We start from the raw sequence: 142566 nt of genomic DNA on the forward strand, positions 1-142566 counted from the left end.
GGACAGGGATAACCACTCTCCAAGTACCAAAGGTTAGCACGGAAAGGAAAGCCAGGCCTTGCGTGGGCTTGGCATGTCTTCAAGGCGCGGTCCTGGGGATGAATTGGACGCCGCGGGTTAGTGGGCCAGGTCACACGCACACCAAGCACAACATGCGCGCTCCAGTTCCGAACGGCAGCGCGGGCGACAACACCGCTGCCCCGTGCCAAGGCCGGCCCGGCGGGTGACCGCCCACGCGGGGAGCCGGGCCCAGGCCACACACAGAGTGCATGCTTGGGACCCTCCCACACATAACCCGGAGACGGGACGTCCCCGAGGCTGCTGCCTTCTCTAAAGTCGTCCTCGCGCCCGTGAAGCCATCTCCAAGGAGCGGCAACCCCGAGCCGTCTGCCACACACAGAGCAAACGCACGCGCCATGCACACACATACCGCATCCCTCGCTGAGTGTGGGCTGGGTCCAAGGCAAGGTTTGATACTCACAGAGAGCTTGCCCTTGTATACTGCACGTCAAGAAGCCGAATATACAAAGGGCAACCTCGCTTTAAGTACCAAACAACAGCACTGGCAGGTTCATCGCTACCAAGCGCGGGGCTGGCCTGGTCTCCCGGGACACGTCCTAGGGAGGGATGGGAGATGCAGACTCAGCAGACCGGGCGGCAAACACCACCCGCCAGGCGTGTGCCCGCTGGTCTGCTCTCCATCCGAGGGGCCGGGAGGGGCAGGCGCCAGCACCCCTGCGCAGACCCGGCCTCGTTTCCAGGCACGGCTCCGGGCGGGAACTGCTCCTGGAAAGGAGGCCGGCCCGCGGGCCTCGCAGCGTGCGCCCAGAACCCAGCTCTCACTTCCGAGGGGACGCGCTGGAGGGGGAGCCACCGCCGTCTCTGCCGCGGGCGGGCACCCCTCCAGGGAGTTCTCCTCACGATGCACTGGGGGCCGGGGGACCGGGCGAATCGACAGCACAGGTGAAGCAAAGGCCCTGTGGTCGCCGTGCCAGCGTATGGACATCCAAGTCGCTTCCCCGCCCCCCGCCCCCCCGGAGGCCGCGCCAGGGAGGAGCACACGGTCCTCACACACCACACGCCCTGAGGGATGCAGAGAGCAGACCCGGGGCCAGGCCCCCACGGCGACCTCCCTCGCAGAAGGCACGTAAGAAAGGCGCGGGGACTGGCGGGGACACAGGTGTGTCACCCGGGCGAGGGGCCCACCTCTCTTCAACGGGACACTCGCTGTCCGCGAGAGGGGCTGCCGCGAACGCCCCCTCAACGGCGCTGGCTCAGGCCCGGACGACCCGATGGCAGTCAGAGTGTGGCACGGCCCACGGAACGTCCCCCACGGACCCACCCCCAGGCAGGGCACGGGTCTCGAACGACAGATAGAAATAGCTCTACAGACTCATCTCAGGGACTGAGCTGAATAACGTCCGCCCAAGCACCACAGAGGAGCCTTGAGGAGCAACCCTCGGCCTCTTCCCAAAGATCGATGCCGCCTCCAGGAAGCCCTCCTGCGGCTCGGTTGATCAGGCTTGAAACCATCACACATAAAGCCAGTGCTGTGCGGTGAATGACTCACGTGTTACCCTTGAAATGGCCCAGCGCCAAGGTCTCCTCTCTAAGGGGGGCGCTGTGAGCGGGAAGCCGCCGGGGTGTGGCTCAGCCCCGAGAAAGGGCAGGTCCATGTGAGACCCCTGAAAGACAAACCATCAATAAACACTGGAGCCTGTACAAAAGGCACCGCCTCTGCCCCCACCGGAGTGGCACAGCCCCAGGGAGGAGGGGGGGCCCAGGGCGGCATCACCACCGAGGCTCACGCCGTGGGACCAGGGAGCCAGGCCGTACCCGAGAGGGACACCGCAGCTTTGTCCTGAGGAGGAGTGGGGTCCAGGCGCCTCCCAGACAGAGTTTGACATGCAAATAGAGTCTCCCCTGTGTATTCGCCATTAATAGAGAGAGCATACAAAGGGTGTCCTCTCTTCCAGCACCAAAGAGTGACTCCGGGGTCAGGTGGGGACCACGCCAGGTCTTCGCCGGAGCAGACGTCTCCTCCTGTGGGGTTGAGGGGCAGGTGACAAGCCTCATCTGGTTGTCCCTAGAGCTGGGCCCTGCCCCCACAGGCTGTGTCCTGGCCCCGATAGGTGTCATGTCCAGGACTCGCTGCAGGGGGGACTAGCTTCTAAGCAAGGGAACAAGGATGTCTTTGGGTAAAAGCTCTCAGCTTACGCTGGTTACCTGTTGCAAATGCCACCAAGCTGCAGAGAAAGCAGGCACCACCTTTCCCCCGAAGGGGCACGGGGCCGCGGGCTTAGCAGACCAGAGACGTGGACTCGTTAGGGGAGCAGGTGTCACAGATGTGCTCAGCCCTGGAGGAGTGCTGAGACCACGTTCCTCCTCCGGGTCTGGATGGGAAGGTCCTGGAAGTGACCGGATCCAAGGACACGTCACCTGTACCTGCCTCGAAACAAACAAAAAGAGATCCCACCGTCAGCCTCTGGGGACACGAGCCACGATGAGCAAACACACCTGCCCAAGGCATGCTCAGGGGAGTCTCCCCGAGACAACGTCCCCAAGGGACTGGCCGGCATGGTTGGCTGGCAGTCCCAGTGAGCAGGGCAGGCTCTGGGACCCCCCTCCAGTCACTTGCCTTAGAACAGTGCTGACATCAACGTCCTCCACTCAAGGGTGACTCCCTCGCCGGGACACAGCCCCGGGGTGAGTGGCTCAGGTGACCAGCCTCATCCGCCAGCTCTGGCTCCGTGGCCACCCATCCACGCATGTGTCCGGACCGGTGCCAGACTGGCGCCGTGAGCCCGAAGCCTCCTGGGGACGGCTCGGTACCAAGGAAGGGCAGGTCCACCCGCAGTTCATCCTTTAAAGACAAACCACCGATAAACACCACGGCGCGCACAGGGAGGTCCCGCCTCTGCCCCCACCGGAGTGGCCCAGCCCCAGGGAGCTCTCCGGAGGGAGAACCTGGCCCCGAGAGGGGACGGGGAGCCCAGGGCCGGCATGGCGGCTGAGGCTCACGCCGTGAGACCAGGGAGCCAGGCCGTACCTGGGAGGGATGTCGGCAGCTTTGTCCTGAAGAAGGAGCGGAGTCCGAGCGCCTCCCAGACAGTTTGGTACGCAAATAAGAGTCTCCCCCTGTATATTCGCCATTAATAAAGAGAACATACAAAGGGTATCCTCTCTTCAAGCACCAAAGAGTGACTCCGGGGTCAGGAGGGGACCGCGCCAGGTCTTCGCCAGAGCAGGCGTTTCCTTCTGCAGGGCTGAAACCAAGGGCGAGGGGCGGGTGACAAGGCTCATCTGGTTGACCCTAGAGCTGGGCCTTGGCCCCCGCAACCCCGCGCCCTGAAGTTGGCTTTACTCCCCGGCATCTCTCCGAGACAGGACTGGTTACCAAAGACAGTGCAATCCTGTGCAACTCGAAGTGACTGCAAAGTGGCTGAAATCCCTTAAGGGCCTGCAAAAACACCCTGGGAAAAGAACCCCTGCCTCTGCCTAAAGCCACTGCCTCCAGGAAGACCTCCTGGTGGACACTGGCTAACAGGGATTAGAAGACACAATAACATGCATCATTAAAGAACAAAGAAAAACAGAAGACCAACACAGTCCATGATCAACCACCCAAATCACATAGCAGTGCTAAGACAAGTGTCCCTTCTCCTTAATTTGGCCACCCAAAAAAGCCACCAAAGCAGCTAGTGTTTACTCAAAAGCATTCATCTAGTGCAAGATTCACCAGAGGAAAATGCAATCCCCATGGGCCAGCTCTCTCTAAACAGACAGGGATGACAGTGATCCAGGGGGTCTTCCCATCACCGTGGGCAACCATGCCAGGGGGACACCTGTGGACAAAGAGAGCACCGAGGCTTGACAGTCCCAGTGGTGAGTCCTGCAAACACAAAGGGTGCTCTGGGCCATCCTTGCCCTGCCCTGGCACCAACACCCTCCCCCTTCCCTTAAGTGGACAGTAAGGGCCAAAGGTCACTCCCAGGATGGGCTGAGGAAGGAGGGGTAGACCAGATGAACCACATTTAAATCAGGCATCGGCTTCGCCGCTGAGCATTCTTTCCCGCGTCGGGGGGATGAACTGCCCAGGAGGTCTCCTCCCAGACGCTGGCGCCATGTCTGGGCAGACCTGCCAGGGTGGCAGCCCCGTGAATGCCTGCCGTCACACAGAGCAGGCCCCCACTGAGGAAAACGGTTTTCTAAACAGAACAGCAGCTCTGAAAAGAAAACCATGCCCACAGTCAGCATCTCTTCCAGAAAGTTCTCAAAAGGACGCATGGGACCTGGAGGGCCGGAGCGCCAGGTCACAAACAGTGCTGAGGTCAGCCGTGCCTTTGCACACCCCCCGGGGCAGTCCTGGCCCTCTCACGGGTCCCTGAAGTCGCCTTGTTTCCAAGAAGACTTCCCAGGGAGGACTGCTCCTCGAAGAGCGTTTACCCTTGTGTATTTGTTGCCAATAAAGCAAACAAACAAAAGAGAGGCTCTCTCCCAGTGGCGAAGGGCAGCACTGGCAGGAAGGCCATTTTCGCGTGGCAAAGGTGGCCTCCGCTGCAGGAGCGAGCTTAGGATACCCAGGCTGGACGTGCAAGGCTGACGCGCAGGCCGCACGCCCCGTGCTGGACCCCACGCCCACCCGTCCCTGTCCCCCGACGGCGCCCCCACCAGCAGCCCCTTCCTAAATTGACAGCCCGCCCGAGGATTCTCCAAGGAAGACTAGGTTACAGAAAAAGAAGTTGGTTCCAGATAAGGCATCACAAACATGGCACACAGAGAGAGAACAAACGCCGCCCGGTGTCAGGGAAGCGACGCCGGGAACACAGCCCTGTAAGAGCACATCCCGCGCGGAGGGCAAGCGAGCGAGCGCGAGTCACACGCCACGCACAGCACAGCTCTGTGCCTGTCCGGTCTCCGGTCCGTGCCAGAGTGTCTTTTCTTCCATGGCGACTTCACACCCTCGGAGGTTCTCACAGCAGCATTTGATACTGAAAACGTGGATTTTCCTCTATGATTAATCGTAAATAATGTACTCATAGAAGGAGAATCTACCTTTTAAATACCAAAGAAGCATTCCGTCCGGGAAAGTGCAGCGAGCCCGCGCTCGAGGCGTCAAAGACAAATGTCCTGTTCGAGGAAGAAGCGGGCGGCAGACCCGCGGGGCGATCTTGGCGGCGTCGGTGGGGGGGGGCGTCTCGCGTGGGCGCTCGGGCTCGCCCGCCAGCAGGACGCGCCGGGCGGCCCACCAGCCTTCCACCGCCCCGGCCCCGTAGCCTCTTCCAGAAACGCTTCCAAAGCAGCATTTGATACTGAAAACATGGATTTTCCTCTATGATTAACCAGGAATCACGTAAACATAGAAGGAATATCCACCTTTTAAATACCAAAGAAGGGCTGAATTCTGGAAAGGACACATCTCAGCAGGGTTCGCGGAGGCTGCAGCAGACAGCAAAGCAACCTGTGGTCCTTCCCGGGGCGTGGCTGCGCCCACGCCCCGCCGTCCGTCTGCCGGGCTGGCTCCTCAGCTAGGGGGGCTCCTGAAGGTGGTGGTCAGCAGACACGTGGCACGAATGGAACACATGTTCCGCGGCCCACCACCTTCCCACTGACCCCGCGTCTCTGACGGCGGTCCAGCCGTGTCCTCTGAGCAGCATTTGATACTGAAAACGTGGATTTTCCTCTATGATTAACCACGAAACACGTAATCATACGAGGAAAATCTACCTTTTAAATACCAAAGAAAATTTAATCCTGGAAAGCGCGAACCTTGGTACAATCCATCAAAAGCAAAGGTCACATCGCACGCAAAAGACGGTCCCGCCGTCTTGGACAAAACGGGACAGCAGGCCCCGGCCTCCGCGCAGAGCTGGCGGCTCAAGACAGGGGTCCCCTCGAGACGGGCGGGTGGTCCGCAGACATATGGCACGAATTAGGCACATGCTCTGGGGTCCACCAACTTTCCACTTACCCTGGAGGGGGGTAACTTTACTGTCTCTTCCCTGATGGTGGTTTCAGTCCAGGAATGTTTCCAAGCAGCATTTGATACTGAAAATGTGGAATTTCCTCTATGTTTAACCATAAATAACATAAACATAGAAGGAATATCCACTTTTTAAATACCAAAGAAGGATTTAGTCCTGGGAAGCATGAACCTAAGCGCAATCCATCAAAAGGAAAGGTAACACAGGACAGGCACACGCAGGACGGGCCTGGGGTGGGGGGCTCGGGAACAGCGAGCCCCCCGCAGACACAGAGCCGGCGGCGAGCCACCTTCCGGCCGCGCCCCTGGCGGCAGCACACGCTTGGCCCTCCCCTCTCTGCCCTGAGCGGGCATTGTGTGCTCAGAAATGCCTCAGAAAGCAACTTGAGATGCTGAAAATGTGGATTTTCCTCTATGATTAACCACAAATCCCGTAAACATAGAAGGAACATCCACCTTTTGAATTCCAAAAATGGAACAACCCTGGAAAACACAAACCTAAACACAATCCATCACAAATGAAATAAAGGCAGTCAAGTGTGTTCCAAGTCCCACGTAGGAACTGTGAGGCCGACCCGGCCTCTCCGTGTCCAGATGGCACGCCAAGTGCGTGGGTACATAGTGTGGGGTCTGCCCTGCTGTCACTTGCCCTGGTGGAGGGAACCCGAACTTCTCTCCCCTAATGGGGGTGTTGTGGCACAGGGTGTCTCCAAAGCAGCATTTGTTCTGAAAAAAGGGGATGTACATAAAAACTTCGCCATAAATAAAGCAAGCCGAGTAGGGATTCTATCCCTTATTTATTTGTTTATTGAGACAGAGTCTCACTCTGTTGCCCGGGCTAGAGTGACATGGCATCAGCCTTGCGCACAGCAACCTCAAACTCCTGGGCTCAAGTGAGCCTCCTGCCTCAGCCTCCCGAGTAGCTGGGACTACAGGCACGTGCCACCATGCCCAGTTAATTTTTGTCTATATATTTTTAGTTGTCCAGCCAATTTCTTTCTATATGTTTTTTTTTTTTGGTAGAGACGGGGTCTCGCTCTTGCTCAGGCTGGTCTTGAACTCCTGAGGTCAAACGATCCTCCCGCCTCGGCCTCCCAGAGTGCTAGGATTACAGGCGTGAGCCACCACGCCCAGCCGGATTCTATCCTTTAAGTTCCAAAAAATATCAACAAACCAGAAGAGGAAAAATCTGCAAGACTCCTAAAATCAGCATCGGCTGTGTAAAGCCCTCCTAAGGCACCCAGTGACAAAGGTCACATAAACGCATGTGTTAGAGCATCCCTCCACATACCTTAGAGTGACGAGGACATCGCATGATGTTCCAGAAGGTGAGGCTGGGGCCCAGAGGTCCCAACAGGCAGGATTTGATGGGTCGCTGTGATAGGCTGATAGGAATAGGCAAATAGCTCACAGCCCGTATCTCTGCAAATGCAACCGAGTGACAGCAACGCACGACATTCACCAGCTGCTGCTACCACCACCCCTCCGAAAATCAGCACAGCTTCCAGAAAAATCATTTCTTAGATGGACTGCATGCTGAGGTTTACCAGAATAGGTGCTGTGAATCCTTGATAAAGCACACACCTCCCAACTAAGCGCCAATCCCAGATTCAGTCCCTATTCTGCACCGCTGCCCAGGAAGTCCTCCTAACCACAAGTTAAATACTAAGGACCACTAGGCAAGGGTCTCATTCTCCACAAACAAAGCACACGGTCTGTGGCCAACCTTCCACTCACGTTCCGCAAGGGGGCCCTCCACCATTCTCACGTTTCTGAAGTTGGAACTGGGTTCGAAAAAGTCTCGCACTTGAAAACCTGCCTCTCCCACAGGTGGAGAGGGGCGGCCCTGGGGACAGACAGACGCCGTAGGTGAGTGGACCAGACAACACCCGGTGTCTACTAAGAGCCCAAGTCCCTCCCCTGCAGTTGCAGCTTGTCGGGGAAGCAAGTCTGATTCCCCTACAGGCCCCCAAGCGCACCTTGTTCTCAATAAAGCAAATAGAAACTGAACGCGTGTTCTTCACCTACCTGAGGGAGCAAAGCCACCTCCGCTGGGCTGGGGCTACCTCCACGAGGCCCTGCAAAGAGAAAATGAGACACGGCTGGTTAGGGGGGATCGGACTGTCTTAGGAGATCACACCCCTTTCCCCCACCTGTTTCCTCCTGGAAGAGCCTTCTCTGGTGGCACTTCCCAAATAAACCACTTCCCGGCCCACAAATCCTGCCTGCATGAATAACAAGGGCATGGCCTCCACGGGGACCACAGAAGCTGAGCGAGACCACGTCCCGAGGGGCTGGCAAGCTCCTGACCAGCCAGGGGAGGGAGCCTCTAGCGCTCTGGAAACTGCCCGGAGCCCGTAGAGCCTCCCTTTCTATTACGCATCTGGAAATTCCGACTTTCCCAAGGAAACAGACATTTTGCCTCCTAGGAGAAAAATAAAGTCATTAAAATGAAGTTATATTAAGTTCTGTAATGAGGCATTGGTATGCCTGCCATGGATTTGTAAGTAATTCCTATCATCGTCTCCTGTCATTTTTATATTTTTAGCATTCCCTACCTATATCTTATCTATAGTGATTAGGAGTTCAAGCTTTGAAAACCAAGAGACTAGACAGTGTATGTTTTGGGATTCCTCTAAAAATCCAAAAACTGTGTTAAACATGTTTTTGTTCACATTTCCTCGTCAATTCCTGAAAAAGAAATCCGTGTTGTAGGACCTAAATTTCCACATAGAGCTTTACCTTAAGAACACAGGATTATATGGTGATTCATTCAATAAATTCTCAATTCTCAAGACAAAAAATAAATAAAGCACCTGCCATCTGGTCGACCGTCTGCTCGCACGCCCTCAGCAAGGGGCCGACACCCACACCCGTCCCCGAACTCGACACTACATACGGCAAGTCCTTCAAGGAGTCACTGGATGCTAAAAAGAGATCAACTGTGTCATCTCTGCCACCAACAAAGTGAACGTGTCACCAACAGTCTCCGTTCCAGCATCCCGGAGGCCTCTGCAGTCCTGCCACTCCGGAGCCAGCGACCCCTGCAAAGGACACAGGTGCGAGGGTCAATGCACAGGGCGTGTTCACCACCAGAAACACCGCACTCCCTCGAGCATCTTCCGCTTACCTGGGGTGGTGCAGGTAACGGGCCCCTCCCTGACACACGCAGCAGGGGTCCGGAGCGCTTCTCCAGGAGAGAACTGTACCTGTCACGTTTCCTCAGGTTCGAAACAAAGTCATCGCTGGACGACTGCGCCTCACATTCCACAGGTGGCTCAGAACCGGAGTCCCCTCCTGGAGGGCCTCAGGCTGCGGGGCCAGGGGCCAGGTAGCGTGTATGCCAGCCCTCTCCCTGCAGTGGGCCCCGATGACCCGGCAGGGTGGCAGGTGGTCCTCGAATGAGTGCCTGAGGTCAGCTCTGCAGGCCACATCGACGACAGCTGTTCTTGGTGGATTTCCCTGACACGAAGACTGCTGCTCCTTCTCCAAAGGTGTTTTCGCCCCCAGGAAGATCTCTGGAGGGAAGGTAGACCCAGGGGATGGCTGGTGCGGCAGCCAATCGTCATGAAGGGCACCTGCTGAGGACAGCACGGTCCAGCTGCCGTTAGCAACTCTTCCAAAAGTTGGCACGGGGCTTCGGTGATAGGATACTCAAATAGAAGTGCATCCTTAGTTTTTGTCATAAATAAGGCAAAGAAACATGATAAAATCTCCTTTAGTGCCAAACTGTAGCCCTGAGAGCGACTCCACGGCTGTAGTTCCAGCTGGCAGGGCTCCCAGGAAGTCCTCCTAGGGGAGATGGGTGCAGACGTCAGTGGCCCAGGCAGCTGAGGGTACACACCTACATGCTCTCTGGGTGACAACCCCATCACTCACCCCTGAGAGCTGCTGACACCACCAGAGGTCCCAGCTCCATCAGCCTTTCCTTCAAGTCGGACTTGACACTGAAAAGAGGTTGGCCAAGAATGATCCGTCATAAACAATGAATTCGCCGGGGAAAACCTCTCTTTTGAGTACCAGAGAGCCCCAGGGTCCCTCGTCTGGGATGGCGGGCTCCGGAGGCACAGAACGCACAGGTCAGAGCAGCCTGGACGCTGGACAGCGGCGCCTTCCACGGGGTGCGAGTTCCACAGCCAGCCGGACCACTGGGCCTGGTCCGCGGTGGACACCAAGGCCCTTCTGCCATTGGTGGCATTAAGGAGCATGTCTCTTGGAGCAGGACTACAACCTGGAAAAGTCGGGCTGGGAGGATTAGTCCCCCATGAAATGGCCACTCCAGGAAAATCTCCTTCCCAAAACCACAAGGACCACTGCCTTCAACCACAACTGGCGTCCCCAGTCAATTCTTCTATAGATATGTGGGTGACAGTCCACCAGGTGACATGTCCTGGTAAAAGTACATGCACCTGACAACCATCTACTTCCCTCTCTGGAGAGAGCTGGCAGGTGGTTTTCAGTGGTTATTTGTTTTTGGTGCTGTGGCTGTTGCTGTTTAGTTTCATTACTTTTTCATCTTCTGTCCTGTGAACTCTGTTCCAATATCTGGGGCATTCTTCACAGTGGAGCCAGGAGCATGTTCCCCAGCCTCCCCAGCAGTGGGGAGATAGCATTTGACCAAGGCCTTGCCAATGGTGCCTGTTCCCAGAGGTGGGCATGGCCTGAGCTTGGACTGAGGATGGGCAGACACTAAGTGTCCCTGGACCCACCAACACACAGAGTCAGTTCGGGGGCTGCCCTGGGGCAAATCCTCCCTCCATGTACATACCAAAGGAGGTAGTAACACCAAAGTCCCTTCCCCAAAGTTCCATCGGGGCCAGGGAGCTCTTCAAGGTGAGATTTGATACCGAAAAAGAAGTGCACCATGTTTGTTTCGTCACATATAAAGCGAAAATAACATGGGCAACTTCTTTTCAGGTACCAGAGATGAGCACTTCCTCCCCTCCAGCTGTGCACCTGGGTGGGAAGGGATACTGAGGGTTATGGCATGGTGGCGGGGCTGGGGTAGACACCACCAGTGGAACTTGTGCTCAATTACAGGCGAAGGCAACAGGCATCTGCTCACTCTGGAGGAGACGGGCGGCATGCTAGGAAGCCATGGCAAGCTGATGCTGAGCAGGGGTTGTCTGTGCAGCAGTCTCCACAGAGAAAGCAATCCCACCCAGACTCACTCTGTTCCAGGGTCTCAGGAAGTCTTCATGGGCAGAATTCAGTAATTAGGGAAGACGGGTTCCAGAATGTGTACTATCAATCCTGCAAATGTTCATAGACAGCATCACTTCAGAGAAAACAGGATGGTCCTGCGCCCTCAAATAGAAATGAGTCAGTGGTTCCAGGAAGTCCTCTTCTGGAGAGATGAGAAGATGAGGATATTGAATTAGGTGAACCCTCCTGTCCGTGTGCCTTGCGTGGTCCTGAATGCCACGTCTGCTCCCTAAGGTGTTCCCAGTTCCTTGGAGTCATGGTTTGGTTCTAAAACACTGACAGGCCAGAGTGACTTGTGACAAATACAGCAATCCCACTGCGGATAGCCAAAAAATGGCAGGGACAAGGAAATGACAACAGTGTCCCAAAGTCAGAACCATGTACAGGAAGTCCTCCCAGGGAGGGGTGGATTCTGAGGGAGAGTGGGTCAGGAGAGATGCTCTGGGGTCCACCATCCTGCAGGTCTTCTGTACAGGGCCCACTGACCTTTCCCTAGACAAAAAAAAAAAAAAAAAACATTAATTGTGCATTCATAAATTAATGTTGCCGTTCATAAATTAAACAACTAGTTTTAGCTTAATTGACTAAAATTAAACAATTAAACACTTTTAAAGTATAAACACAGTTAAGTCCACAAGAAAAAGTCATCTTTCACCAAGATCCCGCTGTAGAAAGAACACCAAGGAAAGTCAAATAGAGACAAACAAGTCACTGAAAGAATGCAGGTATCTCTAGTCTTCCAGTCACACTGACAGCAGTGTGGCATCACCTGTTTATATTACAAGAAGATAAAGTCCAACTCAAACTTGCTTAAACAGTAAACAGGTGTATAAACTTATGTAACTGAAAAGTACAGATGCAGGCAAGCTTCAGGCAGGGTTTGATCTAGGGCCTCAGACAATATCACCTGGTTCCCCTCTAGCTTTCCATTTCATGGTCCAAGTCTCCCTTTCCATGTCTGAACAGCCCCATGCACTCTCCTTTTGGTCTTTAAATGGCAGTGTGGCCTTAAAAGCTCACCTTATCACACTACAGGGCATAAGGCAACAGGGAGGGTCTGGTCTGGCAGCTCTCACAGGAAAGGAAGCGATAGTTCCTTTCCCAGAAGCCTCAGCAAACCTCTCCTTGCATCCCATTGGCCCAGTGTGGCCAATCTTTGAACCCATCCCAGGGGCAAAGGGGAGGGATGTAGAGGGGGACACAACAGGAAATGGGGAGCTTCATAAGGAAAGTTGACAGAACTGGGGAAGGGACAAAAGGCACAGGGTGGCACGATCTTGACTGACATCCACTATAGGGCCAACACCCCCCTCCTGAAGTTGGCAATGGAACCAAGACGTCTTCAAGGCAGAATAGGATACTGAAAAAGAAGTGCACCGCGAATGTTTCGTCACAAATACAGCGAAAAAGACGCGGGCAACTTCTCATTAAGTACCGCATGTCAGCGCTGTGGCAGTCACTCCTCCGCAGTTGGCATCACGTCCGACTCCCTGAGAGCAAGTGGGTCCTGTTGCCGCACCAGGCCACATGACAAGGCAAGCCCTGTTCACAATCCCATCATGCACTTCAGAACCCTCCCACAGGAGCACCCCATGCATGTGGCACTGGGCCCAGGAGGTCCGGGGGGCAGAATGTGTATAATTCATAGGTTTCTTTTTGTTGTCAAGTCTCCTTAAGTACCACAGATTGACAATGACACAGAAACACCAATTTTGCTTCCCAGAAGTCCAATTTTACTTCCCAGAAGTACATGGGAGGGACGAGGAGAGTCGTAATAATTCCCCAGCTGTGTGGTCGATCACCCACACCCACCCCCTGCTGCCCTTAGAGGGGCAAACAGCAATACGCCTTCTCTGATGGAGCCCTGGGCCAAGGAAGTCTTCCTAAAACAGGCACCAGAAGGGATGTTTTAATATTTCTCAAAAACAGAAAGTGCCTCCTGGACAACACTGGTGAGATGAGATGGAATCACCACGGGCCCTGACACAGCGTCCCCCCTGGTTGACCAGCCTTAGCATGAGACGTGCTCCCATGGCAGACAGGAAATGGAGGTACATTAGTTACGAATGAATAATGAATAACACCCATGTTCTAGGTTGGCCCCTGTGGACACTTGACTTGGCTCCAAATCCTCACCCATCCCTGCATCCACTCACCATCGTGACCTCCTCATGGAGGGGACCTTCCCTCCCCTTCTCTTTGGGTTTAGCCGTGTGACTAGCTCTGGTCAATGACACATGGGCAGAAATGCACCAGTTCCCAGCCTTAGCCTTAAGAGGCTGTGTGTTTCCACTTACTTTCTTGTGCCTCTGCCATGGCTGTGAGAACAGCATGCCAGCCAGCCCGAGGGGAGGGTGACGGAAGAGGAGTCCCACCGTCACCACCCCCACCAGGGTGGGCTTCTCCCAGAAGTTCTCCTTAAGTGTGGAAGAGATACTTAGGGTTAGTAGGCCAGGAGACAAACATCCTGAACAGAATGTGTGCTCTCAGACAAAACGTCCACTTCCGCACCTGTCCGCTGATGACTCTGATGTCCCTCCCCTGAAGTGGCGTCACATCAGGATGCATCTTAGGCAGGGACTGATGCTTGGACACATCTGGCTTGTCTGGGTCTTCATTGACTCAAGCAAAGCTGTGCAACAGACACAGGGATGAGCAACAAGAAAGCCTCCTTCCCCCAAGCAGTGAGCGTGGACTCGCCATCTTCAGGGACCACACTGCAAGCTCCTCAGTTTTCACCATCACTCACCAGGAGTGGGGCCAATACCAGTGGTCCTTCCTGGAATCTGGCTTCACATCCAAGAATCCTCCAGGGTGGACTTCACTACTGAAAAGAGAGGGCCACGCAACATGCATCGCATGCATGGTGAGCTCATCAGACAGCCCTTTCCCAGTGCCACCGAGGACAGTCCACATGACAACCACAGGCGCTCCTGACACCAGCACCATCTCACACACACGTCACCCCCCTATCCTCCCAAGGGCAGACTCCCCCCATCCCCATGACATACACGTGCTGCATTCCACATGTGCTGTGGGGCGGCCACCCCTGCTGGGGCACCGATGGCAAGGCCTCCTCCCAACACTGACTGTGGTCGGGCCAGCAGCCCTCCCAGGCAGGATCTGACACTGAAAGGGATTATTCGCTGGAAATTGTTTATACTTCTTTTTAAAAGGTGGGGGGAGCCCCCCAAAAAACACCCCCTCTTTTAGCCTGCAGATTCACCCAGTGGCCCCACAGTCTCCCCCGTCTTCTCCAGAGTTGTCAAGTGCACCAAGCTGTCATCCCACAGATGGACGGGGTGCTGGTGGATAGTCAAACGGGTGACCTACAGCATAAATGAAGTGCACGTCACCGGTCTACCATCCCCTCAGCTACCCTGGTGAGCAGCTGGCACTACTGTCACTTCAATGACGTTGCTGGTGTGTCCAGAAAGCCATCCAAGCAGGACCTCACCCTGAAGAGCCCCCGCCCACCACGCGTCATCCACGAGACAAAAGCCACACGAGCAGTCCCCCTCCACCACAGAAGCACAGGCCCGTCTCCAAACGTGGCTTCCCTTCCGAGGAGCCCTCCACAGTCGGGCTGGGTCCTGAGGGCCACGCCGCCATGACACGTGTCACATGGTCGGTTTCCTTGAGCCTACTCAGAGTGGAGCTGGCAATGTCCCTTCCCTGAAGGCTGCATCAGGAACAGGAAGTGCCTCCAGGGCGGGATTTGATACTAAAAAAGAGGTTTCCCGTGTATGTTTCATCATAAATAAAGAGAAGACAACACGGACAACCTCTCCTTCAAGTATCGAAGATTAGCACTGATCAAAAAACAAACAAAAAACAAAAACAAAACAGCCGAGTCTTCGCCGATGTTGATGTCACTGCAACGGGTAGACCAGATGTCACATGTCTTATCTAAGAGGAGAGTCTGGCTCAAGGGTCCCAGGGTGGTTCCCAGAGGTGAGCCACAAACCCTTTAAGACCTGATACGGAAAAGAGGTCGCCTGTAAAGTACTTTCCACCAACACAGAGAAACGCTTTGTGTACAACCTTTCTGCAGGTCTTGGTGCCTTCCGGGTGGTGGAACCGGGGTCTCCTTCTGGAAGTCCCTCAGGCCTCAGGCAGTACCCCTGGGAATACTGGTTTGCAACCTGAAGTCAGTGCCCCAGGAGAGTTCTTGAATAAATCTCCGATTCTGTGGTCAAGAGGCAGGCAGCGTGGTCTGCGGTCAGCCGACACCCAAGCCCCAGTGGGGCCAAGGGTCCACGCAGTCTTCCAGGTGAGTGGCGACTCTAAAAACAGATATAGGGCATCTCGTAAGGTGTAAGCAAGGCGAGTGCCCATCACAGCCTCCTGTAGGCTGGTGGGCAGGCCGGGAGCAGGGCTGGCCCTCGCCATGCAGCTCAAACCGCACCTGCGCCTTCCACCTCACTCGTAGAATTAAGGAATCAAACAAGTTTCATCTCCTGAAATGAGCTCACCAAATGTTTGTGGCAATTCTGGGGTGGCTTTCTGTTTGCTATAAAATCCCTTTGACCCTAATTTTTTTTCCCTTATAGGGGGAATATCTATCGTTCTATTTTTCATTTCAGCAGAGAGTTAGACCAGCCCTGGCGGACTGGAGAGAAAAGAGTCAGGAATCAGGAGTCAGAAAATGCCAAAGGCAACAGCACACTCACTGTTGTCACACTTCTTCCACTTTCTTCCATCTTCCCTCTTTTAGGCTCTTTATAGGTGGAAGCAGTGGTGCGTGGGCATCAGCTAACATGAAAGGTTGGCTGTGCCAGTCACTGCTGCTCCCACACCTGTTCTGGCCCTAATCAAAGTCAACTTGAAGTGGAAAGACCTGGTCCTTCTCCAAACTCGATGCCCTCCACCCTCCTAAGCCCTTGTCTTTAGAGCTGGCTGGGAACCACTCCTTCCCTAGAGGTTGGCATCACTTCCGCGAAGTCCTCCTGAAAAGGACTGAGCACCAAGCAGGACTGCCAGACAGGACAGGCAGAGGAAGGGAAGCACACACCTCGCCCCCTCACCCTGGATGGGGCTGGCAACTTCTGTCCTCAATGTCAGCATCACCTCCTAAGGGTGGATTGGATACAGTGGTCAGAGGACCAGGGGTGGCCCTGGTGACACACACACCCTGTGGTCAGCCATCCACTCCCTTCTCCTGGATCAGGGCTCACGGCAAAGCCCCTGCCCTCATGTTGGCATAATATCAAATGCCAACTTGATATCCTAGTATCAAATTTTGAATACCAAATTTAAAATAAATCTACTCCAGAATTCTTGTTAGAAATAAACATGTCCCATGCCAGGCCAATTCCAGGGACACCCAAGGTCTCTCTTTGATCTCAGAATCAGCTTATCTTCCATAAGGTGTCATCATGTCCAGAACACGCTTCCAGAATAAACGGGAGGCTGAGGGGCAATGGGCTAGGACACATGCATGGTCCACCAGCCACGCTGCCTATTACACAGGCATCCACCCCCTGTGGGTTGGGCTGACTCCAAGCCAATCACCAAAGGTAGCAAAGACCAGACATACCTGCAAGGCAGGGCTGGATACCGCACTCACCTGGCATGGGTGGTTCATCTGGAGCAAGATGAATGCATAGGGAACCTGGCATAGGAAGGTGGGTAGGTAGGTAGGTAGGTAACCAAGCCATAGGCAACCTACCTGCACGGTCCAGGGCGTGGAGCTGTCACAGTGATGCTGTCCTCCCCAGGGTGGCACCGCATTGAGAAGTCCTCCTGAGAATGGATCAGATACTAAGGGTTAGTGGAGTGGAAGTCCAAAGTCAGAAACGCGGGACATGCTTTGTGGTCAAGGATTTAGTCGCGTCCATTTACTTGTGCCCACACGGCCCTCCCCTGAAGCTGAGGTCTGGACCAAGAGGCCTCCAAGGTGGGATTTGATACTGGAAAAGAGGTTAACCAGGTGTGTTTCATCCTCATCAAAGAAACAGAAACCCAGAAAACCTCTCTTCAGGTACCACCGAGCAACACGGGCAAGCACACCACCGATCCGTCCCCAGACTTCACGTCCAGTCCCGGAAGTCCTGCAAACATGGATTGGACACTGAGGGTTAGCAGCACAGATGACATCGGTCAGACTTAACAAGGCACAGGCTTTGCAGTCAACCACAGACTCCTGTCCCCTGGGCGGGAGCTGGCAGTATCGCCCTCCCCTGAAGCCGAGGTCGGGACCAGGAGGCCTCCAAGGTGGGATTTGATACTGGAACAGAGGTTAACCAGGTGTGTTTCATCCTCATCAAAGAAACAGAAACCCAGAAAACCTCTCTTCAGGTACCACCGAGCAACACGGGCAAGCACACCACCGATCCGTCCCCAGACTTCACGTCCAGTCCCGGAAGTCCTGCCAAACACGGAGTTGCACACTGAGCGTTAGTCAATCTGCCGGGGTAAGCCGTTAGTGGAAGGCGTGCTTTCGCCCACCATCCATCCAAGTACCCCGGTGGGGCAGACCCCGCGGCACGTTCTCGAATTGGCACCGTGGCCCGAAGGTGGCGCTACTATAAGAGGCTGGTCACAGCTGTCACATTACGGCTAACCTCTGGGGCAATCTCAGTGACCGGAGACAGCACAGATGACCCGCGCCAGGGCTGACTGAGCCCGAGGCCCTCCTAAGGGCTCAGGGACGCTAAGGTCGGTGGGCCAGGCGACCTGTGTTGTAAATAAAGCGCACACACTCTGGTCCGCTGACCACTCGAGGACTTCAGGATGGTGTGGACAGCACGCCCCCGCCCCCGAGCTCGGATGGCCCCCTCCACATCTAGGAAGCCCTCCAAGGAAAGCGACAGAACTGACAAGTCCAGCCGGCCATGCTGGCACGTGAGTAGCGAACGCCTCGCAGATGCTGTCTCTTCGGAGTCTGGCAGAGTGCAGCCGGCCCCGGTTTACCGGGCTCTTTCCCCAGTGGTGGGCACCTCTTCCAGGAAGTTCTCAAGAGGGTATTAGATACTGAGGGTTAGTGGACCAGGTCACAAACGGCTCAAATAAAGCGTGTGCTCTCTGGTCAACCATCTCATGTATCCAGATATGTGCTGACGCCACGCTCCTCGTCCGCCAGTGGCCCTTGCCCTCGAAGCCGCCAAGCCAGAGCAGTTTGCTGAGAAGAAGGCCGCCACGCACGAGTTAGTGTCACGCGCAAGACAGACACACGGCAGCCCCCGCTGGGCTGCGCCGAGCGCACGCCCGGCATGCGCACCCACAGTCGATGTTAGCTCCGGGAAAGCTTGCAAGGCGGGATTAGATACCGCAGAGAGGTCGACCGTGTAATGTGCGCCATAAATAAAGCGAACGCGCCACGGACCACCTCTCTCCAAGTACCAAGCAGCAGAGGCGCTGGCCCCAGGACGCTGGCTCCTCCTCCCAGCGGCTATCACCTCCTGGAAGTCTTCCAAGGCGAGATGTGATATTGAGAAGAAGTAGACCATGTGTCCTACGTCACAAATAAAGCGTACACACCATGGTCAACCGCATCTTCAAATACCATGAAGTGGTGTTGACCCCTGCCTTTCTGCCCTTAATTCGCTATCACCTCCAGAAAGCTCTCACGATGTGCACCATGAACCATAAGCAACCCATGCACATGGCAGTAACCACAAACCCATGTCCGGTGCCACTACACCTGCAGCGTACCCCGTGAGGCAGGGACAGGGTGCTGAGGGCTGGTTGGGGGACCAAGTGGCCAGCGTCATGAACAAGCACATGGTCTGTAGACAAGCCCCTGGTGATCTGTGCCGGACGGTGCCCACAGGCCTTGCTCTCACGTTGGCCTGGCCTCCAGGAAGCCGCCTGAGGCTGACCGAGGCTGAGAGTTAGTAGACCGTGCTGCGTACGCCATAAACAACACGTACGCTTCACAGTCTACCATCTCCCCACATGCTGTGAAACGCTGCTGGAGCCAGACCACCGCGTCTCCCACGACGTCGGCTTTGCCTCTCGGAGGCCTCTGTGGCTGAATCAGACATTGAGAAGATGTGGACCGTGCTACGAACGACACAGAGACAGGGAACGTTCTATGGTCAACCACCTTTTCAGGTACACTGGAAAGGACAAGTGTCAAAAGTGGCGTCTGCCCCCTCTCCCCAGCACGGCCCCCGGGAAGCCCTCCGAGGCTGGGCGCGGTCCTGAGAGGAGGCCACGCTGCAGCGTCTGGTTCAGACGCAGCGGACGTGGCACGCGGGAACCCCTGGGGGACGCGGGGTGGAGATGACGCCGGAACCAGTGCTATGCCTGACACTCACGCTGTCTACAGGAAGCCCCCACGGTGCATTTGCTGTTACACAAAGGTGACCAAGTGACATGCGTTGTAAGTAGAACATATGAAGCATGGTCAACTTCCACTAAGTGCCCTGAGGCAGTACTGGTGCCAGCACTGGTGCCTCATCTCCCGGGGTCGACGTGACCTCCCTGGAGACCTCCAAGGTGGATCTGATACTGAAAAGCAGCAGACCATGCCATGTGTGTCGTTAAGAAAACACACGCAGCGTGGCTGAGCCCTTCTCAGGTACCGTGGGGTGGGTCATGACCCCAGAGCCAGGGCTCTGTCTCTGAGGCCAGCGGCGTCTTCAGCAAGTCCTCCGAGGCTGGCCCGGGGACAGGGGAGAAGTGGGCCATGGAAGGTGCTTAATCTGAGAACATACGTGGCGGGGCCAATCAGATCTTCGTGGAGGGTCAGTGCTGAGCCCACACTGGGGCATCGCCCCCCAGGATGGCTGGACTTGACATGGAAAAAAGACAGACCGTACACGCATCGTCAGTGACAAAGCGAGTCAGCGTGTCCTCAAGTACGCGAGCGGCGCCGTGCCCTGCGCCCGCACCTGCCCTCCATGGCCCACCGTCCCGCAGCAGCATCTGAGGGGGCTCTGGGGACGGCGAGAGGCAGACCGTGCAACGTCCCTCCTTGGCGGGCACTGGTGGCACCAGCCACGGTTTCTTCCGGTGCCGCGGGGGTCTGCGCCCGGGCTGGATGCAGGGCCCCTCCCCGGAGGCCGCGCTGCGCTGAGGAGAAGACCGTTTCGCAAGCATGGACAGAGAACGCACGCATCTAAGAGTCCACGCTCCGCCCAGCCCCGCGGCGGGCAGGGTGCCGGGACCAGCGTCTCTCCAACTCCGGGCTCTCCAGGACGGTTTGGACGGCTGGGCTGGATACCAAGAAGCGGTTTACCGTCCCACATACATATAGAAAATGTATGTGGGACGGTAAACCATTTCTTCAAGTACCGCACGATGGCAGTGGTGGCCAGACGGCGGCTCACGTCCACGGCGCCGCCCGCGGGCGCCTCGCCGGGCTGGCTTGGGTGCGGAGCAGAAGCAGGTCGCGGTGTCTGCCAAGCAAGAGCGGCGTGGCCAAGCATGTCATCGGGTGCCGTGGGACAGCACTGATTCCGGAAAGGGTCAAGGTCTCCTCCCCAGAGATGGCAAGATTCCCGAGGTAGAACTTGATACAGGAAGAGGGAGGCTACGCCACGTCGCACCATGCAGAAAGAAACATGCCCTATAGAGAACCGTCTCTTGAGTGTCGTGGAGGAGCCTCGATGGTCGGTCCCATGGTGCCTCCCCGGAGACCGCGTCGATTCCAGGAGCCTCGGGGATGGATTTGATACTGAGGGTTAGTGGACCGTGTTACATACGTCACAGATAAAGCGTACGCTATACGGTCTACTATCTCTCCAAGTACCACACAGAGACGCCGAGGACAGAGGCGAGGACAGTCGGGAAAGCTCTCCGGGCGTTCGGCTGGGTGGAATGAGAGCGCAAGTCGAGCACAGCACATGCATCATGCGACAAGCACACACAGGCTAGGAGCCTCCTCTTCACGTGAGGTCAGGGGTCTACGCCGATGCTGGAACCAGTGGCTCATCCCCAAAACTGGCAACTCCTCCAGGAAGCCCTCCAAGGCTGCAAAGTGCCATTGGGCAGAAGTGGACGATGACACAGATCTCATCATTCCGTAAATACCGAATAAGTGCCTACTGTAAACCAGGCACTGCTGGGGTAGGTGGGCACCGTGGGAGGAAGGGCATGGCCTGCAGCTCTCAGAACTGTGGGGGGAAGTGAGGCACAAAATCACAGGCACAAAGTGGCCTGTGTGCACTCAAAAGGAGTATCCGCCTAGTGAGACTGACCAGGCCAAGCGAACAGCACCAGGGCACGCGAGGCCCAGGTCCTATCTCTTTGTGGGCCCTAGGCTTAGGCGTAAAGATATGAAGCCACAAGGCAAGGCCAATGGCCATATCTGCCTCACGGTCAGGGGCATTTCCAGGAGGTCCTTTCGGGCTGGACTGGACTCTGAGAGGTGACCACCATGCCATCTTTGCAAACAAAAGCAGGTGTTGCTTTGGTCGGCCCCCTCCCCTAAGGCCAGGGCCACGATCTCACCCCGAACTCGACACTGCCTCCAGACACCCCCGAGACTGGCGCTGATGCGGGCGGAGAGGCGGGCATCAGTATCAACACGGGAAACTTCAGTACTAAGGAGCGCCTCTCCCATGCCCCACAGCAGCACGGAGGCTGGACAGGTCCCCCTGAAGGGCTCCATGGAGCCCCCCCAAAGCTGGCTGGGGTGCGGGGAGGTGGCGGACCACATCACACACATCTCTCCTCGTCCACACGCCACACGGCAAACCATCTCTTCAAGGACCGCGGCTGAGGCTGGAACCCGTGTCTTTGCCCCTAAGCTGCATCCCTTCCAGAAAACTCCCCAGGGGGTGCATTTAATGCCCAGAAGACAGAGGCCTCGGTGCACGAGTCAGACATCAGCCACAGGCAACCGGGATTGCCAGGGAGCAGTGCTGAAGCTAAACCCAGTGTTCTCTTCCCTGAAGTTGGCAACACCTCCAGGAAGCCCTCCGAGGATGGATTGGATACTGAGAGTTAGTGGACCATGTTACATAGGTCAAAAGTCATAACGCCTACGTTCCATAGTCTACCATCTCTTCAGGAACCATGGAATGGTGCTGACCCCAGAACCAGGGCCTTGTCCCTGACGTTGGTGTCACTTCCACAAAGCTTTCTGAGGCCTGACTTGACACTAGGGAGCAGGCGCGTGGTGAACATAACCCCGCCCCACTCGCATTCGGGGCGTGGTGCTGACGGGGAAGGGGCGCCTCCCCACCCCCGCCCCCCGAGAAGCAGCATCTGCCCTCGCCCGGAAGGCCACGGCAACCCGGAAAGCTCGAGACCAGGCAACCACGCACTGCTGGCCGTGCCTTGTCCCCTACGTGGCCGACTACCTCTCAGTCAACGTGAAGGGCAGCGGTCGGCTCTGCCCGGCAGGCCAGGACACTCTAAGGGCAGAGCTCGCCACGTGAAAGGGGGTCCCTTGGCCTCTAGGTAGCGGCCTACCCAAGCTCACCCAGGCGAGACGGTCCTCGCCACGCACCACGCCTCCCCTGCAGACTCGAACCGCAGGGCTGAGCGGGCAGGGTCCTGCGGCTCCCTTCTGGCACCTCCTCCTCCTGGAGGTCTCCCTTGGGCGTCCCCACCCCTCAGAGCCCAAGTGTCACAATACCACCCCTTTGGCGTGAATGGACTCCAGGCCCTGAGGTTGGCTAGTGTCCAAGGAAGGACAGGGCAAGGGCGTGGCTGTCCTCCAGAGTCCTGAAGCCCAGTGTAGAATGGGCCAGCCCTGCTTGAAATCCAGTTGTTGAAATCCTGCTTCCTTAGAATGGCATCCAAGGCTTCGGCTCTCACCCCCACCCCTCCCTGCCCCCTGCGTGCAGACCACCCAGGCTGACAGGCTGCCCCGCAGCCCAGCGTCCACTCGCCTCTGCTCGCGCTGCCCCCAGGGCTCTCCCAGGCCCCAGCACCGCCTCGGCCAGGCCCCTGACCACTGCCCAGCCGCATTGCCTGTGCGGCCAGCCAGGGAAACAGGCTCATGTTTATCAGACATCTACAAGGTGCTGGAACAAGAGCAGGAAATGAGATACAATTTTTGCCTTCCTGCGGCTTCTGGCTTAGCAAGGGAAACCCACATTAAAATAATTACTGCAGAGAATTGGTTTCGGAATTAAAGGAGGCCAGAGTGCTGTGAAGGAGAAAAGGGCATTCGACCAGAGGCTCTTGCCAAGCAGAGGGAAACGCACAGAGGCTTAGAGTAGACGATGAAGATGAGGACTAAGCACGAGGAGAGGGGACAAACAAGAGTGGACTGTGCGGGTGACAGCAGAGGACCCGATGGAGCCCAGGTGGGGTGGACCACGGGTCCGTGTGACCTGAGCCTGGGGAGCCCAGAAACGAGCCAGAAAGAGCTGGGCGGGGGTCAGATCTTTCAGCGCCTTACAGCGAAGGTAAAAGAAGTCGGACTTCATCCTCGGGCCAAGGGGGAGCCGTTGTTAGCTGGAAAATGACGCAGCGAGCTTCACCTTTCTCTAAGATCTCGGTTGCAGATGTGAAAAGGAAATACCGTAGCCGGGAGCGAGAGTGGGTGCGGGGAGAGAGCACGGGGGCCCACAATGAGAGAATGGCACCGTGCGCCAGGCGGGAGTCGGGGAGGTGGGCAAGTGGACACGTTTGGGAAAATTCAGGAAGAAGAGCACAAGAGACTCGGCCGCACCTGGCGGTTCCTGTGCAGCTGGCAGGACAGAGCCAAGCTCAGGGACGGTCACTGGGGAAGGAGAAGCCCTGGGGAGGCTCGTGGAGGGCCAGGCAAGTTCACTTCTTGATGGCTGTTTCATTCTCTGCATGGGAGAGGAGATCGCTTGGGTCTCCCCGTGGGAGCAGAGCCCCTGGGCGGAAGGGGCTGCGGGCCTCAGCGCTGCGACCCCACGCCGGGCACAGGACACACAGGCCACAGAGCGGTGGGCAAGGAAGCACAGACGATGTCAAATGGCAGAAACAGACCCAAAAGCATCCTCGTGTTGCTGGATAAGGTGACATGGGCCCCCACTAGCCTCTTGGATATCTAGAGAGACGAGTCCCCCTTCCCACCCAGCCTCCAAAACACCCAGCTTGGGCCTCGACAGCTCCTTCTGACTCCACATGGCTGGTGGCTGGTGGCCCTTCTCACGCACCCAGGCCCCAGGCACTGCTCCACCCCCACTTCCATCCAGCACTGAGGCTCCCATTCACCCAGGCACCCCTCCCCATCGAGAACCCACCCCTCCACGAACTCATGCACTTCCCGTCCTCTCATGGACCCACCCAGGGGTTCTCTCAGACGCTCAGCCACCGGCCCACTTTCTAGCATTAGCCCCGTGCAGAAGCTGAGCTGGGCTCAGTGTTCCTGCCTTCCAGGGGCTCACAGTCTAGACGACAGGCAGTCACTCAACTCAGCTCACTCACGGACCAGTGATCACAGAAGCACATGGAACAGTAGGATTTGAGGTCTACAGGGTCTACAGTCGAGAAACAGGAGGGGTGCCAGCGACCGCAGTGGGGCCCAGACCACAGAAGGCAGGGAGAGGCCGTTTGCGCCCCCAAAACACATGGCATAGGGCTGCGGGGAGGTTGGCAGAGGAGGAGGTGATAAAACCCACTGACACCTTGGCATTCCAGAGCAGGAGGAGAGGGAGGAAGTGGATAAATACTAAACTGAGTTATCTCACACAGGGCAAAGTCAGAGAGCATCCTTTCATTTGTTACCATAGAGAAATAAGAGATGTAATGTGGTTTCTAAAAAAATGAAATGTAAGCACCAACACACACAGAAGCTGGTTGTGCACTTTCTCAATCACCAGAGAAAATTAAAATGAAAAATGTGGCAGGAAAGAAAGAATGAAAAAATAAAATAAAATAAGCATTCCTTACAAGGTTTTTTAAAAGCCCAAACATGACAATCAAGGAAAAAAAATGTAAATGGGTTATATGCCTTTAAAAAAAAGAGTGGGGGAGGATTCTCAATTTGGATCCAAAGCCTCCAATTCAAACTGTATTGTTGTCTATTGGAGACACACTTTAAATAAATTAACTCAGAAAATTTCAAAGCCAAGGGATGGCACAGATAAACAGGAAGGCCTCAATTTCCATGCATTTGACTTCCAGGCAGCCCACACAATCATGCATTAACATCTCAAAGCCACAGAATCTATACAGCAGCTGACTGCCATCCAGCACTCCCTATCAATGGCACCCTCAGTTTTGCATATATAGCAATTGGTTCCATTTCCTTTTGCAATTATTTCAATATTTCACTGCAGAGGCTTTGAAATGGCCCTCTTGGGGGGCTGTGGGGGTCCCACACGGCACTGCAAGGGGGGTGCCCGGCACCGACAGCGTGGGGTCACTGCCTGGCTCCAATCAAGGCAGCTCTAATTTGATGTATTTTACTTATTGGAATTCTGAGTAATATTTGGTCTGAGTAAAGCATTTGGCTGCATTTGGAAAACAGTATTTAATTACATTTTGCTCTTATTGTTTTATAAATAAGTGGAAAATGGAAAAGTAAAGTTGCTGATACCTGTGGTAAGAGCACAGATCTCATATATACTTAAGAAATTAAAGCAAACGTGGAAATCATTAGGCAGACCCCACATGGCCAATCTTTAGCATCAACAATTGAATTTAAGGCAGTCAACTGTGTTTGAAAAGAACAAAACTAAAGAACATCCATGGAATGTTAGAAATTGCCTGGAAAGGTGCAGAATATTGAGCTCTAGAGGAGCAGGATTCTTTGGAACATGCAAGTCCCTGGTTCAACTTTCAAACAACACTTTGCCTTCATTACAGGCTTCCGGAAACAATTACATGAGAAAATAAGGTTACCTAATTTAGCAACACAAATAAAAAGAAAACAGATGTGTGTCCATAATTTTAAGTCATTAGGTCAAATAAAACCATCTCTCAGAGATGGAAGGTACAATCCACAACAAAGATACAGAATTCACAAACATTTTCATTAGAAATAAAATAGCACCCCAAAATGAAGAAAAAAATAGAAACACAATTTCTAAAAGCCCTGTCAGTCCTACATCAAAGAGGCAAAAGGTAAATGATAAACATACGTCAAATCTAGCGGCAACAACATACTTAACAGAGAAAATGAGAAATAAGGAAAAGACGCTCACTCACTTCATCAATGCTAGGTTACTCTGTCCAAAAAGCTCTAGCCAATGTAACACAACAAATAAAAACCAGATAAATGTTATAAACTATTAAATTGAGATTAAAACTATGGTTACTTATAGGTTACATAATTCTTTACTAAGAAAATTCAAAAGAATCAACTGAAAAGCTAATAAAACTAAATGTCATTACATCAAAATCTGTATCCTATAAACAAGTAGGACATTTTACTTTTAAAGGCCCACAAAACATTTACAAAATTGATTATATTATGCACAAAAATGACATCAATAAATTCCTCAAAGTAGAATTTATATGTCCACATTCTCTAGCCACAATAAAATCTAACCGCAATTCAATTAAAAATATAAACAACACACAACTTCTAAAAATCAGTTCTACTTTTGCACATTTAACTCAGATAACCATTTCTTTTAAGAACATAAAGAAATAAAAACCATAGAAACAAATATTTTAAAATATTGAAAAGACTACATATTATTAAAACATATGAAATGCAGTCAAAATTGCAACCAGAGGCAAATTCATATAAGGAAATGTTTTCATTAAAGAAGAATAACAACATGGGATATATGGACAGATAGAAAAAATAAACTTAAGGAAAGCAGAGAAAGGAATCAATAAAGGCAGATATTATTTAATTTGGACACACACAGAAGACCAGTTGAATTAACAAATTATTCCAAGAACTTATTCTTTGAAACCTCTACTATAGATTCTCCTCTAGTTCATCTAATAAAAAAGAGATAAAGTATGCATACACAAAATTAAGAATGACAAAGGTGATATAATCACAGAAATAGAAATTTTTTAAATCTCAGAAAAATAGATTATTTTCTAGGGTAAATTATAGCCTAAAATTGTTGAGAAGTAACCATGTGCCAGAGACCATGCAAGGTACTTTATCTCTTAACTCTCACTTGGGGCCCTTTTAGCCTCTCATTTTAACCATTTCACAAATGAGGAAACTAAGAATTAGGGAGGTGACAGAGCAAGAACTTGAACCCAATTTGTCTGATTTCAATGCATGCACATTCAAACACTGAGCCATATTAGAAAAAGAAGCAAAAACTTTAAAGATGTAGAAAACCTAAAGATATCAATAAATACAGAAGAAATAGGAAATGTCAAAGATTTATCCCAGAACAGTTACATAGGTGAGTTCTTTTAAGCTTTCATGGACTAAATCATTCAAATAATGTATACATGGTACAGAACATAGAAAAATATGAATGCTCCCTAATTCATTTTACAAAGCCAACATAATTTTGACACCAAAATCCAACAACAAACATATTTGAAAAATCCCAAGTGAAATAGTAGTGAAGCAATGTTGTAGTATATTAAAAGAACAGTACACCACAATCAAGTAAAATTTGATCCAAAATGTTTCAAAGTTATGAAACATTGTATCATAAGGTCAACAAAGGAAAACATGCATATCTCTATAGATGTCAAAATAGCATTTCATAAAATTCTAACTCCATTCCTGATCTTAAAGTCATATATGACCTAGAAATAAATACTTCATTAGCATTACACAAAATCTAGACTGAAAATAATGACTTGTAACCATACTTGACAATGAACTAGAAACAAGACTAGAATTCTATTATCAATAATGTAATGTTTTAGAATATCTAGCCAATGTTATAAAACAAGAAGGAGAAATAGACAAGATAAAATGGCAAAGAGACAAAATTTGCATTATATAGATATGAATGACTCTATACCTAGTAATTCCAAAATACTCAACTAAAAGTACGGAGAACAAATTAAGAGAATTCAGTGAGACAGACAATAACAATAAATGCACAGATACTTTCCTACATACCAATAATAACCAGTTAGAAAGTATAAAGAAAATGGATCAAATTCACAATAGAAGCAATACTTAATTCCTTGAAATAAACATAATGACAAATTATAAATTTGTCAAATTTGACAAATCATGAATACATACATACATAAAACTGCAAAACATCATACAAAACCGAAGTATCAACAAATATCAATTCTCTTTAAATTAACTTACAATTTTATAAAATTCCACAGAAAATCTTTAAAGAATATTTTTAACTTTGTAATATCACTGAAATTCATCTGAAAGAATATACAAATGAGACTAGCCAAGAAAATCTTGAGAAATAAGAATGAAGGAAGACTATTGCTACTGAATAATAGCACATTATAACAATCCAATATATTAAAACAAAGCAATTCTGATATAAAAATGACAAACCAATGGAATAGAAAACCATATCAAGGAACAACACTATAAAAGCATCCAGCATATTGTAAATGTAGAAATGGGACAATAGTTATTCCTCACAGTAATTAAATTTGTGGATTAAAGATTGAAATATAAAAGATAAAATCATGAAAGTTACTAGAAAAAAATAAAAATTCAAATTAGCTTGCTTTGGGAAAGGCCTTCCTAAGCAAAAAGAAAAATGCAAATGAAGAAACTGTTAGGAAAAATTAGTGATAGATTTTTAGAACATAACAATTTTAAAAATAAAAAATAAAAAGCACATGAACAAAATGGAATGTCAAATGAGAGCATGTGATTGAAAAAGTAACTATTCTTGTTAAAAGTGTCTTACAAAATAAAATAAACATACTAGAAGAAAAATGGATAAATGACTTGCAGTTCAATGTGGTAAATTGAATGCTGACACCTGCCTGCCTGCCTTGAAACTGTGCTAGGTAAGAGTGAAGAGATTTTCATTTTGAGCATAAGCACACTCGGGAACAACAATGAGGGAAGAACAGTGGTAACTGATTCAGACCAGGGAAAACTAAATCCTAAACTGGCAGTGAGAGAAACCAACATAAAGCCCAGTGTATTCGGTGGAACCCACATAAGTGTCAAGAATTGACAATACCAGAATGGCAGGAAAAACTAGACTGAAAAAATAAGATGAGTCAGGTGAAAGTCTGTTTAAGACAAAAGTAGATCCCACATTCCTCAACCACTGTGCAGAGCCCTTCCCAACCTAAGAAAAGACTGAAAAATGTATTACTTGAAGAAGGCAAAACAGAGTAATCTGGAGCAGAGACTGCAGGTGGCACCCTGGGAGGTTTGTGGAGGAATATTGGGGTTCTCAATATCCAGCTAGAACTAAATGAGTCAGGTGAAAGTATATTTAAGACAAAAGTAGATCCCACATTCCTCAACCACTCTGCAGAGCCCTTCCCAACCCTGAGAAAACACTGAAAAATATATTACGTGAAGAAGGCAAAACAGAGGTATCTGGAGCAGAGACCACAGGTGGCACTCTGGAAATTTGTGGAGGAACACTGGGGTTCTCAATATCCAGCCAGACCTAAATAAGATGAGTCGGCTGAAAATCTGTTTAAGACAAAAGTAGATCCCACATTCTTCAACCACTCTGCAGAGCACTTCCCATCCCTAAGAAAAGACTGAAAACATATTACTTGAAGAAGGCAAAACAGAGGTATCTTGAGCAGAAACCACAGGTGGCACTCTGGGAAGCTTGTAGAGAAATATTGGGGTTCTCAATATCCAGCTAGACCTAAATAAGATTAGTCAGCTGAAAGTCTGTTTAAGACAAAAGTAGGTCCCACATTCCTCAACCACTCTGCAGAGCCCTTCCCAACCCTGAGAAAAGACTCAAAATGTATTACTTGAAGAAAGCAAGAGTCTAAAGCAAAAAGAGGAAGAAGGAAGACTTTTCTAAGCTGATATTGAGAATCCCAATATTCCTCCACAAACTTCCTGGAGCACCAGAAGCCAGAAAAATACTTTCTAGGATGGAAACTGAAGAACCTTCTTTGCAGCATCAGAACATTCCAATAGAAAAGAACTAAAAATGCTAAAACCTTGGGTTCTCCAATAGAAAAACCAACTAGAATTTTGCTAGAATAAAGCCTACAGTTTCACAAGGCAAACCATATACTGAGAGCTTTCAAACAGCTCATTAATGTGATTGTGTGTGTGTGCTAAATATCCATATCTATATCTACCTGTATCACCAGAATTGAGGAAAGTATCTAACATATAGGTTAGAGACACACATACTTGGAAGGAGAAAAGAGAAGAAAAGCTTGGAGGCTCTGTACGGAGAAGATTTTTTTCTAAACAAAAAAACATCATTAATATTATCAAAGATATCAAAGAACAATCATATTCAGGAAGCAAAATGTTAAATGTTACAGAATAATACTTAGAGAATAACAAAAATTTAAAAATTAGAGATATGAAAGCATAAATGAAAATACTCAAAAGATAAAGGCAGGAAAATCTCTTAGAAAGAGATTGAAAATCAGAGTGAAAACAGGAAGATTAGAGACCTAGCCAAGAAGGTCCAAAATCTGAATAGAAGTGCTATGAATAAGAAACAGATGTGAGAAAATTTTCCAAGCAATTGTTCAAGAAAAAATTCCAGAACTGATGGAAAAGAGTTTTTCAGATCCAAAGGACCTAGAAAAATGGATGAAGGTAGATCTATATCAAGATAAAAATTCATGAAATTTTAAAACACTGGAAGACACTAGGACTTTTGGAGTCAGAGGAGCCCTGGAGTTTGTTACCCTGTCATTCACTAGCTGTGTGACCTTGGACAAGTTACTTAATCATTTACAGGCTCTCTCAAAAATGAAAATATTATTGCTTTTGCTAAAATTAAAATCAACAAATAATAAAATAGAAAGATATAAATAAACTACTGAAAGACAATGAGAAAATCCTGTAAGTTCCAGAAAGGAAGAAAAAAATGATCATATACAGGGGATGAGAAATCACAAAGCCTTAAGACTTTTCACCAATAGCATCAAAACAGAAGAAAATAATTCATGCTTTCAAAATCTAAGCCAAAAAACAAATAATAATAATAATAATAATCTAACTTAGATTCTATACCCAGCCAAACTATCAATGTCAATGTAGACTGGACATTTTCCTTTTTAGATATAAAAACTCTCCAAATATTTATCTCCCATGAATGCTATACTTTATCCTGAAACTGCTAGAGGATACACTCTAGCAAAACAGAGGAGCCAACCAAAAAGGACAATAACACGGAAACTACAAAATCAGGGATCCAACCAAGGAGAGAAGATCAAAGGAATCCCCAGAGAACAAGGGGGAGATCCTAAGATGGTGGCAAGAAGCCTAAAGATCAACTAACCCATTGCCAAAGAAGCAAGAAGGCTCTAGAAAGCGATTTCTTCAAAAGGGATAAAACACACTTTAAAAATATTTTTTTTTTTTTTTTTGAGACAGAGTCTCGCTTTGTTGCCCAGGCTAGAGTGAGTGCCGTGGCGTCAGCCTAGCTCACAGCAACCTCAAACTCCTGGGCTCAAGGGATCCTCCTGCCTCAGCCTCCCAAGTAGCTGGGACTACAGGCATGTGCCACCATGCCCGGCTAATTTTTTCTATATATATTAGTTGGCCAATTAATTTCTTTCTATTTATAGTAGAGACGGGGTCTCGCTCTTGCTCAGGCTGGTTTCGAACTCCTGACCTCGAGCAATCCGCCCGCCTCAGCCTCCCAGAGAGCTAGGATTACAGGCGAGAGCCACCGCGCCCGGCTTAAAAATATTTTTAAAATAATGTATTTAAAAAAACTATTGAGAGACTTGGGACAAAGCAGCTGGGTTCATTTAAAAACAACAACAACAAATCAAAGAGAAAGCAAATAAAAACAAACAAAAAGATAATTATTAACTCCAGAGGAAAAAAAAAATTAAGTTGTAAAAAAGAGGCAAATAACCAGAATGCTACATTGTTTGGCTTTCAAGAGTGTTTACACTCCTGTAAAAAGGTGGACTTTCAATATCAATCAAACCCAAGCCACGAAGTAAATATACTGAGAGATTGGTGCACAGGAAGATGGGGGTTGGGGGACTGAAGCCAAGAGCACGTGTGAAAGAGTTAAATCTTCATCTTCCATGGCTGACAAGTCAAGATAATGCCTAAGCTTCAGAGAAAGAAAGAAAAGAAAAAGAAGGCGGGGGGAGGGGGGGGAGGATGTTATTTAGAAAGGTGGAGGTAAATGCCAAGAGAACAGCTGAAGGAGTTTAAAGCTGTTGTTTCCAGTGAGCGGAAGATATCAGGGTGGAGCTGGAAGCGCTGGAGAGAGCTGAGGCCTCTACAACCACCTACCTAACTGCTAAAATGTTGTGCAGGCATGACTTTGACAAAAACTAAAACTAAATGAAAAATGAAAAGGACCTGAACTGGCAATTCAGATACAGTGACCAAAAAAAGCCAACGGGGAGGATGTCCTTTATCACACAAAATGACAAAACTGCAAATGAAAAGAATGAAATGCCGCATTTTTGACAACTTAGCAGAGGTTAAAAACCTTGATAATTCCCAGAGAAACAGGCACTTCTCAAGCTAATTCTGAGGATGTGAGTACGAAGTTAAAGGAGAGGTCAATTTACCCATGAAACGCTCACACCTTTTGACACAACCATTCCACTTTCAGAATGAACTGCAGGAAACAAATCAAAGACATATGTGAAGATGGAAAAACACAGACGCTCACCCGACACACACAATCCAACTTTTAAATTATCTAAATATACAATAAAAGCAAACCAATTAAATTAATTATAATAGAGTCATTTGTTAGAAGCCTCTGTAACCATTAAAAAGCACAGGAAATTAATTAATGGCATGGGAAAATGTTCAGGATATATAATTAGTTGAAGAAATAGGATGACAATGATGAACCTAATTAAACACACACCCACCCCCCCCACACACACACACACGCACAGTTTATGGAAAAAAACAAAAGACCAGAGGCTGGCCACCAAAGTGCTGGCAATGGTCATCTTTGAGTGGTGGACCTGGTGAGATTTTTATTCTTATATTAATATTTGTTCTTTTCAATATTTTATAAGCCTTTACAATAAACATGTGTTCCGATTCTAATGAGAAAAAATATTATTTTTAAAAATTATTATGTGCAATAAATTATAGTTATTAGCTTAGGTTCTTTTATGGAAAAAAATTACACGGCTCCTGCGTATTGCATTCTCCACTATGGTAATGAGTTAGCAGAATGCAATTATCTGCATAATTTTTAAAAGAGACTTCAGGCAAGGCTGTGAAGGTCACCCTGAGCGCCGTCTCAAGCTGCCAAAAAGGACTCTGGCATTTGGTCGGCTGCAAATCCAACACGGCTGCCCACCACTTGGGTGGGACCAAAGATGGAGACTTCTCTTCTCTGGCCAGCCTGCCCTCTGCTCAGAGAAGCCGCCGTCAGAAATGACCAGCCTCTGCTCGCCAAGGCCCCAGGATGGAAGTGCACGCACCCTGGCCCCGCTCTGAGGCCACCCCACGCGCTCAAGCCCTGCCGAAAGCCCACCGTTAGCTGCCTGTTGCCATCCAGTCACCCAGAGCGAGTCTGGCGCTTGGTCGCAGGTACACAAGCACTTTACAGTATATATAACCAGGAAAAGCAGAGCTCACCCGGCAAAGCGGATGCAGCGCCCACCACAGCTGTCCTCTGGCAAGGCTGGTGCTCGAGCGGCCACACCTCCACGGGCTCCGCGCAGAAGCAGCACCTGAGTCGAGAGGCACGAGTCACAAAACAAACCCAACCTGTCCACGCACACGTCCGGCCAGCAGAGTGAGGGGGGCTTGGAAACGCTCACTGAGAGGGCGCTTTGGGAGCGGCAGACGCGAGCAGAGACGGCTCCTGCCCCGGGACCCTCGAAGTCAGTGTGAAATGGACAGCCCCGGACCTGGGCGTCCAGAGAGAGGGTGCAGGGGGCGCTTGAGCGGGTCTGGGGTGGGGCCTGGGCTGTCAGGGAGATCTCCAGAGACAGAGACAGCTGGCGGGAGGTGTGAACTGAGGGATTATAAGAGACTGGGTGAGAGCGGGGCCCCTGGGGAGCCGCGGGAGGTTCGGAGACTAGGAGAGCAGGCAGAGGGGTCCAGTCGGGCCAGAGACAGAGGACGGGCCCGGCAGGGGCAGCTGGAAGGAAGAGAAGGGGAGGGATGGAGAGATGTTCCCGCCGCAGCACTGATGGGACGTGGAGACCGACCGCTCACGGAGGGCGGGGGAGAGGAAGGTGACCTCGGGGTCAGCACTATCGGCCATTTGTCGAGGCTTACCAATAGCTTGACTGCTCTAAATCTCAGTGCATGGATCTCCTCTGCCAGACCTGCACCCCCCCTGCGTTCCTCTATCTCAACAAACTCAGATGCCCTTTAGAATTGGGTTGCTCAGTCTTTCTTCTGAGACACCGTCAATATTGGCCCCTGAATGCTCTTTCATTGTGTCATCTGCATTTAACTTTCTAAGGACCAATGCCCCATGTATAAGCCCACCCTCCAGTCTGGAGCTGGAGCCCCGACTGCAACTCACACTCACCCGGGTCTCCTCCCCATGCGGGCCAGCGCTGCACAGGGCCGGGGGCAGGCGCCTCCCGCGGGCTCTCACATCTGCGGCCCGAGGCCCAGAGGCCATGCCCCGTCCGGGATGCGGCACTGGGCGTCCGAGTAGTCACCGCCTCGCTGGCATCGGCGTCGTGCCGGCCGCGCCACTCTCAGCCCCGGCGCTGCGCTCAGCCGGGCTCCCCTCGCTGAGAGAGAAATGGGCTGGTGTTAACGGCAGATCCACACCCCGTCGGGGCTCTCCCTGTGCCCAGGACGCCGAGACTGGGGGAAGGGGACACCCGAGGGAGGCTCTGGAGTCGGGGCCAAGCCAGGCAGCCACGTGGCCCCTGCACCCACAGGGGGGTGAGAGAGGCTCCGCTGGGCTGGGACGGGGAGCATCTCCAAGCTATGCATTCGGGAACACGCTGCAGAGGCGTCCCCCCTCAGCTGAACGAACAGCGGGGCCAAGACTGCGGGCTCTCGGTGGGCGGGTGTTAAATATTTATTTGGGGCTGTGGCCTGCGCGAAGTGGAGGGGCTGTTGGTGGGGAAGAGACGGCGCAAGGCAGGACATGAAGGCGGGCGCTGCGGCATTGCAGGGAGGCGCCAGGGAACCTCTCGGCAGAGCCGGCCAAGCGGCCCTCTGAGAAGTCTGAACTCTGGCCCGGGCTCCCCGGAGAACCCCACGGGAGGGTCTGTCAGTAAATGAAGCCAGGACCCCGGCGGCAGTGCCTGGGGCGGCAGGGTGAGGGGACAGCTAAGGAGAGAGAGGCGCAGTGGGGGCACATGTGCCCAGGTGGCCTTTGTCCCCGCTGGCTAGCAGGGGGCTGGCCCGGGTCACTGCTGCTGCCGCTACCAGGGACGTCTGCCAGGGAGGGGGTCTGGGCCGAGGGAGCAGGGCTGTCTTGTGTCGTGTCGTGTTGAGAAAACACACACTGATGGGAGAAGCCTCTGATCCGAGGGAAAAGAAAATATCACCAGCTGGCCCCCAAATTACAAGTGAGGACCAAGGGCCTGGAAGGACGGCGTGGGGTGAGGCAGGGTCAGGGGTCAGGGGAGAGACAGCTCTTCTCTCTCCGGTGGACAAAGTGATGAAGGGGAGGGATGCGTGTCATCGTCCCTGCGCCCTCTGTACATGTGGGGAAACTGAGGCTGGACTGAGCTGGGCAGTCAAGGCTCCAGTAAAGGTTCAGAAGGAGGAATCGCCTCCCTTTATGAAGGTCCCCGAAGGACACTGAGGTCCCCTTTGGGCCCCGGGGCAGGTGGAGGGAGCATGTGGGGGCAGGGAGGCCAGGGTGGCTGACTCCGACACAGGCGAGGATGTACGAGGGACCAGGGATGGGAGACACCAACGCGTGCTCAGGCCACGAGCACACTCCACGGCGTGGGAGCCACACGCAAGGGCCCTGGGCTCAGGATTAGCACCTGGCCCGCACCACCCATGCAGACTTTTACAGTGCAAACAAGCAAAATGTACTTCCCTTTTACAGAGGAGGGGCACGAAACGCAGAGGGTTGTCCTGGTGACTTCTCCAAGGGCAAAGACGGGCATCTTTCCTGGAAAAGAAAAGAAAAAAGAAGTCAGGAGAGACCAAGAGACAACGGATCTTCCTGTCCCGTCCACTCACGAAGGACGCAGGGACAGGCAGACGGCCGGCACAAGGGCACCGACACGGAACTTGTCTCGAGGGCTGTCCAAGCCTTTGTTTCCCAGCCCCCAGCCAGCCCCATCTGTGATCTTCCGTCACTGCCCTGTGTGGCGAGTGCCCACCAAGGAGCCAGGATAGCTGCAAAGGCCCCTGGACACGGGGGAAGAGCTGCCTGGGCCCAGACTGCAGCCCTGGAAGGAACCGGGGCATACCGGGGCCCTCTCCGGGCCTCGGTTTCCTTCTCTGCACAATGAGGAACTGACGTCACCCATCTAGGGACATTGCCAGGATGAAATGGAACGCTTAGCTCAGCCTGGTGCACAAGAGGCACGACAGAACTGTACTTTCCTCCAACCCAGCGGCTGGCCATCCGCCTGCAGCGCCCAGCGTCCCGGTGGGAACGGTGAGACCCCGGCACCCCTTCCTCCTGGCCCGGGCCAGGGCTCTAGTCCCACCTGGGGCACGCACACTTGTCCCATCGACTTCAGGACCAGTTAGAACTCCCTTCTGGCCGAGGGGGGGTTGGAGGCTTCGGCCAAAAGCCTGAAAGAAGAGCTAACGGGGGTGACCGAGCTCGCTCAAGTTTCATCAGAAAAGCAAAACCAAACCGCGGAATTCTGTCTTGCAAACTATCCGCCCATGCAGTGACTGCGGAAGGTTTGTTTTCAATCTTCCCAGCCCTTCTTGGAGAGGAGGCCCCGGCGGCCCGCACCAGCCAGACTCGGCTCTGGCGGGGGGCCACGGGGTTTCAAATTTTGAAAGGGGCCTTTTGCAAAATGTTCAGTTTTCAAACCCTCGTCCGATTGCCCACATCCTGTCCAAACTTCCTGGGGGAGTGAGATTTATTTAAGAAAGAAATAAAATCCCCACATCCCCGCCCTTGAGTGAAAACATGCCCCATCCCAGGCAATTTCAAGGATTAAGGCTACACATCTCCTAATGAGTCGCAGGCGGAAGGCAACGTGGGGTGGCGGGAGGAGGAGATCAGGCCTCAGCAATGAGGAGGGGCTGTTCCTCCGCACCGGGGACCCCCATTCTCTGCCAGGGAAGCACTTAGCCCCAGCACGGCCTTATAATCGTTCCTTTGTGTGGTTACTCTCTCCTTCACCCACAGCATTCTCCCTGGCCAGCATCCCTCTGCACCAGGCCCTGGACTAGACAGTGAGATCTGAGGACCCCAAGACTGAGCACCCCTGGCCAGGGAGCTTAAGGTCTAGCTGGGGAGGCAGACACCCCAACAGATCATGATCAAGCAGCAGGAGACACTTCTGAGCCAAAGTCAAGGTCATGGCCATGCAACAGTTCCAAGTGTGGGACAAGCAAGCCCAGCTCAAAGGAGGAGTCCGCAGGGAGCAGGGCTGCAGCAGGAGCCCACACAGAGGCGTGGAGACACCCACGCACGAAGGCTCGCAGAGGGTCTGCGGCGGCTCACGAGGCCAGGGAGTTTGGGGTGGGAGGTGTGGCTGGAAGCCAAGCCACGAAGAGCTTGGACTTCATCCCGGGGACGAGGGGAGCCATGAGCAGCTCCGAGGAGCAGGGGACCCTGGGGCATGCACTCCAGAAGGGCCACGCTGGCCGTAGCAAGGAGAAGCCTGGAGGCTGGGTCAGAGAGACCAGGATGAGGGCCGAGCCCGGGCGGGCGTGGCGGTGGCGGAGGTGAGCAAAGGGGACCCGTGGGCTCAAGGGAGACGCTAAAGGGGTGGGCTGGGGGCTTTGGCGGGGGCTGTACAGCAAAGGCAGAATATGTGTGTCATGAGTATTTCCTTAAAATCCAACCCCCACTCAAGACTTGGAGCTCTACCGGGCAGAGTAGTACCTGTCTGATTTCTGGCTATTTATACCGGGGGGTCTGGCACATAGCAAGGGCCCAGTAGTTTTTCAGTGAATTTAAGAGCGAACAGATTGTTAACTCACCTAACATTTTCCGATGCCTGGGCCTTCTGGTAGGCTGTAGGGGAGAGAAAGAAGACCCAGTCCTCAAGAGCTCATAGCTCTCTGGGAGAAGTTGGCAGCTGATAACTGACAATGTGATATGGGAGCTGTCGTGAGTGTGGAAGAGAAATAAACAAAGGGCAGATGTGGGAAGGGAGGGAGAGGGCAAGGGGCTGTGACAATGTGAACGGGCTGACATTTGTGTAAGGCCCCGCACAAGGCTGTGTAAGGATCAGATAACCAAAATTGATTCTTAGCTGTTGTTATGGCTCCTTTGCCCAAGGGAAGAGTGGGAACCTTGCTCCTGACTCCTCTACCTGCACACACCTGCCCATCGTGCTGGCCTTGCGGCCCGGCCGCAGCATGTACAGGTCCCACCTGCCACCCGCATGGTCCGAGCACCTCTCCCGAGAGGCTGGTGCTCCCCAGATGGGGAATGGCCAGCCAAGGAGAGTCAAAATTAGAGTCCTAGATGCCCAAAATTAAGAAAGGGGACTCTACCTGACTTGGTCCGAAGTAGGAAAGCCAATCGTTTGAGCCCAAATCAAATCCTCAAGAGGGAGAAGGCCTCGTTCCACGCCAGTCGCACAAGCGCCAACCACCAAGGCCAAGGAAGCAGCGAGACCGGGAGTGAGAGTCGGAGTCCGGGCCAGGAGCCGGGAAGACAAGAGAGGAAGAGGCGTGGTCAGTGTCAGGCACGGAGTAGGTGTCCAATGCGTATTTGCTGGCGGGAGGGAGGGAGGGAGTGGCAAATAGATGAACGGGGAGTCTCGGGCAGGTGCCCCGCATAGAGCGAAGGTGTTTTCAACTCACTTTTCTTGTTGTCCATCCCCTGGTAGAAGGGCACGTCATGCCATCTTGAAGATGCATGGCACGGTCTGGACCGGCCCGTCCCATCTATACTGGCATGCTTCCCAGAAATCAGCTAAACTCTCCAGTCGTCTGGAAGAAGAGAATTCGAGTATCACATCCATTTGAGAGCTTTTAAGTCAATCCAGCTGAAATCATCAAATACAGCTACTCAGGGTGGGGATGGGGGTAATTGACAAGTAACACTTGTGACGCATCTATTTCCTCCCGGGTACCTTACTGTGAACACCTGTGACCTGTATTAGGTCACTTCGGGGCCTTATAATAAGCTCTTGTTAAACAACACAACCACCCCGTCAGGTGGGCATCACTGTCCTCATCTCGCCGATGCGGCTGGAGGTCAAGAGGTGCTTCACATCTAACCCTAAGTCCCGCAGCTACCGCGAGAAGGAATTTGGTTTGCTTGGGAAGGCAGGGAGCGGGCCCACTCGCTGGGGGCACAAAAACAAGACTGAGTTATTTTCAATCTCCCGTCTTGGCAGAGACAAGGGCAGCTTTCGGGAAGGCCCAGGGCTTCCATTCCACCGTGCCAAGCCAACATTGCCCAAGATGGGCCACCGTCCAGGCAGGCAGGACTGCCAGTGTTCTGACTCACCGTCTGGCACGGGACGCAGGAAGCTGGGCTCGAGGGAGAACCTGGACTTGCACAGGAGGATGCCACGGACCTCGTGACACACAGCGCAGTTCCCCAAAGAACACCTCCCAGGCCACTCTGAGACAGGCCACCCTGGTTCCACAAAAGCACATGTATTTTTAGTTATTCGTTCATTCATTCAGCTGTATTTCACTGGGTGCTTACTAGGCTGAGGGCAGGGCAGGCGCTAGGGACACACAGAAGAATCTGACCCAGTTCCTGACCCTCAAGGCACAACATTTTAGTGATGACACGTAACAAATGCCCATGGGGAAGGATGGGTGCTCCAGCTGAGATATTTATACCGCGGGGTGAGGCCAGGGCACAGCTAGTCTCTTGGGAGCAGTCAGGAGAAGCGTCCAGGGAGGTCATTCGCCCAATGCCTCATGCATGAACCCGCTGACTCGTTTACGAATTTATTGACTCATTCACTTATTCAATCCTTCATTCACAGAGCAGTGAGTTTACTCCTTGATTACACAGTCATTCATTGAACTCATTTCCTGATCCATTCTTTTTATCATTAGCTATAATATATTCATGCATCCATTTGCCTAGTCACTCAATAAATTATTGTTTCATTCATCAACCTATTTATTTACTATTATTCAACTTTTTCCTCTTTTCATTGACTTTTTCATTTATTCATTCACTCATTCTTTGACGTGTTAATTCATTCCTTTGGTTACTCATTGACTCATTCCCTTCACTCGTTGATTGATTCATACGTTGACTCACTGATTCATCTATTTCCTCATCCCTAATTAACTTCCCTTTATCCATTAATTATTAAAGGGATTCAGGAATTTGCTGACTCATTGGTTCACTTATTCTTTACGCACTCATATTTCATTTTTCACTCACTGAACTATTAGTCATCCATTCGCTCACTTAGTCTTTCGTCACTCACGCATCCACTTTTTTTTTTTTTTTTTGACACAGAATCTCACTCTTTGGTCGCCAGTAGAGTACAGTGGCGTCATGATAGCTCACTGCAACCTCAGACTCCTGGGCTCCAATGGTCCTCCTGCCTCAGCCTCCCGAGTAGCTGGGACCACAGGTACACACCACCACAGCTGGCTAATTTTTTCTACTTTTAGTAGAGACGGGGGTCTCACTCTTGCTCAAGATGGTCTCGAACTCCTGACCTCAAGCAATCCTCCCACCTTGGCCCCCCAGAGTTCCAGGATTACAGGCGTGACATTTCACTGATGCACAGACCCATCTGCTCACTACACCACCGTGCACTTAATCGCCAACCATTGGCTTAGTCACTCTTCACCTCACTGTTGACCCATTCCCTCCCTTCTGTCCCCCCTTCACATTCTCATCACTTCATTTATTCATTCCCTTATTTACTCAAAGACTCATTAATTCACTAATGCGCTGCCTCACTCATTCATTCTTTTACTCATCATTTATCCCCCTACTCACTCAACAAACGTTCATGACTAACACCCGTGCTCCCCGTGCCAGGCACCAGGCAGGGCAGTGAGCAAGAGCAGCCCCTGCCTTCGGGGAGCCTGCAGCTTAGTGGCTCTGGCACTGGCTCAGGAGGCACCTCTTCCACTAAGCACCTGAAACTTAAGGCCGAGCTGAGCACACCCCCAGCTGTGCATCTGGAAAGCCCATCTACCTACCCCGTTATGTTGAATTGTCACATTCACAAGTGGGTCTCCAGCTAGTCCCACAGAGCTCCCTGACAACTGGGACTAGACTGGATTCAAATATAAACACCATGCCCAATGCAGGGCCCAGCGAGGATGAAGGGCGATACCTGATCAGCTTAAGTTAATACCTCACTATTGATTATTTTAGCACTCTTTAGATAGCAAGTGCCAGAAAATAAAACATACAAGGTACAGGGGCCTCCTGCCACCACCTCCAAATAAATTAATTCACTGGAATTTATGACTAAGATAGCAAAAAATTCCAGGTAAGCAGCAATCAAAAATGTCCAAACTAGTTCAGTAGTACGTGCAGAATAATATACTATTATAAGAAAGATATAAAACATTATGGTCTTATTTCATAGATGTCAGGGGGCTGAACTGTAATAATTATAATCCTTGTTTCAGAGCACATCTTAATCAGTGATCCATGATTTTCCTAATTCTATTTTACTGTTTCATAGATGGATTTAGCAAATAATAATAATGACAATGATAATTATAATCAATTCTATGAACCCTCAAAAATATACGAACAAAAACACTGAATATTTTAACATCTGTCTCTGACCTCATTATACACAGAGGAGGCGGACTAATCTTTTCAAATAAATGGATTTCAGAGGAGCAAACTAGGTTTATTATAATTCTTGCTTCATGAAATTTTATCATTTGAATATTCTTGGGCATTTTAATTTTCTTTACACATGGATTTTTTCTTGTTTATTAATTTAGACAATTACTCATTTTCAAAAATGAAGTCAATGACGATGAATCTAATGCCAAACAAGGAGGGAAAAATCAACTGTCAGTGAAATCCTCCTATGGGCTATCTAAATGGAGGGGCAAAATAGCTGACCCAAATCATAAACAAATCCTGGATCTATAACATCATCTCAAGATTGCTCATGAGTGGCCATTGTAATTTTACTGGCATGTTTACTTTTTACTTGTTTAGCTATTTATTACTTTCTATATAATAATAATAAAATAAAACCCAAGAGAACTAAAACCAACCCAAGAACAAGATCTTTGATTAATACTAGAATCTGCCTGCTACTCCTTAATCTAAGAGGTAGCAATCTAAACTTCTTTTTTGTTTATTATTACTTCATCTTATGGGGGTACAAAGATTGTTAGGGTTACATAGCTTGCCCCTGCCCCCTCCTCCCCCACCCCTCTACGCCAGAGCTTCTAAACTACTCAAGTGCCCGTCAATTCATGAGTGGATAACTAAATTGTGGTATATGCTCACAATGGAATATTACTCAATCCTAAGAAACGACAGTGAGCTAAACTTCTTTTTTAATGGATCTCAGTTTTGCAAAATGAATTAAACATTACACTTGTTAAAACACATTCTTAGCACTGGTCCAGGCATGGACTTTGATTTTATGATTGCATGCTGTCATTTATTTAGAATAATAAATGATCATCATCTGAAACAAAAGCTCAAATCAAGAATAAAAACACAATCTATTGCTTACCCTGATCTAGATTCTCCTTAGCCACATGGGTGACAGTTAAGAAGATCCTTGTGCCTAAAGAACGATTAAAACAGCCAAGGTACATCCATTCTGTGGGAGTACAAAGCAGACATAAAAAAGAATAAAATAACTTCATCATTGGTTCCTATTTTGTGCCCATTCATTTAATTTACCACTTATTTAATTTTAAGCTCTAGAACGAGATTCTAGAACTTTCTTGAAATGATTTCCACAAAAGTTATATACTCACTCTTTTCTGTGCAATGAACCTCAGTTTCCACATGTGATCATAATTTTTATTCAGATGCATTCCATTCACATCATAGGCTCATGCACAGTTCTTTTGCATTTAATGCAAAAAATTTTAGATATCACAATGAACAATACATAACCCACTATCCTATTCAACAACTAGAATACTGACTTCCTAAATGAGTAAGAGCTAGAACTTTCTCAAGAGAGGAATGTTTAAATTATCAATGTGCCAAACATACTATGGGGTATTAAACTTTTGAAAATTAATATAGAAGCTAAGTTTTTTTTTTCTTGTACTTCATCTCTACTAAATTGGACTAATTGTGGCTCATAACCCATTCTCATTATCATAGGCCTGTTCATGGCCTTTCAAAATTTAATTATCTTCAGTGACACAGTGGAAACAGTGAACTAACAACCCAAACCAAGAACTTCATCACTTACACTGCATGCCATTCTCCTTACTCAGAGGGACAGGTAGAGATTTCATGACTGGAGAATAATTTAGTTAGCGGGAGTCCATCTACCCTGTGCAATGTGAAAAGGATGTTAACAAATGAAAAGACTTAGGTTTAGGTTTTAATTTAGTGAACATGAGGCAACCAACACAGAAATTAATCACAAATAATGATTTATGCCACATTCGTATCTCTGGCTCATGAATGGATCTCCAATTTATTTATTAATGTCTTCAGTTATCCATTTTAATATATTCAGAATGCCTTTAGAGGAACCACCCAACACTCAGACCTAGGAGACTCACAGACATCTCACCGCATGCCCCTTACCCATAGAGCTAGGAACACAGAACTCCTTTTGAAAAAGACTTTCTGTTGTGCTAATTTGAATTCATCATGATTCATCATGCAATCTGATCATCGGTCCTTACATGGTCCTCGCTGATTATATTCCGTCCTTTTTAATCATACCCTGACTACGCTAAGGAGACCACCCCAACAATGACAAAAACTTGGATCATTACTCACACCAAACCACAAAGGTGTTCATCATTACAGAATAATTATCAGCTTGAGTGTGTCCATTCTATGGAGCTGAAAGAAGACAGGGAGAGAGGAAGGAAAAATGAATATGGCTTTACATCTTTAAAAAATGGCACATAAAATATGCAAGAGTATTACTTGCAAAAGAGGGGAGGAATATGCAAAATTCTCTCCATTAATTCATGTTTTCCCCTTGATTTACTTAGCTATTTATAATTAGGTATTGATTGGCTCATGAGATTATTTACTTCTGTTTCTCTTCATAAACAAATTTGACGTCACCATTGTCCCAGAGCAAAATCAGTGAATATTATTATTCTTTGTCTATGTGACCTTTACTGAAAAAGGAAGCATCCCTGATTTATTTATTTATTAATGAGCCTCAGTGTTTGGGGATAATATTAAAAATAATGTAATTCCAAAGTTGTACTAATTGGACTTATCCTAATCCTCAGTGTGTAGCATATTCTCATCATTTTTGTCTTACAGAATAACACAATCTCAGGAACTGGCTAAATCATCACCATTATTTCAAGACATGCTCATTACAGGCTGATGTTTTGTCTCTTTCAGCCGATTACTATTAATGTATTCATTTACTTACTGTGAAGATAAAATCAGTATCTTTGCACACACCCAAGACTATGACACGGATAACAGTAACACAGTAACACGTATGCAGCTGCTCGTTACCAAAGTGATAACGGACGATGTAACTTAGTAATGGAATTTAGAGAGCACAATAGCTTATTATAGAAGAAATTTTTATCACTGTCCCTCTTTAATTTAAATAGTGCTTAGACTTTCATTTAATTATATAAACGACTTTCCTATTTAGTAATAAAACAAAAAACCAGTAACCAAAGATAACTCAGAACATAAACACTGACAATCCATACATCTGTCTACATGTTCCTCATTCTGAGAGATTAAAAAAAAAAAAAGAAAAACATGATTCCCAACCCCTCAGAAATAAATTAGTACTAGGACTTATTTCATTACTATGTCACAGCTGGTCCGGGCATGGCCATATTTTTATTCACTTACTACTACTGCTTGAGCTCTTCATGCATTAATTCACTTATAATGACATAATCGTTATCCATGAACCACAAAAGCACAAGAATAGGATAATTAACTATCTTAAACTACTGCTGATAGGATCATTTCCAACGGAGCAACAGACTAATTTCTTTTATATTGCACCTTCCACTTTCTGATACATATTATTCATAATCCTTGACCCACACCAGCCACCATCACTGGACCGCAATCACGCACACCCTTGTCTTCATTTATATGAATACTTTGTCAATTCATTTATTCATTAATTCACTACTCATAATAAATATACATGAATCAGGAAAAAAAAAAAACAGAACAAGAGCTATGACGTCCCTATTTTCTATCCGTACATCATTTCCCACAGAAACTACATCTGTTTCTTGAACTGACCTCATTGTTTCAAACATGGATCACTCAATATAATGCGTTATATCAATCCCATGGTCAACATGGGACCATGGTTAGCCTTCTTTAATTATACTTCCTACTTCTTAATAATACATTGACTACTCTTAAATGGCCCAAACCCAGACAAGAGCTTTGACTATTACTCACGTTTGTGCACGTGCTCAGGAGACAACCTAGAGCTAGTGGCCGAGGCAGAATGCCTCAATCAGCGCTGGAAGCCCGGGGCCTGCGGGAGTACAAGGAAGAGCAGAAAATAAAATGTGATGCTTTCTAACCATTAGTCTTTGCATTCTGTCCTTCATCTACTCAGTCATTTGGTATTCATTAACTTATGGTAGCACTTGCCTATTTTTTTCTTAATAAAACAAATATTGAACTTACAATTTGACCCAGAGCAATAACACTGATTATTAGTTGTCGATGGCTATGTGACTCTTAGCCAGAATTAAAACCATTGGCCCACTTATTATAGATTCCAAATTATATTAAAAGCATTTCTTTCCTTGCCACATATGTTAGCAATCAGAACATGCCTCACTCTCTTCTTCTTTAATCATTTAAATATTTGTTTATTGATACTTCCATTGATTCATTTATATTAATAGTAACCATAGTCCATGAACCATAAAATTAGAAGCACACAATCTTTGATACCACTAACATCTACCTATAGGAATTTCCTATATAAAGGTGATCCTATAGAATAGATAACATTTCTATCATATGGGACCTCAGAGTTCCAGACACTCAGTAGTCATCATCGTCCGTTACTCATGAGCCATCAGCTGTCACTGTTGGCTCAGACTTAGCCCTCATCTTCTTATTTTGTATCTATACGTTTTTACTGATTAACCGATCAGTTCACTAATAATAATAAAATAATTACCTAAGAGTCACAAAAACTTAAGAGTAAGCTCTATTGTTTGCCTATATAATTATTAGCTTGAAGAGCTCGAACATCTGTCTGTATAATTATTACAGCAATATATCTCTTTCATTAATTAACCTTAATGTTGTATATATGTACTAATCAATATAGTGCTTTGTATTAATCCCATTTTTACAGCTGGGCCACAGTATACTTTCAATGATTATATGTAATACTTCTTAATAATATCATGAATAGCTCTGAAAAGAAAACAGTGGAACCAAGAAAACAACTTTGACCATTACTCGCGTTGGTCTCCACAGACCATATACCATGCCGGTGAAGCCACAGATCTTCTAACCATCCAGAGAAGGCAAAATCGGATGGAAAGTGTTCATCCTAAGGAGTACAGAGCACAGGAGAGGGTGAAAAAGACAGGAGACACTGTCTGCATTGGCCTTTGCATTCTGTCTTCCATTTAGTCAGTGATATAGGTAATCTGGGATAACATTTATTTTATTTTCTCTTTCATAAAAAAACAGTATCAGTCATGCCTCTGACACAAATGAATTGTGTCATTGATTACTATGTATCACCATCTATCTCATCCTTATCCAAAGAAGTAACAACCTTAGACCACTTATTCCCTCCTTGTGTCATTGTTTTCAACATATACCACAGGTTTTCTTGCCTCACAAAATATTTTTTTTTTCAGGTAATGACTTTATTTTTTCAGTTAACATAACCAGCCCACGGCACAGCATACTAAATCACAAAGTACAAATCCAAGGAAGGTAATACCTTTACCAAGTCACAAAAATTTGGCAAATCAATACAGTACTCTTTAATACAATAAAATTTTATTTTTGTTGCAGTCATATATTACTTTAGAGGTAATTTGCACTCCAAAAATATTTAAGTACAAAACCAAAACACTGGTTTTTAAAGGTGGTTTATAGCAGAGCAAGTTATACAAATTAATATCTTTTAAAAGTATATAATTTCTCCTTTTAAAGTGAGTTCTCTCATGCAAGCTGTTGAAGTTACAGCAGCAGGGCAATCTCTGCTTTGTTTTGGGGTTGGTCCAAAGCCAGGTAGAGTTCCAATGCATGAAAAGCTTTAAAATTCTACCTAAGGAGAGTCAATGTCAATGCCAATTTCCAAGTACTTTTAAGAAAACTTAAATTTTTATATAAATACTGGAAACCTTAAAATTAGCCATTTCAAACAACACTAATTTCAGATGATCCCTTTATTTAGAAGCCCTGTATCTCTGTTTTGATCAAGTCACATAGCCTAAATCAGCTTATTAAAAAAAATTCTACCTAAAATATAGTTGTATTTTTTAAATAACAAATAAATATTGCCAGCTTAGAGAGACCTGGGGCACCCAATGTTATCTACCAACTGGTATTATCATTTTTCTACAAATGCCGCTGCTGCCATTGGAGTCCTTACGCTTCCTCTTGCTGAAGCCATCAGTTCTTCAATCTCGGCATTTAATTTATGTATTACCCATTCCATTGCTTCTCGGCCTTTATTAGCATTTTAAGATATGGTACTTGCCATCAGTCCTTCAAGGTAACTGCTAAGGCTGACTCCTTTCACAGTGATTATGGCTTCTTGAGTCAAAATAGTTTTTTCTGGGTCCTGGGGATGTGGTTTATATATAAGTCTTTCATCTACTGAAACCATATTTGTAAATGAAATATTAGTATATTTAAGTTCCATTGTTTTCTCTACAGGATCAACTACAGAATGTTCTTGCACATATGTTTTGGTTCTTGCTGCACCAATAAGAGACTTCACAATGGAAGGCAGTCCCCACTCTGTGCTCAGAAGTCTATGGCTGTGCAACTTTCCGGAGGGATCTATATGTCTGTCCAACACATCAACTCCCACCACACTCGGGTTCATAGGGTTTGGGTATTTCTGCATTGCAGCTGTGGTAACAGTTTCCCATGGGTGGTCAAAGACATGCTCCGAAGTCCAGATCTTCATGGTGCAGGCGGCCCACGCGGTGCCTGGGGGGCGCTAAGGGACAATGAGGCAAAGAGGCTACACCTGACCCCGCCCCACACCCAGCACCCCAGCACCCCGGCCGCAAAATATTTTTTAAAGTATACACATAAATAATGTTGGATATGTTCTTCATCTATGCGTCCATCACTTACAACACCTTATATTCATTCCATATTTATCCCTGGGCGACACATGGACGGATTTGATTATATTTCATATTTTTTGATGGTGCAATGAAAACCTATAAACAGACCACCCAAGACGGGACAAGAACTTTGACTGTTACTCACAGGGGGTCTCCAGGCTCCTAACACAGGGACGCAACTTCACTCAGGAAACTCCTTCACTCAGCCTTTGGGTTTCCATTCTGAAGGGTACAGAGCAGAACAGATGACAACAAAAATGAGACCGTTGCACGTTGATCCTCGCTTTTCAGTTCTCTTTTAGTTATTCACTTATACATTCATTAATCTGGAGTCCATTTCTTTCATTTTCTATTAAGAAAATGAACAAGTTTGAACTTGCCACTGACCCAGAACTTAAACATGGCCTACAATTCATAATGTCTTTATCACCATTAGTCAAAGAGGTAACAGGTATGCCAGATTTCTCTTTGGACTTTACCAATTTCAATATATATTAATAGTATTGGTAGGTCTTGTCTAACAACTTATTTTTATAATTGGACAATAATAAAGTATGAACATTTTACTCTTCATTGATCTACTGATATCTATTTCTATATCTATTCATTCTCTTATTGATCCAATTATAAATATAAAATGGAAATGCATGAACGCGAAGACCAAAAATACTTCATTCTATATTCCTGACATATAGGATCATTCAAAGCAGAAGGAATGGACCAGTTACCTTCTGTGATGGACCTCAGAGTACAGACGTAGTCATCGTATTCAACTCATACGCCACCAGTAGTCATCATCAGCCCAGGACTGGCCCTCTTTTTCTCCATCTCTACTTTGTCCGATCAATTCATTAATTCACTAACAATAATTTTCAACACTAGGATTCACAAAACTCCAAAAAGAGACTCGACATTCCTAATCTCTGTCTAGAATCACTCTCACATTGATATACGTTTCATTAATTATCCTCAGTTTTTCACCGATGCGTTATCAACATAACACTTCACATCAGTGCCGTATTTATCGCTGGATAAACTTCACCGTCTTTGACTATATTACACACTTATTTACAGCACATGGGCAGTTATGAAAACCACACAAAGAAAAACAAGACATGTGACTATTACTCACACTGGTCTGCAAGCTCTGTCCTAAGCGTGGTGCAAACGGCGCACATGACCATGCGGGATCCTCAGAGCAGAACACGTCATCCGTTCTGAGGCTCGTAATTCAGAGATAACAAGAGAGAGACAATCTGACGATGGACCCTTGCCTTTCACCCACCATTAGTCACGTAAACTGTCATTATTTGGAGTCTACATATTCCATTTTCTCTTAAAAAAAACATGAAGAATTTTGAACTCGCAACTGGTCATGAATTTTAACATTATCTAGAATTATACTGTCTATGTCATCATTAGCCAAAGAGGTGACAGGCAGGTACCATTTATGTCTCTTTGGACTTCATTGTTTTCACTAATAGTGCTTCTTGCCTCAGCACATATTTTTATAATTGGGCAATGATTAACATCATTCATCTTTTATTTATTTATACATTTGGTTAGTGGTTCTGACGCTGACCAATTATAAAAATAGAATAAAAATATATAAACACAAAGACCAAACACTAACCCATTCTATATTCCTGACACCTTTCTAAAGGATTATATCAAACACAGAAAATGGCTTGATTTCTTTTGTGATGGACCTCAGATTTCCATATGTGTATTCATCGTATAAGACTCATACACCACCAGCTGTCATCATCGATCCAGGACTGATCTTTTTGTCCTACACACTTCCATCTTGTCTATTGACTGATTCACTAATTCACTCTTAATAATTTTAAGTCACTATGATTCAAGAAACACCAAGGACAGCCTTGATAGTCCTAATCTGTATATGGAACCATTTCAATATTGATATAGCTCTTTAATTAAATATCCTCATGTTGTTACCTAAGCATTATCAATATAGTGTTTCATATTATACTTTTTTTTTTTGAGACAGAGTCTCGCTTTGTTGTCCAGGCTAGAGTGAGTGCCGTGGCGTCAGCCTAGCTCACAGCAACCTCAAACTCCTGGGCTCGAGCGATCCTTCTGCCTCAGCCTCCCGAGTAGCTGGGACTACAGGCATGTGCCACCATGCCCGGCTAGTTTTTTTTTATATATATATCAGTTGGCCAATTACTTTCTTTCTATTTATAGTAGAGACGGGGTCTCACTCTTGCTCAGGCTGGTTTTGAACTCCTGACCTTGAGCAATCCGCCCGCCTCGGCCTCCCAGAGAGCTAGGATTACAGGCGTGAGCCACCGCGCCCGGCCCATATTATACTTTTGATGACACCACTGAGTCCTCTTAAACAAAGCACCTGAACTGAGTCAAGAATGCTGTCTATTACTCACATTAGTCCGTACGCACCTGACCGGGATCCCAACGTGGATGGGGACCGTGGAGGAATCCTTAAACCAGCACCACTCGTCCATGCTGAGGAGTACAGAGCAGAGAAGACGACAACAAAATGAGACAATCTCACTAATGATCCTTGCTTTTCACTTTCATTTAATGAACGATTTAGGCAATCATCATTTGAAATTGCCACTGACCCAGAACTTAAACCTTGTCTATGACTTATACTGTCCATACTATCATTAGCCAAAGAGATCACAGGCATCTACCATTTAATTCTCTTTGGACTTCACTATTTCAATACCTATTCATAGTGTTTCTTGCCTCACCATGTGTTTTTATAATTGGACAATGCTTAATTTTATTCATCTTTATTAATTCATATATTTGTTTACAGATTCTCATTGATCCAATTATAAAATAAAATAAAAATGCATAAAACACAAAGACCAGAGACAAATTCATTCTATATTCCTGAAATCTCCCTATAGGATCATTTAAAACAGAGGGAACTGGTGTTTGTGATCGACCTCAGATTACAGACGTAGTCATCGTACGACTCATACGCCACCAGTAGTCATCATCGGTCCAGAATTTGCCCTATTTTTCTCCATGCATTTTACTTGTCTATTAATTAAACTCATTAATTCCTAATAACTGTTAAAAACCTTTGGTTTTCAAAAACCCAAGAAGAGCCTTGATATTCCTAATTTCTACAGAGAACCATCCTAACCTTGGTGTATCTGTTTCATTAATTGTTCAAAGCTCATCATATGCATTATCAATATAATACTTCAAATCACTCTTAGAGCTATGACTAGGATACATTTGGCTCTCTTTGATTACATTATTCACCCTTTTTATAACACACTGAATCCTCTTAAACAAGCCACCCAAACCACGACAAGAATGCTGACGATCACTCACTTTGGTCTGCACGCGCCTTCCAGAACATGGGTCAAATCAGAGCTCGTGACCCCGGAGGGATCTTGAGATCGTCACAAATACATCCATCCTGACAAGTACAGAGCACAGAAGATAACAAAATTGAGATCGTCTCCTTACTCATCCTTTCTTTTCACCTATCATCAGTTAGATACTCAGGTAATCATTGAAGGAAGTATATTTATTTCATTTTTATCTGTAAGAAAACGAACAATTTTGAACTTTCCACTGAACCAGAATATGAACATTGCTGATAATCTCCATACCATCTGTTCACTATTAGCCAAAAAAAGGTTACGTATGTATGATTTCTTCTTGGCTTTCACCCAATTTAAATACGTAGTAATAGTACTTCTTGCCTTACCACATATCAATAGTTTTATAATTTTGCACAGTGCTTAATTTTATTCTTTATGTATGCATCTATTTTATGGATTTTCTAATTGATCAACTTATTAAATGAAATAAATATACGTAAACAAAAAAAACCAAAAACAAATGTATTCTATATTCTTATAGAATACAGAGGATTATTCAAAATAGAGGGAACCGATTTTCACCAAGGACTTCAGAGTTCCAGACCCGTTGTCATCGTGTACAACTCATACTCCGCCAGTAGTCATCATCAGTCCAGATCGACCCTCTATTTCTCTACCGTTTCTACACTGTCTGTAAATTATTTCATTAATTCAGCAATAATAATTTTAAACTGCTACATTTCACAAAGCTCGAGAACAGACTTGACATTTCTACTCTGCATGATCATTCTAACATTAACGTATCTGTTTCAGTAGCTGTTCTCGGATTTTCATGTGTGCATTACACCAACAAATACTTCATCTCACTGCCATAAGTATCACCGGGATACAGTTGGCTTTATCTTTGAATATATTACACACTTCTCGATAATACATTGAGTCCTCTTAAAGAAAGCACCTGAGCCAAGTCAAGAACGTTAACTATCAACTCACAGTGATCTGCATGCTCCTTCCTAAGCATGGTCCAAACAGGGCATGGCACAGGTCTTCCACTCTGAGGAGTATAGAGCAGAGAAGATGATAAGATTGAGACACTCCCAGTATTGATCCTGGATTTTCGCCTGTCATTAGCTAGCCATTTATGCAATCATTATTGGGGGCACACTTAATTCATTTTCTCTAAAGAAAATGAAAAATTTTGAGTTCGCCACTGCCCCAGAAACTGAACATTGTCTGTACTTTACACTGTCTATACCATCGTTAGCCAAAGAAGTCACAGGCATGAAACATTCGCTCCCCTGTGGACTTCACTGCTTAAAAATATATTAAGAATGTTTCTTCTGTCATCACATAGTTTTATAATTGGACAGTGTTTACCACTATTCATTTTTTATTTATTTATATATTTGCTTATTACTTCTCACATTGACCGATTATAAAAATGGAATAGAAATATGTAAATATGGATGCCAAAAATAAATACACTCTGTATTCCTGACATCTGTCTGTAGAATACTCTCAAATGTGTGGATGGGCCAGATTTCCTCCCTGACGGACCTCAGAGTTCCAGAGATGTACTCATCGTCCATGACTCATATGCCACCAGTGGTTGTCATCATTCGGTCCAGAACTGGCCCTCCTTCCTTGGAGTTCTTTTCTACCTCGTCTGTTGATTTATTCATTAATGCAGTAATTAATAATTTTAAGTCCTACTGCTCATTAAACTGCAAGGACAGCCTTAATATCCTTAATTTGTATACAGAATCATTCTGATATTGATATGTTTATTTCATTTATTATCCTCAGTTTTGCAGGTATGCATTTTCAATATAATACTCCACACATCACTCCCATATTTATTATTCGGATACAGTCGGCCATCTTTGATTGTAAGATGGCCGACTGTATCCGAATACAGTCTGATTCTGTATGTCTGATTCTCATAAGACATCGAATCGTCTTAAACAAACCACCCACACCCAGATAAGGACTTTGACTATTGCTCACAGCTGTCTGCAGGCTCCTTCCTCAGCACAGAGCACGTGGTCGTGGGGAATCCTCACTGCAGCACGGGTCATCCCCTTTGAGGAGTATAGAGCGGAGAAGATGATAAAGTTGACACACTCCCAGTACTGATCCCGGCTTTTGACCTGTCATTCGCTAGTCATTTACACAATCATTATTGGGAGCACAGATTTTGAGCTCGCCACTGCCCCAGAAACTGAACACTGTCTATACTTTACACCGTCTATACCATCGTTAGCCAAAGAAGTCACAGGCATGAAACATTCGCTCCCCTGTGGACTTCACTGCTTAAAAATATATTAAGAATGCTGCTTCTGTCATTACATATTTTTATAATTGGACAGTGTTTACTGCTATCCATTTTTATTTATTTATATATTTGCTTATTACTTCTCACATTGACCGATTATAAAAATGGAATAGAAATATGTAAATATGGATGCCAAAAATAAATACACTCTGTATTCCTGACATCTGTCTGTAGAATACTCTCAAATGTGTGGATGGGCCAGATTTCCTCCCTGACGGACCTCAGAGTTCCACAGACGTACTCATCGTCCATGACTCATATGCCACCAGTGGTTGTCATCATTCGGCCCAGAACTGGCCCTCCTTCCTTGGAGTTCTTTTCTACCTCGTCTGTTGATTAATTCATTAATGCAGTAATTAATAATTTTAAGTCCTACTGCTCATAAAATTGCAAGGACAGCCTTAATATCCTTAATTTATATACAGAATCATTCTGATATTGATATGTTTATTTCATTTATTATCCTCAGTTTTGCAGGTATGCATTTCCGATATAATACTCCACACATCACTCCCACATTTATTATTCGGATACAGTCGGCCGTCCTTGATTGTAATATACACCTTCTCATAAGACATCGAATCGTCTTAAACAAACCACCCACACCCAGATAAGGGCTTTGACTATTGCTCACAGCCATCTGCAGGCTCCTTCCTCAGCAAGGTGCAAACACAGCACATGACCTTTGATGAATCCTCCAATCCGCAAAGGATGAGCGCTCTAAGGAATGTAAAGCGGAGAAGACGATAACAAGAGTGAGATGCTATCCCTAACTACTCTCCAGCTATCATTAGTCAGTTATTTAGGCAATCATTATTTGAAGTATATTTCATTCATTTTCTCTAAAGAAATGAATAATTTCAAACTTGCTATTGGCCCAGAAATTCAACATCGTCTATACTTTGTAGCGCCTACAACATCATTAGCCACAGAAATCACAGGCGCCTACCATGCATCTCTCTGTGGACTTCCTTGTTTCAATGCATATTAAGACTGTTTCGTACCTCACTACACATTTTTATACTTGGACAATGCTCAAACTTTTCCAGCTTCATTTATTTATGTATGTTTATCCACTCACACACATTGGCCAATTATAAAAATAGGATAAAAATACACAAACACAAAGGTCAAAAAATACATTCGATATTTCCGAAATCTGTCTCTAGAATCATCTAGAATAGATGCACTGGGCCAGACTACTCCTGTGACGGACCTCAGAGTACAGACGTATTCATCGAACAAAACTCATACGCCACCAGTAGTCATCATCGATCCGGGATGGGTCCTCCTATTTTCCATTCAATGCTACCTCGTCTACTGATTAATTTATTAATTTACTACTAATAACTTTAAATTCTGTGATTTACAAAATCCTATAAAGAGACTTAATATTCTTAATCTCTAAACAAAATCATTTTAACATATATATATGTTTCATTAATTATCCTTAGCTTTTCATATATGCATTATTAATACGATACTTCACACTATTGTTATTGAGATAGGATCCAGTAGGCCATCTTGACCTTGTATAAGACATTGAATCCTCTCAAACAAAACACCCAAAGCAAGATAAGGACTTTGACAATTACTCACATAGGTCTACATGCTCCTTCCTAAGCTGCACCGCACATGATGATGCAGAAATCCTTAAATCAGCACAAATATGTCCATTCTGGGGAGTATAGAGCAGAGAAGATGATAACAAAATTGAGACATTCCTGTTACTGATCCTTTCTTTTCACCTTGCCACACCCAGAACTTGGACATTGTCTATAAGATATAATGTCTTTACCATCATTGGGCAAATAGATGACAAATATGTACCATTTATTTCTCTTTGGACTTGACTGCTTTTAATATATATTAATAGTATATCCTGCCTTACCATGTATTTTTATAATTGGACAATACTTCAACCATTTTATCTTCATTTATTTACATATTTGTTTACAGATTCTCATATTGATCCAATTATAAAAATAGAATGAAAATAATATGTATACAGAAAGAAAAAAAAAAACAAACACATTCTGTGCTTCTGAAATCTTCCTATAACATCATTTGAAACAAGGAGACTAGGCCAGATTTCTTCTGTTGGCCTCAGATTACAGACGTAGTCATCGTATTCGACTCATACGCCACCAGTAGTCATCATCGGCCTGGGAGTCACCCTATTCTCTCCGTGTCTATTAAATAATTTATGAGTTCACCAATAATAACTCTAAAACCTTTGATTCATAAAAACTCAAGAATGGCACTGATATTCCTAATCTGCATAAAGAATTGCTCTAATATTGTTGTATCTCTTTCATTAGTTATCCTCGGGTTTTACATATTATCGATATGTATTAATATTGATTGATAATCAATATTATCAATATAGTACTTCCTATCGCTCTGTATCTATGCCTGAGATACACCTGGCCATCTTTTATTTATATTGTATACTTTTTAAATAATACATTAAATATCTTAAACAAAACGCCCACCCCAAGAATAGAACTTGGACTATCACTCACAGTGGTCTGCACGCTCCCAACCACGGCAAAAGCCGAGCATCTGATCCTGAAGGAATCCACAAATCAGCGCAAGTCACCAGTTCTGAGGAGTACAGAGCAGAGCAGACAACGACATTGAGACATTTGCACTAACGGGCCTGGCCGTTCCCTTTCCTGCAGTCAGTCCTTTAAACAATCATTATGTGGACTGAGATTTATTTCACTTTCTTAGGATCCTGATCTTGCAAATGACTAAGAATTTGAACATGGTCCGTAATTTATACCGTCTATAATCATAAGACAAAGAGGTAATAGGTATGTAAAATACCTCTTTGGACTTCACTGTTTTTAATATATGATGATAGTACTTCTTGGCTCCCTACATATTTTTATAATTGTACAATGCTCACCCATTTTGTCTTTATTCATTTATACATCTTTATTTATATATCTTTGGATTTTTGCATTGTTCCAATTATAAAAATAGAATCAAATTGCATGAACACCAACACCAAAAACAATTTAATCCTACATCCCTGACATGGGTCTATAGGACCACTGGAAACAGAGGGAATGGACCAGTTATCTTCTGCGATGGACCTCAGCGTTCCAGAGACGTATTCACCGTATCACCCTCATACGCCACCAGTAGTCATCATCGATCCAGGACTGGTCCTTCTCTTCTCTGTTCATTTCTACGTTATCTGTTAAGTCATTAATTCACGAACGATAACTTTAAAGCCTAACATTCAAGAAACTCTAGGAAGAGCCTTGATGAACTTAATCTCTACATAGAATCATTCTAACATGGATATATATGTTTCATTAATATTCCTGTTTTTCATAAATGCATTATCGATATAATATTCATAATCACTACCGTATCTATCACTTGGATAATATTGCCTGTCTTTGACTATATACATACTTTACAATAATAGATTGAATGCTCTTAAATGGACCATCCAAACCAAGGTAAGGACTTGGACTATTACTCACATGAGTCTGCATCTGCCTGCCAACGCACGGTGCCCACGGAGCATGGGACAGGGGAGGAATCCTCGAGTCAGAACAAGTACGTCCATTCTGGGGAATATAGAGCAAAGAAAATAACAAATTTGAGATATTGTCACCATCGAGCCTTGCTTCTCACGTTTCTTCAGTCATCTAGGCGATCATTATTTAGTGTATGGTATATTTCTTTCATTGTCCTTTAAGTAAATGAACAATTGAATTTGCCACTGACCTACAACATGAGCGTCATCTATAATTACACTGTCTGTGCCATCACTGACCAAAGATGTGACAGGCGTGTTCCATTTATCTCTCTTTGGGTTTCACTATTGTCAGTACATATTAATAGTATGTCTCGCCTCATCACATTGTTTTATAATTGGACGATGCTCCACTCATTATATTTTTATTTATTTTTATATTTCTTTACTGATTCTTACATTAGTCCAATTATAAAAACAGAATGAAAATTCATGAGCACCAAGAACAAACAAGTGCATTCTATTTCCTGACGCTGGGCTACGGGATCTCAAGAACTGAGAGGGGCCAGGTTCCTTCTGTGATGGACCTCAGCGTTCCAGAGACGTATTCATCGTGTCACCCTCATACGCCACCAGTAGTCATCATCGATCCAGGACTGCCCCTCTTGTGGCTCCCTTTGCTTTTGTGCTGTTTGTGAGTGGTTCATTAATCTACCAATAGCAATTTGGAAACCTACGGTCCACAAAATCCAAAGCAGAGCCTTGATGTTCCTGATCTCTGCATCGAATCATTCTAGTGTTGATATATCTGTTTCATTAATTATCCTCAGTTTTTCGTATGTGTAATGGCTTCCTATCACTCCCATAGAGAGTGCTAGAATACCGCTGGCCATCTTTGATTGTATTATATATTTTTTATTAATATAGTGAATATTTTTAAATAATAGTCCAGACCAAGTCAAGAATTTTTAACTACTACTCACATGGGTCTCTATGCTGCTAACAAGCAGGTGCGACACAGGGCAAGTGGCCATGCAGGAATGCGTCCATCAGCGGGTGCATCCCTCCTGCAGAGAACAGAGCAGACCAGGTGAGGGGAAAACTGGAAAGCTCATCCTGTAGGGTTCTTGCTTCCTATATTGCATTTACTTAATCATTCAGGGGCTTTATAGTCTTTCATAAGGTGTATATTTTCTCTCTTAACAAAAGGGACAACCTCTAACTGGGAACCGATTCAAAACAATAAAACAAATTCTTACTGTCAGTGTCTATAGGATCCTAAGCCAGAGAGGTAACATCTTTGACTCACTGCTTTTTTTTTTAATGGACATCGGTCTTCTCTATTTGTATTAACAATATTTCTTGCCTCACTATATATGTTCACAGTTGGACAATGCTTCACCCTTTTTTTTATCTATCTACTTATATTTTTTAATGGTTTTGTCATTGATCCATTAATACTAATAAATCTATGAATCCCAAACAGGAACATGATCTCTGTGGATTCCAAACATCTGCCTGCAGGATTCTTGCGAACAGAAGGACTAGACTAATTATGATGTGCTGCTGCTCCGACCCCCACATGTATTACTCATAGCCTGTGACTCATATGCCACCAGTCGGAATCATTGTCCCTGTGTAATCACCGGCCAACTTTTCTTCATTCACTTTCACATTTGCAGAGGCTGGATCATTACTGCAGTGAAAATAATAAAGTAAACATGAGTCAGAAAAACGCAGGAATAAAATGCCTGAGTATTGCTAATATCTACCAACGCAATCATTTCCTGTGTACATTATATCTTTTTCATTAAGCATTGCCAATGCTGCACACAGTATTGATTGATCAACGTAATTATTTCACATCATCCTTATTATTGGGCCATAAATAACTATTCGGTTGATTTTTTTTTTTTTGGACTTAAATGTATTTTATTCCAATGTCAGTTTAATATGCACATAGGAAAATTAAATATAAGTAAAATTAAGCATAAACATATGCTTATTCTTCTTATATAATATAAAATCACATTTGATTAGTATTGTTTAATACTACCATGAATACCCTCAACTGAATGACTGGAACCAAGACAGGGGCATTGAGTCTACTGACACTGGGCTCTTTTTGAACAAAGCAGTAGCATAAGAAAGGTGATCATGGCAATGATGTTTAGATTAGCTCAGTGATTCTGTTTTGAAGAGTAGCAAGCAGAGATGATAAAAAGATTGAGATATTTTGTTCATTGATCTATAATTTCTGTTTTTCATTTAGGTATTTATCAATTTATGGTAATATTTATTTTCTTCTCTTAAAACAAACTTCAAACTTATCACTGGCTTGGGGCAATAAATATTACTTATTAGTAATTATTATTATTATTATTGCCTATATCACCTTTAGTGATATACTGGGTCCATTTGTTATCCACACCAAAATGTACATGAATGGTATTTTCCCTTACTATACACTGTAATAATGAACAGTGCTTCACTCTATCCATTTTGACTCAATTGTGCATCTATTTGTTTATTCTGCCATTGATACTTTTATGATAGTGTTTTTAAAATTCATGAACACAAGATTAAGAAGAAGATCCTTGCATATTCCTGATATCTGTCTACTGTATCACTTTAAACATGGCAATGGGCTAGATCCTATTTGTGTTGGGCCTCAAAGTTTCAGGCACCTAGTATTCATCATAAACAACAATCATACACAAAGACATCCTGTGGTCCCCAACCCCTGAGCTGCAGATGGGCCTGCAGACCTCTGCTTGCCTCCCCCTCCCTGCAGTCCCCCTAACCATGGAAAAATTGTCTTCCATGAGACTGGTCCCTGGTGCCAGAAAGGTGGGGGAACTTCTGAACATTGGTGGTCCAAGATTCGCCTTCTTATCTATACTTACTTATTGACTACTTCATTAATAAAAATTTATGTAATCCACAAAAAACAAGAATAAGATCTTCAATATCCTTAACATTCATCCATACTACTATTTACAAAGAGCCTAAATCCCTTTCTTTAACTGAACTCAGTGTTCCAGTTATGTATCAATCAACATAATACCTCACAGCTATCTGATATGGTTGACCTTCTTTGAATCACTCAAACCAAGACAGCTTTGTTGCTCACACTGGTCTCCATGCCCCTGACACATAGATGTGGACTCGTGATCCTAGACTAAATCAGCTGTCCATCTGAGGAGTACATGGCACAGCAAACGATGAAAAAATTGAGACATTCTCTCCACTGATCCATAGATTCCTCCATCCCTTTATACAGTCATTTGGGTTAAATTAAATTTATGGTAATATTTATTTATTTTTCTCTTAATGAATCAAATACCAAATATGCAACTCATCAAAAACTGTTTCCTATCACGTTTTATCAACTTTAGTCTAAGACAAAATACACTTGCTCCATTACTACAATGTATATCAATATCAGTTTTCCTTACTATCTATTTTCACAATGAGCATGCTTCACTGCCTTGATATTTGTTTATTATATATATTTTTTTAGTATTTATCCTACCACTTATACTTAATAATGTTATTCTTTAAGAATTCATGAACACAAAAGCCAAAAACAAGACCCTTGTATATCCCTGACATCAATTGGACAGTTGGACAGTTGAAACAGAGGAATAGACAGACTCACGCTGGTCTGCAGGCTCCCAAGACACAGGTGCGGCCGTAGAGCTAGAGACCACGGAAGAGTGCCTAAGTGAGCCAAGTGGGTCCATTCTGAGGAGTACAAAGCAGAACAGATAGTACAATAAATTGAGACATTGCTCCAATGATCCTCCCTTTTCACCTTTCATTTATTTAGCCAGTCACTTACGCAATCATTATTCAGAATATATTTGTTTCATATTCTTTTAAGAAACCAAACAACTTTGAATTTGCCATGGACATAGAATGTTATTGATTCTGTCCATAAGCATAAAAACGAAGGCAAAAAGCTAGATTTTTGCATACTTCTGACATCTGTCTATAGTATCCCTTCAAACAGAACAGGGTGGACACGATTCCTTTTGTGTTGGACCTCAGAGTTCAAGACCCACAGTGTTCATCATGTTCGACTCAAACTCCACCAGTCGTCATCATTGGTCCAGGAATGGCCCACCTGTTCTTCACTTATCTCTACACTGTTGATTAATTCAGGAATTCACTAATAATAAGTTTAAAGTGCTATGATGCACAAAACTGAAAAAGGCCTCGATATCACTCATATGTCTATAGAATCATTTTCAGATCACTATATCTCTTTTACTGAATATCCTGATTTTTCTTAAATGAAGTAATCAATAGAATACTCCATGTCGATCCCATGTTTGTCAATGGGCTGCGATTGGCCTTCTTTTATTATATTACAAAATTTTTAATACTCCAGTGAATACCCTTAAGCAAACCACTCAGGCCAAGACAAAAACACTACTCACAAGGGTCTGCAGGCTCCCAGTGCGTGAATCTACTGGAGTGAGTCCATTCTGGGGTGAAGAAAGTAGGGCTGTTGATTTAAAAAAAAAAAAAAGAGAGACCCAATGTCCACTGTTCCTTGTTTTACATCTATAATGTAGGTGCTCATTTAGGATCACGAAATCATTCATTTGGATGATACCATTTCATCATTTTCTCATTTGATTTCATGTTTTCAACACACATTAACTGTATTTCTTGCCTTGGCACATATTTCTAAATTTGGAGAAAGTTTCACCTATTTTATCTCGATTTATCTATATACTTGTCTATCAATTCTCTCATTGATCCAATTATAGTACTAGAATGAAGTGCATGAAAAGAAAGGCCAGTTTCCTTTTGCATTGGACTTCAGAGTTCCAGATTATTCATCATCCAAGATTCATACCCCAGCCGCTGTCATCATCAGTCCAGGAAAGGCCCACTTTTCTTTCATTCACTTCTGAATTATTTATCAATCAATTCAGTAATTCTGCTTTAAAAGCTCTTTGATTCACAAAAATCTCAGAGACTTGATATCACTAATATGTACCTAGAATCATTCTCACTTCAACATATCTCTTTCATTAACTATCCCTGCATTTCACATATGCATGAAACATGCACTACTTCATATTAACTCCGTGTTCGTTACTAGGCTACAGTCCGCGTAGCCTTTGGTTATTATTTCACGCTTTTTAACAATACAGAGACTACCCTTAAACGAACCACCCAAAACGAGACAAGAACGTCCTCATCACTCACACTCTTCTCTGGGCTCCTATCACAGAGGCGCGACCGACAAGCTTCTGGCCAAGGAAGAATTCCTAAATCGGTTTGCGTGGGTCCATTCTGAGAAATACAAATCAGAGGAAATGATAAAAACATTGAGACTTCCTCGAGCGAAAGAACAAAGCCAAGATCCCAGCTACAGGATCGTGTCAGAGGGGACGGACTGAGGACCTTCCACGCTGGACCTCAGAGTGCCACACGTATTCATCGTCCGTGACTCATACGCCACAAGTCGTCATCATTCGGTCCAGCCTTGGCCCTCTTACTTTACTCTCACCTACGTCTGTCTATTCATTCATTAAACCACAAAATGGTAATTTTAAAATGCTACTATTCACTAAAACTCAAGAAGAGCCTTTCTATCCTTAATCTATGTATAGAATTATTCTCACACCAATATAGCATTTTATTAATTATCCTCAGTTTTTCATATATGCATCCATTGCTGTATCATTTCCTATATCCCATCTATATCTCTGGGATACCTTTGCATTCTTTAATTATATTTCATACTTTTTAATAATACACTGAAAGATACTAACATAAAAAATAATATGGAAACCAGGAAAAGAATTTAAATCATTACTTACTTTGATCTCTGTGCTCTTAATTTACACAGATAACCACAGAGCTTGTGACCATGGAAGAATGTTTAAATCATCTTGAATGTGTCCATCCTAGGAGTACAAGGCAGAGCAGATGATAAAAAAATTAAGAGCTTATCTCCCTTGATTCTTGCTTTCTGCATTCCATTTACTCAGTCGTTTAGGTATTTGTTACTTGTTCATTATGAGTGGGTGTATACACATATTTTTTAATCATAACACAAGGAACACTTCCATCTTGAGTCTAACCTAGAATAATAAAATTAGACTCTTGCTTATATGATTCTTACCCAAGTGGTAAGATAAATTGCTCAAAGTGGTAAATAAATATGCATTTGTTTCTAAATGGCTATCAGTGTTTTCAAATTTTATTAATATTTCTTATCTCCACATAAACGTGCATAGACAATGCTCGATGCTCTTCTTTATATGTTAATTTATATTAGTTTAGTGAATCTGTCACTGAGCTATTGACAATAATAAAGCTAAATGAACTGAATCAATATGAGGGCATTGTCTTTATATATTCCTTACATTTCTCCATAGAGACAATTCCAACAAAAGGAATCAACTAATTAGATTTTGTGTTGGACCCTCAATTTCAAACACGAATTATTCATCGTACATGACTCAAACGCCACCAGTTGTCATCACTGGTCCATGACTGAGTCTCACTTTCTTCATTTGTTCCTACATTTTTATCATTTAAAGGATTATTTTATTAATATTAAATAAAAATAGATACATGGTTCAAAAAAGCCCAAGGTCCTTAAATATCTATAACAACTATCTATAGAATTATTTTTAATGTAGACTATCTTTCATTAATTGACCTCAGTGTTGCACATGATAAATTAAACAACATGATGTTTCATATCATACTTGTCAACGAGCCAAGGTTAATTTTTTATTAATTCAATATGTTTAAATTTTTTTTTTTTAGAGACGGGGTCTCACTGTGCCCAGGCTGTGCTCAGACTGGTGTCGAACCCCTAAAGCAGCAGCTATCCGCCCGCCTCGGCCTCCCAGAAAGCTAGGACGACAGGCGTGAGCCACCGCGCCCGGCCAGGTTTAAATTTTTATTTAAATTGTATGCATTTTTCATGTGCAACATGATGTCCTGAAGCATATATATATATATAGTGGAATAACTAAATCTATCTCATTAACATAGGAATTACTTCACATAGCTATTTTTATGGTAAAAACACTTAACATCCCCTTCTCAGCCTTTTTTGAGAATACAATATATTGTTGTTAAATATAGTCACCATGTTGTACAATGTATCTCTTGAACTTACTTCTATCTTCCTGAATAATTTAATACTTTTTATAATAATGCCATGAATGCCCTCAAGCAAATCACCCACGCCAAGATAAGAAGTTTGCGTAGAGTTCACCGTGGTCTTTTTCCCAACGCAGAGGCAACATAATAATCTTGACCAGAGCGGAACACTTTCAGCCAGCTGGGTGCATCCATTCTGAAGAGTAGAAAGCACAGAAGACGATAAAAACATTGAGACCTTCTTTCCATTGATCCACATTTTCTACCATTCATGAACATAGTCTTCTACCATTATTGAATGGTAATATTTATTTTTTTCTCCTAATAAACTACAAACTTATAACTGAGAGTGATTACTGACTATTACCACAGTCTGTGCCATCCTTAGTCCAAGACATAATGCATTTCATCCATATATTATTCATTCTAATTTATATTAATAACCATTTTCCTTACTATACACTTTAGTGATTAACAAGGCTTTAGCCTCTTCATATCCATTCATTTATATATTTGTTTATTCATCCTACCCTTGATTCTTCTACATAATATTTTTTTAAATTCCTAAACACAGAGATCAAGAACAAGACCCTTGTACATGCTGACATCTGTCCGTAGGATCCCTTTGCAAAGGGGCAGTGGACTAGACCCCGTTTTCGCTGGACCTCAGAGTTCCCACACAGTATTCATGGTGCATAACTCATACGCCACCAGTGGTCATCATTGGCCCAGGGTCATTTCCACTTCACACTAACACAAATTTGTCTGTTGGCTGATTCATAATAAAGAAATACACGTAAATCACAGAATACAGGAACGATCCATGAAGATCTCTAACATCGACCCCACAGATTCATTTCCACAGAGGCTAAATCTCTTCAGTATCGTCCTCAGTGGTCCACACATGGACTAAGCACTGTAGTGCTTTTATTGATCTGAGCCTCTTTGGGACCCTTTGATTATATTTAATACATTTTAGTAATTCAGCAAATACCTTTAACAAAAAGCCACTCAAACAAATACAAGAACCACCAAACTATCACTCACATGGGTCTTCGCGCTGCAACCCAGAGATGCAACGAACAGGCTGGAACCACCTCGAAGTTGTCCATTCTGCGGAGTACAGAGCAGAACAGATGATTAAAGAAACGAGACATTCCTCCACCGGTCCTCGCTTATCATCTCCCACTTAGTCACTCTTTTGGCAGTCCTTATTTGGAACGTATTTATTTCCTTTAATCTTAAAATAAACCACTTTGGACTTGCCACTGACCCAGAACAAAAACATCATCTATAATTTATACTGACTATATATCACCCTTAGCCAAAAAGAAGTCATGCACCATTTCCTTCTCCTTTGGATTTCAGTGTTTTCAATATACGTAATAGCATTTCTTGCCTTGCCACGAATTTTTATAATGGGACAATGCTTCACCCATTTTATTTTGATTTATTTATACATTTGCTTATTGGTTCTTTCATTGAGCCAGCCATAATAATGTAATAGAAATGAACGGGCAGAAAGACCACATTCCCTTTGTGATGGACCTCAGAGTTCCAGACCCGTAGTCATTGTCTCACGCTCGTAAGCCACCAGTTAGTCATCATCGATCCAGGACTGGTCCTTCTTTCCCCCATTCATTTCTGCATTGTCCGTTGATTAAATCATTAATTCACTAATAATAGTTTAGAACCCCAGGGTCCACAAAGCCCAAGAAGAGGCTTGACATTCCTAATCTGTATATAGAATCATCTCACATCAATATAGCTCCTTCATTAACTATACTGGGTTTTACACATGAATTAATCAACATAATACTTTATATAAATTTCATTTTTGTCACTGGTAACCACTGGCCTTATGTGATTATATTTCACATTTTTTAATAATATAGTGAATATCCTTAAACAAAGCACCCAAAGCATAACAAAAGTTTTGACTATCACTCACATTGATCTCCAGGTCCTCAGTACAGATGCAACCGCAGAGCTCAGAACCAATCAGCCCAGATGGGTCCATTGTGAGGAAAACAGAACAGGGCAGATAAAAAGAAAAAAGAAAAAAAAAAACCTAAGACATTCTTTCCACTTGTCCTTGCTTTTCACCTTTCATTCAGTCAGTCATTTAGGCAAACATTAATCTAAAGTAATTTTTTTTTTCCTCTTAAGAAAATGAACAAATTGAAAATTGCCACATACCCAGAACATGAACACTATCTGTAAATTATACTATCTATTTCATCCTTAGCCAAGGAGGTGACAGGTACAAATTTATTTTGAATCGGAATTCAGTGGTTTCGTAATATATTAATAATGTTTCTTGGCCCAACACTTATTTTTAATTGAATAATATTTCATTAATTTATTTACTTATTGATTCTCTCATTGATCCAATTCTAACAGAATGAAAATATATGAACACAAAGGTCAAGACAAGGGATCTTGTCTATTCCTAACCTGCGTCTAGAGGGTGCCTTAGACCAAGACATTTGTGACATATGGTCACATCGTATATGGCTCCCATGACACCAGCCCATCACTAACCCGTGTTTGGCCTCTTAATTCTCATTCATTTCTGCATTTATTTTGAATAAGCCATTAATTAATTCATAAGAATAAAATAACAGATTCACAAAAACCCACGAACACGATGCCTGACATTTCCAACATCTGTCTACAGAACCCTTTTCCACATTAGACTAAGCCTTTCTCATTAATCAATCTCCAAGTGGCACATTAACAATTAATAAGCATAATGTCCCATATCATATTTATCACTGGGCCATGGTTAGCTTCTGACTAATTTAAAATTTTTAATAATATCATGAGCACCTTAAGTTGACTACGCAAAGGAAAACAAGAATTTGGCTATTACTCACGTCGTTCCCTTTCTAAACACAACAGCAGTACGAGAAAAGTCTCCAACGTGCCAGAATGCTTACATCAGCCTGGTGCATCCATTCTAGAAGGCACAGAGCAGAGAGAGGACAAAAACATTGAGACATTCTCTCCACTGACCCGTACATTATAGGATTCATCTACATTATCACTTTGGCTTTTATTAATGTATCTAATATTCATTGTCTTCTTGATAAAATAGACTTTAATGATTGAGAGTAATAACTATTAACTATCACAGTCTATATATCATCCATTCTAATTTATATTACCATTCATCTTCCTTAATACATATTTTATTAAAAAACAATGCTTCGCCCTCTCTTATCTTTCCTCATTTATTTTTCCTGCCCTTGATTCTTTCACAAGAATAATTTTTAAATTTATGAACACACAGATCAAGAACAAGACCCTTGCATAAGCTGACATCTGCCCGTAGGATCCCTTTAAAAAGGGAGAATGGACTAGATTACTGCCTTCGCTGGACCTCAGTTCCAGACACGGTATTCATGGTGAATAACTCATACGCCACCAGTCGTCATCACAGGTCCAGGATTGGCCCTAGTTCTCTGTTGTCATCTACACACATATTGAGTGATTCTTACTAACAGTAAGATTCCTGAACACCCCTAACATCCATCTATATAATCATTTCCACAGAGGCCAAATTTCTTCCCTTAACTGAGCTAAGTGCATCATACATGCATTACTCAAAAGAATGCTTATGGATCGGATATTTAACGTTGGCAGGTATCCCTTCTTTGATTATATTTAATACTTCGCACAGTATATACCTCTTCTAAAAAAGCTCCATGTAATACAAGAACATTGACTGCTACTCACATGGCTCCTTATGCTCCTAAGACATGGATGCAACCAGGGAGCTTGTGACCACGGAAGAATGCCTGCCTCAACACGAGTGTGTCCATTCTGAGGATGACACAGCGGAAGAGAGATTTAAAAGGGTTGCAACATCATCTCCATCGGTCCTTGAATTCCCCCTCTTATTTAGTCAGTCATATATAATTAGTAACTTGGAGTAATGTTTATTTTATTTTCTCCTATGTAAACTAACATTATCGGTCTTGCTATTGACCCAGAATGTGAACACTGACATTTACCTAATACTGTCCACAGCATCCTTAGCCAAAGAGGTAGCAGTTATGTACCATTTATTTCTCTGTGGATGTAAGTTTTCAATATACAGCAATAGTATTTCTTGCCTCCCCACCTGCTTTTATAACTGGACAATGCCTCAAATGAGTCATCTTTATTTATATATTTGACTGTTGATTCTTTTATTGATCCCAATTATAAGAACAGAATGTAAGTGCATGAGAAAAGGGCTTGTTTTCTTTGTGTTGGACCTCAGAGTTCCAGAGATGTAGTTCATCATCCAAGACTCATACCCCGGCAGTTGTCATCATTGGTCCAGGAAAGGCCCACTTTCTCTTCATGCAATTTTACATTCTTTTATTAACCCACTAATCTATGACTAATACTTGTAAAAAGCCTATTTTATATTTTTTAACAATATAGTAAATACCCTTAAACAAACCACCAAAACCACACAAGAACTTCGACTATTACTCACATCGGTCTCTTTGGTAACACAGGGATAACACAAGTTATCTCGATCAAGGCAAAAATCCTTAAATCAGCCGGGTGCATCTATTCTGAGGAGCACAAAGCAGAGAGATGACAAAAACATTGAGACATCCTCTCCATCCATCCATATATTCTACCATTCATTGGCATCATCACTCTGGCCTTTATTAATTTATGGTAATTTTTTTCTTAATAAAATAGACTTCAAAGTTGCAACTGATCAAGTAATAACTAGTAACTATCCTAGTCAATGTCATCCTTAGTCCAAGACGTAATACCTTCATCTATATATTATCCATTCCAATTAATATTAACATCCATTTTCCTTAATGCATATTTTAGTATAAAATAATGCTTTACCCTATTCATCTCTATTTATTTATAAATCTGTTTATTTACCCTACCCCTGATTGCCTTACAATAATATTTTTTAAATTCATGAACACCCAGATCAAGAACAAGACCCTTGTGTATGCTGACATCTGTCCACTGGAGCCCTTCACAAAGGGGAAGTGGACTAGATAGATCCTGCCTTCCCTGGACCTCAGTTCCAGACACAGAATTCATGGTGTATCACTCATACGCCACCAGTCGTCATCATTGGCCCAGGACAGGTCTCCTTTCTCCATTACCATCTACGTTAGTTTATTGATTAACTCATTAATAAAGAAATACACATAAATCTCAAAAAAATAAGATTCTCAAGTATCCCTAACAGCCACCTATATAATCATTTCCACAAAGAAATGAAAGAAATTTCTTTCAGTAACGGAGCTCATATGGATTAATCAATCTAATGTTCCATGTCAATCTGATTTGGAACATTGGCATGTTTCCATCTTCTTTGACTATATTTAACACTTTTTTAAATACTATAACAAATAACTTTTAGAAAAATAGTCAAAACAAGAAATTGACTACTACTCACATGGCTCTTGATGTTCCTGATATATAGACGCATCCACAAAGCCTGTGGCCATGGACCAGTGCGTAAGCAATCTCGAAAGCATCCATGCTGAGGATTATAGAGCACAGCAGATCATAAAAAGATGAGATATCCATCCTTGGTCTTTGCTTATCATCTTTCCTTTAGTCAATCATTTGAGAAGTCATTGTTTGGAAGGACACTTATTTCATTTTCTTTAAGAAAATGAACAACTTGGAATTTTCCTTGACTCAGATGTTGACCATTTTCTATTAATTACACTGTCTATGTCATCCTTAGTTAAAGAAGTTACAATGGTGTAATATTTCTTTCTCTTGGAACTTCAACATTTTAAACATGTAATAATAATACATCTTATCTCACCACTTATTTTATCATTGGATAGTACTTCATTCACAATCTTCATATATATGTACATAAATTATTTCATTGATCCAATTATAACAATAGAAGGAAGTGAATGAATACAAAGGTGAAAACCCAATACATTGTATGTTCCTGGCATCTATCTATAGGATCATTTGAAACCGAGGGAATAGGCCAGATTTCTTTTGTGATGGATCTCAGAGTTCCACACCCGTAGTCATGGTATCACACTCATATGCCACAAGTAGTCATCATCGATCCAGGATTGGTCATCTTTTTCTCCATTCATTTCTACCTTGTTTATTGATCAAATCATTTATTCATTATTATTATTATTATTAATGATAATTTTACGCCTTATGAGTCATAGAACCCCAAGAATAACATTGATATTCCTAATCTGTATCTAGAATCATTCTAACATTGATATATCTGTTTTACCAATGATCTTCAGTTTATTATATATGCATTATAAATATAATACTTCATATCACTCCCATATCTATCATTGGGATAACACCCATCTTTGACTATATTTCACACTTTTTTTTTATTTTATATTTTTTTAATAAATTTTAAATTTCATAAAATTAGTTCCCGGCTAATTATTTCAATTTTTTTTTAGTAGAGACGGGGTCTCGCTCTTGCTCAGGCTGGTCTCAAACTCCTGACCTCGAACGATCCTCACGCCTCGGCCTCCCAGAGTGCTAGGATTACAGGCGTGAGCCACCGCGCCCGGCCTCACACTTTTTAAATGATAAATTACTCCTAAACAAACCAGTTGACTATTACTCACAGGGGTCTGCATCCTCCTTCTGAGGCATGGTGCAAACAGCATGTGGCCATGGAAGAGTCCTCAAATCAGAACAAGCACGTCCATTCTGAGGAGTATAGAGCAGAGAAGAGGAAAACAAAATTGAGACATTCTCATTATTGATCCTTGCTTTTCACTTATCGTTAATCATTTAGGCCATCATTCTTTGTATATATTTATTCCATTTTCTCTTTAGAAAATGAATCATTTTAAACTTGTCACTGATCCAGAAATTAAACATTATCTATAATTTAATCTGTCTAAGCCATCATTAGCCAAAGAGGTGTCAGGCTTGTGCCATTTATTTACTCTTTGGACATCACTGTTTCCAATGTACATTAATGGTATTTCTTGCCTCACCACATATTTTTATAATTGGATTCTGCTTCACCCATTATATCTTTATTTATCTTTATGTTTATTTATTGATTCTTGCATTGATCCAATTATAAAAATAGAATGAAAATATGCAACCACAAAGAAAAACAAGTACATTCTGCATTTCTGAAATCTGTCTATGACACTACTCGACAGAGAGAGGCTACCAAGGATCCTCTTCAATGGACCTCAGATTACCGACGTAGTCATCGTTTACGACTCATACGCCACCAGTAGTCATCATCGATCCAAACTTGCTATTCCCTTTCTCTATTCATTTCTACATTCTCTTTTGATTAATTCATTAATTCACTACTAAATTTTAAACCTTGTTATTCAAGAAAACCCAGGCACAGCTTTGGTATTTCTAATTCTTTATATAGAATCATCTCACATCGATGTTATCTCCCTTATTATCTTTAGTTTTTCATGTATCGGTTAATCCATAGAGTGCTTTTCACATCAATTCCTTATTTGTCACGGGGCTTCGATTCACTCTTTTCAATAGTCTCGTGAAACGCCCCAAACTAAGATGAGGACTTTGATTATGACTCACATTGGTCTCCACGCTCCCAGTGCAGAGGCGAACCACAGGGCGTGTGGCCACCGCAGACCTCGGGACAGCAGGAAGCCTCCACCTTGAGGAACACAAAGTAGGGCAGACTATAAAAGACTGATAAATTCTCTTCAGTAATCATTGCTTTTCCACTTACTAAATTGTTTAAATATTTACTAATTGATATTACTTTTCGCTTCTCCTTAAAAATAAGGACAACATGGTACTCGCCCGTGTTCCAGAACAACACTGGCTATTCTTTGTCACTGCCTAGGTGACCCTTTTCCAAAGAGGTAACATCCCTGCTCCCTTTGTTCACTTATGGATGTTAATACTTCCAAATTATAACAATAGCGTCTCTTGCTTTGTCTCATATTTTTATAATTAGACAATGCTTCCCCCTCTTCATAGTTCTTTATGCAATTGTAGAAATTTTGTCCTCAATTTTTTATAATACAATCAAAATGCATGAACCGCAAAAGTTCAAGGACATTATCTTTGTGTACACCAATCTTTCTGTAGGATTACTTCTAACAAAGACAATAGACTAGATCTCTTTCTACATAGTCCCTCAGACTTTCAGACATGTATTATTCATTGTCCATGATTTAATATGCCACCAGTCATCATCACTGGGTCAGGATTTGCATCTTTTTCTGCATTCATTTCCATGTTTATTGATTTGTTAGTTTTCCAGTTGAATAAAAATAATAAAATAAATTTACATGAGTCGCAAAAGCCATAAGACAATATGCTTAAGTATCCATAACAACTGTCTAGGGACTCATTTCCCTTAGCAACTGTATCTTTCATTAATTAATCTCGGTGTTGCACAAATTCACTAACAAACATATATTTCCTACCAGTCCCATAGTGGCCTATATAGATGATCTCGTTGATTAAATACATTTTTTAAATAATACAGTGAATATTCTTAAACAAGCCACTTACACCAAGACAAGTGCTTTTCCAATTACTCACATTGGTTTCTATGCTCATGACACACAGAGTTCATGGTCACAGTGGAATGTTTACATCAGCTAGGTGCACTCATTCTAAGGAGCATAAGCAATGCAGATAATAAAATGCAGAGGCATCCTTTCCATTAATAAATACATGCTGTTCCCATTTCATTTTCTCAGTCACTTAGATATTTATTATTGTATGGTGTAATTAATTTTTTCCCCTTAAGAAAACAACCACTTGAACTCATCACTGACTCAAAGCAAGAACCTATTACATATCACTACCTTGCCCACTTATCCTTACCCAGAAATGTAACCCCTTTGATACACATATTACTCAATAAACTCCAGTGGTTCTATATTATATTAACAACAATGCTTGCCTCACCACATATTTTCATAATTGGGTATGCTTCAACCTCTTCATCTTTATACATTAACATATTTGTTTATTCTTTCGTTTATTGACTAATAATAATAAAATCAAAATCCATGAAACACTTAAGACCGAGAACGTGATCCTTGAATATTATTGAAATATATCCGTAGGCTCATTCCCACAAATGTAAACACTTAAATCCCTATTTCTAAACAGACCTCAGTAGGTCACATATCTTTTGATCATAAAACACAATTCAGAATGCATTTCATTCACATCGCTGGCCCTTCCTTGGCCTTTTTTTTCCACGTAATTTGTATATTCTTTCTACATAAAACACAAATCCACCATCATAACTAAAACACTGACAAGCACTTAACGTCTCTTATGTGCTCCTTCTTCACAATAAAAATAGCTTATGTCTTAACCACTTACGGGATGTTTAGAGAAAACCATACAATAGAATTTTAAAAAGCTATAATGATCGGTGACATGGACTTGACATTTTTTTAATAATCATCCTAAGTAACACTGAATCTAATTAATCATAAACTGTAGTTCCTCATCATTAGTATAGACTTGTCCTCGTTTGTTTTTATTCATGTGTGTCATCATTTACCCATTTTAAATATGCACAGTGAACATGCATGAAAAACCACTTGAGGGACAAGAACAACGCCCATTTCTGTGGTTTCTAGGCACCTAAACATATAGGTACTCTAGAGCTCTTGGTCTTTTCGGAATGCTTAAATCAACTGAAGAGCAGCCATTTTGTGCAATGTAACAATGATGGTAAAAGAATGGGACATTTTCTCCATGGAACCATGCTGTTCCCTTTTCATTTACTTAAAGCTTAAATATTTATTAGTTAGTGTATTTACTACTTTCTTTTTCTTAAAATAAACAACCTGGAACTCACCACTGACACAGAGCAAGGGCATTAACGGTTACATATATCTGACAATGTCAGTGATTCTCAAAATGTTTCCCACTAAGCAGCATCAGCGTAACTTGGGAACTTATTAGGAACTGTTAGAAATTAACTGATTAGAAATTTCAGACTCTCAGACTCCACAACAACCACACTGAATCAGAAATACTGGGAGCATAGCTGCAATCTGTATTTTAACTGGCCCCCCAGGTAATTCCAATGTTCATGCCTGAGAACCACCCTAAACTAGAGAAGAATCTCCCTTGATCTACCAGTTTCTTAATGCACTGCAGTGCTTTAGAATTATATGCTCAAAAATTTCTATCTGATAGCATTTTTTCTTAATCCAGCTTTGCTTTCTTTATCTTTATTTATTTATGGGGGTAGGTATGTCTTACTGATTCTTTCATTTATTCCCTTAGAATAAAACAATAGATCTCCAAATCTACCAAAACCCCATCGTTCGATCCTTGAAAATTACTGAAACCTACAGACTTATTTAACAAATATGTCTATATTCAATACATATTTATGTTTATTGACTCACTGATAATAAGATTAATATGCATGAACAACCCACCAAAGACAAAAGACAAGTTTCTGGAATACTCCTAATATCTCTGTCAACAAGCTCATTTCCAAGAGAGGTAATAGATTCTCTTTGTAGTGAACTATAAAAATGGTGTGAAAATATAATTATACACCTTAGTTCATATTTTATTCTATTCATATCATTGGTCCATGCTTGACCTTTTTTATTTAAATTATACATTGTAGTAAAATGTAATGATGAACCAGAAGAATGTACCACTTGACCCTATGATAATGACAACCATTTACTGCATATATGTTCCTTTCTTGTGGAGTTAACAGACCAGACTATTGAACAATATAGGAAAGTTTATGTAAACTATGAGAAATGCTAAAACAAACTATTAAACAATGATAAAATGACTAAAATGGCATCAATCTTTCTCTTTTCACAGTTGTCCACAATCGTACCACATTAGATTGTCTCTAATCTGCAGTTCATAATCGATTCTCACTCTTTGTCTCCTTTGAGTTTATTTAGGTGTAAAACCGTTTATCTACCTTTTACAGTGCTGTAAACATCAACGAATAATTCACCCAACCAAAACCTAAGTCGTCCTCTCCACTTATCTTTGCTTTATTTAATTTACCCAGTCACTTAATTCTTTGTTAATTTTTCCTAACATGTTTGTTCTTAACAAAGCCAACCTCAAATTGACTGCCCAGAGCAGGAAAGCTGACTCTTACTTATCAGTGTCTCTAGGATCATTAATCAAAGAGGTAGCACCCTTGGATCCAATTATTTCTTTATGGGAATCAGTGTTCTCATTTTATGTCAATCGTTTATCTTGCCTCACCACATATATCATGGTTGAAGAATGAATATTTATTCATTTAGCCATCTTTGTATTGATTAGATTATATATTTGTTCAATACTTCTATCATGGATCAATTTATAATAATAATACAGCAACCCATGAATCCAAAATTTAAAAAAATTAGATGCTTATATATTCTTTTATTTTTTATTTTTTTTTATTTCAGGAAACTATGGGGGTACAAACATTTTTGTTACATGTTATGACCTTGTCAGGTCATGTACAAATGACCCTAGGAAATAGACCTGATTTCATTTTCTACACACCTCAGAGTTCCAGACATATAGTTTTTATTTATCATTCATGACTCACACACCTGTGATAGTAATTACTGGTCCAGGTGTAGGTGTCTTTTTCTTCATACTAATCTACATTTGTTTACTGATTCTCACTCCATCAATAATAACGAAATAATTATCTGTGAATCACAAAATCTCCAGAAAAAGAAAGATTCTTAAGTATCTCTAACATCTATCAATAGAATCATTTATGTCATTAAGTATACCTCTTTCATTAATCATCCTCATTGTTAAAAAATTGATTAATCAACATGATGTTTCATGTCAAACCTATACTTATCATTGGGCCATGATTGGCCTTCCTTGATTATATTTAGTACTTTAAAAAATACTCAGTAAATATCCAAGACAAACCACACACACACACACAAAAAGACAGGAACACTATGTATAACTCACTTTGGTCTCCATGCGCCTACACACAGGGGCACCGGCGGAGCTCGTAGACGCTTCTATGGGTTCAGGTGTGTCCACTCCGACAATTACAAAGCACAGCAGATGAAAATACATTTGAGACATTCTCTCTACTGATCCTTGTATTAATATTTTGAGATATATATTGATTTGGGGCAATATATGTTACACTTTAACTTAAGAAAAATAAATATCAAACTATCCACACTAGCCTAGAGCAAAAATATGGGCAATTATTTATATCATCTGTATAATCCTGAACTATTTGGGCTTTTTTGATATATATATGTGTATATTCTCTTGCCACTTCATTTTTTTTCTAATTTATATCTGTACATTGATTCTTTTATTATTTATCCACTTATTATGATATGATCAAAATCCATAAACAATAAAAAAAAGCCAAAACAAGATCTTTATATATTCCCCAATAATCTATAGGATCATTTCCAAAAGAGGCAATAACCTAGATTCTTTTCTTGCTGGACCTCAGAGTTCCAGACACGTGTTAATAGTATACAACTCATAGGCCACTAGCGGTCATCATAGACCCAAACCTGGCTCTCATTTTCTTCATTCATGTCTACATGGTATCATCAATTTAATATATCAGTGCACTAATAATAATAAAATAAATACCAAGAGTCACAAAAACTAGATAACAAGAGGCTTGGTATTTCCAACATCTGCCTGTAGAATAATCTCCTATAGCTACACCACTCTTCCATTAATTGACCTCAATGTCACATATATATTAATTACACTTTTATGACTAGGCCATGGCTGCTGGTCACTGATCATATTTTATGCTTTTTAAATAATACAGTAAATACTATCTAACAGAACACCCAAACTGAGACAAGAATTTTGACTGTTACTCACCTTGGTCTTCGTGCTCCTAACACAGAGTTAATCACCACTTCGTGTCCATAGAAGTCAAAGTCTCTCCATGTCCGCAGGAGAATGCTAAAATCAGCCTGGGTGTGCCCATTCTGAGGAGTACAGAGGAGAAAATAAAGAACATTGATTGAGACCTCATCTCCAAAACACAAAAGATGGTCTTTGTATGTTCCAACCATCCATGGATAGGATCGTCTGGGACAAAGACGATAACCTAGAGCCTTTTCTTCTTGGATCTCAGAGTTCCAGATACGTATTCATCATCCAGGGCTCACACGCCACCAGGCGTCATCACTGACCCACAACCGAGTGTCTTTCTCAGCACTCATGTCTACGCTTTCATTTAATAAAACATTTATTTGTGGATAATTACAAAATGAATACATAATTTACAAAACCCAAGAAAAAGATATTTGAATAGCCCTACTATAGTCTACGGAATCGTTTCCCACAGAAACTACATCTCTTTGATGAATTGCCCCTGATGTGGCACTGTCACCAGGCCACAGTTAACTTTTTATGATATTAATAATGCTGGGAATATCTTTAAACAAATGACCCAAACAAAGACAAGAAATTTCACTGTTACTCACATTGGCCTGACACAGAGGTGGCATAATCCAGATCACAGCGAGACACTGAAGCCAGCTCAGGGCATCCACTCTGAAGAGTGCAAAACAGAAAAGACGATAAAAACATTGAGACGCTCTGTCCATGGAGCCATGTTTCCCGCCACCCATTTGCATAGTCACTTAAGTATTTATTAATTTACAGACATATTTATGATTTTTTTGCTCCTAATGCAACAAATGTCAAACTTGCAACTGACACAGAGCAATAACCACCACATAACACGCTATGTGGTCTCCAGTCAGAGATGCAACTATAACCAACCCATTAATTGTCTTCCCCTGTTAATTTACACTGGCATTCTTCTTCCTACTGTACATTTTGGCCATGTACAGCACAAACAATGCTTCACCTTCTCCTTCTGTATTCCCCTTTCCACATGTTTGTTTATTCTGCCACTGCTACTTTCATAATAGTATTTTTAAAACTCATGGACACAAAGAAAAAGAACAAGGTCCTTGTACTTCCCTGACATTTGCCTGTAGGATCTTTTCAAACAGAGGGAACAGACGAGAACTCTCTTGTGTCGGACCTCAGAGTACAGACGTAGTCATCGTTTGAGACTCATACGCCACCAGTAGTCATCATCAGCCCGGGACTGGCCCTCTTTTTCTCCAGTAATTTCTACATTGTTTATCCTACAATTCGTTAATTCACTACTAATAATAAAGTAAATGTCTCTGAGTCACAAAAACTCAAGTGCAAGACGCGTAAGTATCCCTAGCATCTACCTATGTCAGAGTTTGCTGGAATGAACACACCTTCATTAATCGTCCTCACTGATACAAATGGCAATTAATCTACATATTGTTTCATGTCGAGTCCACATTTATCCTTGGCACATGACTGGCCTTCTGTGAGTACATATGGTACGTTTTAATACTATCCCGAATCTCCTAAACAAAAAAGCCAGACCAAAAAAGAATCTATTACTTACATTGGTCTACATGCATCTGCACATGGCACAAACGTGGACCAGATCACGGCCAGGTGCTGAGTCAGCTCTGCTGTGTCCATTCTGAGAAGTACAAAGCAGAGATGACAGCTGGATTGGCTCATTTTCTATTGGTGCATTCGTTCTACCTTTCTCTTACTCATTAGCTGTACATTAATTTGTGGTACTACTTAGTAATTTTCTTTTAAATGAACAAATACCACACTAGCTCTGACCCAGAATAAGAACTTTGACTATACTGTCTGTATCATCCTTAGTCAAAGAAGTAAGACACTGCAACCATTTACTTTTTGAATGTAATTCAATATTTTCAATGCATTTCAATAGTTTTTATTGTCTGGTCGCTTAGATGAAGAGTGGACATGCTTCTCACACCCCATCTTTACTCTTGTATATGTGTGCACTTGATTAATAAAAAATTCAAAAGATTCCAAGAAGATGGTCCTTTTATATTCCCAAATCTATCCATAGGATCACTTCAGAAGCACTACACTATATTCCCTTCTCTGCTGGCCCTCAGAGCTCCAGGCACATACTATTTATCACCCATGACTCCTATGCCACAAGTTGTTATTACTGTTCCAGGCTTGTGACTCTTTTACTTAATTCTCATTTACATTTGTTTATTCATTAATTCACTGATATTAATTTCATAACCCATATAAATATAATAACCAAAGAATAAGAGCATTGACTATTCTGCAGCTGCCCATTGAATCGTTTGTCAGTTTGATACATCTTTCATGAATTATCCTCAATGGATCATAAATGAGTTAATGAATGTAATGCTTCATACCAGCCTCACATTCATCACTGGCCGTAGTTGGCCTTTTGGATATTTCAGACTGTAATGATATAATGAACACCCTTAAAAAAAAAAAAACTTCTTAAATCAACAACACATGAACGTTATTACCCACTTTGGTGTCAACACTACTAACAAACGGACAACCGCAGACCTCGGGACCATGAACGCTTAAATCAGCTCAAGTGTGCCCATTCTGTGGAATATGAAGCAGAGAAGATAATTTTCTTTACAAAATTGAGACCTTCCTTCCATGGATCCTTCCTTTCTGCATTTCCTTTATTCAGTCACTTAGTTATTTACCAATTTTTTTATAATGGGGGTGCTTTGCTCTTAAAACTTGAGACGAAAATAAAATTTACTCTTCCTTGTTAGAGTCTATATAAATCTTAGTCAGAGAGGTGATACCCACGAAACATTTATTTATTAAGGGGTATCAGTATTTAAAATTTTTAGCAAGAATATTTCTTGCATCATCGCATATTCATACTTGGACAATGATTCACCCTCTTCGTGTATACCTGTTTCATAGTTCTATCAATAATCCATTAATGATAAATCTAAATCTAAATCTATGAATCTAAAGTAAGAATACAATCTTTGGGCATTTCTCATGTCTACCTATAAGATTATTTCCAACAGAAGGACTTGACTCATACGTTCCATATTGGACCTCAGAGTTTCAGACACATGTTACTTATCATCTATGACTCAAATGCCACCAGTGGTCATCATTAGTCCATGTTTGGGTCTCTTTATCTTCATTAGTTTCTATGGTCATTTGAATAACTTATTAATTCATTAATGATAATTAAATAAACATATGATTCACAAAGCCCAAGAACAAGATCCTTGAAAATCCCTAACAGTCTATGGAATAATTTTCCACACAGACTCTTTCATTAATTGACTTCAATATTGCACATTAATAATTAATCAACATAACATTTAAATTGTATTTATAATTGGGTCATAATTAGCTTTTGTTACATTTATTTTATTTATTTATTTTTTCAGAGACAGAGTCTCAGTATGTTACCTGGGGTAGAGTGCTGTGAGATCAGCCTAGCTCACAGCAACCTCAAACTCCTGGGCTCAAGTGATCCTCCCACATAGCTAGGACTACAGGTGCATGCCACCACATCCAGCTGATTTTTTCTATTTTTAGTAGAGACGGGGTCTCACTCTTGCTAAGACTGGTCTCTAACTCCTGACCTCAAATGATCCTGCTACCTCAGCCTCCCAGAATGCTAGGATTACAAGGCGGGAGCCACCACACCCAGACAATAGTTTTTAATAATACCATGAATACACTCAAACAAATAGCCCAAAGCAAAACAAGAACTCACACTGGTCTCACTCCTATGCAAAGGCAACTCAATCTTGATCATAGCAGAAGGTTTACATTGTCTGGTGCATTCATTCTGAAGAGTGCAAATCAGAGAAGATGATAAAAATATTAAGACATTCTGTCCATGGACCCATACCTTCCACCACTCATTTACATAGTCACTTAGGTATTTATTAATTTATGGTGATATTTATTAATTTTCTGCTAATGCAACAAATGTTAAATTTACAACTGACTCAGATTAGAAACTATTACTTTATCATTGTCTACATCATTTTTAGTCAACGATATAGTAATCTACTTATTATCTATGTCAACTTATATTACTATTGATTTTTCTTCCTATACATTTTAAAATTAAACAGTACTTCACCTCTCATCTTTATTCATTTATATTAATACAAATGTTTATGAACTCTGCCACTGCTACTTTAATTAAAATATTTCTTAAAATTCATGAACACAAAGACAAGAACAGGTCTTTGTACTTTCCTGAAATCTCTTTATAGGATCATTCAAGCAGAGAGGATGGACTAGATTCCTTTTGTTTCCAGCCTCAGACTTACGGACACATTAGTCATTATCCAAGAATCATACGGGGAAAGACAACGTCATCATAGGCCAAGGAAAAGCCCCCTTTCTCTGCACTCATTTCTACATTGTTTATTGATTAATTCATTAATAATATTGGTTCAGGCTTGAGACTACTTTTCTTCATTATCGTCTACATGTGATTAGTGACCAAGTTATTAATTTGCTAATACTAATAAAATAAATCTATGTGAATCAAAAACTCAAGGACAAGATCCTTAAGTATCCCTGACATCTACATATAGAATCATTTGCTGCATTGAATATAACTCTATTTCTTTAATCATCCTCATTGTTGCAAATACGGATTCATCGGCATAATGTTTCAGGTCAATTGCATATTTCTCAGTAAGCCATGGTTAACCTTTTATGAATACATCAAATACATTTTTTAAATATTACAGTGAATACCCTAAATAAACCACCCAAACCAAGACAAGAGCCTTTTTTTATTATTACTTACCATAGACTTGATGCTCCTAACATGGAGGTAACCATGGAGCTCATGAACACAGCAGAATGCTTAAACAAGTCCGTGGGTGTCCTTGGTAAGAAGTACAAAGCAGAGCAGATAGCAAGATTAAGATGTTATCAACATTGTTCTGTGCATTCAACCCTTCATTTAGTCAATCATCTAGCTATATATTAATTTAATTTGGGGTAATTCTAATTTTCCTCTTAAGAAAATGAATAATGCCAAAATTGTCACTGATCCAGAACGTGAACTTTGACTATTTATATTGTCTTTAGCATTCTTAGTCAAAGAAGTAAGATACTTGAACCATTTTTTTAAAGCAATTCAGTATTTTTAATACATTTGAACAATTTTTACTGCCTCACCACATATGTTAACAGTAGACATGTTTCACACTCCTCATCTTTACTTATGTTTACTTATATTTCTACAATGATTGATCCATTTATAATAACAGAATCCAATTTCACAGAAACAATTCAAGAAAATAATCCTTTTATGTTCCTAGAATATGTAGAAAATAAACATTTGAAACAGAAACAATGCATTACATTTTATTCATTTCAAACAGAAGCTATAGATTATATTTCATTTTACACTGGATTACATACAGACTTATAGACACAGTATTCACCACATACAATTTATATAACAATCATTTGTCTTGGCTTGCGTCTCATTTACTTTATTTTCATCTACTTTTGTTAATTGATTAATTCATAATTCTCTAGTAATAATAAAACAAATATCTAAATAGAATATCATGGGGATACAAATGTTTATGTTACATATATTGCCTCTGGCCCACTGGAGTCAGTTCTACAAGCGTGTCCATCCCAGACAGTGCACGCCGAACCCATTATGTGTGAATATGCCCATCCCTACCTCCCCCTTCCATCCTGCCCAACACCCGACGAATGTTACTTCTATATGTGCACATAAGTGTTGATCGATTAATACCAATTTGATGGTGAGTACACGTGGTGCTTGTTTTTGCATTTTTGTGGTACTTCACTGAGTAGAAGAGACTCCAGCTCCATCCAGGATAATACAAGAGGTGCTAGATCACCATTGTTTTTGTAGCTAAGTAGTACTCCGTGGTGTACATATACCACATTTTATTAATCCACTCATGTATCGATGGGCACTTGTGTTGTTTCCTCATCTTTGCAATTGTGGATTGTGCTGCTATAAAAGTTCGAGTGCAGATGTCTTTTTTATAGAATGTCTTTTTTTTTTTTCCTTTGTTCAGATGCCCAGTAATAGGATTGCTGGATCATATGATAGTTCTACTTTTAGCTCTTTGAGGTGTCTCCATATTACTTCTCATAGAGGTTGTACAAGTTGGCAGTCCCACCAGCAGTGTATGACTATTTCTACCTTTCCGCATTCACACCAATATTTATGTTCTTTGGGGACTTTTTGATAAACGCCATTGTCACTGGAAATAAGTGATATCTCACTATGGTTTTGATTTCCATTTCCCTGATGATTAGAGATGTTCAGCATTTTTTCATATGTTTGTTGGTCATTAGTCTGTCTTCTTTTGAGAAGTTTCTGTTCATGTCCTTCACCCAATTTTTAATAGGGTGGTTTGATTTTTTTTCTTGCTCATTTTCCTGAGTTCTATATAGATTCTAGTTATCAGCCCTTTATCGGGTGTTTGGCATGCAAATATTATACCTCTTTCATTAACCAATCTTATTGTTGCAAAACTCAATTGATCAACATGTTTCATGTCAACTCTATATTTATGATTGGGAAATGATTGGCCTTCTTTGAGTATATTTAATGTCTATATAATTATATTTTCAATGTCACAATGAATACATTAAACAAAGCACAAAAACCACAACAAGAACATTGACTATTATTCACATTGGTCCATGTTCTAACACACAGAGGCAATCATGAAGCATGTTATCACTGTCAAATGCTTGAACCAGCTTGGGTTACCCACTATGAGAAAAACAAAGCAGAGCAGATAATCACAAGACTGGCCTGTGCATTCCAATTTTCATTTAGCAAGCAGTTGGAAATATATTGATTTGGGTTATTTATTAACTTTTCCCTAACAAAATGAAAAATATCAAACTTGCCACTGATCTATAATAAGAACTTTGACTGTACTGTCTATATTATTCTTAGTCAAAAAGATAAGATGCTCAGGACATTCATAATTCTTACAGAACTTCAGTAGTTTCACTAAATACTAACAATTTTTATTGTCCCACCACATATATTGAGTGAACATACTTTGCTTTTTCTTATTCATGTATGTACTTTGATTCTTTCATTAATCCAATAATAATAATAGAATCAAAAGTCATGAATATAAATCAAGAAAATTATCGTTTTATATTCATAAAATCTGTCTATAGGATCACAATATACTATTTTCAATTTTTTTAATTTTTTTATTTTTAATTGGCAAGTAATTATATATTTATGAGTTACAATGTGATGTTTTGACATATGTTTATATTGTGGAATGATTAAATCAAGCTATTAAACATATATATCACATCCTTATCATTTTTTGGTGGTGAGAACATTTAAAATTCTACTCTTTCAGCAATTTTGAAATATTCAGTACATTAACTACAGTCCCCATGCAGTGCAAGAGATCTCTAAAACTTATTCCTCCTGTCTAACTGAAACTTTGTACCCTTTGAACATCTTCCCACTCCCCAGTACCCCACCTTCTGGTGACCACCATTCTACCCTCTACTTCTGTAAGTTCGCCTATTTTACGTTCTGCATATAACTGAGATCATGCAATATTTGTCTTTCTGTGTCTGGCTATAGTTCAAGGACACGCATTATTCATCATCTATGACTCACCAGTCACCCACTGTCATCGTTGGTCCAGGTTTCAAGTCTTCCTCTTCATTCTCATCTACAATTGTTAATTAATTAATTCACTAATCCACTAATATTAATTTTGTAAATTCCTACGATTCAAAAAGACCCCAAGAATAAGACCCTCGAATGCAAACATGAGTCTACAGAATTATTTTCCACATTGGTATGTCTCTTTCATAAATCATACTCAATATTTGATATGCGTTAATAGATATAATGCTCCAAACATCTATAGAAATGCCTATAGAGTCATTTGCCTCACTGAGTGGACCTCTTTCATTAATCATCCTGACTGCTGGAAAGTGATTAATCAACATGACATTTCACGTCAATTCCATATTCATTATTGGACTATGGTTGGTCTTTTTTTCTTATATTTAATAATTCTTTTAATATTACAGTGAATACCCTAAACAAACTATCAAAACTGAAATGAGAACAATGACCGTTACTCACATTGGTTTCCATGCTCGTGCACATGGAGTCAGCCATAGAGACCATGGACCGAGGCTTAAATCTGCTTGGATGTGTCCAATCTAGGAAGTAGAAAGCAGAGAAGATGTTAAGATGATTGAGATTTTGCTCTATTGATCCTTGCATCTACAATTCATTATTCAATCATTTAGGTGTATCTTATTTGGCTTAATATATAATTCACATGCTCTTAATAACAAACAACGTCAAACTTCCATTAACCCAGAACAAGAATATCGGCCTTTGTTGATATTATCTATATTATCGTCAGCAAGGAGTAACACCTTTGAACCATTTGGTTTTTTTTAACTGATTTAGTATTTTCAATATATATTATTTTCTCCTGTCTCACTCATTTCTTCTTAATTGGATGATGCTTCACCCGCTTCATCTTTACTTATTATGGTTGTACACTGACACTTTTTCCACTTTAAAATTATTTTTAATAAAAGTTGTACATTGGAGGTATACAACGTGGTGTTTTTGTTGTACATGGATTCTTTTATTGATCCCTTTCTTAGGACCAAAATCCATGGAAACAAAGACCCCCAAAAAGACCCTCATAAAATCCTTAAAAAATCTGTAAGATCATTTCCAACACTAGTCAATGAACTAGATTGAATTTTTTCTTGCTGGACCTCAGAGTTCTAACCATATGTAGTCATCGTCCTTGACTTATATATGCCGCCATCTCATCATCGATCCAGGCTTGGGCTTTGTTTTGTTTCTTATTTCATTCTCATCTACCTGTATACAGAATCATTTGCTATATCAATATATCTCTTTCAATAATCGCCCTTAAGGTTTCATATATGGATTGATCAATATGTTCCATGACAATCCATATTTATCGACGTGCCACAGTTGGCTTTCTTTGAACATATTTCAAATAAGGAGGATATGTCCACAGGGACTCACAGTGGTTTTTATGCTCCAAACATACAGCGGCAACCATCGTCTTGTGACTATGGGAGAACCCTTAAATCAGCTCCGGCATGTCCACTCTGAGGAGCACAAAACGGAGGAGTTGATTAAAAAAAAAAAAAAAAAATTAGGACCTTACCCCCATTGACTCTTGCTTTCTACATTTAATTTGTTCAGTCATTTAGGTATTTGCTAAGTTTTGTGGCATGCATATTTTCTGGACAAAACACACAACCGTGACTTGGACTGACCCAGAGTAATAAAGTTGACTATCAGCGTCTATACGATCATTAAACAAAGAGGCAACTAACACCTGGATCCACTTATTTCTCAGCGAGAATCACTGGTTTCACAGACGCACCTATACACTGCGGGAGGACTCTGCCGTGTTGCTCGCGGTTAAAAGGGCCGCCCTTAGGGGTCCGGGCGGCCCCAGTTATGCCCAAGCATATGCTCTGGCGCCACAGCCCGGCCCCTGGCGCCACGCAAGAGGTGCGGCGGGGAATCAAAGGCGGCGCGTTCACTTTACGTTCCTGGTGTTTCTTGCCTGGCCACATACACCGGTAATTAAACAACAGCTCGTCATCTATAGTATAATAAGTCATACCTACTGACCTATATATTTATTTAATGCTTCCATCTTTGACCTGTTTATAATAATACTATCAAATTTACTACAAGTCCAAAATAAAAAAAACAAGATCTTTGTATATTCCTGTTCATAGTATCTGACCACAGGGCTATTTCCAACAGAGCGAACAGACTAAACTCCTCATTACATCAGACCCCAAAGTCCCAGGCACATACTATCCATCTCCCGTGACTGCCACGCCCATGGTCATTGTATTGGTCCAGGTTTTTTATCCCACTCATCTCCACAGCTCTTTACTAATTAATTTATCAGTAAACCAATAAATCTAAAAGTAAATATCTGTGGAGCAAAAACACTTATGAACAAGTTCTCAAAACCTAGAGAACAAGATGCATAAGTATCCTTTAACATCTGTCTAGACAATCATTTAACTTACTTTTTTTTCATTAATCAATCTCAGTGTTGTGAATATATTGATTTCATCAACATCATGTTTCATGTCCACCCCATATTTATGACTGGGTCATGGATGGCTTTCTTGGATTATTTCTAGTACTTTTAAATTTTTACAGTGAATATCCTAAACAAGCCACCATAATATGACAAGAATGGTGACCATTACTCACATTGGGTCTCCCGGTCCCTACCCACAGAGGCAGCCGTGGAGAACAGGGTCACGGCCGATTGCTTCCGCCAGCTGGGCCTGTCCATTCTAAGACGTACAAAGCAGAGCAAAGGACAAAAATAAAAGTTGAAACATGATCTCCATTGATCCATGCATGTCATCATTTAGTGAGTCATTTAGGTATTTATTACTTTAGGCTAATATTTACTAATTTTTAAAGAAACCAAGAACATTGATCTTGCCACTAACACAAATCAAGAACATTGCTCTGTAAAGATACTGCTATTTCTAAATAGACTTCACTATTTTCATTATATATTAATAGTTTCTCTTATCTCACCGTATGATTCTCATGATGGATAATGCTTCACTTATTCATATTTATTTATATTTATTTATCAATTCTTTCATTGATCTATTTGTAATAATACGATCAAAATCTATGAATACAAAACCAAGGCCACAGTTCCTTTTTTAGTCCTACCATCTGTCTATAGGATCATTTCCAACAGTGGCAATGGACTACGTTTCTTATTGTGTTTGGCCTCAGACTTCCAGACACGTATTGTTCATCATCCAAGACTCATACGCCACCAATGGTCATCACAATGGGTCCAATACGCCTTTCTTACTTAAGTTCAGTGTTTTTAACATATATCAATAAATTCTATTGCTTCACAACATATTTCATGATCTGACAATGCTTCCCCTATTCATATTTATTTCTATTTTCCTTGATTCTTTTTGTTAATTTAATACATCCAATTATAGCAACAGAATCAAGACCCATGAAGACAAAGACTAAGAACATGACCCTGAGATACTCTTAACATCTGTCTGAGGATCATTTCCAAAAGAGGCAGTGGGTGAGATGTTCTTTTGTTCTGGACCTCTGAGTTTCAAACACATATTATTCATCATCCATGACTCATCAATGACAATGACCAGTTATCATTATTGATCTAGGCTTGGGCCTCAGACAATAATCGCATATTTATCATTGGGTCATGATTGGCTTTCTTTGATTCTACTAAGCACATCCAATTAATACATGGTATTCTAAAAAACAGCCTCTAAAACACATTCAAACAAAAAGAAGAGTTATAACTATTACTCACATTGGTATCGGTGTCACCAACTACAGAGGACTGCAGAGTTTCTGACCATAGAAAAATCCTTGAACCAACTCCAGTGTGCCCATTCTGAGGAATATAAAGCAGAGCCAATGATAAGATTGAACTCTTTTTCACATTGATCTTTCCATTCCCCCTTTTAGCTAGTCAGTCATTTAGGTTTTTATTGACTTCAGATAATATATATTTCATTTTTCTCATAGGAAAAGCAAAAGAGTTGGATTTTCTACTAACTCACAAGAATATTTGCTATTATTTATACCATCTATATCATCCTTAGCTAAAGGTGACATATTTGAACTATTTATTTCTTAATGGACTTAAGTTGTCAACATATATTAATGGCTTCTTTTGTCTATGTATTTTCATAATTGAATGATGCTTCCATTATTCGTATGTTTATTTATATTTATTGATTTTTCACTGATCTATTTGCAATAACAGAATCAAAATCCATTAACAGAAAAACAGAAATATGATCCTTGTATATTCCTAAATATATCTATGGGATCACTTCCAACATAGGCAGAAGACTAGATTTCTTTTACATGGAACCTCAGAGTGGCAGATATCCATGACTCATATGCCACCAGTTGTCATCATTGAGATTGAAGGTTGGCCCTCCTCTTCCCCATTAATTTCTACATTTGTTTATTGATCAACTCATCATTTCCCTACTAAGAATTAAATAACTATATGTCACAAAAACTTAGGAACAAGATATATTTTATAGCTATCTAAAAGATCATTGGCCACATTGATTATATCTCTTTCGTTAATCATTTTTAATTTTATAAATATTGATTCATCAATATGTTTCATGGCGATGCCATATTTGTCACTGGGCCATGGTTGGCCTTCTTGGATCATACTCAATGTCTTTTAACAATACAGTGAGTACCCCCCCAACCACGCCAGGAACCTTGACTATACTCACGTTGGTCTCTACGCTCCCAATACACCGTTGCGATCAAGGAGCTTGTGACCATAGAAGAATGCTTAAAGCAGTTTGGAAGCATCCATTCTCAGAGTACAAAGAAGAAAAGATCATACAAAGATTGAAGTATTCTGTCCATTCATCCTTGCATTTCTCCTTTCATTTTCTTAGTCATTAAGTATGCATTCATGTTTGTGGGGTTGTTTTTTTTTCCCTTCTTCTTCAGAAAACAACATTGAACATGGCCCTGACCGAACAAGGGCAGAGGCCACTATTTTTACTTTATATCATCCTCAGGCAAAGAAGTAACACCTTTGAGGCATTGTTTCTTAATGGACTTCAGCGTTTCTAATATGTATTAATAGCATTTTTCGTCACACCATATATTTTCATAACTGGACAATGATTTGCCCTCTTTATCTTTATATTTCTGTTTACTGAGTCATTGATCCAGTTATAAAAATAAAATGGAAGTGCATGAACGTGAAGCCCAAGAACAAAAGCCCTCGAATATCCCTAACATCTGTCCATAGGATCAGAAGGTACAGCCTAGACTATCTACTGTGCCGGACCTCAGACTTCCAGAGCTGTATTCATCGTCCCTGACTCGTACGCCGTCAGTTGTCATCACAGGCCCAAGACTGACTCTCTCTCTCTTCCTTCATCCCCACATTTATTTGTCGAAATAAGTCATCCATTGGTTAATAACCCTAATAAAACTGGGTAATAACCATAATAAAATGACTATGTATGCACAGGAAACACTTAAGAATAAATTCATTCTTAAGTGATGACTACAAAGGCAAAGAATTTTAGCTGCTACTCACATGAGTCCTTGTGCTGACACACAGCGCAGCACAGAGCTCGGGGCCACAGCCCGGCGCTGAGAGCAGACTGCGACACTCATTCTGAGGAGTGCAAAGCAGACCAGGTGAGAAAAATCGGCAACTCGTCTTCAGGAGGCCTTTAAGGACCCTTCCATTGGCACAATAATTTAGGTATTTCTATTTTTTTTTTTATTTTATAAATATTTTAATTTTTCTAATTCTATTCTTTTTTGTCTTGTTTTTAGCTGTTCAGCTGTGGTTACAAATTTAGGTATTTCTAAACCTGTGATAATATTCATATAGTTTTCCTTAATAAAATTAACAGCCTCGAACTTGAACTGACCCAGGATAATAATTTTGACTATTGCTCACATAAAGTGTCTTTAAGACTCTTAGACAAAGAGATCTATAGATTTCTTAAGACGTTAGTGTTTTCCGTTTATATTAATAGTATTTCTTGTCTAACCATACATATTCATAGTTGGACAATGCTCTACCCTCTTTTTAAGTTTTATTTCTATACTTATTGGTTCTGTCATTGATCCATATATAATAATTAAATCAAAATGCATCGGCAAAATCCTTGTCATGAGACTTAAGAATTACTTACCTCAGCCTACTCTCTCCATACCCAAATAGGCAACCACCAAAACCTTCACGTGTGGGGATGATTGAATCAGCCCTCGTACCTCCATTCTGTGAATTACAAAGCAGATGTTAGAAAGAATGAAACCACGGAGGTTTTTTTTCTTTGTATGAGGGCCAGGTGTTACTAGGTTAACTGAAATCCTCCAGGGGAAACAGAGGTTGAGCACTCATTTATGATGGGCCTCTAGCTCAAAGATAATTTTAATAGACTAATAAAGCCAATAATAAACTCCATCACCCAAGACAAGTAAAAGAACTATAGCTAACATACATATTGTCCCCATGCCCCTCCCCATGCAAGTAACAATAATTTAAGTCAACTTTTAAATGGAGTACATTTAAATAGAATTATTAATAATCTAAATGATTGTTTCATAGAACAGTCTCATCCAAGGTCTATGGTTTGCCTTGCTTATGAATGTGTAAGTATGTATACCTCTGTAGGTATGCATTTGTGTCTGCACTTCCTTGTGGATTAATTTACTCATCTACTCACATTTCTAAAGAAAATGAACAGGGTAAACAAACCAGCAACTCGGAACTAGAATATAACATACACCTGTCCACACGTACAATACTCCACATGGACAGGGCCTGGGACTTTTTCTGTACCTGGACAGTAGTTACATAGAACTGGAACCTGTGCTTCTTAATGGTCACAGTTTGGCCCTCTTCTGTTTAGTTAGTGGGCTAATCATTTATTTATTTAGTAGCTTGTTACTTTGTTTTTTTAATAAAATGAAAAACTACCAATTCACCCTATAACCAGAACAAGCATATTGACTATGACAAAATCCATCTACATGCTCCTCATCCAAAGTGTAACATGCTCCTCCTATTTTTAGTGGACCTCAGTTCTTAAGAAATATTTGAAAATAATTACTGTTTCATTATATTCTCCTCTAATAGATTCTTTGCTTCTTTCTTTTATATATTAGTGTCTTGATTCAATCATTGGTGCACTTAGGGAGGGGTGGATGTCAGGAGATTACATCATAGTTACAATGTAGGCCATTTTGGTGAAGGACACCCCAAAGCCCTGATATCACCACAACACAATCTATGCATGTAACAAAGTTATATTTGTACTCCTTAAATTTACACAAATTTTTAAAAACTTTAAACCTTCCAGTGGTACTACTACGTCTGTCTACAGGCTCATTTCCCACAAGCATAGGCCACCCCTCTTGGATATGGATGCTGCCGGTACGTATTTGGAATAATCATAACCCTTCGTTCACACCAACAAAAGCCCACCATTGGTCCCAGTTTCGTATTTGTCATCATTAATTATACATTCGCCCATGTTTCAATGATTAAATTAATAATATAATCAATACTTAAGAATCAGAAAAACCCAAAAACAAAAAACGAGACTATCCTAATACCTTTCCATAGATCATTTCTCACAGAGGAAACCAGATAGTTCCCTATAATAGATTCAGTTTTGCAGACTAGTAGATTCATAATCATCCTGGATTCATATAGATCCCATACTCCTAATTGGTTAAGGCTGGATCATTGTCCATTTATTTTGTCTGTATTTTAAAAATGTGGCAATCATCAACTGACTATGAACCCACTATTTTTACCAACACTCAAAACACTGACAATATCTTACATCCTGGAATGTGACTAAACTATGTCTTCATAAATAGAGGAAGATTTAAATCAACTGTTACTCAAATAAAATTGAATAATTAATTTCTACACTAATTAACTAACTGAATAATTAACTATAAAAGTGAATAAAATGGTCTTGCTTTTTTGTCCTTAACGGACTACAAGTATGTTGGATTAGTCCACACATACCTTTTCTTCATTTTATGTTTATATGTAGCCATTCATCCCTCAGCAGTAATAGAGTTAACTCCCACAACATAGCCCCAGACCAGACGTAACCACTTTGGCACTTACGTAGGTTTCTAGAAACATTACCCAAAAGACGACAGCCAGACGGTCCTCGCTGGAGAATGGGTGAATGAATCCCTGTGCATCCATTCTGTAGCGTACAAAACAAACACAAAAACAGGTAGATTAGACAGGAAGCCTAGATCCAAATGTTTTTCATTTAGTTCAAGTGAACAATAATTCTTCAGAAATAAATATCTGAGCTAGTCATATATTTAAAATATGGATAGTATACCTATTGATTCATTGATAAGTATTATATCCATTTATCTAAATGCTCCTTACCCAAAAGGGTCAGGTTTGATCAATTTATTTTACTAGAACTTAGTGCTTCAGAAACGTATTAGTAATGACTCTTATTGCATTCATTACATAACTCTCATATTTGGACCAAGAATAACCCATTTTGTCTTTATTTATTTATACAGTACTTTCTTTGATTTATTCATGCACTCCTTCACTGAAAATAATACAATCCATACTCAAAAGCCCAAGAACAAAATCCTGGCATAAGCTCATTTCCCATGAAGATAATGAACAGGAATCTTTTTGCAATGGACCTCAGAGTAAGGGGTTTAATCAAAATCCTTGATTCAGACACCCCAGGGTACTCATCATCGATCCAGGATAAGCAGTCTTTTTCTTCATTTATACCTTTGTTTATTGATCCATTCATTGATTTCACTAGCAGTAATAAAATCAATACTCATGAATTTTTTTAATAGCCAAGAACAACAGCCTTGAATATAACCAAAATTTGTTTACAGGCTCTTTTCTCATAGACTAGATCTTTTCCCAATGGATCAAATTTATTTCTGTAATGGCCCTCAGTGAAGCATGTATGGATCAATTAACATTCTTGCTCCTAGCCATCCCATTCCAACCGTCTTCAGCCTCTCAGCATGCTCCTCCCTCACAGAGGAGCTGTCTAGCAGGACTTTGCATGCAATTTAAATGTACTACAACTGCGATCTTCAATGTGGTCGCTCAGTACTGGAAATGTGGCTACTGTAACTAAGAATTGAATTTAAAAATTCACTTCCCTTTAATTATTTTAAATATAAATAGTCACATGTGGATAGGGGCAACCCCATTGTACAGTGCAGTGTATATTTTATTACTGAATAAATCTTAAATGTAGTGTAAAAATAAGATGAATTACCAATCAGCTATGAAAATGAATGTCTTCCATCTTATTTTTAACCATAATTATACTTAATTGGATTAGCCATAATTTTTATTTCATGACACGTTCATGTCATTGGTCTATATAAGGCTTACTTTAATTCAAAGAACACTAAAAATAATTGATCCCAGTTGACAAGATTCTTTACTGTGATTTACTCAAGTCTTTAGGTTTCTTACCCACAAAGGGACAAGCCATCATCTTCATCAGCAGAAACTGATTAAATCGGCCATGGTCTTTGGTCTGTGGAGTCAAATATCAATGTTCAAAAGAATAAACAGTACAGATGGAGACTGATTTTTAAAACATCAGTTGTGCAGTATTAAATTAATCATAAAGTTGATTCAAGTCCCATTTTGATCACCAATCCAAGAACATCACCTATTTTTATTTATTAATTTAACTATTAATTTTAAATAATACAATAGGTACTATTCGATCCATCACTCAAAACGAGAGCTATTACTACTTACACAGCTGTCTGTACCCCTACCCACACATAGACAAGAACTTAGATAATCTTTCATGTGATGGACTTAACTTATGTAGAAATGGACAAACTTAAATTCATGATTCATGGCATATTTTCACTAATGGTCTATGCTTGACCCTACTTATATATTAATTTAATCATTCATTGCTTTATTTATTCATTTGTGGAATGACCCATGGAATGTTTGATTATACATTCACATATACTAGTACACACGTGTGTGTGCACACATAAACCCATGAACAACATAGCACAGAAATGCTATTTATGTTTAAGTACCTGTATTCCCACACCCAAACTAGAAATAGAGCATCAGTGGTATAGACAATGACTAATCATCATTTTTACCTCTCACTGGGCTATGTTTTTCCCTCTTTCAAAAACTTAACTGGGATGACATATTTGATTTACATGGAACAATTCATCACTATATGGGAATTTATTAACATTAATCACTTTAAATAATACTGCTGTTTCCATATGTCCATTACATTACCCAAAGAGATTTAAAAGCTAGATTTTTTCCTTGTTTTTGATAAAACTCAGTGAATAATACTTCCCTAATAATAACTTAATTATTAATAATGAGATGAATTATGCTCATTCTTATTTCCAATTAAATAGCTATTTCATCTATTATTTATGTATGTAATTTTTTTCCTTCTCTAAAGAAAACCAATCAGTAAACAACCACATACATCAAACAATAATATTGAGCCTTACATACATCTGTCTACATGCTTCCAGAAAAGGATAGCAGCCTTTATTAATATATAGCACTGGAATTCAGTGCCATAGAAATATATAACAATCATCCACGCGTCATTACGTACTATCTTAATTGCTCCATGCCAAGCTTTCCTTATAATTACCCATTCATAGATTTCTTTATTTATTTACACGTTGATTTACTTATAAAAATTCAGTTTATACCCATAAACTATGAACACCCACGATCAAGATATCCAAATATTCTGAACTTCTGCTACAAGATCTTTTCCACAGAAGGTAAGCAGTAGGCCACTTCACATAACGGACCTCAGAGTTACAGATGGCTTTTATCAAAGTGTTTGATTTCAGACACCCTCCAATCTCATCATCGGCCCAGATACGGCATTCTTTCTCCATTCAATTACACCTTCCTGTTCCTATGAATTACAAATTCCCAAGAACAACATCCTCAATCTGACTCTACTCCGTCTCTAGGTCCCATTCCCACAAAGCTCTCAGGCTAGATCTTAACACTGCACGTGTGAAATAAAAAATAAACCTTGCTTTGTGTCACTACGATCGATAAAAATGGTCCATGACTGACCCACGTTCATTAAATTTGTCCAATTTTAAAGAGAGTCCATTGAACAACCAAAATCCACAATGGTATTTCACAACTAGAACCCAGACAGTAAACAGCCTGAATCTCCACCAACGTGGAAATGCTTAAATCACCTGTGGTTCAGAAACACTATGGAATATCAGACAGTTCTGAAAATTAATCAAATTCCTTCCATCTCCTTTAAAAATGAACCCCAGTGGTGCTGAAAGGGGTAATCCTACTCCTTGGCTACAACACATTCCCACTGCTGGCCCTTGCTTGCTGTTCTGCTATTTCACTTTTGTGTCTATGGCCTTTTGTTCCATTCTCCAATGATCGCACATGAAAAAACCATACAAACCCAGAGCAGAAACTCTTGCACTGACATTGCTCCTCACCCACCAAAGCAGCAGCCATGCTCTTCATCGCAGGGGAACAACCAAATCCCACGTGGTACGCTGCCCGCTCTGGAGGAAAAGACAGATTTCAAAAAAAATAAAAAGTGTAAATGTTTAATAGATTTTAAATAGAAGTTACTTTTGCAGTACTAGATTAACCATGAACAGTGGTTTATGCCAAATTTTCATCTTCAACCCTACAGTGCTATCCTTTTCATGTACTGATAATGAAAACCTTTGAATCTACCACCCAACATGGGAAGATTGATTATTATAATGTTATTAATATTAATTATTAATAATTATTAATTGTTATTATTGATTATTAATATCTATCTAGGTACCCCTGGCATGAAGGGCTGATAAGTTTTCCATGGGGAAAACTTTTGCACAATAGGATGAATTTAAATTCTTGTTTTATGACATAATCCGACCAATGGGCCAAACTTTAATTCATGTATTTAATGATTCATTTATTTATTCACTTATTTAATAATTCTAAGCATAGTTTAATCATCTACTCTGTTTTCAAAAGAAAATACAAAATGGTAGAGCCACCTGATACCTAAAGCTAAATTCTATATTGCCTGCAGCTGTCTACACGAGCCCTGTCTGCACTGACAGAACTTTTCATAATGGCACAACAGTCCTCTACCAGTGCTGCCCGACACGGCACCACGGGCCACAAGTGGCTTGGCACGTGGCTAGTGTGACTCAGGAACTGAATTTTTGTTTTAAATTAATTTGAATTTAAATGTTAATAGCAAAGTGTGTCTAAAGAGTGGGTCTATATGACCTTTCCATATAGAAGGAAAGAACTGGACCCTTAAAGTGGACTTCAGTGGCTAGACAGGATTAATCATGCGCCTTCATACATTACTACACTTCTCCCTGGTACATGGTTTGGCCTCGTTTAAACAATGAATTGAGATATGAAATTATTCTTTTACTCGCTTATAATAAGAGCACCATTATTCATGAACCCTCCTAAGAACACTGGATAAAAACCTTAGCAACACTCTAACATCTATCTATTCACTACCACTCCAAAAATCATCAAAAAATACATTTGCATTTTTCTTTTTAAACAAAAAGCAGTGAATACAAGAGGGTTTGTAATTATTATATTCACATTTCCAACGCTCATGTTTAGATGTTTTCCTTGTTTCGACAATCTAAACATTAGTATTTGAATCTTTATTGTTAATTATATTAAATTGTTATTTATTAAAATAATCTTTTAAAAATAATCTTATATTAATGTGTTTAGCATGATTTTTAATAAAGTTGTTATTTGATATAAATATTTATTATATTGGCTATTATTTATATATTAAATATTATACTAAAAACATCAATTAATTACATAAATTTTTTTATCCCTTTCTAAAAATAAGACATGCAACCAGAAATTCACCACTAGCACAGAACATTGAGAGCGTATCTATTTATATGATCTCCAAGGGGGAGAAGGCTTAGTCTAGTTTATTTAACTCAAAATTTCAGTAATGTGTTAACCATACATAACCTTTGATTCATTTCTTCCTGTCCTAATCGAATGAGGTGTAGTCCTCCTTGTCTTTACTTGTACTTTTCTTTATTCATTCATTGATTTGCTTACAATAAGACAATCTATACCCACGAACAAAAAATACCAAGAACACTTTGGTTGCCTGTCTGATTTCCTCCATAAGCACATTTCCCATTGACACAATGGACCTCAGAGTCACAGACAGGGTTTAATCAGAGTAGTTGGTTCAGATGCCCCACGCATACTCATCATTGATCCAGACACGGTATTCTGTGCTTTCATTCAGGTATATTGTTCTTGATCTGCTCGTTCATTATACTAATGGCACAACCACTGTCCATGGATTAGAAGGAAAAAAGACCCTTGAAAATGTGAATATATCTGTAAAATCCACGTCCCGTAGAACTACAGGACCTCTGTGTAACGAGCCCCAGTGTTGCAGAGATGAATTAATCCATTTCCTTGCCCCGCGTGAATTCCATATTAGCCCCTGGTCCATGCTTGGGCCTCTTTAACGCCTATATTTTAAAGATAGTACAGTGAACTACCATTTTATATCACAGCTAAGGAGAAGGCAAGATTTTCCATTTTTGTATGTCCTCCCTCAAATGGGATAACAGTCTAAAACAATTTCAGTGGAGATCTGTTTAAATCCACTGTGGCACAAAAATAAAAGAGCATACTAAGGCACGCTGAAAATGGCAGATATATGCCTTTCATCTTTTTGTCCTTAATGAATTCAGTTGTGCTGAAATGGATTAATCCTGATCCTTAACTCACAATGCATTTCCGACATTGCTCAAAGCATGACCTTCGAACTGTCCTGGTATGTAGCCATTTATTTCTTTGAACTACGTCCATGACTACACATGATCAAGTCCCCCAAGCGAGAGGATAAACTTTGAACGTTACCTGCATGGATCTCTTCCCTCCTCATCCATGGAGGTGAAAGGCAACATCTTCACCAGAAGGCGATAACTCAGTCGGGTGGAATGTGTTCATTCTGAAGTGTATAAAGCAAATTTTAAAAAGAATTAGTCTACATTTAGCTGTTTTCAATGAACCCTAGCTCTGTAGTAATCAATTAACCATAAGCCTTGGTTTGTGCCCCATCCTGAACACTTGGGAAGAGAGAGTACTACTTTCTCTTTATTAACTAACATAACTTTTTTGTTTTAAAGAATATAATGAACACTGTTGAATCTAGTAAGCAACCTGGTTTGTTTAATGTTTGTTTGCTTAGATATAATTGCATAAAAAGATAACATTAATTGTAAGTGTGGCTGTATAAAAGTCTCATCATTGCTCCAAGCTATCTCTCAATTACATAATTATTCAATCAACTATTTATTTATGTAAATGTATCCTTTTCCTTAATGAAATAATCAATATGCAACCTGCCTCAACAGAGAACAAAAATACATTCAGTCCTGTGTACAGATGACCATATGTTCCTTGCCAAAGCGATAAGAACCTGGACTACTAATTTATTGGGACTAAAAATCTCAAAATCGTCTTAATAATAATCCATGTTTAATTACATGCCTTAAAATATAAGTGTATGCATATCTTTCTTATTCTTCACTCACTGGCATAATTCTTTATTCATGGGCTAATTTTATTATAATAATGTAATTCATACCCTCAAACCACAAAGGCCCCTGAAACAGGGTTCTGTATACTCATTTCCCATGAAGAATAATGAGGTGTCTTTTATTTGTTATAATGGCCCTCAGAATTGCAGACGGGTTTAATCAAAATTGTTTCAGAAACCCCATGCTATTCATCATTGGCCCATGATGAACATTTTTTTTTCATTTATTGATTGATTTATCAATTCACAAATAACATGATCATAAAAGCTCAAAAACAAGAGCATGGAATTTTAGGCTCTTGTCAAAGGTGGTTCAATGAAAAATAATGAAACCACCGTCTTCTATCACTTCTGAAACACTCACCAAGCAAGCAGCGGTCTCCCGGGCGGCCCCGAAAGACCCAGCCAGGATCTCCGCCCGTATGGGAATGTGCAAATCAACCACGGCATAAGATAAAGAATAGTAACACGCTGCTCTGAGAGTAAGTTAAATAACTTCTTTTAAAATTACCTCAGTTGTGCTAATTTAGGTTAAATATAGTTTGTGGTTCATAACACATTCCCATCACTGGTCCGTGCTTGGAGTGTTTTATTTATTTTATGCATATAGACCTTTAGCAACCATTCAAAACAAGAACATGAAATAAAGGACTTACTTATATTAGTGTCTACGCCCCTTATTCAGGATAACACTCTTTACTGAATGACTAAATCAACTGTCTTGCGTTCACTCTGGGAAGGAAAAAGTAGATTTAAAATAGATTTAGGTCTTTTTAATGGTCAAGCAGAACTAGACTAATAAAAGAATTGCTCAAAAATACAATTTTTATTAGCCCTATATTGAACTTCTAGTTTTAAATAATCTAATAAGTACTATTGAGTCTGCTACCTAACCCAAGAATACGAACTCTGATTACAAATATCTGCCTATATAAGCAACTAGTAAGTAAACAGTTATATAATAGATTACTAGCTGATGCAAACACCTTCCCTTTTCTTAATTAAAAAAAAAAACCAATAAACCACGAATTAAAAAAAAATTAAAAAAAAATTGTCTCTTAACTAAGATACTAATAGGCTCCATGTAAAAGAAGATTTTACTTCAGATTAATAATTATACTCGTTTTATTGCAAGCATTAATATTAATAATACTTATTTGACTACACTCAATGAATTACACCTCAAGTAGGCCTGTTTATCTTTGCTGTATACACTTCTCTATGTATTTATGCATGATTCACCTGAAATAATACATTTCCTATCTTTGAACCACAAAAGCCCAGGAACAAGTTTATTGAATTTCCCTAACTTCTGCTAGGTAATTTCTACATAGAATATTGGCTGTTTCTCATTCAGTAACAGATCTCAGAGTAAACAGAGGGCTTAATCACGGGTGTTGATTCAGAGTCCTCCACCTATACTCATCATCGATCCGGGCTTGGCCTTCTATTTCTTCATTCATTTCTACCTCCTTCGACTGGCCCAGCCATTCATGGTTTCACAAATGATAATTGTACAATCAATACCCTTTAATGACACAAAACTGAGAACAAAAGGCTTAAATAGAACAAAGATCTGTTCATTGCTCCCTTTCATGCAACAGTGTAATATAGACTAGACCACTCGTCATGAAGAACCTCAGGTTTAGGCGTGGGATTCATCAGCACCGTGGCTTCCTATCAGTCCCACGCTCATGATCGGCATCTACTTGATCCTCTCTCTCTTGACTTGTCGTCTATTAATGCTGGCATAATCGACAACCACGGGCCTCCCACCTTAGCCCACAATTGAGAAAACTGACACACGCTATCTACCTCAAAGAGCTGACAACTTAAATTGTTTGTCAGTGAAGGAATATATTAAGCAACTGCAGCAAAAACATTAGATGGGAATTTAAAGTAATCTGACAATACGTGAAATGCTTTCCACCTCTGAGGTTCTCCGGGGTGGTTGAATTAATCATAAAGTTTTGTTCATGACGCATTCCCATTATCGGTCCATGATTGGCATTCCTAAACTTCATGTCTTATTTAGCCATTTCGTTTATCGGGATAATTTAGCGGGCTCCGGTGCATGAACACCATCAAAGCCCAGAATGAAATGTCGGCCTTGGAGCTGATGTTTACTTACGTCAGTCTTTATGCGCCTTCGTCCAGAAGGAACAGTTATGGTCTTCGTGATTAGAGGATAATAAAACCAGCTATGTGCTTGTCATTCTATAGAGAAGAAAAGCCTGTTTTTAAAAACATGTTCTCATTTTTCTAAGAAACTAAATTACTACAACCTGGAAAGGTCTATGTATGTCTTTCAAACAAATGGAATAGCCTAGAATTTTTCTTAGAACATCTATCATGGAAAAAAAAAAACATTAATCAATACTCTCATAGCATAACATTTGTTCCTAATTGGCCCATGGTTTGCTGACTTTCAAAAATAAATTGAGACATAAAAGCATGCCTTCTTTCCCATATAAACAGACATCAGCATTTGTGCTCTCACAGCACTGGACAAGAACATTGAAAAATATTTATATCTGTCCATAGTCATTACCCTCAGGAATAACAGACTTGCTTCTTTTTTTATTGTTTTCGTAAAAATCAGTTAAATAAAAAATAAGATTGTATTAATATTCTCATCATTGATCTCTGCTAGGCTCTAAATTATGTACTTATTTAAACAACTATTTATATAAGTAAATACATTTCATTTTCTTTTTTTTTAATTGCAGAATGTTACAGGAACACACACACTTTGGTCACATAAATTGCCTTTGCACCGCCTGAGTCAAAGCTACAAGCATGCCCATCCCCCAGACAGCATGCACTACTTCCATTAGGTGTGAATTTACCCATCCTTTCCCTAGCCCTCCTACCTGCCTGATCCCCAATGAATGTTACTTCCATATCATTTTGTAGCGTTTTCTTTATAAAATATTAATAATCGGTCAACAACCCACCACCAACACGGAACAAAAATTTTGACTCTCATGTACAAATGATCACATACCCCTTACTAGATTAGTAAGAGTCTTGAGGATGAATTTATTGGGAGTCTCAGATAAGTGTTAATATAATCCATGTTTCATTATATTCCTTAATAAGTACATGATTTATCCTTTTTCTCACTCATTGATATAATCACAAAATTCCAGGAACAAGATCTCCCTTTTAGTGCTTCTTTCCCCATAGACTAGCCTCCTTTTACAATGGAACTCAGAGAACACGTGTGATTAATTAACATCCATGCTTCATACCAAATCCACATTCACCATTAGTCCTTCTGTGATCTTATTTTATTCAATGTTTCCATGTTTTAAAAATGGCCCAATGGAAAGTGATAAAACCACCATGTTCCAATACTGACAATGTCTTCCATGTTCTCCGAGGCTACTGCAAAGAGTTATCAGCTAGGATCATACCAATATGGAAAAGTTTAAATCGTTTGTGGTGGAAAATAAGATAGAATATTAAATACTTGTGAAAATAAATGAACTACTATCTTTTTTTAATCACCTCAGTTGTACCAAATTACATTAAACAATTTTTGGTTCATCATACATTCCCATCTCTGGTCCATTCTTGGTGATTTTTATTTCTGTTTTAGACATTGATGCCTTTGAAATACCACTAAACACTCATAAATAAAGCATCCCAACCAAAGACATGAACTTAAGGTATTACTTACATTAATCTATATGTTCTTTACCCATAAAGCTAACTATCAAGAATTTTTTTCTTAGAAAATGTCAGCTACCCTATGGTCATTCTGTGGGGAAAAGGCAGATTTAGCCTAGGAGAAGAAGAAGAAATAAAAAAGCATCTTAATAGGAAAGGAAGAAAGTAAAATTGTCTATATTTGCTGATGAAATAATATTATATTTAGAAAACCTAAAATATTCTACCCCAAAAAATTGAAAACTGATAAACAAATGCAGTAAACTTGTAAGATACAAAATCATCATATAAAAATCAATAGTGATTCCATATGCTAATAACTAACTGATAAAGATATTAATAAAATAATCACATTTACAATAAAACACTTTGATGTAAATTTGACCAAGGAAGTGAAAGACCTGTATAGTGAAAAATATAAAACACTGATGAAAGAAATTGAAGAAAACACAAATAAATGGAAAAATATCCTGTGTGTGTGGATTGGAAGAATTAGTATTGTTAAAAAGTCTGAACTACCAAAATCCATTGACAAATTCAAAACAATCCCTATCAAAATCCCAAAGTCATTGTTCAAAGAAATAAACAATCCTTAAATTCATAGGGAACCACAAAAGATCCTAAATAGCCACAAAAAAAAAAAATCTTAAACAAAAAGAACAAAGCTGAAGGCATCACACTTCCTGATTTTAAAACATATCAAGAATTTATAAACAAAACAGCATGGTACTGACATTAAAACAGATGAATTGACCAATGGAACAGTATTAAATGCACATAAATAAAACTCACACATTTATGGACAATAAATTTTGGACAAAAGTGCCAAGAGCACGTAATACAGAAAAGATAGTCTTGTCAATAAATGGTGCTGGGAAAACTAGTTATCCATGTGTAGAAGAATGAAACTGTATCCCTGTCTCACACCATATACAAAAGTCAACTCAAAATGGATTAAAGACTTCAATATAAAACCTGATTTTGTAAAGCTACTAAAAGAAAATATAGAGGAAAATCTCCATTACCAATGTAAACAATGATATTTTGGATATAACCCCCAAAACACAGACAACAAAACAAAAATAAACAAATGGAATGGCAACAAGCTAAAAACCACCTGCACCCCAAAGGAAACAACAAAATGAATAGATAACCTACAGGCCAGAAGAAAATATCTACAAATCATACATCCAATAAGGTGCTAATATCCAAAATATGTAAAGAACTCTAAGAACTCAATCACAAGAAAACAACCCAATTTAAAAATAGACAAAGGACGTGAACAGATATTTCTCCAAAGAAGACATATAAATGGCCAACAGATATATGAAAAAAATTCTCAACACCACTAATCATTAGAGAAATGCAAATTAAAACCACAATGAGATATCATTCCACATCTGTTAGAATGTCTTTTATCAAAAAAAAAAAGATAACAAGTGTTGATGAGGATGCAAAGAAAAGGAAACTCTTCTTCTACATTGTTGGGAATATAAATTAGTACAGCCATTATGAAAAAAAAGGTATTCAGGTTTCTCAAAAAACTAAAAATAGAGCTACCATATCACCCAGAAATCCCAAATCTGGTAATATCTCCAAAGAAATTGAAACCAATATGTTGAAGGGATATCTGCATCTCTGTGTTCACTGTAGCACTATTCACAACAACCAAGGTAAGGAATCAAATTAAGGTCATCAATGGGTGAATGAATAAAGAAAACGTGGAATATTCACACAATAACTTTCAGAAAAAAGAAGGAAATCCTGACATTTGTGACAACCTGAGGACATTATGCTAAGTGAAATAAGCCAGGCACAGAAAGACAAATACCACGTGACGTCACTTAATGTCCAGTCCAAAAACATAGAACTCAAAGAAGTGGAGAGTAGGATGATGGTGACCAGAGGCCAGAGTGGGGCTACAGGAGGGAATGGAGACTTGTTGGTTACACTGTACAAAGTTTCAGACATGCAGGAGGAATGAGTTTTGAGATCTATTGCAAAACAGGGTGACTACAGTCAATGATAACGTGTTATATATTTCCAGGTAACTGAGAGTAAATTTCAAATGTCTCACAATAAAAATGGTAGATAAGTGATATATATGTTAATTAGCTTGGTTTAATCATCTAACATTGATATATATCCATACAACAAAACATCACATGGTACCCCATAGATGTGTGTGTGTGTGTGTGTGTGTGTGTGTGTGTGTGTGTATACATACATACATACATACATACACACAATTACGATTTGGCAATTTCAAATATTAACTTTAAAAAAGAAATGAAGATATAAAATCCATAATTTAAGGTTCCATCTTAGGAAACAAGACAAAAAGAGCAAATTAAGTCTAAAGAAAGCAGAAGAGAAAAATAACAAAAATCAGAACAGAACTCAATGAGACTGGAAACAGGAAATCAATAGAGGAAAGTAACAACAAAAAAAAATGGGTTCTATGAAAAGTTCAATAAAATCAAAAAGCTTGCAGGTAGCCAACTAAGAAAAAGAATATAGATGATATCAATTGCTCATATCAGAAATGTAGGAAGGGGCATCATTACAGATCCCACGGAAACTGAATGGACGACAGAGATCAGAGATCCTGAGGCTTCTTTAGTCAGTCTAGCACGTCAAGATGCCATATTTTAGGGTACTGGTTTCTGAGACTCAGTAGTATCATATATTAACCAGAAATTTCAACTCCCTATAACCTCAAACCTTAGTGAAGACCCAGGAAGTAAGAGATCTTGAATTGTCTGTCCTATATCAATTTGATAAAAACTATTTTTATAAGTTTTAAGCCCATGTTTCCATATAACATATTGTTTTTGTTAACTAGAAATGACCCAGACATTTAATGAGTGTCTATTATTTAACTTTAACAAAACTTTAAGACTTCAAATTATATGAAAATTTTATTTATAAGCATTTATCTCATTTACCTAATTTATCTTAATAATTTACTTACATCCAAGTTACTAAGTTATTTTCTGTTAACCATTTTTACAGCCTGTGAATATTAGATATACAACACAGACCAGAAAACAATCAAAATATAGTTTTAGGCCAGGCACAGTGGCTCATGCCTGATCCTAGCATTCTGAAAGGCCAAGGAAGGAGAATGCTTCAGATCAGGAGTTCAAGACCAGCCTAAGCAACAGCAAGACCCTTTGTCTACTAAAAATATAAATATTAGCCAGGTGTGGTGGCACACACCTATAGTCCCAACTCCTCCGGAGGCTGAGGCAAAGGATCGCTTAAAGCCCAGGAGTTTGAGGATACGGTGAGCTATGATGATGCCGTTGCACTATACCTGGGATGACAGAACTAGATTCTGTCTCAAAAAAAAAAATATATATATATATATGTATAAAAATATAGAGAATGAATTTTAACTACTACTTTTAAATGTAATAAAAAACCTACCAAGAAAATAAGCAAACATTTTAGTAAGACTTGCTATTCTGAACAATGTATGATCTTTCTTCAAATTTTATCAATATATTAACAGAAGTGTCAGAAAACATCTTGATTAAATATGGTTACTAATTATATCTATAATATCAACATCCCAGAATAAAATTTATAGACACATCACCTGACTGTAGACTGAACACTTTAACACCAATCCTTCACATCTTAAACTATGAGACAAAGTCATAACGTGTTTTTTCACATGAAGATCAAGATAAAGTTATTTTTAAAACAACCTAAATGGTCTCAAAACTTTCTCCAACTTGAGTGTAAATTTGAGCACATATAATACTTTTAAAAAGTAAGACTGTTTTGAGATTCTCTTTGGATCCTAATAACCATTTTGTTTCCCTTAAAATAAATTACAATGCAAAATTTTTTTAATTTTAAAAATAAATGTATAACAAAGGAATACTATGAGCAATTCTATATGCACAAATTTGATAACCTAGAAAAAATGGTTATCATTTCTTGAATTTCAAGGTTATGAAAGACATATTCTGCCAAAACTGACACAATAAGAAAGACAATCTAAATAGGCCTATATTTACTTAAAGAAATTGAATCAATAATTAATAACCCTCCAAAACAGAAAGCATCAGCACAGGTGAATTTACTGGTGAATTCTCTCGAACATTTAAGAAAGAAATTACGCCAATCCTACATTCTCTTCCAGAAGACAGAAACAGTGTAAATACTTCCTAACTCATTCTACCAGGCCAGAATTACCCTAATACTACAACCAGAAAAAGACATTACAAGATAAAAAACTATAAACTGGTATCTCTCATTAACATATATGCAAAAATCCTCAAAAAATAAATCAAATCCAACATTATATATAAAAAAATAAACACCACAACAAAGTAGAATTTGCCCTAGATATACAAGCCTAGTTTGACATTTGAAAATCAATTAATTTAATTCCATCACATCAGCATGCTAAAAAAGAAAATAAATAACATGATCATATCAGTAAATGCAGGAAGAAAGCATTTTGGCAAAGTCCAACATTGATTAATAATAATAATTTAAAAAAACCTCTCACTCAGGAAAGTAGAAATAGAAGTGAACCTCCACAACTTGATAAGGAATATCTACTAAAAACCTATAGCTAACAGAACACTTAATGGCAAGAAATGCAAAGCTTTCCCATTAATATCAAGAACAAGGCAAATATATTCCCTCTTACTACTGCTTTTCAACATTATCCTTGACGTTTTAGCTAATGCTTTAAGACAAGAAAATGAAATAAAAAGTATACTGACAGGGAAAAAAGAAATAATGCTGCCTCTGTTTGCAGGTGACATGATTATCTACATAAAAAATCTGAAAGCATCGACAAAAAGGCTGGTGGGACAAATGAGCAATTATAACAAGTTTGCAGAATACAAGGCTAATAATATACAAAAGTCGATTGCTTTCCAATATGCCAGCAATGAACAGGTGGAATTTTAAATTAAAAACACAATACTATTTATATGAGCACCACCAAAAAATGAATATAGGTATAAATCTAACAATATATGATAATATATAACAAAACAAATAAATAATATAAAATACATATAAATAATATATAAATATAAACAAATAAATCAAATATAATAAAATATAAATCATTGGGTAATATATTGGGTATAAATTAGGTATGAATATAACAGAAACATGTATAAGGTCTATATGAATAAAGCTACAAAACTCTGATGCAAGTGATCAAAGAAGAACTAAACAAATGGAGAGATATCCCATGTTCATGGATAGAAAGACTCAACATTGTTAAGATGTCAGTTCTTCTCAACTTGATCTATAGATTCAATGCAATCCCAATACAAATCCTAGCAAGTTATTTTGTAATGTCAATAAAATTATCCTAAAGTTTACACGGAGAGATGAAAGATCCAGAATAGCAAATACAACATGGCAAGAGAACAAAGTTGGGGAACTGGCATTTCCCGCATTCAAGATATAAAGCTACAGCAGCAGGAAATGTGGTATTGGCAAAAGAACAGACAAATAAATCAATGGAACAGAATAGAGAGTCCAGAAATAGACCCACATAAATATAATAAACTGATCTCTGACAAAGGTACAAAGGCAATGCAATGGAGCAACTGGTGCTGAAACAACTGGACACCCACGTGCAAATAAGTGAATCCAGATACAAACTTTACACACCTTACAAAAATTAACTCAAGAAGAATCATAGACCTCAATGTAAAACCCCTACAAGATAACACAAGAGAAAATCTAGATGATTTTGGGTGCCTGGGATTTGGCAATGGATTTTTAAATCCAACATCAAAGGCATAATCCATGCAAGAAAGAATTGATAAGCTGGACATTATTACAATTGAAAGTTTCCACTCTGTGAAGAATCTATCAAGAAAATGAAAATACAAGCCAGAGATTGGAAACAAAATATTGGCAAGAGACATACCTGATAAAGTACTATTATATTTACAAAGTACTCTTAAAACTCCATGGTAAGAAAACAAGTCAGATTAAAAAAATAGGCCAAAGACTTTAATAAACACTTGACCAACAAAGATATATAGATGTAAAATAAGCATCTAAAAAGATGTTCCATATCATATGTTAACAGAGAAATGCAAATTAAAACAATGAGATGAATAGAAATAGGAATCACATGCCTATCAGATTGACTGAAATCTGGAACACTGACAATATTAAATGTTAGCAAGGATATGGAGCAACTGGAACTCTCATTCCTTGCTAGTGGAAATGCTAAATGATCTGGCCACTTTGGAAGACAGTTTGGCAGTTTCTTCCAGAACTAAACATATTCTAACCAAACAACCTAGCAATTGTGCTCCTTGGTATTTACTCAAAGGAGCTGAAAATTTATGACCACACAAAACAGGGCATGCACATGTGTACAGCAGTTTTATTCAAAACTGCCAAAACATGGAAGACACCAAGATGTTCTTCAGTAGGTAAATGGATAAATCAACTGTGGTACATCAAGACAATGGAATATTATTTAGCACCTGAAAAAATTAGCTAGCAAGCCATGAAACATGGAAGAACCTTAAATGCTTAGTGCTTGTAAAAAAAAAACACTCTGAAAAGGCTGCATATAGTATGATTACAACTACACGACATTCTAGAAAAGGCAAAACAACAAAGAGACAGTAAAAAGATCCATGGCTGCCAGGGGGTAGTGGGAAAGAGAGGGGTGAGTAAGTGGAGCACAGAGGATTTTTAGAACAGTGAAATATTCTGTATGACACTATAATGGTGGACACGTGTCATTATAAATTTGTCCAAACCCATAGGATGGGCAACACAAACAGTGAACCTTATCGTAAACCATGAACGTTGGGTGATAATGATGTGCCAATGTAGATTCAACAATTGTAACAAGTCCACTCCTCACTACTCGGGGAGAGAAAGAGGGGAAAGCTACACACATGTGAAGACAGGGGTATGTGGGAAATCTCTACCTTCTGCTCAATTCTGCTGTGCACCAAAAACTACTCTAAAAAAACAATCTGGCCGGGCACGGTGGCTCACGCCTGTAATCTTAGCTCTCTGGGAGGCCGAGGCGGGCGGATTGCTCGAGGTCAGGAGTTCGAAACCAGCCTGAGCAAGAGCGAGACCCCGTCTCTACTATAAATAGAAAGAAATTAATTGGCCAACTAATATATACAAAAAATTAGCCGGGCATGGTGGCGAATGCCTGTAGTCCCAGCTACTCAGGAGGCTGAGGCAGGAGGATTGCTTGAGCCAGGAGTTTGAGGTTGCTGTGAGCTAGGCTGACGCCACGGCACTCACTCTAGCCTGGGCAACAAAGCGAGACTCTGTCTCAAAAAAAAAAAAAAAAAAACAATCTTAAAAAGAAAAAAGGGAGCAGCATTTAGAAAAAACAACAACCAGTCACCAATCAACAACGCCGATTCTTACATAAAGCTGTATTCTTACGCTCCTTACCCAAAAGTGTAAGAGCCTTGAACCATTTTTATGGGAAATCAGCACTTCCTTATTTCATCCTATGCTCTCATAATTGACCATTATGGCCCTCCGTGTCTTTGTTTATATGTTTTATTCTTATATTTATGTAAGAATTTACTTATAAAAAATATAATCTGTACTCAAGAACCTCAACAGACCAAGAACAAAATCTGACTTTTCCTAACTTCTGCTATAAGCTTATTTCCCACAGAAATAACAGGACAGTTTTCTTTTCCTAATGTATCTCAGAGCTATAGGGTTTAATCAAAATGCTTGATTCAGACACCCAGGATATTCATCATTGGCCTTGGCTTGGAACTCTTTCCTCCCTCATTTGCACCTTTGTTTAGTGATATATTCATTGATTCACTGATAATAATAAAATCCACAGAAAAAAAATTCCCAAATCCCACTAGTAAGAATCATGAAACTACTAAGATCAACAAAGCTGATAGACTACCTCTTTTACAATGAGCCCCAAAGTCAAACACATGGATTATTAATTAATCTCCCTGCTTCTTAGCAATCCTTCACTCATCACTGCTCCATGTTTACTCTTCATTTAATTTGCCCACATTTAATTTAATTTAATCTAATTTATTTATTTATTCTTTTAATCATTTTTTTTTTAAGAGACAGAGTCTCACTCTATTGCCCAGGCTGAAGTGCAGTGGTGTCATCATAGCTCACTGGAGCCTCCAATTCCTGGCTCAAGCAATCCTGTTGCCTCAGCCTCCTAAGTAGCTAGGACTAGGGGCATGTGCCACTAATTAAAATTTTTTTTAATTTTTTGTAGGGTCGGAGTCTCACTATGCTGCTTAGGCTGGTCTTGAACTCCTGGCTTCCAGCAATGCTCTCGCCCCACCCTCCCAAGGTGCTGGGAGGTACAGTAAATGACCATAAACACACCATTAGACATCGAAACAGAAACACTATCAATCATTTTCTTATGTGTTACCCTTAAAGATTCAACAGACTAGGTCACTTGAGGAAATTTAAATTAGCTGTGGTGCAAAAATAAAACAGTATTCGGTTCTAAAAGTGATGGAAATGGCCACTCCCTTATTTTCTTTAAGGATCTTAGTTGTGCTGAATAGAAATAAAATCATTTTGGTGGTTTTTTTTCATAAAACATTCCTATCATCAGGTAATGCATGATGTTTTTTTATTTTTCTTATTTTTATATATACCTTTTTATTTTTATTTTTTGCAGCCAACATCCTATTTATTAAAGAAACAGGCCACCTTTCCCTTATATTAGAAAAAAAATCAAGTACATTTGCTTTTACCACTTTTACTCAATATTGTAATGGGGATATGGTTAGGCAAGAAAAATAAATCAAGCCATATTGTTTGTTAAAAGAGAAAAATTTTTTAAATTATAGATGTAGTAACTAAATGTAGAAAATCTGAAGAAGTCTATAATAAAACTAGACCTAATCATCACATTTATTAATAGCAATGCTTAAGGGTGCAAGGCTAGAATAGTAGAAATCAAATTACATTTCCATATGTTAACAAAAAAAATTAGAAAGTGAAATTAAAAATCCAGTATCATTTTCAATAGTCTCAAATTTGAAAACTACAAATTACTTTTGGGAAATTCTGAGAAAGTTTTTAAAAGAATTCAACAAATATGTGTATATATTTACATAACTCTCTCTATATATAATGTTCAATATTGTAAAGATGTCAATCTTCCCCGATTAGATCTATACTTTCAATGCAAACTCAGTCAAAATGGCAGATTTTCATAGTACTTTTCAGGAAAATATTAAAATTTACTTAGAAATAAAAAGGCCTATAATAAAAAAAAAAGAATCTATGAAGTTGAATCGAGTTGGAGGATTTATACCACACAAGAATCTAGAACATGTACAGAACCTGTACAGAATTAGATAAATTGAAATACTTTTTTCATAGTGCATTTTCACCAGCAGTCCATACGAGACCCTCTTTTATGTATTTATTTATTCATTCATTGCTTTATTTATTCATTTATTAAGTACTCACACACATCTATTTTCCCAGTGAACACACAATATTATCAACCCATCAACCACCCAAAATTATAATAAAATTAAATGCAACTATACATATGAAACTGACCCAAAGTGGGAAGAGCATAGCTTGTGGTGGTTTTTTAAAAGTAAGTATCAGTGAGGTACAAGAGGATAAATAATTAACATTTTTAAACATATGCTTCTCATTGGGCCATGTTTATCCTAGTAGTTTTCAACTGGGTTCAATGTTGCCCCCACCCAGAGGACATTTGCCAATGTCTGTAGAAACGTCTGATTGTCACAGCCAGTGAAATCACTACACATACTAGACACACAGGACAACCCCCCACAAAAAAGAACTATCTAGCCCAAAATGTCAATGGACCTGAAGCTGAAAAACACTGCTTTTACCCTCTTTGAAATAATTGGTTGAGAGATGAATATACTTATACATTCACTCATAATATCATCAGTATCTGTGAACACACAAAGTGCATTAGAAATTTGAATGATATTAACAGCAGTCTATGTGCTCATTACTCCAACACATAAACAACTAGATCATATTTCCTTGTTTTTAATAAGCAACAAGCACCACCTAAATAATGCAAGACAATAACACTGATTTCTATGTACTTATCTCTTCTATATGCTCCATACACAGTTATCAGATTTAATCAATTTATGTTGGACCTGAGTGCTTCAGATATGTATTAAGAAAAATAAATATATTATACATTCTCTTAATTAGGCCAGATATGGTTCTCCTTGTCTTCCTTCATGTATATATCTGTTTTGTTATTCATTTATTAATTCATTTGCAGTAATACAACAAACCTCAACAACCTAAGAACAAAATCCTAAATAATCCTAACTTCTATTGCAATATCATTTACCATATGGCATTCAGTAGGTCTCTTCTTGTAGTGGACCTCAGAGTTAAGAGGTTTAATCAAAATCATTGATTCAAATACCCCAGAATACTCATCATTGGTCTAGGCTTGGTACTCTTTTTTTTTCATTCCTTCATATCTTTATTGCTTTATTCATTGAGTCATTAATAATAATAAAGTGAGCATACATGAATCAAAAAACCTAAGAACAAGATCCTAGAATATTACTGAGATCTATCTATAGGCTTATTTTGTATAGAACTAAAACTACATCTTTTTGCAATGGGTCTCAGCATTGCACAAATAGATTAATCAACTTCCTGACTTCACCTTAATCCCACATTTAAATTTTGTCGATACTCACACTTCTTGTATTTAATTTGTCTGTATTATAAAGATACTACATGTAGTAGCCAGCCTCCAGGTTGCCTCTACATGATCCATACCTCCTGGTATGCATGGCCTTGTGTAGTCTCTTCCCATAATATATCATGACTGCCTCTATTACCAGTAGAACAGTGTGGAAGTGACGGTGAATGACTTCTGGAACTAGATTACGAAGTACATTGAGGATTCCACCTTTCTCTGTCTGGGATTGGTTGCTCTGGAGGAAGTCGGCTGCCATGTTGTGAGGAGACTCAAGCAGTCCTGAGGAATGGTTCATGCGGGAAGCAACTATGGCCACCTGCCAACAACCAGCACCACTTTACAGCCATGAGAGTAAGCCACAGAAACAGATCCTCCAGCGCAGTCAAGCTTTCAGAAGACCACAACTCTGCCTGACATCTTGCCTGCAACTGCACAAGAGACCCTAAGCCAAAATCACACAGTAAGCCTCTCCTGGATTCCCGCCACATAGAAATCATGAGAAGTAACAAATGTTTATTGTTGTTTTAAGCCCTTAAATTTTTTAAGCCCTTAAATATCCACACAGCCATAGATAACTAATGCAATTTAATGAACAACCATGACCCACCATCTCTACTCATGAAGAGGACAACAACACTATCTTCCCTCTTCTTGTCTACTACTCGCTGGAGGCGTGAATGACCTTGGTCTTTATCACTGAAGAGATGTGTAAATCAACCACGGTACAAAATAAAATATAATGTTAAAAACTTCTGAAAATGAACAAAAGCCTTCCCTAAGTTTTAGTGGACCTGAGTTGTACTGAATTGGATTAATAGTAAACTTTGATCCATTTCCAGTACTGGTTCCTGTAGGGTATCCTTTTATTTTATTTATTTATATATTTAGCCATTTATTCCTTTAACATAATTTAGTGATGAGCAAATCACCTAAACCAAGGACATGAATTTTGACTGTTATGGACAATAATCTCTAACCTCCTTACCCAAGAAGGTAAAAAAAAAAAAAATGTTTATTATTATTGAATAATTAAATCAGCTATGTGTGTTCATTGTGTGTAGTAAAATGCACATTTTATAAAGAAGGAACAGTAAAAACTTAACTTCTTTTAATGGACTTGAGTCATGAGGGATTAGATTAATTATAATCTTTGGTTCCTATCATAGACTCATTATTGACTCAAAAACAACTTACTTTTTATGTATGGATTTATTGACTGTTTAATTTTTAATGTAATGAATACTTAAATCCACCACCCGACATAAGAATAATAAATGTAACCACTACATTTTTATACTCCATCTATATCCTCCCTAACCACATGCCCACCATAACCTCCTTCATGTTTCTAAGGGATCATATTTGTGCATTGCTGAGAGTGAGCCATGAAGCAGTGTGCCAAGATTGGCCTTAATTAATTTGTTTACTGACTCACTCATGTTTTTTCCTTTATTTATTAACTCAAAGAATAATTTGATCATTTATTCATTTTTAAAGGAAAAGAATAAAACTCACCAGCAATCCAGAACTGAAATACCGTTTCATGCAACTGCTGACATGTGCTTTGTTCAAAGTGGAATGAGTCTAGATTTCTTTTCATCTGTAAAAATGGGTTAATCATTATCTTTGTTTCATGACACTTAATCCTCATTGGCCAATTCTCTGCATTCTTTTAAATAAGGGAAATATGTACTCATTCATTCATTCACTGTTAACAATATATCAAAATGAATAAAAGCCAAGACACTGGACAAGAACTTGGACTAATACTAGCAGTATCTGTTCATATGCTCATTGCCCACAGATATGAACAACTAGATCAATTTTAAAAATAATATTCAGTGAACAGAATTGGATTAATAATACCCACTATCATATTCTCAATATTATTCCATGCTTGACTTTCTTTTAATTAGGCAATTATTTTTAACATAAATGATTTCTTGTCTAAATAAAACCAACAACCAGCTCCCCACCACCAATCCAAAATTACAACATGGTTTCTGATGGAATAGGAAATGTCCTTCATGAAAAACAGTAAGGGAGACTTAATCTATTTATGTTATGAAACTCAATGCTTCAGAAAATAATAATAATAATCCTACTTTTATTACTGACTTGCATAATTGGCCATGATTCCTTTATACATCTGTATGTTTGCATTGGTTTACTTAAGATACAATTCACAGACATGAAGAACTAAGAACCAGATCTTTGACTGTTCCTTACTTCTGCTGTAAGCCCCTCCCCCACAGAGGAAACAGCTAAATTTCCTTTTTCCTAATAAATTAAGTTACAGAGTTCAATCAAAATCTTTGATTCATACATCTCGGAACATTTACCATTGGTCTATACTTGACACATTTTTGTTGTTTTATTTATGCATTGTTTGTTTCTTTATTCATTGATTCACTAATAATAATATGATCAATTCTCATGAATCAAAAAGCCTGAGAACAATCTGATCGAATGTTACTACTAATAATTGTCTAAATGTCCATTTCCCAAAAAACTAATAGATAGGGTGCTTTTTGCAATATATAGGTACTTTTTGTACATATAGATTAATCAACATCCCTGTTTCTTATCAGTTCCACGCTAGGCCCATTTTCATTTAAAGATGGTGCAAAATGGAATCAAGGAATCACAATCTTACTCCACAGCTAGACACTGACATCTTCCTATGAGCGCTTCCCTCAGGGAATTAATAGCCTCAATCTTCATCAGTGGGCTAGAACTTAAGTGAATCACAATGCAAAAATAAGGCAGAATGTGAAGCATCCCTAAAGATGAATAAAACACCCAGCATCTTAATTATTGGATTTTACTAGTATTGAATCAGATTAATCATAAATCCCAACTCTGGGCATATGCTCATCATTAGTCCCTGCCGGTGTTATTTGGTTTTATTTATGAATATATCCATTTATCACTTCAAAAAATCCAGGTAACGCTCATAAACCAACCTCCCGAGAACATTAAATTCTAGCTGCTACTTACACTAATCTCTTCTCTCCTTACCCACAGAGGAAAAGGCCGAGATCTTTAGCACTAGAGAATGGTTAAGTCATCTGTGGCGTGTGCATTTGGTGAAGCAAAATACGGACTTTCAAAAGAGAGAAAGAACCTACAGTTAGATATTTTTTAACAGAAGTTTGTCTTGCAGTGTTAGATTAATCATAAATTTGAGTCAGCTCATAATCTCATCATTGTCCAAGAATGGCACTCCTTATTTACTCACTCATATAGTTTTTACTTTTAAATAATATAATGAATACGAACATGAGAGTAAGAACTGTATGTATCATAAATGTCTGTCTACATACTCGTCCGTAAACATAACAGCTGGGTGACTGCTCTCAGTGAACCTAACTTGTACAAAATTGCATAAATATAAACCTTTGTTTTATGGCAGATTCTCACCAATGGTGCACACATTTTTCTGATTTACATGTCCAGTGATTCATTTGTTTATTCATGTATATAATTATGCATGGAATAAATTATCTACCCATTTTTCTAAAGAATTGCTCCATGCAAATTTTAATGTGTTCTTTATCCAAATGGGGAGGAACTAGATCTCTGTGTATTTGTATTTATCTGGGCAGCATTTGGGTATACCAGCAGCAATCATTATCTTTGGTTCATAAGAACAAGTTCTACATTGGCCTATGCTTGGCCTTCTTTTGAATAATTGATCTAGATAAAAACAGCCCTTTTAATTCCCTGATAACAATATGTCAAAAACAATGAAAGCCAAGACAAAGGACAGGAACATTCAATATCTGCCTTCATGCTCATGGCCTGTAGACATAACCTAACCCATAAAATCCTCTTCTGATTTTTTTAAAAATGAAACTCAGTAAATAGGTTATTATATAACCCTGATAATATGATATATTCTCAATATTGGTTCATACTTAGCCCCTTCTTAATAAAAAAGAGTGAACCCACTAACAACCCAGAACTGAAATATTCTTATTCCACACCTGTCTCCATGGCCTTAACTCATGTGAGAAGAACCTAGATCCCACTTTCTCCATTTGGACATCAGGAGAGTAGAACAGGATTACTCATTAGCTGTGTTCCACACACACACTCCACACTGTCCACAGTTGGCCCTCTTTTAAGTAATTGCTTGAGATATGATCGTATTCATTCGACAACTTAAAACAATATATAAGGACCTGAAAACCTAGACTCTATACTTGAACACAAAAAATACGAACAACTGCCCACGTGCTCATTAGTCACAGAGATAATGGACTACATCCCTTGTCAGTTTTTGTTGTTTCTTATAAAATTCAGTGAACACAATTGGATTTAACCATGTCTGGTGTCATACAGCCCATTCTCAACATTGGCACATGCTTGCTCCTTTTCCATTAGTCATGTAATCATTTGTTTATGTAAACATTTTTCCCTTCTTCTTAATAAAACCAACAACTAGCAACCTTCTACCAATCAGGAATGTCAACAGGGACACTTAGAGGTGTCTGTCTACGTGCTTCTATGTGTCTGCAGCTCCTATGAGCTCTGAAGCAGGTAACAGCTTCTACCTATCTGTTATATTGAAACTCAGTATTAAACAAATGTGTTACTAATACATTTCACAACACACTCTCAAAACGGATCCACACATGACAACCTCTATCTTCACTTACACATTTATTTATTCACTAAAGCCCAAGAACCAGCTCCCCAAATGGCCTGAACATCCACTCTGAACTCCATTCCCTTACAGGGAATAACTAGATCTCTTTCTAATGGACTTCAGAGTGCAGGGTTTAATCAGAATTATTGATTAATATACCCCTAAACCACTCATTACTGATCCAAGCTTGACACTTTTTCTTCCTTTATTTATTTATACATTGTTCACTGATTATGCATTATTTATTGACTATTTCATTCATGGCCTCACCAATAAAATAAATTAATACCCATGAATCACAAAAAGCCGAGAGCAAGATCTTTGACTGCTGTGGAAAGCTATTTACAGGCTCTCTTCCCACAGAGCTGGTAGACAAGCTCTCTTTTTAATTTGGACCTCAGAGCTATACCTATAGATTAATCAATAACCCTGCTTCCTGCCCATCCTGTGTGTTTCGCTGCTATCTGCTTGCTCACCTTTCATTTAATTTCTTCGTAATCTAAAGACAGTGCAATGGACAGCCTACCGTGTTACTTCACAGCCGGAACCCCAACAATTCTCCCTCCTCCCACACACTCCCTCAACCACTTAAAAGCCCTGGTCTTTGTCAGTAGAGAAGTGTTCTCTAAATGTGGTGGGAAAATAGAATGGAATATTAAGCAACTGTGAAAACAATGGCAGCACCCCCCAACTTTCCACGGTCCATGACGCATTCTCAATATTGCTCCATGCATGGCATTCTTTCATTTTATTTTGGTTTTATTACTTTATTTTTTTAATGGACAGATAAAATTGGGTGCATTTATCCCTTACCACACGGTATGTTGGAGTATACATACTTTGTGGAATAACTAAATCTAGCTGATGAACACATACGTCACCCCACATATTTGTCATTTCTGCGGTGAGGACACCTAACGTCGCCTAGCACTTTTTGTTCTATTTATGTCTGCGGGAGCCGTTCACTCCTTTGAAACAATTCCGTGAACATGAATAAGCTCCTTCCAACCAACAGCACGAACTCTGTCCCTTACCTGCCTCCCTCGGCTCCTCGTCCAGAGAAGTGACGGCCAAGATCTCCGTCACTGGATGATGAATAAATCAGATTTGGTATATTGAATCTGTGGAGCAAAAAGCAGATTTTAGAAAACTCGAGAAGCAGTGCAGATTCAGGAACCTGTATCAAAAACCCCAGTTTCTGCTCACGAGCTCAACACCTGTCCCCTGCTTAATCTCCTTTCCATTAGATAGCTCTGTAATCAGTGATTTATTAGGCTCCCCTTTGTTCTCTTTTCTTAATAACATACTTAATAAAATTAACAGCTACCAACCCCAAAACAACAGTGACTCTTACATATGTATCTGTTCATAGGTTCCTAAACAACATGGTGACAGCCTTCAACTGTCTACTCATGGGAATTCAGCTCCTCAGAAATATTTTAATAATAATTTGCACCTCATTTCGTACTCTCATAATTAGTATCTAGCCCTCTTTGTCTTCATTCATCGGTATGTTTCTTTATTTACTTGTGCACTGATTCACTAATAATAGCAGGATTCATACCTGACATCTGCAAAAATCTCAAAAACAAGACATCTATATTCCTCTCTGCAACTGCAAGCTCATGTCCTGCTGAGGCAGTAAATTAGGTTTGTTTTATAACGGACCTTGACATTACACGGTTTAATCAAAATCCTTGATTTGGACACCCCAGGGGACTCATCATTGTTTTAGGCTTGGGACTTTTTTTTCCTTCACTCATTTATACATTTGTTTATTGATTTATTCATTGATTAAATAAATATTACTTAATCAATATTCATAAATTACAGCAAAGCAAGATTAAGATGTATGAATATTATTACTAATTAATTTAGGCTCATTTCTCCCAAGGCTAATACACTAAATCTAATTCCACAGTGGACCTCACTGTCCCACATGGCTCAGTAAACACCCTGTTGCAATCCCACACTCTTCATGGCCCCTTCTGGGCTCTCTTTAATTTGTCCAAATTTTAAATATTTGACAAAGAACCGCCCATTTTACTTCATTGACGCTATTTCCCATCTTTCCTTGTGTTTTCTTTCCCACTAGATTAGAAACCTAAATTTGTAATCAATGGCAGAATGTGTAAATCAACAGTGGTGGAAAAAAAAAAAAAATGAAATGTTAACCAGCCAACCAAATGAATGAAGCATGCTCTTAATGTTAAATTTTGCTTCATGGTATATTTTCACCAATGCCCATTGTTTTTTTAACTTTTATTCTTAATTAACAAGTCATCCATGACCCTCTTTATGTATTTGTCTATTTATTTATCATTTGATTTAATTAGTCATAGATTAATTTAATCCTATAGCTATCTTGTAAAAGATAATTAACAAGGGCAAATCCACCAACAGACCAAACTTAAGCAATGCGACATAAATCTATCTGTGAACATTAACCAATTGGGAGTCCAGACTTTATATCCTTTATATGGAATCAGCAAGATAGAAATGGCTTTACCCTAATACTCAGTTCATGATTTATGTCCATCATTGGTCCAACATTTGCCCTCTTTTAACTGTGACATAAACTTATTCATTCATTCCCTTATAATTTATCACTGGGAATCTAAAGAAACTGGTCAAAAACTCTGAATAAAACTAACATCTGTCAATCTGTCCATTACCCGCAGAGATAATCAACTAGCTCTTTCTTATCTCTGTTGTTCAATGAACACAGTGAACAGAACTGGATTAATTGTAATTCTTATTATCTAACACATTCTCAACATGGGTCCTCTTTAATTCTCTTACTTATGTAAAACTCCTTCCGTTTGTAGAAACAAGAGCAAATATCCACCCCTGTGGGTGTGTATCTTTTATTGACTTCAGTACTTCAAAAATATATTCGTAACCATTCATTGGTCCATGTGTGGCCTCTTTTTGTTATTCATTTATACATTTCTTAATAAATTTTCTTATACATTTATAAAATTTGTTTAATGATTTAGTCATTGATCCCCTTTTAAAATACTTACATAATCAATACTCATGAGCCATATTTGATTGGCTAGTAATAATACAGTCAAGTGCTCAATAATCTCATGTGGCTAGTAGGTACCACATTGCATAGAGCAGATTATAGGACATTCCCATCACTGCGGAAAGTTCGGTGGGACAGTGCTGGAGTACACTCTTTACCCTTAGGTAAGTCTAGAACTTTTCCCCAATGAACCTAATTGGATTAATCATACCCTTGATTCAGGAATCATTACCACCCTGGGTTCATGCTGGCTCTCTTTTATTCTAAATAAGTTTTAATGAGCCGCCCTAAATCCAATCTCTTACTCCACAAGTAGAACACTGACATTATTTTTCATCTTTTGTCTCCTTTTGTGGTCCTCGCTCAAAGACTAAATAGCCTAGATCTTTATTTATGAATGGATGTTTAAATAAACTATGTACACACACACACAATGAAATACAAAACAGATGTTAAAGGAATAAAAACAAGCTAGGCTATTTTTATGGCAGTGAGGAGCACAGAACTGAATTAACTATAATCAACTACAATCTTTTCATCCTTGGACTATTCTCATTAGGAGTCCATGCTTTGGTCTTTTGTTTATTTTATACATTTATGTAATTATTTATTTTTAGTAGAAAATTGACATCCAACATATTATATACCATGCAAAAGTAAGAATATTGACTAACCCCATAACCAACACATTTTTTTTAAATGGAGCTTGGCTGGGAAGTGGTCATGGAGGTTTACAGTGTCCCTTTCATGGGACATTTCTTTATCCTGGCAATAGCCTAACACCTAGCAGATGTCCCCCTCACAGGAAATTTGTTTTTACTGGTAGTTGCCTGTGTGGTTCTTGTCTGACCTGTGTCCAGTTTATTCCTACCAAGATGGCCACTTTCCAGGAGAGCTCCAACTAGGACAGAAGTTAGGTTCAGGTGTGCCAGTCAGGTGAGACACAGAAGAGGCAACTCAACAAAACACAAGAAATAACAAAAGCAGTGTGTGACTTACAGATCCAGCGTGCCTCAAAAACCCAACAGGAAGGAGGGAGGCTCTATTGCGGTCTAGGGAGTTATCCAAGCAGGTTTCCTGCAGAGAATCTAAGTCAGTATATCTGTGCTTGCCCCACTGACCCCCCCTGTACCGGGCTGTCCCACAGGGAGGGAGGCAGTCACCAGGAGGTGGAGATTGTAAAAGGCAGATGTCTGGATCTGCCATGTAGAGGAACCAGGAGAGGGCTAGAGAACTGGAAACTGAGTCAAGGGGGATTAAGCCTGCTTCTGACATGAGGAAGTCACACTTAGGGTAAAAATGGATGCCAAAGCAGCATAACATTAAGATTTTACTACAGTGAGATATGATCATCTTTGTCCCATATTTACTGCCTCTTGTTTTATTCATTTATTTGTTCATTCATTGATTTACTTATTTATGAACACCCTTGACTAACTCTCCAGCCAAAGATTTAAGAACATCAATCATTACCTACATTTTCTTTAAGTGCCTTATCAACCCAAATAAAAGTCAAAATGCTCATAAATATTGCATGATTAAATAAACTATGATGTGTCCGTTCTTTGCAACAGAAAGCAACTATTAGAAAAATAAACATCCTGGATCATTTTTCATGGCTCTCACTTGTATAGCAATGAATAAGCCTTAAGCTTATGAAATCTTATCCTCATTAGTCCATGCTTGGGCCCTTTGAAATATTATTTATCCCTTTAAAAAATCTTGGAAGAATACCCATGATTCCTACCCAACAAATAGAAAACTACCAATACCTTACTTCCCCACGTGACCCTCTCACTGAATTAACATCCCAAACTTCCTCAATAGGGAAGTGCCCATCCCACCATAGTGCATAAACTGATGGTAGAATGCTATTACAATAAATGAAACAGCATAAATATTTATGTTTTAATGCCTCTTAAATTTGCAAAACTGTGTAATCATAAATCTTAGATCATGATGCACTATCTTCATTAATCCATGTTTGACTCTATTTCGTTTTATTTATGTATGCATCCACTTACGTTCAATAAATCCACAAACATACAGGACCCCACCCCCAACCTGAATATGAAAAAGAAACATAACACATATGATATGGTGACATATATCACACATGTGTTCCTTTTTTCCTTTGCTCATTTGCTACGCAGGGAACAGCCTAGGAATATTTTTTAATTTGGTGACAGTTACGCCAAATGGGATTAATCACCTTAGGTTCATGACATTCTCATCATTGGTCTGTGCTTGGCCCTCTTTGACTTTATTTATAATATGTGTTTAATAGTACAATAAACACCCATCAACCAACCACTCAACTTCAAGACAGCAACATCCGCCATTACTCACATGGGTTCACGGCTCATTCCCCACAAAGGTCACACCCGAGATCTTCATCAAGACAGTGTCATTACATTCACTTGGGGCCTCCACTCTGCGGAACACAAGGCAGATATGTCAACAGGGATGAAACATCCTAGATATTTTTTAATGGCCATCAGGTGAGAAGCACAGGATTAGTCATAATCTTTCGTTCATGACACAGTCTCACCACTGGCTCAAGCATAGCTCTCAATGCATGTATTTAGACATTTATTAATTTTTATTATTACAGTGAGTATGCATTAATTCACCGCCCTAATCACAAACAGAAACAATGAGTATTACAAGCACTTGTCCCTATGCTTCTTACCCACAAAGGAACCAACCCAGATATTCTTCCAACTGGACTCAAATACACAGAGTTGGAATAATAATAATCTTTGATTCCAGATATAATCTCATCATTATTTCCTACTCATTCTTTTTAATATTTTTACTTATTTTTAAATACAATAAACACAGATGAACCCAGCACTAATCTAGAACAAAAATATTGATTAGTACATTCAAAACAAATCCACAGAAGTAAAAGTCTTATTTTGTTTTAAATAGTCCACAACTGTACACAAATGGATTATTCTTAATCTTAAGTTCATAAAACATTGTCTGCATAGTCTATTCTTGGGCTTCTTTCATTTTGTCATCTATTTTTTTCACTCATCTAATTCATTTTTAACTATACAGTGAATATTATACAATTATACAAATATAATTATACAAATATAATACAATTGAAGCCGCCATTCATCCCAAGACCAAAGAGTGTCCTGTACACCTGTTGACGTGCTTCCAACACAGAGCCTCAACAGCCTAGAATTTGTTGGGTTTTGCTTTTTACTAACCACATAGAAACTGAGAGCAGAAAGGTAGTTTCCAGGGGTTGGGGATGAGGAAAATAGGGAGATAGTGGCCAAAGGGTGCAAACTTTCAGTTATAAGATAAGTTCTAGACAGCTAACGTAGAGCCAGTGACCATAGGTAACAATAACACATTGTATGCTTGCAATGTGCTAAGAGAGCAGATCTTAACTATGGTTACCACACATGCAATAAAAGATAACTGTATGAGGTGATGGATATGTTAATTATCTTGATTGAGATAATCATTTCACAATGTATATTTATATTGAAACATTACAAAACATTACATTGTACAACTTAAATATGTACAATATTTGTCAATTATAAAGGGGGGGGGGGACATCGTCATCACTGGTCCATGCTTGGCTCTCTTTAGTTTTATTTACGCATTCATTCATTTGTAACTGTTCAGCGAGCACCATGAAGCCCGGTTTTATTGTCTGCGGTCCCCACTGTGGCAGGGGAGCCCCAGTGTGCCCATTCTGTGGAACACAAAGCCCAGTACAAGGGAGAAAATGGCCTATGAGGTCTTTTTTTGTTTGTTAATATCAGGTTACCAGACCTGGTTTAGTCATAATCCCTTGTTCAGAACACATTCTCAGAACTGTTCCATTCAGGGCCTTTATTACATTATTTCTTCATGCTTTTATTTTTAGTAATAAAATTAACAGCCACAAACTGCTCTGATCTCTCTTTTTAAGCCCTTCAGTTGTGGGGAATTAATTGCCCTCCTTGGTTTACGACCCACTCTGGTCCTTGTTCCTGGCGTGGGTAAAAACCACCCATGGCAATAACCACCTCCATGTCTCCCCCTCCTATCCCCCCCAGCGACCTTAAACCAGCACTCCCCCAGCTCCTGGACACAGTCGCCCTCGCCTTACACCTGTGTAAGGTTTTGACACATACTGTCCTCTTTTAAAAGATAGTTTGCATGGCTCAGTGGCTCGCTCGGCTTCTGCAGTTTTCAGCTGAGGGCTGAAAAGGGGGCCAAGGGAGAGGGTGAGACACACAAGCTTGACTTAAAAGCACGCCTGCCCGTGGGAGAGGTGGGCACACGAACTCAAGCCTAGATCAAGGTGCCAGCCCGACCTGTGCTCACAGTCACGCACACATGCTGCTCCCACAATGCCCAGCCTCGGCCCCCGACTAGCTGGGCAGCGTCGGGAAAGCTAACTAACCTCTCTGGGCCTGTTTCCCCGCCTGCAAGACAGTCACCGCACTAATCCCCAAGCAGAGTTAGTTGTTATTTTCAGGCCAGTGGCAAACAGGTAACCCCCTCCCACCGCCCCAACGTCCCCTCCCTCTCGGAGCCCGGACCCGCGCTCCCTCCGAAGCGGCGCCAGCGCCGTGGTGCTAGACAGACAGACAGACCAGGTTCCACCCCAGCAGGCACTCATGAGCTGTGTAACTGCAGGGACGTGACCTGGCCTCTCTGTCTTGTGCCCCGACTTGTGCGATTTGTAGGATGAGGACAGCAACACCCTCGGGGGTCCGACGTGAGGAAGAACTGCACTACCGACCATTCCTCCACGCCGCCCACCCTGTGCGCGCCCTGCCCCGCCCGCCCCGTGCCCCACCCCGCGGGCCAAACGGCCCCCAGCTTGATTTAAAAAAAAAAAAAAGAAAGACAAGAATTATCTCGATGCTCAGGCCAAGCCCAGGGCTTCAGGAAGGATGGGCCTCCGGCAGGAAATTGTTGGGATCTGCTTTTTTCGCACACAGCATCAAAGCTTAAACAAGTGCCCGGGAAAATAGAAGCCCAACTAAGGGATGCGCTTTGGAAATGAAAATGCGCTTATTTCATGAAATGGGGCCTCCCTCCAGAAAATCTACACCATGAGATTTTTCGACGTTCAAATCATTTCCTAGAAACCAAAGGAGGCTCGCTATGGCGCTCGCTGACAATTCACAGCCCGTTTCCTTCCTGCCCTCCCAGACTGGCCTGGGCAAGTACAGCGCGACGGCCTCAGAGGGCCCCGGAGACAGGAATATAATTCTCTCTGTCGCGTGTGCGTGCGTAATGTCACACGGGTGCACACGCATCCATCAGGAACTTTCTTAAGGGAGTCATGGAAAGACTTTGAGGCTGCAGGGCAGCTCCTGCCTTGGCCTTATTCCATGGCGGGACCCTGGGCAAGGGCCCTCCCCACCCGAGTGCCAGGCGGCAATACCCCCACCGGCCTCCCCCCCCCCCAGGTGGTGTGAAAATGGAAACCACAACATTTAAGTGTAAGTTCCCTCCAAGCAGCAGGGATCATTAATATTGTACCTCCTGTACACAGCACGTAGTGTTCACAGCATGCTTTAACATACATTATCTCGTTTGAGTCTCACAACAGTCCTGTGAATGAGACATAATAATCACAATTAGCCAATATTTATTGAATGCATACTCTGTACCAAGCACCATGCCGCCGCCTGCTTTGCATACATCCGCACTCCTCTCGAGCAAATACGATGCAACAGCATTTCTCTCTTTTTTTTTTTTTTTTCTTCTCCTCCAAAAAAGTTTTGAGCGTGTGCTTTGTACCAGGCACTGGGTCTGAGTGCTGGGGATATAGCAGTGAACAGAACAAACGAAATCCCCCTCCTCTGAGAAGTAACATCCCTGTGGGTAGAGACAAGGACAATACTCAAAATAAATGAGTATAATGTGTGGGATAGGAGATGGTGGTGAGAACTATAGAGAAAAATAAAGCAGGGCAGGGGACGGAATAATGAGAAGGAGGAAGAAAGCCTCACTGAGATGGTGATATCTGAGTAAAGATGTTATTAGTCCTATTTTACACATGGGGAAACTGAGGCTCAGAAAAGTTAAGTGACTTGTAAATGGCCACACAGCAAGGAAGATGCTGGCCAGGAGGTGAACATGGGCAGTCTGGCCCCAGGGTCTGCCATGCCCACTTAGTCCCAAGGTGTCATTTGTGTCCCGGTGTCCCTCTGTGAATGCATGTGCGTGGGAGATGCAAAGGGCAGCCCCAGGAGCAGAGAGAATCTCCAGGGTGCACAATTAGTGCTGGGTAAATAAATCAAGTGTCCTTCCTGGAGGAGCTGCAGTGGCAACAGTCCCTCCAGGACGTGCACAGATTCTGCAGTCAGGCCAGGCTGTGACCACAGCTTACAGCCAGCACTACCCAGAAGGCAGCACCAATGCTAAACCCATCTCCTCCCACCTGGCTGCTAGCGCACCCAAGTGCACACCCCCAGGACCACTGCCACATGCAACCACAGGCCACCTAAACTCAACTTCCAAATGTGCTGCCCCAGGAATGGGAGGAAGTCACCCAGTCCTCATGCCACACGTGGTGTGAGACTCAGAATTCATACAACTGGCCACCCTCAAAAGATCCAGCAAAGAGACATTTGTAAAGTGCCCATTGTCTCCCCACTAAAAACAGGTAGAGAAAGAAGTTTCATGAGATCTTATATGAGAACTGGGTAACCTTGCCCACTACTTCTAGAAACCATGAAGTTGATCTAACTTCAACTTCAGTAACATCAATGAAGAGAGTTTTAATAACTCCATCTCGCTCTTCACCTTCTCAACTTCTCCCCAGCTCCCATCCAACACCTGCATAACTCCCCATACTCCAAAGAAATTCCCGCAAGGGAGTCTTGCCTATTCTAGGGCTTAATCTTTCCTTAGGTGGATCGTGTCTGTTTGCTGTATATAAATCTTATTTCCATAACTAGAACTAAAATCTTCTAGTTTTAAATTTGTATTTGTATTTGTGTTTGTATTTGTGTTTTCACTGATTCACTCTCCAAAGGCAAACTCATATGCCTCTCTGAGCATCTGTTCAGCTATCTGTAAAATGTGGGTAATAATTCTTACTAGCCAAATATATTAAATCACATCTCAATGAAAATAGTTATAACAGTTATAATTTTAGTAATAATTAAATATTTATTGAGTCTTCACCATATGGAAAGTGCTCTTTTAAGTGCTTTATATGTTTGCCTCATTTAATCTTCAGGTACCCATTAGTAAGGTACTATTGGTATTTTTATACTACAACTGAAGAAACTGAGGCACTGAGGTTAAATACCTTGTCCAAACTCACAGAACTAGTAAATGGCAGGGTTGGGACTGAAACTACATCATCTGGAATGTATGTAACAGAGCTTAGCCCCTAATGGGTTCTCAAAACACATCTGCTAAATTTAAGCCAAATCTGCAGGGGGACTTACTGATTTGCCATTCAGCCCTCTGTCTGGTCCCCTCACTCCTTCCCTTGCATGCCTTCATGCTCTGGAGTCATTTTTACATCTACTTTCATTAGCATTCAATGAGAACAGGAAATATCAAAAATTTTATTTGACTTGATTGATTGCACTGCAGGATGCCACTGATATGTGTGGCCCTTGCCTGAGTGATAATTACAAATAGGATGTACTGGGGAAGATGTTACTTGAGAAATACACTTGTATTTGATTGGACAAGAAGGTTAGCTCTCTGACAGACCAGTAGGGTGAGTCTGACATGGGTGAACCCCATGGAGTACAGATTTTTTGCAGACAAAGTCATAATCAAAGGAAATAAATCGGTTGAGGGTATGGGTTTGGAGGGAAAGAAGACTAGAGTTCAAATCCCGGGTCTGTATTTGCTTTCTATATGATTTTGGTAAAGTCACTTATGATTCCCAAACCTCAGTTTCCCTTTCTCTTAACTGGGAGTGGAAATTACTATCATGGAAGGTGGCTGTGATGGTTTAGAGGAGATAAAATTATGCCAATACTAGCAAAGGGTTGAGCATGCAGTTGGGGCTCAGGGCTTAGTCATCCAGGAGAACCAGTGGAAAGGGAGCTGCCTGCTGTTCCTCATCACTGTGTGAAAGCAGCAGAGGCTCAGAGCTTCCACTGAGCAGCTCCAGCAACACTGCTAGGGCTTGGTCCCAGTGAGCTGGCCGGCCACCTGTTGTCCCAGAGCCACCTGAGCCAGTCAGTGCATTGAAAGGCAGGACAGACGGCAGGAGCTTCACCAGAAAGCTCCATTCAGAGGAAACCTCTCTTCGCAGCTCAAGTAAGCCTTTGATCTTGGTGAGAAACTGACTATTTTCTCTCATTCATCTATCCATCCACCATCCACACTTTAATTCACTCACCTTAGCCAGCATCCATCCGCTGGCCCAGCCATTGCCATCTATCCATGCACCTTGTGCAGGCATCCACCCATCCATCAGACCTAACATCTAACCTTGCCCTTCTCAATTTTGCAGAAGAATCCGACAAACCTGGGTTGGAATCCTGGGTCCTGCTTCCTAGCCGATATTGGGCAAATGATTAACCCCTCAGAGTCCTCTCATCTGTAAAATAGCAGAAAATCAGATGTAGCTGGGGTGAGAATTTAAAGAAAGAGTGGGCACAGCAGTGCCTGGCCTCAGCAAATGGTCATTAAATGTTCACTCCCTCTGCTTCTGCAATCTGGTTAGCATTTATACAGGGGGAAAAATTGCTACATCTCGCATGACATATTGAGAAATGCTTTTTAGAAATTATCTGTGCTGTTTCGGTGGTGTGCATCACTCTGTGGCACCCAGAGTTGGACTGTGGCCAGAGCTCCTTAGGGTAGTGGTCCCTCCTGGACTCACAGCACAGAGTGCCATCTAGTGGATAGGCACTTGGTGGGGTCCTCTGGTGGTCCCAGGTCACAAGGGACCTGCTGTCAGGCAGCTGAGTTGTGAGCCAGGAGGTCCAAGCAGACCCAGCCGCCCAGACTGCAGGCCGCCCTTGTTGGGATGTGGCACACGTACTGTCTTAATCACTCAGGGGGGCCTGCACTGCCAGGAGCCTTTTGTTTCACGGATGACAGCCAGCTCTGTTTTGCCTACCCCTGCCCAACTCCCCTTTAGAGGTTTCCCAGAAAAAGAAAAATTCTAGAGGCTACAGTTTGCTGAGTGACTATGATGTATTAGACATGGGGCTAGGGGCTTCATGGGCTAATGCTCTAACCGTCTCAATGACCCTAGGAAAGACCCAGAACTTGTCCTATTTTCAGTGAAAAAACTTAAGGTTCACTGAGGTTAGGTTTCTCATTTAAGGCCAGGACAGACAATCAAACTCCTGAATTCGTAGCTGTGCTTACCTTCCAGAACCCCAGTGCCCCTGAAACTGCAGGAGATGGTCTGAACGCTGACTTGAACAAGCCAACTGGAAAGGAAATTTATGAGTCAATCAGGGATATTTGAATGCCGCATTGATGTTGGATGGCATTAAGGAAACGCTGCTAATTTTTTAACTGTGATAATGGTGTTGTGGTTATATTTTTTAAAAAAGAAAAGCTTCCTTTTTAAAGATACGAACTGAAAAATGCTCAAGGGGAAACAATATGGTGCTTGGAATCTGCTTCAAAATATTTCCGGAGGGGGTAAGGGATGGGGAGTGGGAGTAGGGGGGCTGTTTGGGGTGTAGACAGAAAAAGAGGGGCCAGGATATGATGGGGACTGTATCTGGGGGATGGCGATATGAAAACTGTGTTAATTGTTGTAAAAAAAAAAAAATGTACTATTTTCTCTACTTTTGTGTTGTTTGAAATTTCCCATAATAAAAGGGTTTTTTTTTTAAATCAACAAGTAAAAATAAACTGTAGGAGAAGAGGGGGCGTGGGGAGCCATTTAGAAGCGCAAAGGGGCCTAGGGTACGAGCTGAATCTGGGGGAGTTTCCGGGCGCTGATTGACAGGGGACAAATGCCGGGGTGGGGGGCCGGATCGAGGGGCAGCACGGCGCCCAAATGAGGGGACGGAGGAGAATGTTCAGGCACGGGGTGCGGTGCTGCAAAACCGGACCCGCCAGCCGCCCCCTCCCTCCGTCCCCGCAGGCTCTCCAGGACCGACCCCCAGGTCGTCCGGGCTCTAGGAGGGCCGGAGGGTCCCTGTGCTCCAGGCGGAGGGAGCCACCTGAGGAGCGCCCCCCACGCGGCCCCAGTTCGGTTCCCAGGACGGCGCTGTCCGCAGTGAGGCTGGAGGAAGACCCTGGGGCGGGGAAGGAGTCAGCTGTCTAGCTTTCACACACTTTTTTTTTAAATTTCGCTTTTTTTTGGTTTTGTTTTTTTGAAAGACGAAGAGAGTTGGTGCTTTGAAAACTGCGTGCCAAGCGGCCTCAGCCCCTCTCTCCCCCGTATGCCTGCCCGCCTCTTTTCCGCGCTGCGAGGGGACCCCGCCGACCCAGGTCGGCGCCCACCCCACCCCGCGCCCCACTTTTCCGCGCGGCCCCTCGGCTGGCGGGCGCCCGGCCACGGCGAAGCTCGCTCCCCGCTCCCGCGCTCCCACTTTGGGAAGCGGCCGGACAGGACAGCGCCGGACAGCCGCAGCCTGCTGCATTGCAGGGGCGCCGCGGGAGGGGCGCCGGGCCCGCAGCGCCCTGCCCTGCCCTGCCCTGCCCGCGCCCGCCTGCGGCCAGGGTCGCCCCGCCGCCCACAACGAAAAACGCCGTGGCAAAGGCAAAAGCGCCCGTCCCTCTTGGCTGTCCCCCTCCTCACTTTACGGCCTCCAAAATGTGGCCCAGGCAGCCCCCTTGTGGCACGTGGGGGCGCCACAGACTCTTGGCTGGTGTCTGAAGGATTCAGACTGTCTGATTCCACCGCACCGTGAGTTGGCACAAATCTTCGGTGGCCCAAGTCCTGCCCGCTGCAGAACTCCGCTCAGCTGGCCCTGGGGTGGGGGGCACCTCTCCTTTCCAGTCCCCGCACCCACGGCTCCCCCTTCTCCCTCCCCGAGGGAGCGCGTCGGGAGCCCTCCTGTTGAATATTTCTCTGACAAGCAGACAGGTGTCTGGCAACCGTAACAGTGGTGGTGGGGGAGAGGGAGTGGGCGGAAGGGTCTTGGAAACACCGGCTGTTCTTGCCCTGACGTTTGGTTTCCATCTCTAGCTCACTGAGGGGAAACTGAGGTGCAGGGAGGCTCGCAGTCCCCGTCTGTGTCACAGCAAGGGCTGGGGACCCTCCCCCAGGGGGTCCAGCTTGGGGCCTTTCCCTGAGTGAGGGGACTGCCCTGAAAGACGTGTACCCTCTTCCCCTCCCGGTTGTCAAGTCCCAACCCCTCCAGATCTGGTTTTCTCCATCCAGAAGCCCTGGAGGCCCCTGGATGTTGTCCATCCTCTCTAACTCACTGTCCACACAAACAAACCCCAGCCCCCTCCGTCTCTCTCTGCAATCTGCTTGCAGACAGGCAGAGCCCTCTCCACGTCAGGTTAATAATGCCATTTTCATAAGTCTCTGCCCATAGGTGCTACCACCTAATTTTGAATCTGCCCTTCAAACGGATTGGGCCACAGAGGAGCTGGGATCTCAAGCACTGCTGGGAGGTGCTTATAACTAATCAATCCATCCCCTGCCCACCCACACCCCCCAGCACTCAGCACAGCCTCGCTGAGCAGTCATCAGCAGCAGGGTGTGGTGGGGAGCCTCGGAGAGCCTGAGGTTCCATCCTGGTCCGACCTCACACCAGCTGAGAGACGGTGAGTGTGGGACTTCACCTTCTTGTGCCTCAGTTTCTACATCAATCTAATGGGGATCATGAGACCAGTGCTCAGGGTTACTGCCCGGGTGAGTCCTGTGCAGACAGCCCAGCTCAGGAGTTGGCTCCTAGATGGGGCTCCATGAATCTCAACTGTCTTCTTCTCCCCTTGATCACCTTTATTTATAGTGACTTGTTCCCTGTTTGTTTCCCCCACCAGACTGACTGAACCTCCAGGACAGTCAGGCAGCCGACCGGCATCCCTTCATCCCCAGCTTCTCACTTGGGCCTGGGCCCAGGGAAGGTAGGTGCACTGCGGTGGTCTGGGGAATGAGTGAGTGCATGGATGGATGTCTGTGCCCCATGGTCCCTGGGATGCCGGGACCCTCATGGGTCTCTCTTCCCCAGGCCCCTCCCTGTCTAAGCTGGCCTTCAAGGAAGTGACAGGGAAAAATGTTCCCTTTTGCCTTTATGCTGTGCCCCTCGTGCTGTTATATACAATGCAAATTCTTGGTCTATTAAATGCAGATGTGGGCTCTGCGTGTCATTTCTGCCGCCTGCTGCATCTACTGCGAGTACCGTAGGCCAGGGGCTGCCTCCGGCTGACTTGATTTGCGCGATTAAGCCGGCAGAGGGGACTCTGCCAGGAGAGGTTCCCGTTTGTATTCGGAGCAGGGTCTTGAAAGGCCAGACTATTTTCTCTCTCGAGACACTTGTTACGTCCGTCCCTCCCTCCCGGGGTCCTGCCACATACTCCACAAGCGCCTGTGAAGTGTCTGATGTGTGCCGGGCTACTCTTATCTCATTTAGTCTTCACTTCAGGCCGGTGACAGAGGAGAGACTCTCATCTCCATTTCACAGGGGAGAAGCGGAGGCTGAAAAGTGAAGGGAATCGCCGTGGTCTGCAGCGGGAGAGCGGGGAGTCGAGCCAGACTGGCTCGGGAAGCCCCCAGCCCCCAGCCCCGCTGCGGCTGCAGGCTCTGCCTGGGGCTGATGAGGCCGGCCGGGAGGCCAGCAGCTCCTACAGAGAGGCAGGGGGTTTGCTTAGAGACCATTCTCCCTGGCAACTGGAAAAGGGGCCGTAAAAACCCGAGAGGGCTGGGAAGCTGCTTAACAGTCACGCAGGGAGCAGCTGGCCTCTGGGGGGGGGGCACCATGCCCTCCCCTGGGCTTCTGGCAGAACAGCAGAGCAAAGGGCTCCACCCCAGACCCAAGGACAAGTGTAGAGAAGGCCCGCAAACCTGTTCCCATGGACAACGGGGGTTTTACTCTTGAGCACAGAAAAGAGAGGACTGACAAGAAAATGAGCTTGCAGCCTGCAAAGATCTCAGGGCAGAGGGGGCAGGGGGCTGCCACAGAGCCACGCAGGCAGATGCAGAAGGCAGGGGAGGGCTCAGAAAAGCAGCTCAGTGTGAGAGCCTCGAGCAGGATGCTTGGGGAGAGAGGGAGCTCCCTGTCACAGGAGGTATCCAAGCAGAGGGAGGCAGGCTGCTACCTGGCTGGGGAAGATGCAGCACAGCTGCCTTCCCAGGCTGGCAGCCATGTCTAGGCCTTTAAGAAGCTCCTACAGTGCTAAGTCCCAAGCAAGCAAGTGGGGCTGGCCGTAGAGGAGCAGGCTGGGGTCAGGGCAAGGATGCGTGACCTTTCCCAAGTAGCCCGCCCTGGGCTAAATGGCAAAGGCACAGGGATAGTTGGTGGGGCACCTCTGACCCAGTGGGGCAACAAGGGAGAGGAGAGGAGAATGGGGGTGAGTGCTCGGGGCAGGTGCGAGGAGGTGGGGGCTGTCCTGCAGCCAACTCCCCTCTTAAGGGCTGGGCCGACTGAAGTGGCCAAGGGCCTGCCCCAGCTCCCAGGCCCAGAAAGGCCAGCCTGTGCCCTCTCTGGGGCAACAGTCTGGCAAGGGGGTGGAAGTCGTGGAGGGAGGGGCTCTGGCAAGTGGAGGGGCAGATCGGGCATGGGAAGAGCAGTGCCCTGTTCTGGGCAGCAGCCATGGACTCGGCCAGCTCCTGGACTGTGACCTGGATGCTGTAGGAGCTGGGGAAGGCCCCCGTGCCCAGCGACGCGGCCGGGGCCTGTCTGGTGATGAATGCAGGCCACACTGGAGGTGGGCGCTGCCTCTCCTGACCCACTGATGGGGGCTCAGTTCCCAGGGACTGTGGGTGGACAGGCCTTTATCAGAGGCCTCTGCTAGACAAGCCTCTGGTCTGCAGTTTCTAAAGGAGTTTTCTCGTCTTTGTTCCCAGTGCAGGCACTCAGCATGGGTGCGTGTGTGTGTGTGTGTGTGTGTGTGTGGTGTGTGTACGCGCGCGAGCACGCACACACGAGCAGGGGCTGGCTGCGAGGCTGGCTCGGGCTCCTGGCTAATCCTCAGGGGCAGAGATGCACCTCCGTGGGGCAGAAGGATTTCAGGAGGGGCAGCCATGCTCTGGGACAGAGCCCTGGCTGCTGCTGCCTAACTGCCCTGCCCCTGACAAGCCCATCTGTCAGCCTGGGGTCGCCACGGCTGCTGTGACCCGCCGAGCGGGGGCAGCATCGTGCTGCAGGTGGAGAGCGCAGGCCGGCTTGGCGGCGGCCCGGCTGACAGACAGACAGACTGCCAGCTGCGCAATTAGGCACTGAGAGCCTTTTGGGGAAAACTGTTTGCTTTCTCGGAGCCTTGGGTTTTGCTGGTTTTTGTTGTTGCTGTTGTTTTAACCTATTAAAGGATTGATTTGAAATTGTTGATGTGAAAATGTTTGGCAAAGTGACATTTACATGCGTGTTGCTCTCCCCGCAGCAGCACTTGCAGGGGAAGGGGGGGCTATGCAGGATGCGGAACGAGGAGGCGCCCACGTGTGAGATTCTGTGAATACAGATTTCTGGCTGGGGGGAGCTGGCGGTGCGGCACGGGCTCTGAGGAGCTGTGGCGCAGATGTGAAATCTCGCCTCCTCAAATCCCCAACCAGAGGCAGAGGCCACAGGGCAGCAACCCCTCCAGCCCCGAATGGCAGGGAGGGGCTCTCTCCCCTTCCCACTAGTAGTTCCTTTGGCTCCAAGCACAAACAGAGCCCGTGCACACAGGGACGTCAGGAGAGGGGCTCTGGGCGTGAAGCACGGGTTAAATCCCACAGACCTGGGCGGCCCTGCAAATAGCCGCAGAGAAGTATCCCGGTGCGAGGCGTGTGCCCGACCCGGCTCACGCGCCAGAGTACATAAATCAGAAATGTAGGAGAGAGGAGCCTTTGTGCGTGGGGGCCGCGGAGGCTCACTTTCGTGTGACAGGCAGCATGCAAGTCGTACTTCCAGTAGGTAAGACCGTGCCACACACAAAAAGCTCATTTAGACTAGGCCCGGCCCAGGGAGAATTTTTTTGTGAAATGCAGGAGAAGTCAGGTTTAGCCAGAAGTTTTTCCAGGAATTATTAACCTCTGGAGACGGTAACCACTGTTCCTTCTGAGCCACCCTGGCCAAAGCCTATAAAATAGGAGCCTAAAAAAATCTGCCTGAAGAGCAGTCTGACTTTTTATATGTATTTATATAAAAATAAAATAAACTCGCCAAACTTTTCGGGAGAACCCAATTAATACGGGCGGGGACAGCCCTTTCCCGGGCCCCAGGTGTTGCAGTGTCCTCTGGGGGGGTCTGGGGTGGGGCGGGGGAGCCCAGCTGCGCCTGCCTCATCCCCGCCCCCACATCCTCTCCAGCCTTGTTGTTTTGCTCTGGTCTCCCTGCTCTGAAAGGAGCTGCGGCCCCGCCTGTCCCTGTCTCCTCTCGGGCGGGGGGTTTCAGCATTCGGTGGGGTGAGATGGGGGAGCTACCGATTTCTGCAGGTTCCATGTGCGGGCTACTGTGCTGGCTGATTTATTTGTGCTGTTTTCTCCTTGAGATCTCAATAGCCCTGTATGAGAGACATTATGATTTTTTCCTTTTTAATATCAGGAAACCAAGGCACAGAAATACTTGAGGATTTGCCAAGGACACACAGCTCTGTGCCTGCTCTGTAGCTGGCTTCTTGCAACGCCGACCCTCTCCCCTAAAGGCTGCACTCCTTCTAGAACACGACTCTGTCCCAAAGGGGGAAGCACCCACTTTTAGCCCTGTCCCCTCCCCAGAGTCCCTCACATCTCTGCAGCCATCACCCGCCTCTTCCTGCGTTTGCCTCTGGCAAGGAGTGAGCCGTGAACGACGCAATCAGCCATTTCCAGGCTGTAATTATGCCCGAATTCATCAGGAAAACTCAGGTGCTGAGACCCTGAGAGCGGTTTTGGGCAGCGGGGTGCTAGACCGGCCGCAACCAGACGGGTGTTTGTGTTTTCACGGCGCTCTGCCGACTCACCCAGCGCCACGGAGGAGCAGACATGATCCTCTGGCACCATCCATCAGTGCAGGAAAGAGCACGAGGAGGCTGTCAGTTAGGGGGAGTCGCGTCCAGGCTACACGGAGAAGCGGGGGGCTTCTGGAGAGGGACAAAAGAAAGGCGGCGATGAACATTTGGCTCGTATTGTCAATTCTACAAAAATGCAAAAACGTACTCTTAAACTAGGCAAAATGGGCACTGAGCATCACAATTCCAGGTACAAGGCTCTGGTGGACGTTTGGTGAGGTGTTGGGGGGGGGGGGGCACAGCTAACTTTAGGTTCCCCATCAGGAAGATTTCAAGCCTGCTTTTGAAGGCCAAAGAGAAGCTGCCTAAAAGGCACAGCCAGGCGCCAAAGTGTAAAAAGCAGGGAGCCCCCCCGCCAAGAGGAGAGGCAGCCAGAGATGTGGGGAAGGGGGGCAGAGGGTTGGGGAGCACAGAGCCAGACCCCGAAGGGTCTTACATACTAGGCTAAGGCTTTTTATTTTTTGGACCATGTCCCTGAAGCTCCAGGAAGTCAGAGAAGGGATTTTAAGCAAGACAGTAACAAAGTCAAAATGCCATTTTAGAAAGATCACTCAATGAAAATAAACTTTTACAAACCATTTAACCCACTCTCCCACCTCCATGAAGCTGCGCAACATGAATAGTCAGGTACTTGTTTACAGATTTAGCTACAGGAATGCTCACTGCAGTGTTGTTAGTAATAACAAAAGATGGAAGCAGCTTAGATCTTTTTTATCGGGCATGGGTTGAACAGAGTCATATTAATTAAAACCTTGATTTGTGACATGCCCTCTTCATTGATCTATGCAAGGACCGCTTTGATTTTATGTGTTCATTTTTATTTATATTCTTAAATAATGTAATCAGCGCTCATGAACCTATGACCCACCCTGACGACTGAGACTTAAAGCTTGTGCCTGCACATACTCCCCCTCCTCAGAGCACTTTCAGCTGGGATTTTTAGCAGCAGAGGAGGGTACAATCAACACTGGTGCATACATATGCCGGAATATTAAATAGCTCTTAAAAAGAATGAAACAGCCGAGACCTATTGTCTTTTAATGGACCTCAGTATTTTGTGCAGAACTGGATTAATCATGAGCCTTTGTTCATAAACACTGTCTCATCATTGGTCCAGAAATGTCCCCTTTTATTTTGCTAATTTATGCACTCATATATTCATTTGTAATATTGTCATAAACACTCGTGAGCCCACTCCCCAAATCCAGATCTCAGCAATTACTTACACCTGCCTCCACTATCCGCCCCCAGTGGGGCAGAGGACCTGGGGCTTTCATGACACACCGAGGTGGTTAAATGAACGCTGGGGTGTGCAGATTACAGGATGCTGAAGTGTTGTTACGAAGAATAGCGTTGATCTTTATTATCTCCAAGCAGATTCTTGAGGGAAGAAAAACAAGCTGCTGCAAAAGGAAATGTACACTATGATGTAGTTTATGTAAAAAGTAAACAGAGTGATATATTTTAGAGATATATTTAAATGCATATGCAAATGCACAGAATACCGAGAACCATACACCTGGAACTAGGAATAGCAGTTAATCCAGGGGGAGAGGGGAGGCTGGGACTGAGGAAGGCTAGAGATGGCTTCAGTTTTATCTGCTATGTATGGCTTTTACTAATGAATATATTAATTATCAATGCATTTCTCGCATACTTAAAATAAACATTTTGTGTGGGGTTTTGTTTGCTTGTAGGGTTTGGTTTTTGTTTTTGTTTCTGTTTTTACAAATACAAAGAAAAAAGCATGTTAGCTGATGGACTGAGAGGAGGCGCATATGCCCAAATCGAGTTCTGCAGACACAGGGGATTTATTTTATGGCAAAGATCTTTTTTATATATATATATATATTATATGCTCTAAAGTGGAGCCCCGGGCCTCCAAGCCGCCTGTGGGTGACATGGGGCCAGCAGGTGTGTGCCTGGGGCTGTGATTTCACCACTGCAGCCCCAAGCCCCTCCCGCCCAGCGGGTGTCTGCAATGCACCCATGGGGGAGTGCTTTCCTTTTTGGTCTTTAAGAGGACCCGAAAGCTAATGCCTTGGCCCCTGTTCTTGGGGATTAGCCGACTGGAATGAGAACTCGAGGGGAATGTGACATGGGATAGGTCCCGGCGGAGGGGACACAGGCCTCTAGAGCAATGGCCCTGGCAGCTTGCATGCGTTAACAGCCGGGCAGGCTTGCTGGCAGAGGGCCGGGGCCTTGCTGTGTCCCCTGACAGCTCGAGCCTGTGCAACACACACAACTGCTATGCTTCCTCCCTGATCCCATCTCGGAGGAGCTGTGGCTAATGGCGCTGGTGTTTCTAACCTGCAAGCTCCACGGCAGCAGGGGGCGGGCAGCCCTGCTGCTCTGGCCCTTCCTAGCCCGCCCCCAGGGCCAGGGCAGCACACTGCACCAGGGCTCCCCATCAGAAGCCCCTCTCTCCCCAAGGCACCCCAACTCCTGCTTGCGCATGAAGCTTCAGGCCCCCTGCAGCTGTCACAGGCTGTCAGAATCCCCAAACAGGCACACGGGGCTAAGCATGTGACGAGGATGTGACGATCGCACTCCCATCTATGGAGAAAAGACAGCAATGCTCAGAGACACCAAGAGCACAAAATTAAACCAGCTGTAAACCCCGGGGGGTCTGCACCTCCACCCCACTCTGTGCCGGCCTCCGCCCCGCACAGACCACTAACTGGTTAACTGGTTCACCACCTCTGCTCTCACTGCGCAGAGACAGGAGAGGCCATCTTTCCCCGCTGCCAGGGGAGACCTATTTTCAACCATGACTGTGAGTGGAAGAAATGTGAGGCAGGTTAGCCAGTCCCTGGCACGCGCGCCCAGCTCTTAATCGCCTTTCCCGCACGCGAGGCCTTGCTGTTTATTACACAGCATTTTATTTTGGACCGGCTTTGGTCCTTGAAAATACCTTGAAGTGACTGTCATGGTTTTGCAAATATAAAATATTTTTATGATAAATAAAAATAAAATGCAGTACCCAGGCTGAGGTTACCTCCAGGCCGGGGTCATTCCACATGGAGACACATGTGTGTCTCCTCTAAGGGGAGCTTGCCCTCTCTGCCCCCCAAGTACACTCCCTGGGCCCCCTCACACATGTCCCCATGATAGAGTTTAACACCTCCCTTGCTTGCATACAGCCGAAAAGAGTCACAGGATTATCCCGGGTTTTACAATTATGTTACCATATTAAGGTTGCAGAAGCCCCCACTCCTCTAGGGCCCTACCTCCCAAAAGAGGCAGCCAGGTGTAAGAGAGAAAGGCATACCTACCTGGCTGGGCTCCAAGCGAGTCTGGGATGCTGGTCTTCTTCCAGGTCAGCCTAAGAGGGTTCCTGACCCCCACAGCCCAGGTACCATCCTGGGGAACAGGCCAGGCCCTGGCCTCAGGAACCCACAGACTCACTGCCCAGCCAGGGGGCAGTGAGCCGCCGCTGCGGAAAGAAGGGCTCCCATTAGTTCCATTCTGAAGAATTTACAAATTTGCAAATTGCCTAAATTTACACATTAAGAAGACAAATATAATTTTTCAGACCTTTTGATTCGATCCTGGCCCAGGCATCTGCCTCCTTCCCGGGAGAACGCTGCCATCTCACTTCCACGCCACCTGGGAGAAGACGAGAAACCACTCACTGGGTTTAATGGCCAAGGTGCATCTGGCCTCCCTTGCCCCAGGCCTCACCTGCCAGCAGCCCTACTGTGTGCAGTGAGCCCTGCTGTGTGCCAGCGGCCCTACTGTGTGCCAGGGAGGCCAGGACAGAGGAGTGAGAAGCACAGGCTGACACAGGGGGCAGGACAAGAAACCGCAGGGCCCCTATAGACAGGGAATTGGCAGTGGAGGCAGCGGAGTCTGGGTGGAGGTTGAGGCTCAGGGAGCTACGAGACTTATTTCCTGAGGGTCCAGCAGAGGTCAGGCCCCAGACTCACGCCAACTCACATGCATTTGCCGGAGAGCAAAACGGGAGTTATCAAGAGCCCGGGGGCAGGGCTCAGGGCAAGGGCGGGGCACAAGCCACTGCACAGAGGTCACCGAGGCTGGTGTCTGGCCGAGGCCGGCAGGACCCTAGGCCTTTCTCAGTCCCAGGTCTCAAAGTGCCTGGCCCACAGTGAGGGCCTCAGAGGCCTCTTCTGAGAAATGGGCATAACCGAAAGTAATACCCTCACAGGTTGTAAGGACTGAAAGAATTAAAACATGGAACATGCTTAAAAGAGTGCCTGGCACATAGAAAGTGCTCAAGCCGCACCAGGGAGGTCCGCGAGGTGGCAATGTGGAAAATGGAAGCGCGTGGCGGGGGCCCCGAGCAGAGCAGGCTGGAAGACCGTGCGTGCTGTGCTTGCTCCTGGGGAAAATACACTTGTGTCAAAAACAAGGAACCTTCACAATGAAGGAAATAAA

At 42.3% G+C, this 142566-nt stretch overlaps 28 non-coding genes and 15 pseudogenes across 29 annotated transcripts; all 43 read right to left on the bottom strand.

The window, feature by feature from the left end:
* Positions 1-46288: 46288 nt before the first annotated feature.
* Positions 46289-46366, bottom strand: LOC142871754 (small nucleolar RNA SNORD113/SNORD114 family). Its single transcript, XR_012919950.1, has one exon. It is a non-coding gene; the product is annotated as a small nucleolar RNA SNORD113/SNORD114 family (small nucleolar RNA).
* A 566-nt stretch (positions 46367-46932) lies between these two features.
* On the bottom strand, positions 46933-79362 carry LOC105861135 (PRELI domain containing protein 3B pseudogene; annotated as a pseudogene). The gene is made up of 25 exons (XR_012919668.1): positions 79340-79362; positions 78366-78435; positions 72475-77864; positions 71523-71607; positions 70343-70429; positions 69401-69482; positions 68650-68736; positions 66860-67870; positions 65956-66021; positions 63609-65104; positions 62992-63078; positions 62211-62278; positions 61427-61512; positions 59412-59461; positions 58749-58832; positions 57770-57856; positions 56792-56873; positions 55866-55944; positions 54901-54986; positions 53939-54012; positions 52925-52985; positions 51936-52023; positions 49732-51086; positions 48745-48821; positions 46933-48466 (listed from the first exon to the last, which is right to left on the bottom strand). The product of XR_012919668.1 is annotated as a PRELI domain containing protein 3B pseudogene (transcript).
* Positions 49336-49404, bottom strand: LOC142871740 (uncharacterized; annotated as a pseudogene).
* LOC142871714 (small nucleolar RNA SNORD113/SNORD114 family) lies at positions 50303-50374 on the bottom strand. The gene has a single exon (XR_012919928.1). It is a non-coding gene; the product is annotated as a small nucleolar RNA SNORD113/SNORD114 family (small nucleolar RNA).
* LOC142871743 (uncharacterized) lies at positions 51533-51599 on the bottom strand (annotated as a pseudogene).
* LOC142871728 (small nucleolar RNA SNORD113/SNORD114 family) lies at positions 52515-52586 on the bottom strand. Its single transcript, XR_012919938.1, has one exon. It is a non-coding gene; the product is annotated as a small nucleolar RNA SNORD113/SNORD114 family (small nucleolar RNA).
* Positions 53483-53558, bottom strand: LOC142871716 (small nucleolar RNA SNORD113/SNORD114 family). The gene has a single exon (XR_012919930.1). It is a non-coding gene; the product is annotated as a small nucleolar RNA SNORD113/SNORD114 family (small nucleolar RNA).
* LOC142871731 (small nucleolar RNA SNORD113/SNORD114 family) lies at positions 54481-54556 on the bottom strand. The gene has a single exon (XR_012919940.1). It is a non-coding gene; the product is annotated as a small nucleolar RNA SNORD113/SNORD114 family (small nucleolar RNA).
* Positions 55477-55545, bottom strand: LOC142871738 (uncharacterized; annotated as a pseudogene).
* On the bottom strand, positions 56366-56434 carry LOC142871746 (uncharacterized; annotated as a pseudogene).
* LOC142871726 (small nucleolar RNA SNORD113/SNORD114 family) lies at positions 57365-57436 on the bottom strand. The gene has a single exon (XR_012919937.1). It is a non-coding gene; the product is annotated as a small nucleolar RNA SNORD113/SNORD114 family (small nucleolar RNA).
* Positions 58347-58418, bottom strand: LOC142871720 (small nucleolar RNA SNORD113/SNORD114 family). Its single transcript, XR_012919933.1, has one exon. It is a non-coding gene; the product is annotated as a small nucleolar RNA SNORD113/SNORD114 family (small nucleolar RNA).
* Positions 61808-61882, bottom strand: LOC142871715 (small nucleolar RNA SNORD113/SNORD114 family). The gene has a single exon (XR_012919929.1). It is a non-coding gene; the product is annotated as a small nucleolar RNA SNORD113/SNORD114 family (small nucleolar RNA).
* Positions 62592-62660, bottom strand: LOC142871732 (uncharacterized; annotated as a pseudogene).
* LOC142871734 (uncharacterized) lies at positions 63198-63268 on the bottom strand (annotated as a pseudogene).
* Positions 64211-64284, bottom strand: LOC142871723 (small nucleolar RNA SNORD113/SNORD114 family). The gene has a single exon (XR_012919935.1). It is a non-coding gene; the product is annotated as a small nucleolar RNA SNORD113/SNORD114 family (small nucleolar RNA).
* Positions 65568-65639, bottom strand: LOC142871721 (small nucleolar RNA SNORD113/SNORD114 family). Its single transcript, XR_012919934.1, has one exon. It is a non-coding gene; the product is annotated as a small nucleolar RNA SNORD113/SNORD114 family (small nucleolar RNA).
* Positions 66451-66523, bottom strand: LOC142871736 (small nucleolar RNA SNORD113/SNORD114 family). The gene has a single exon (XR_012919942.1). It is a non-coding gene; the product is annotated as a small nucleolar RNA SNORD113/SNORD114 family (small nucleolar RNA).
* On the bottom strand, positions 68288-68358 carry LOC142871722 (uncharacterized; annotated as a pseudogene).
* On the bottom strand, positions 69168-69240 carry LOC142871717 (small nucleolar RNA SNORD113/SNORD114 family). Its single transcript, XR_012919931.1, has one exon. It is a non-coding gene; the product is annotated as a small nucleolar RNA SNORD113/SNORD114 family (small nucleolar RNA).
* On the bottom strand, positions 69952-70022 carry LOC142871733 (uncharacterized; annotated as a pseudogene).
* On the bottom strand, positions 70917-70988 carry LOC142871725 (small nucleolar RNA SNORD113/SNORD114 family). The gene has a single exon (XR_012919936.1). It is a non-coding gene; the product is annotated as a small nucleolar RNA SNORD113/SNORD114 family (small nucleolar RNA).
* Positions 72101-72169, bottom strand: LOC142871727 (uncharacterized; annotated as a pseudogene).
* On the bottom strand, positions 73039-73114 carry LOC142871742 (small nucleolar RNA SNORD113/SNORD114 family). The gene has a single exon (XR_012919945.1). It is a non-coding gene; the product is annotated as a small nucleolar RNA SNORD113/SNORD114 family (small nucleolar RNA).
* Positions 76420-76498, bottom strand: LOC142871753 (uncharacterized; annotated as a pseudogene).
* On the bottom strand, positions 77355-77426 carry LOC142871737 (small nucleolar RNA SNORD113/SNORD114 family). Its single transcript, XR_012919943.1, has one exon. It is a non-coding gene; the product is annotated as a small nucleolar RNA SNORD113/SNORD114 family (small nucleolar RNA).
* Positions 78003-78074, bottom strand: LOC142871719 (small nucleolar RNA SNORD113/SNORD114 family). Its single transcript, XR_012919932.1, has one exon. It is a non-coding gene; the product is annotated as a small nucleolar RNA SNORD113/SNORD114 family (small nucleolar RNA).
* Positions 78929-78997, bottom strand: LOC142871744 (uncharacterized; annotated as a pseudogene).
* Positions 79363-79866: 504 nt separating the features above from the next.
* On the bottom strand, positions 79867-79941 carry LOC142871751 (small nucleolar RNA SNORD113/SNORD114 family). The gene has a single exon (XR_012919949.1). It is a non-coding gene; the product is annotated as a small nucleolar RNA SNORD113/SNORD114 family (small nucleolar RNA).
* Positions 79942-80829: 888 nt separating this feature from the next.
* LOC142871713 (small nucleolar RNA SNORD113/SNORD114 family) lies at positions 80830-80904 on the bottom strand. Its single transcript, XR_012919927.1, has one exon. It is a non-coding gene; the product is annotated as a small nucleolar RNA SNORD113/SNORD114 family (small nucleolar RNA).
* Positions 80905-82062: 1158 nt separating this feature from the next.
* On the bottom strand, positions 82063-82138 carry LOC142871757 (small nucleolar RNA SNORD113/SNORD114 family). Its single transcript, XR_012919952.1, has one exon. It is a non-coding gene; the product is annotated as a small nucleolar RNA SNORD113/SNORD114 family (small nucleolar RNA).
* A 4412-nt stretch (positions 82139-86550) lies between these two features.
* On the bottom strand, positions 86551-86624 carry LOC142871745 (small nucleolar RNA SNORD113/SNORD114 family). Its single transcript, XR_012919946.1, has one exon. It is a non-coding gene; the product is annotated as a small nucleolar RNA SNORD113/SNORD114 family (small nucleolar RNA).
* A 602-nt stretch (positions 86625-87226) lies between these two features.
* Positions 87227-87360, bottom strand: LOC142871788 (small nucleolar RNA SNORA76). Its single transcript, XR_012919975.1, has one exon. It is a non-coding gene; the product is annotated as a small nucleolar RNA SNORA76 (small nucleolar RNA).
* A 1239-nt stretch (positions 87361-88599) lies between these two features.
* LOC142871729 (small nucleolar RNA SNORD113/SNORD114 family) lies at positions 88600-88676 on the bottom strand. Its single transcript, XR_012919939.1, has one exon. It is a non-coding gene; the product is annotated as a small nucleolar RNA SNORD113/SNORD114 family (small nucleolar RNA).
* A 267-nt stretch (positions 88677-88943) lies between these two features.
* On the bottom strand, positions 88944-89024 carry LOC142871747 (uncharacterized; annotated as a pseudogene).
* A 717-nt stretch (positions 89025-89741) lies between these two features.
* LOC142871756 (uncharacterized) lies at positions 89742-89804 on the bottom strand (annotated as a pseudogene).
* Positions 89805-90695: 891 nt separating this feature from the next.
* On the bottom strand, positions 90696-90767 carry LOC142871735 (small nucleolar RNA SNORD113/SNORD114 family). The gene has a single exon (XR_012919941.1). It is a non-coding gene; the product is annotated as a small nucleolar RNA SNORD113/SNORD114 family (small nucleolar RNA).
* A 3302-nt stretch (positions 90768-94069) lies between these two features.
* On the bottom strand, positions 94070-94140 carry LOC142871750 (uncharacterized; annotated as a pseudogene).
* A 2086-nt stretch (positions 94141-96226) lies between these two features.
* LOC142871749 (small nucleolar RNA SNORD113/SNORD114 family) lies at positions 96227-96301 on the bottom strand. Its single transcript, XR_012919948.1, has one exon. It is a non-coding gene; the product is annotated as a small nucleolar RNA SNORD113/SNORD114 family (small nucleolar RNA).
* Positions 96302-98617: 2316 nt separating this feature from the next.
* On the bottom strand, positions 98618-98694 carry LOC142871739 (small nucleolar RNA SNORD113/SNORD114 family). Its single transcript, XR_012919944.1, has one exon. It is a non-coding gene; the product is annotated as a small nucleolar RNA SNORD113/SNORD114 family (small nucleolar RNA).
* Positions 98695-100160: 1466 nt separating this feature from the next.
* Positions 100161-100232, bottom strand: LOC142871755 (small nucleolar RNA SNORD113/SNORD114 family). Its single transcript, XR_012919951.1, has one exon. It is a non-coding gene; the product is annotated as a small nucleolar RNA SNORD113/SNORD114 family (small nucleolar RNA).
* A 13856-nt stretch (positions 100233-114088) lies between these two features.
* LOC142871748 (small nucleolar RNA SNORD113/SNORD114 family) lies at positions 114089-114160 on the bottom strand. Its single transcript, XR_012919947.1, has one exon. It is a non-coding gene; the product is annotated as a small nucleolar RNA SNORD113/SNORD114 family (small nucleolar RNA).
* Positions 114161-139207: 25047 nt separating this feature from the next.
* Positions 139208-139284, bottom strand: LOC142871798 (small nucleolar RNA SNORD112). The gene has a single exon (XR_012919983.1). It is a non-coding gene; the product is annotated as a small nucleolar RNA SNORD112 (small nucleolar RNA).
* Between the last annotated feature and the right edge of the window lie 3282 nt (positions 139285-142566).

This window comes from Microcebus murinus, chromosome 6 (genome assembly GCF_040939455.1).
Source record: "Microcebus murinus isolate Inina chromosome 6, M.murinus_Inina_mat1.0, whole genome shotgun sequence".
NCBI classification, from domain to species: Eukaryota; Metazoa; Chordata; class Mammalia; order Primates; family Cheirogaleidae; genus Microcebus; species Microcebus murinus.